Source organism: Labrus bergylta, chromosome 21, assembly GCF_963930695.1.
Source record: "Labrus bergylta chromosome 21, fLabBer1.1, whole genome shotgun sequence".
In the NCBI taxonomy this organism is placed as follows: domain Eukaryota; kingdom Metazoa; phylum Chordata; class Actinopteri; order Labriformes; family Labridae; genus Labrus; species Labrus bergylta.
In genome coordinates, this window is record NC_089215.1 from 7,873,440 (window position 1) to 8,005,387 (window position 131,948).

Genomic DNA, 131,948 nt, shown 5'->3' on the forward strand with positions numbered 1-131,948 from the left:
TTTCTTGAATAAATTAGCAGGAAACTCGGCATAGAGGCTCCGAGACATTCTGTACCAACTGCTTGAAAAACTTGGCGACTTGAGAGAGCATCAGGGCTGTCCAGAATGCATTTTCCAGTGAAACATGGCCTTCATACTTTCCACATTAAAAAAACATGAGCAACGAAGCTTCTTACAGCTGAAATCACACTGACAGGCAGGAGAGTCCTTCAACGGTCTGCATACGGTGTCCATTAACACACATGACGGCCCACTGCAGCACTGTCGAGAACGGCAACCAATCCCACGCTGAGGTGTTCCATCAATAGAGAGAGACAGCTTAGTTTTATCCATCATACAGCGTGTAATTACATATAGATGCTTCACTAACAGCTTACATTTAGGAACAAGACAGACATTTCTATTCCACATAGACGCTATAGGTCTTGTAAAATGATCAATATTGTTCTGTTCATTGTCAGAGGAAAAACTCGGCCCCTAAAAACACCTACCATGCTCTGTCATTTGAAAGAGGCTTTTCTATCACTGGACAATACTTTTATGACTTCTATTTATAGATTTAATTCAACTGTGTTACTGGAAAACTCAACGAGTTCTTTGGAGTTGGCCTCAAAATTGCTATTTCAAAATGTCTCTCTGCCATTAACGATTATTATCACAGAAATACCGCTGTTTTTAATAAACAATGAACAATACACACAAAGTCTGGCAGGCAGGCCTTACGGCAGCGAAGAGGATCATAGACCAACGCTGGAAACCTCCTCATGATTTCTGAAGTACTCAGCTGCTTAGGAGCTTTTTTGAGAGTCCTTACTTGGAACTTTTTCTGCAAGAATCAGGAACGCAAAACAAATCAGTGTTAAGATGGACAAATCTATCTAACCTAAAGGATCTTCTATGTAAAAAAAAGAGTACTCTGTCTGAGTAGGCTTTCATGCCCTGTTGGTTGGTAGTTTGTGGTGGTGGGGGTTTGAGGGTTAAATGTTCTAAATTGCTTAAGAAGTATAATACAGCCTGCTGTTTGGTGCATATTGGGCTGATTCTGACAATAAAAAATGGGGAAAAACTTTACCTACTCAACCGGTTTTATTGCCCTTTGTAATATGACATTACTTGTACTATTTCTTCTACTTCTGTTGTACAAATGTAGCATGTAAGTGCTCATGTCTGAGTTTAATGTGACTGTCTCAGCTGATCTTCTGAGGCTGCAGTTTTGGTTGCAGGTAATTGAAAGCATAGATGTAAACAAAAGGGCACAAATCCCCTGCAGGAGCTGAAGGTGTCAGGATAAAAATCTCTGACATTAACTGCTAAGCTTACAGAGGAATTGAAATCTGCACTCATGTTTAGTGATAAACAGCAGAAAACAGCGATGGTTACAGCGCAGAGTCGGGAGCGGTAACAGATGTGGTTTCAGTTAAGAGCTCAATTCATCAGATTTAATTTCGAGTTATATCTGCAGGAGAGTAATGACCCTGCTGAAAACCACCAAAGTGCTGACAAACAGCTTTACTGGGTAAGCGTATGTAAACTGAGTCACTGTGGCATGGAAAATGTGAAGCGTTTGCGGAGAGTTCGAGGCCGCTCTGCCTATGTTGTGGGATCGTAGAGAGCCGAGCCCACTTTGAACTTTCTGCCCTAGTTTCTCACAGTCAGACACAGCAGGCATCATCCCACTGTTTCCCCATGAAAGCAACTCGGACCGGCCATTATCCGCCAATAAAGCCTTTGGCAACTCTGTACGGTGGCCAGAGCCCCGGGGGATGAGATAAGACGTGAGGGTGGATTTGGCTCTCAAAGCTGTAAATCTTTTTTACATGCCCTCCTCCCGGCTCATGTTGGAGACTGTTGCTGTCTGGGCTAATTGGTTGAAAGGACTCTCGGCTCAAAGCTATGAAAAGAAAAATGAGCAGAGGATTCTGATTGGCTTTGCCTACACAGAGAGAGGGCTGGGAAGAGACAAAAGGATGAAACAAGGACTCAGAAATTAAAGACAAAGACTAAAGACAAAGGCGTAACAGTTTATCATGAAACAAAAATGTGTTGAAAATCTTTCTGCAGAAGAAATTTTTTTCTTTTTTTTAAATACGCTAATTCAATTCCCTTCTGAGTGTTAGGCTTATTATTACACTGCCATGTCTCTGGTAATATGAAGCTAGAAGTAGTAGTTTGTTTGGCTTGAGTGTCACAGAACCAGACAAGATGCAGCTCAGGCAAATAAAGCAACAACTCAAAAAATGTGTAGGCTACGATGGATTTGTCAGCTCTAGTAGTCTACCTTGGCTTAATCACGTCTTTTTACCCTCTGATAGAGACTGGACTGTTGTTTCTTAAGGTTTCAAGTCTATCTGTTAAGCTCTCCTTGCCGGCTAGACCATTTTTATAATTAATGTACCGACGTCATTGGCATCAATCATCGCAGCAAGGCAGCAAATAAGCAGCGTTCTTAACTTGTCTAACCATTTCTTTGACAACATATGATCAGTTATTTTGCCTTAAAAATCTGTGAGATATAAAATTGCCAGTGGCCAGCGGTTTGTGTGCACGCTCCATGTACGGAGGATACAGTCCTCATAGCGGGCGGCCTGGGTTCAAATCCAGCCTGTGGCTCCGCATGTTGTTCCCCACTCCCTCTATCTCTGATTTCTGACCTTATCCACTGTCTTATCTCTACAATAAGGACACAGAGAAGGCCAAAAATAGATTTTTTTACAAAATTTTACATGGAAGAGATCTTTTTTTTTTCCAAAACAAGTTTTAAAAGTTATTTTAGCCCTAACCCTAACCCTAAGAAATGTACACAATTGTACTAAATTAACTCTTGCGCGTAATTTTAATATATAAGTGTTCAGACTTTTCTTTATTCCGCGTGTGTCATAAAAAATCAGGATAGCATCAAATAATGAGCTGTAATGTGTCTAATACCCAAAGCGTAATACCTTTAATTGAAGATAGACAGATAATGGGGGGATTTGTTAATCAGGGCAGGAAGTGAGCAGGAGTCTGTGTTTTGGAAACAGCAGCTTGGAGGGTTAGAATGACCTTGGACTTGTGCCCGTGTCTGTTTCAGTCAGCAGACGGAGCCCTGCTGCTGTGAGTGATGCTGCTACAACACCTGAGTGAGTGTGAAACAGCAAGCCGTTACAACAGCGACGAGGAGTCGTGGGCGTTCAAACTGGCAGAGGTTTGAAGGTTGCAGCCAGATCTAAAAACTACCTTCATAAAAATTCAATCAACGCAATTCTCACTCTGATGTGAGATAGTCCAACACATCAAAATGCAAAGAAGTGAAGTTGTTAATAATGATGAGAGGCCTGATTATCCTCTTGTGTCTGTTTAAATTTAGTTTTATCTAATTATCATCCCCCAGAGGAGGTCATCATATCTTGACTATTGTTTAGCTGTTTACATTTTGAACCTAATGAATATAATTTAAAAAACAAACTCCAGGATGTATGAATTTACAAAGTTGTCTTAGCTTGTCACGGCAGATGGCTGTCCACCAATGTGTCTGATACTGCTCAGGGTTTTGCCAAGGTCTTTCTCATTTCTGGATTAATGGCTCTATTACAAAGTACAAAGTACAGTCAAGACCTGCTCGGTGTTTGCAAAAAGCTTAGAGTCAATCATGAACGTTGTATTATTCCTGCTCTAGCTGCACTCCGGGCCTGTGCACAGGGCACCATCGATCCTTAGCCTTGAGATAAACTTTGTTTTGATTTGTCTTAGCTGGTTGCTAGAGATGTTTTTCATCAACGACTGTTAGAGGGTTGTGCTGGAAAAGTTTGTCTTGCCACTGTTGCCAACTGTTTGCTCACTGGTAGATTGTTTTTTGGTAACTATAATGGATAGCATGGAGTGTGATCTAAACAAGCTCTATGCAAAACCTTTTTTTAAATTACCTTTTTAAAAGCAATATTAGAGTTTCCTTAAGCATAGCTGGTTAGCTGGTTTTAACAAAAAAGGCAATTTGAAGACATAATCATGGTGTAGGAGACATATTTAGGAGTTACAAAAGTGCTTCAGCAGGTGTCACCTTTTGGGTTCACGTCATGCACTTTGTAGCTAGGAACCTTCGCTGAGGTGTCACATGTAGACCAAAGAGCAGAAACACTTTTTTGACCGCTACACAATGCTACGGCACACAAGGTAACGTATATTTGTTAATCTTGGTATTGAAATTCATGGACAATGCTGGGATCTTGCATGTGAAAATATTGAAGACCATTATTGGATGAGAAATAAATCTTCCATACAAGAAACACGACATTGGACTGTCTTAGCGCATCAGTTAATAAACTAGCCCATCTATGAAGCCGCTCAGTGATGGGTGATTTTCACTATTTTCTAAAATGTCAAAAACTTAATGGCTTTTCAATTACTCAAAAAATGTCAAAAGATGAATCAATGATTGAAATAATCATTAGTTGCAGCACCAAACGTCTTTACTTCTCAGTGGTGTGGTTGTTCACCAATATTTTCCATTTTACCACTATGATTGGTCACGTTGGGTATTTTTGCCATTTGTTGTTGCCAGATACTCTGTGTACACTTTCCATTTCCTTTCCTTCATTTTTCTTAACCCTTGCCTGATGCCTCCTGTTCCTCCTGCTCGATTTATCCTCCCAGCCGCGGATGAATGGGCCCCAGTGTTAATGGAGGATGTGAAGTCACCCCGTTGGCAGAGGAACACAGGTTGGCACCTGGACAGAGCAGCTGTCTCGCTGCCTGTGACTGACAGATTGCAGCTTGGGAACCTGGACATGCAGCCGCACAGCCAGAGAGACAGCAACCTGGATACCCGCCATTCAATTAATCTCCAGCAGCATCAGACTCACAGACATTTTGAATCAGTCTCAGAGTAAATTTACTCACCTGTTCCCACTTTTGACCAGTTAGACAACACCCCCGTTATTCCATTTCTATCACTGAGACATATAGTTGCAGATCCAAAGGTTTGAAAATTCATTTGGATTACTGGACTGAACAGAACGCTGTATGTCTCTTTAATTTAATAGATCAACATCTGACAGGCCTCATGACTAACGTCCAGCAAGATGTAATTTGATACACTAATCTGTTGCCCAGAGGTTGATTCTGGCTCAAGTTTGAAAATGGATGGCCGTATTTTCTTGAATCATTAACCTCACGACTGTGTCTTTAATTCAATGTGCTGTCTACATAAGATATAAAGTTACAGTAAATGGCTCCATGAAGGCATTACTGTCTGTCAAACAAGTCACTTTTCATTTGTCTTGGCTTTTTGGAATGCAATATTATGTTTCCAAGATGAATTGGTTTAAGCTAAAAATAGTCACACGTAAGCTAACTTTTATATTGTATTTATTTTGGTTTAGGTCAGGGCAAATGGCTGTTCACTAATGATTCCGGTTCTGTTCAATGTGTCTTCCTGCAAAAGGAAGTTTTTCTTTGCCACTGATGCAAAGTGTTTGCTCATAGTAGTTTATTGAAGGGTCTCTGTGATTGATAGAACAAATTGAACAATCTGTGCTTACGGGTTAAAATGTGGGGATATGAGTTCACAAATTGATAGTCAGAAAACAAGTGACATTCTAAATCGACTATTCAAAGTTAGGGTTACCTAACCACCTTTTCTTTTAACAACACTAAAGCCCTTTTATACAATACGTCTTTGTATATTAATATGGAGTCTGCAAAGGCGTAATATCGGTGTCCCAGTCTGTGAAGCACGGCATAGCAGGAGCTCCACATACACACCATCAGACATGAACACACAAACACAGCAATGTGTGCAACTTCACCCCTGAATCCACCGACCTTCATAAAAGATAAAAGAAGATAAAGATAAACTTTATTGATCCCCCGTGGGGGAAATTTGTGCATTACAGCAGCTCCAGAAAACCGGGGACGGGACTATACTTATAAAAAAAAAAAATAGAAGTTAAAAAACAGATCAAACATATTTACATCATTTAAAAAAAAAAAATAATAATACAATAATGTAAAAAAATACAATAATGTAAATGCAAAATTACACAGTAACTTGTTCTTAACGAGAGTTCTTAACTTTCATATGAGAAAGCGAAACTCAGTGTCTCTGGGATTCTCTTTTTAATACTAAATCATGTCACTAAACTGTTGCCAGTTAAACCTCTTACATGAGCTCAATAAGGACTTGCCACGGTCCCAGTTTTTTAAATTACATTTTGTCTGCATCAAAGTCAAATTGGAAAGACCATTTCCAAAGATTTTACTTTTTACACTCTGTTCCAACTTTTGAGCAAAGTGGGGTTGAATATTTTAGTTCTATAAGAATGATCAGATGTTTTTAGGTTTCTGAAACCAAAGCTAACAAGTAAACGTTTATTTTGTCCCTTTCTGGTAAACAGCTTCATGAAGAACCCAAGCTTGTCTAATGTTATCTGCTGCTGTACACAATAGCCTCACACCTGCTCTCACTTTACTCATCCTCTGATATAATAGCTGGCTGTGCCTCAGGCGTACAAACAGTCCTCGGAAATGGAAGTCATCTCCATGCTCGATCTGCATATTTTATTTGTCTTGAGAAATTCATGGGCTTTATGACCTTGTGCTCTTTGAGAATCTCTTGTGATCACAGAGGTAAAAAATCCAATCACGCAGGCAGAGAGCTTTAATAAAAAAGGTTGCTGTTATCCACTCTACTGCAGTATCTCTGCATGCTTTGGTTCGGAGAGAAATCCCACAGCATGTTAACCCGTCAGAAACATGTTAATTTATCCACGGTTCAGTGTGCAAGCAAGCAGTCATCACGCTGATTTAAATTACACAATGCACAGTGCAAATCTTTTCATTAAACCAATTATCTGTGTTTGATCTGCGACCGGAAAGCTGAAGGTCTTGTGCGTGTGAAATCAGCTTTAATCACACTTATTTGCATGGAAATGGATATTGATTGGAGGAAATAGCCACACAGCTATGCCACTGCTGTGCCACTGAAATGATTTCTCATTTACTTCCTCATCCTGTTCACTCAAGGAAGAGACAATCACAAGATGAAAACCTTTATTTTAAGTCGGACTAAGCGTGCACATCCTCTGAGCATGAATTCCACTTCAAGGACTAGGGGTATGCAAAGGTGAGGATATCAAAACCGGATACGCTATCACGCTGTTTCACGTGAAGCAGAGGGTATGTGGTCCCCCTGTGGTGCACACCCTGCAACAGGGAGCACAAGATTCAAAGTGGAAAATAACGTGTATCCACACAGCAGAACTTCAAACACCTCGACATGATCTCCCTCACTTCAAACACAAACGTCACTACAAAAAAAGGATAAAAAAAACCTCTCAAATAATCAAAGGTACACTCCTCAATTATACTCTTCTTCAACAGGTGTGCTCAGTGAGTCAAAATACATTCCCTCTGAAAATATTCTAGTATGATAAAACAAATCTCTTCTATAAAATTTATCCTCCTCTTGTACTCAATTGATCAAAGTAAAGTCCTCTGGGGCCACTGATGGTCCAACGGTTTAGTCACACCCCATGTTTAGAGGCCATAGTCCCTAAAGCGGATTCATTCCCCCTACTCTTTCCACTTTCCTACCAAAATAAATGCAAAAAGACCAAAAATAAATCTTTAAATAACAGTCCTCTTTCAAATATGCACTCCAAGATTCCAAAACACTCCCCGATAAAGAATCCAAAATGTATGCTCCTTCAGAATAAATGCTGGATTGATTAAAAATATTGTCTATCAAGAGTATAGTTCAAGACGCTAACTATAGTCCTCTTTCCCAAACTGTTAAACTCCAAGAAATACATTCATCCTTAATAAAAGCTTGGGATAGGGATAAGTCTAATGTTCTGCTGGGAGACAATTATGGGATAAAAGTAACTGATGCTTCAACAGACCTAAATAATCAGTCAGTGTACAGTTTCCAATGGACTCTGTTTTACATCTTTACAATGAGTTTCAATATTGGAAACCTCCTAATGATATATCCAGCATTTACTGGCTTTGAAGCTTTGGTTGGTGAGGTTGGGAGGGCGGGTTGAGGTTTCATATTCTGGATAGCTCAAAATACAACAGACAGCATGTTGTATTGTCTACATTGTGCTGATATTGAAATAATAAGTGACAAAGAAAAATACACTCCTCAAGCTGCGTCTGTGGTGGCTGAACTAAGAAAGAAATAAGCTCCGCCTCTGGCTGGAATAAATCAATGTTTGACTGACAGGTTTCCATTACTGTATAATAGTTACTTCATCATAACCCTCAGAGAGACCACAGTGTATTTACATCATTGTGCCATTTAAAAAAAATCTCATTAAATCTCAGCCTAATGCAAATGGGAGTAAAAGATGTGTAGTTCTGTTTACCTCCAGCCATCCTTCTTGTTCATGTTCAAGTCTCTCTATTTGAATTCCTTTGTCGACTCATTAAAACCTTCAATCCCAAACCTGTGAGGTTTGTTTCCTGGCGTTCGGCATATTTAACATTTTCCTCAGGAAGACAGAGAATAGGAAGAACGGTGTCCTCAGAAACAGTGTTTGCTGCCCATTATGCAGAATTTTCATCAAGAGGACATTTTGATTTGTTTTGTTTCTCTACATACATCCAGGAAATAATCTCAAGGTTAACTATAACATTATCACTCTATGAGCAAATACCTGCTGCCATTTATTTCAGGATATCACATTGATATATTGAAAATAAAAAAAACTTCAAAGGTTATCACAAACCTGGAAATTATCTGGATATGACGATTTAGAAACATTAAAAACACAAAAAGAATTATATTTAAATTTTTCTGAATGGGCATTATTTCCCTGTCACTAATTAAAGTAGATTTGTGGCATTGTCCTTTAAACCCGAGAAATAGAAATAAAAATCGGTTAAACTTGAATGTCTCTTCAATTGAAGCATGCGTTCGTCTCTTTTCAAACAAGGCTCTCCTTCAACTATCAATGTTTGAAATGACAAACAACACGATTGTGATATAATTTAACATAACATGTTTGAGTTTTATTCTGAAGAGACTGTTGTAATTTAATTTACCTGGAATAATTTACCATTCATGTATGTGGTCGCAGAACAAACAATACCAATGTTTCCCATTGGACTACAGGGGCAAAAAGCTCTATTTACTTTTGAATCCAAGTGTGAGCTTTGTGACAGTAACAAGAAGGGTGAATTTAAGGAGACGAACAGGAGAGAGAATGATACTGCAGTGTATCTTGAACAGTTTATAACATGTGGATGAGAATATTCAAGTCTAGGGGCTGTTTCATCTACTCTGAAGCTGGAAAACTGAACTTCACCCTGACCAAGAAGAAGTACAAAAAAGAAAAGTCCACCCTTTAGAGATAATCTATGCCTTCTGGTCTTTGTGGAGGAAGACTCGTACTGTAGCTGGACAGAATTTCTGAACACACCTCAAAGCTTTACAGGGAATACTTTAGGACCGAAGAAGTCTAATAAGAAGAGAGAGAGAGAGAGAGAGAGAGAGAGAGAGAGAGAGAGAGAGAGAGAGACAGGCCAAAAAAAGATGGAGCCAGAGTCCTGATCATGATGGACTTTCCTCCACAGTGAAATTAGTCTAATCCCACTATTGCATCCCAATCACAGACTTTGGGGCCTTACAGTATATGAAACTGATGAACGCTTGCTGAATAAATGTATCTGTACTCAACAATAGCATTGCTTGGTAATTTTTGTCAAAAACCCCCCAATATCTTGAGCTCTCTAAAAATGTTTGCACTGACTGTACTTTGGACTTATTCTCAGATTGGCCTTTTATTCAGCGCTACAAGCAAACATGCAGCAACACTCTTTTGAGAGTACTCTTCAAGGTTCAGATGCAGCCAATCAGACTGTCTCTATTCAGCCTGTTTCTTTCAATCAGGGTGTACACACACATGAATGACAGGCCTTCACTTCACAGAGCCTCTTCATCACAACATTTTTTTAAGGAAAGAATTGCACTCAGGGTGGTGGTGCTTTTTGCCCAATATTAGCCTTAAAAGGATTCCATAGTGTGTGGGTACGACTGCCTGACAGACATTTAAAAGAGATCATTTGCTTTAAAGCTGCAACTAATGACTACTGTCATTGGGATTCATCTGGTGGTGTGTTTGATAAGATAAGAAAAGATATACTGTACTGTCCAGAAAGAGAAATTTAGCATTGCAAGGAATGCATTCACTTACCAACCAAACCAATTTAAGCTTTAGTTTGACTGTCACATAGTGGTAATGTCTGTTTACATTTCTCAGAGGCTGGAGGGATGTCTTCAAATTCATACTTTAGTTGTCCTAAATGGTCAAAATCCCCAAGATTTTCAGTGTACAACAGAAGAAAAAAAAAATGCTTTGAGAAAGAACCTTCGACAATTTGCCCTTCAGTACAATTAAAATTCCATCAAGTAGTTGCAAATACATATTGTGTTCTTTTTATCTGATAAATGTCTTCTTGATTTATGCATCACTCAGAGTACAGTGGGACAATAAATTATTCCTTCTGATCCCATGCTTTGGCAAAAATGATAACATTTATCGACAACACCAACATTTCAACACCTAAAGACATTAAAGCTCCTGCGAGTAACTTTTGATTTCTGTTGATTTTGTCGCCCCCTGTGGACAAAGTGGTATATCTGATCTTTTTGATGATCTTGTCCCGTACATAAGTAGTTAATGTTTTATGACAAATATATATCACCCTGCTGTCTTCAAACAGTCAAATGTATAACTCATTATGAATCCTTGCTATAGAAAATATAAAAGAAGGCTGATTCTTTAGTGTGTTCGTCTGACACCTACCCCGTGGCGGAGGTTACCGGCATTTAAAAAAACTGTATAGATTTAGACAATCTAGTTACTGATGGCCTTGTCTGCTATGGTAGGTCACATAGAGGCATTGAGAATTAGCAGTCTTTTTCATAACAACAGAAAAACTCCCAGGAGCTTAAAAAAAAAAAAAAAAAAAATCATAATCAGCAAAAGAAAAAAATGCAAAAAAGAAAAATCACATAAAAGAGTAGAAAATACACTTTTTTATGTTTGAAAATGACAGAACAGCTGGACTCTATAATAGTTGCAGTCACTTTGTCTGGTTATCATTTAAAAACTAATATAAATCACAGTTTAACCATTCTTGAAGACATTGTGTTTTTCTGTGAAAGTGTGCTTGTGTTTAAATATGAGACAATACTAAAAAGGTGGTAACCATGTCTGGCTACACTGGTTTATGGCATTCTTCCTAGCATTACAGGATACAGCTCTATTTTCTCTTTCCATGTACATGACCACTTCATAAACAAAAGAAGAAGAAAACAAGAAACAACCTCAAACACAGCAGGAAACTCATAAATCAAACTTGTATTTTTCACAGAAATTCTCCCCCAGCGTGTTTCGCTATATTAAGTCTATTGAGTAATAGAAATATTCATTTTTTTTTCCACTTATTCCCTGATGTGAAAAGCACAGAGGCATGACACAGACGATGGAGTGTGGCAGCTCTGATCGAAACTCCCTGTTTGCAGAAGTGCTGATGCAGCACTGTTCTCTGAGGATTCAGGTACTGATGTCTCCCTCCGATTGTCGAGTCACACATCTTAAACAGATTACAGCAGATTACCACGTGCAATAATGTTTCCCCCTTTTGATCTGAGCTGAAGACACAGCAGATTCAGTCAGAGGAACTCCTGCAGCCGGAGAACAGAAAAAAAAGTGCTCTATACTGGAGGTACATTTAGCCCCCTCTGTGTCGAGCCATAGGGGGATTCTGCATTATTCATGTACATGATGTTAGTCCATATCAAATGAGACTTGAAAAAGTGATGAGTTTATTTAAGATCTTTGTAATTTCGTGTTTCATCTGCTGGAGCTGAGAACTGAGTGTCCTCTCAGGGAAAACTTGGTCTTTGGGGTATTTTGTGTCAAGTGAACACGTTGTATATTTAACAGAAGCTGGTACTGAACATATTTGAGGACTGTACAGGGGGTGTAAAATGAGTCTCCTCTGTTGGCTAAACCAACAAAAGAACAATGCAGCCATTTAGAGAACATAGGCCAACTCACATTTAACTGTTAGGGTAAAAGGTGAAAATCTTTGACATTGAATTGCCGATGTCTTTTTTCTTGAATTAGCTACAAGGCAACTTATTTAGGTCTGATACTAATACACTAGTAGCAGCCAATAACTCTCTAAGCAGTCCGCCTCAGGCAGACTTGAGGCTTCAGAGGTTCAGATAATAACTATTTATTAATTCAACTACATTTCAAGCATGTCTTCAGACCCAACATCTGAAGTGACATCACCTGTCACTGAAATGCAAACAAGACTGATGTATAGAATGGGTGTAATCGCCCTTTAACAATACAAATACAGTAGGTTTGTAGTAGTGTTAATTAAGTTAATTTGTTCTGCTTAGTTCATGTCATCATTTGTATTTTTTAATAAACAACCAAGACAACACTCTCTCACCAACTATGAGCTTACTGCTAATTGTACTAATACCAAACATGAATCTTACTTCAGAGGCTTCAATATGCCAATAATGGAAATATAGAATAATGGTGGTCGTATCCTTTTAATGGAAAGAAAATTAAACATTAAAGTATAAACAAAAAGGTTGACAATAAAACTATATGCTAGTTGTCCCTCCTCTTGAAATGTCACTGCAACAAGTTCAACAAACTGCATGTCCAGCTACTTCCGGTGTTTGTCAACAGGGCCAGTAACAGCCGATATCCATGTTCAGCTGATGCATTGGTGCATGCTTGGTTACTAAAGATGCTAAAGGGAACGTTTCCATCTCTGAAATTGCACCCATAATTTTTCCGCTTATGTGCTGAATGTCTTGTACAACACGGTTGGGAATCACGATAAGAAACACATCTCAATATTTGGCCTACAATACCAATACTACGAGACAGCGATTCTGTGACAGCTCCGATCCTGCAAGACAATCGTATAATAATACATCACAATAGCTGATAAACTGAAGAATAGAAAATGCTCCTAAAAAGTTACAGGGCTTTCTCTAACCATCTTCTCACCCCTGTCCAACATTATCCCCTGTCTTCTTCTTCATGGCCAATTAACTTCCTCTTCCTCATCCATGTCACAAGTGCCATCCTGAGGAGTCATTAAGTGGTGATGCAGCGGGTGAAATTGGCAGGCAAATCTGGTTCGAATGCAGCATCTTTTTAAAAGGCTATAACAATCTTTTGTTATTCAATAATTTTATCACGACGGATATATAGGCCTATTGCAGGATAGACAGTTTGTCTGGACACTATTGTACAAATATCATTAGGGTCAGACTGTAATCATCATTCAGCCATGACAAACTGGCACACACACACACACACACACTGAGCATTGAATGAGAGATGAGTAATACACAGGCTGGTAGAAGCACACGGCAGCAGCTGTCTGACCTCCTGGGAGTTCAAACCAGACTTAGCAACAAACACATTTGAACAGAGGACAAAACAAAGACTTTTTATCCTCTTTTCATGACCAGATATATTGGAAACACACTGTACTTAAAGGGGGGGGCGGTGAGTCATTTAAACATGAGATCAGATTCAGTCTTTCCTACAAAATCCTCAGTAAGATTTTATCAGACATCTTTTCCACCCACTCTCACTAACAAGCACTTTTAAAGCTGATGTTTCTAATCTCATTTGACCGTCCCGCTGCGCTCATTCACAAGGTTTTAAACTCTTCCCATTATAAACAAAGTAAAAAGCTATGTAAGTTGTTAGTATGCCGTTCTTAAAAAAAATATCCGCCATAACAGAGGAGCTGTGTGGGGGGTGGGGGGGGGGGTGTCTTACTCAGCTCAGACACCGCTGAGTTCCTCTCACATGATTTAAATTGCAGTGGATGTTGTTTTCTCTTCTCAACTCTGGAGAGGGAATCAGCCTGCCACTACAAGAGCAACCCTGACACCACTGCAAGATAAAAGCTTTTCAATTCTATTTTTCCCGGCACCAGATTGAAGGATGTATGAAACATGAGAAAACCAAATTTGATAGATAATCTTTCAGTTCTTTGATTACATTTGGGGGTGGGGTGTGTGTGTGTGTGTGTGTGTGTGAATAATGTGAGAATCTGCCAAGCTTTGAATTGAATTGGCTAACCACCAATGCATTACTGTGATATGCGTGATTTGATAGTTACAGTAATACATAAGGTAAAGGGTGTATAAGGTCAAACCAAAGGAAACTTGATGTGTAATATATTAACAATGCTATTCAAGTTATGCCTGCGGTGCACGTTGCGTCCTAAACACCCCAAAAATCGAAGTCGAACAAAAACCCAAACATTCATAACTAAAGAAAAGAAGGTAGCAAAGAAAAAGTCATTTCACTCTTGGGGTTTTACCAAAGGAGTTACAAAACGCTTAGTTATCCTAATCACATCAAGCAGTTGGTCGGGGTGTGAAGATACACTCAACTCAAGAGACGAGACAATACATGATAAGGGGTTCAGGAGAACTGTTAATCATCTTGTCATGAAAGTCACATCAGTTCTCCTTTCTGACGTCTGAGTATAAATTATCATCATCAAGACAAGAACTGTAAAAGGTTTTGCCTTAAACTCAGCATGATGGCTGCTTCTCTGTGTCTTGAACTGATATCACGAGACAGTTTTCATCTTGATGAGGAAACATCATCACATTTTAATACCGTGGCATGAGATGTTATTACACCCCTAGCAGTTAGAATACACATACTCACACACTACTGTGCAAAAATGCTCGAAAAGTTTCAGATTTTAGTTCTCAAAGCTATAAGAATGCAATGCTAAATTTAAGGTTAGATCTATTTACTGAACTGAACTACCACTAAGGCACATGGATCATCAAAGGCTCAAATAACTCGAAATACTTATCTGCTGTCAAGACTTAATGTCTGTGGCTGTTAGCCATCCAACGCTACCGTCAAGAATAATGCAAAGGCTGAATGTAACTAGCTCTATAGCTGCAGTGTGATCTATCCTATAAATTGATCAAATGAATTATGCAATAAGAGTTCAGCTTAGCCGAAACCCAATTCAATCCAAGGAAAGATTACGGAACACTTAAAATGCAATATTTCAAATTTTTAATACTTCTAATTGCTACCCATCATATGAAATTACATATTTAGATAGCCATCGTGGATTTGGGTTACAAGAAGGCTTTAAAGCTAATAACTCTCTGCTTATAGCTATAGTAAGATGTTTCTGAGAGAGCGACTCTAAAAAGTGGGACAAAACAGAACATTTCATGATGAAGCTGATATCCTGAGGTTGTGCTCGAAATGTCTTGTGAGTCATTCCTGTAGAATTGGCCCAAAGGTAAAACAAAAACAAAAAAAAGAGATAAGGGTCACAGGAACAAGCAGACCAGCATACAAACTCACATATTACTTCAACATACATGTGGGATGAAACATGCAAAACAAAAGCGGTTATGCAGTTTTCTAAAGCTGACACAGAGGCAAAGCAAACAACACCATTGACTTTTTTTATTTTTTTTCTGCGTCTTGTTTCCTTTCTGGTTATTTCCTCCGGGCTTTAACAGACACAGAGGCTGAGACGGGGCTGTTGCAGAGAGGCATGTCTGACTGTCTGAGTGCAGACGTGGGGGCAAACTGCAGGCAGCGTGACTCATATGTGCTGTGGATGACTTAGTGAAGAGACAACCAACCATTACACAGTCATATCATGACCACCACCACCGCCACCACCATCATCATCATCATCATCATCATCATCCTCATTGTTGTTTCCATCAGGAGCTTTGGGGACAAAAGTTGCCTCAGCAGTCTATTAGATCGAGGATCAACCTGGAGTGAGATACAGCAGATAAACACAAGAATTCATACTGTGAGAAGATGAAGTTCTTGGAAATCTATAACATCCCCTGGGCTAGTTTCTTATTGCAATAAAGGAACCGATCTATACAGGCAATAAAATATGTTGGAGGCTTTTGGACAAGCATGTAATAAACAGCAAGTGAACGCTGGTAGCAATTAAAGTGCTTCTGATGATGATGATGATTGACTTAAGAGACACAAGTGACAGACCCCTGGAAGCATCATTGAAACACGATATGAGACCAAATATTTGCCAGCTTTTAAAAAAAAAAAAAAGTATAACGCTGTTATTGGATTTGTACTCAGTATTGACTGATAGCCAAATTCATCAGTATCAGCATCAGTATAGAAAAGAGGGAAAAAAGGTTTGGAACGTCTCTGTTTGTCTGTCCTATGTCCACACACTCAGTAAAACAGGGCAAAACAGGGTAAAACAGGGATTCCAGCTGCATGTGGTCAGCTTTTGATTTGTGTTTCTGCTGAATTGTCCAGCAATGAATCACCTCCTACAGCCCTGGTTCAGAATGTCTCCCAGTAGGACGTCATCATGCATGAGACAGGGTTGGCAGTAGGTGTCTTTCTGTCTACAGATGATAACACACAATTCCTTAATGATTGTGAAATTATTGGCCTTTGTGTTTCTTGAAACTGCCAAACATTTCTGTTAGACGCCTTTGTCTGCGGGGAAAACATCCATGTTATTTTCAAAAACCCTCTAATACTGTGCTCCAGCGGTGTGTTATCACAGACACACCGCTGAAGGAAGCCTGACAAACACAGCGACATACTGTGGCCTCCTGTAAATCCGTCTCTGTCTTAATGGGCTGAATAACCAGCCAGAGAGCAGCAGCTGTCTTGTCGGTTTCTGTCCCTTCCCCCAACTGCGACCACCCCCCCCCCCCCCCCCCCCTCTTGAACCAGCCCCTCTGTACGCTCTCTGAGGGAAGCGCTGTGCAATAATACAATGATGGTCCAACAGAGACTCTGGCGGTATTACGTTTATAGTGTTTCACATTTATTGAGTTCCTGTAGGGGTCTATGGGTTTAGGGGAGTAGGTTGAAAATGACATCAGTTAATGGTCGAAAGAAAAAAGGGTCATTTCACCCAAATTTTAAATACCATTTAATGTCATACACTAATTAACCCATGGAGATAGGCTATGTTAGATTTAAGGTTTGTATTACTACAAGCACAAAAGAAGGAACTTAAAGCAAAATACACACAGCCTACACTTTGCATTTAAAATGAAAGGTTACATTTTTGTGACTGGTTTTTCATTGATTTTTATCCCCAGTGTGAATCAATATTCTTGATCAGGCAGGGGAAATTGGACTGTATTGAGCAAGAGATTAAGACGCTGCTCATTTTGGTGTTTTCATTGGATTTTTTGACACAAATTCAATTAAGGTGGAAAATAAAAAAATATTTTTTTCTTAAAAAGAGAAAAAATGTAAATGTCTCCGAGGTAAACAGCTCGAGTCCCAGGTAACAATATGAATGCTGTAAATAATCTATGATGAACACTTACAATGGGATGATAACTGATTTATTTATGTATATTTTATGTCATTGTAGCTCTGTGGAATCTCTATTTTGGGTTGTCATTGCAATAATATATAACCCTGCTGTATGCTTTTCCAGACAAAACAAAGACATTTGATCGAGTGATTTCCATTTACCCCACAGTCTTTATAACAGTGGTTATTAGTGACTGTACTTGGAAGTCTTTTTCTCCCCTCTTAATGTATTACAGTGATATTGATCTGACGTGTTAAAGTTGTCAAGCAGGAATTGGACTGAGGAGTGCAATGTAGCCTACAGATACCTAAAGTCCATCCATTTCCATTGGATCCAATAGAAAAAATATTTAGTAGCAGGGGACAACTTCTCTATCCTGTTATGATCATCAATGATGATTTTTAACTGAAACCTGTGTAGAAAAAATGGCTTCCTAGAAATTATTGACTTGTCAAATACTTTTGGGATTTTTTTTCAATATTTTTTTCATAATCTGCTTTTTGCTTATTTTAGTTTTGTTTGAAACTGCACCTGTGAGTCTTGCGGATGGAAAAAGCCACAGAGCCTTGCACAATACACAATATGTTAACATTGGCAAGTCTCACCCTTGTTTGGGGGGGTGGGGGCCAACCTGGGCCAACTGGGTTAGGGTTAATCATTCCAGCTTTTGCAGTATGTTCTTCACAATGTTTATAACAGCAGTTTTAATAAAAAAAAATTAATAAAACTTGACTTTTCAATTGACCATTATCGAATCATTTTTCAATTAATGACACAATCTAACATGTTTACAAAATTAATGTCCGTTAATGATGAGGGGTGTTATCATAATTTTTTTTGGGGGAAAAGGTCCCATAGCGGTTGAACATCAGGGGAGGTACTTCACTTTTTATAACGCACACCAATACATTGGGACATCCCTTGAATTTTCTGTGATTCAATCTACTCCAGCCTCCTATCAACCTTGGAAACTAAATTCCAGCTGCTTACATTTAATTGGGATGGGATGTAGGCCCATAAAACATTTAAATCTGTGTTATTCCATTTAGACAAAGTGATAAATATGTTTCTTTGAAATGTGCCTTTAAAAAAAAAATACTTTTTCACATTCAATTCTGCAATTCTGGTATATGCAGCCCTACTGTTTTTAATGGAGCTTATAGTCTTAGTATATCTGTTCTCATTAAGGGACCCCTGTTCCCTCCCTCCTTTTTGCTCCCCTTCACCCCTCACCCCATTAGAGAGAGAGAGAGAGAGAGAGAGAGACTGAGAGAGTCTGACTCCCACCGTTCATATAGGCAGCTGTAGAGAGAGAGAGAGAGGCAGAAGAGAAAGCGAGGCTGTCACAGTGAAGAGAGTCCACTACAACTTGTGCACATGTAACCAACAGCGGAGGAATACAAAAAAAAACAAAAAAAAACAATTATTACACGGATTTTAATATGCCATCAACCGCGTGACCGGTGACCGGGATGGAAACGCGCGAGCAGGCTGTGAGGAGTTGTCTGATCCGGGTGGTCGCGTGAGACCGGCAAGCTCCGTAAAGAAACTCATGGTAGGTTTGTTTTATTTCACGTACAACCAATTCATCGCTGTACTGATGCATTTTGATATCTGATATTTCTTTATGTGTTACTATTTTTCTGTCCTGCTTTGTGTCGTTGGAGTTTGCAGGGCATGTCTTTAGAAATGGAAAAGTTTGCTTGTGTATAAAAGCGGAGACATCGCCGATATAACGGGCTCCTTTCAGCGGAGAGGCGCCCGCTGCCCGTCCACAATGAATGGGTTACTATGTGTTCTAATCTAACTCAAGAGTTCACTCAGCTTTTCGTCGGTTTAAAGCGGCAGGAAGAGCTCCTTCTTGTAGACTAAACAGCATCTAGACGCGCATGTCGCTGAGGAATATCAATAATATATCCACCCATTAGTGGTATTAAAATGCAATCACGACGCCGCCAGTTTAATACGAGATCACCTATTTAAGCAGGAGAGAGGCTATTCTGTCACATTTTCTTCGTGATTGTGCAGGGATGTTTGGTTCCATTCATGAGACGCGCTGTAAGCAGGCGCTTCGACCGTGAGAGCCAAAACAAAAGGATTTCCTGCTGACCAATGAGAGCAAGGGAAGCCTCAGGAGGGACGGAGTGGTCCTCTCGTCTCTTTGTCCTCCTACCTGAGACACCAAACAGACCACACACGGCCAGGAGAAACACATGGGAATGACTGGGAATACTTCACAGACTGTCTGGCATGCGTAAAAGTAACCTTCTGCTCAGCTTTCCGTATATATTTCTGCCTGGTTACAAACGCAGACACACCTTAAAATGTCCAGTTTAATTCATTGGAGCCATCAAAACACCTGCTAATTAAGCTTCCAAAAGTTCACACTACAGCATCATTAAACGACTCCTGAACTTAAAACGCTCACAATTCCCACCACTTAGCTGCATTTAAATGCATCTAAAGGCATAAACACACAAGCCATCGTCTTTAAAAGTCCTATGGATTTATGCAAATGCTGATATTTTTAGGTAATGGTTAAGACATGCCTTCAGGTTGCATCTCATCAATTTAACCCTCCTCCCCTCTTCCCTCATTACTTTCAAGTTGAAGAAGTTAATGTGCAGAGGAACATGAGGGGTTTTAATTACTGTACTTGAGCATTCAATTAAGCACATGGTCGCAGCTTGCCAGCTCATTAGCCGCAAGGGGGGTTCAGGCAGAAAGTGAGCTAATCTTTCGAGAGCAGAAGAGTTGGAGAACTTAATCGATTAGTCAAATGACAGAAAAAATTCCAATCATTATAAATGCTTTGGTAAAGTATCAGGCAAAAATGCCAAATATTCTCTGGGTCCAGATTCTCAAATGTGAGGATGTGCTGCTTTTCTCTCATTTGTACGGAAGTTGAAAACTGCCAGATTTGACTGGCTTAACTGGCTTTGAATTTAAGTATTTTAAGATCTCAAAATAACAAATATGATTTTCTTTTTTTTTAATAAGGAAGAAAAGACAGATCTCTGAATTTTTTTAATTTTTTTTTTCAAAAAGCAAACTTGTTTTTTTTAGACATGCAACCTCAATACCTCAAACATGTTTGTCAAGTTCATTTGATCACTTCAGCATAAAAACAACTGGTATGTCTGTTGAGCAGACTTTAGACTGTAATTGAAGTACAAGGTTCTTCAGTTGCAATAAACAACATGTGTGCAGAATGGGAGGGCGTTCCCGGTATGCAACCACCTGCATACAATCTTCATTGCACAACTACATTGACAAAGTTTTGGCTTTCTGAATGTTTTAAAGAGACATAAACTGAACTTTTGCATCTTTTATCATGCACCAAAAGGACTTGAGAGATGTCAGAAACTAAACTCTCCCCTTGTCACGCGGCAGCTTTGAGTTAGAGATATGCCTGACTATGTGTTGTTTTTATTAAAGCGTCAATACTTTGATACTATTGGTCATACAGATAACAGGGTTTGTATCGTTTCAAAACATGTGGTATCAAAAATATGACAATCTTACTCTAAACAAATAATACATCAATAAAGTAATCACGACAAATGATAATTACTTGCAAGAAAAAATACTTTAAGGATGCTTTTCATAATATTGCATGTACAATCACATAGCATGGGTAGAAATATACACATGGCGTGTGTGTGTTGTGTTAGAATGTGTGACCGTGTGCTTACAAGTTGACACAGAGTGTGCGTGGGAGGCGGAGACGTAGGCGTCATAAATGTGGCGGGATTCTCTTTTCTCACTGCAATATTTCATTACACAGCGAGTGGGACGGATGATTAGGATGATTTAAATGCCGCGACAGGGAGTCGTGTGCGTGGCCTCCAGCAGCCACTCGGCTCCGGTTGAGCTCATTTCATCTCTCCGAGCGCAGATTTCTGACTGAAGCATTCTGATGAATTACGCCGTCCGAGAGGAGTTGAGCCGTAATATTTCTGGCTGATCGTTCTCGATTTAGATGCTTCACTAACCTGTGAGGGTTGATAAAGGGGGTGTTCATTTAAAAACAACTTGAAGTAAATAAACAATTCATCACTTGTTGTCTGATCTGCATGTGAAGCAGCGTTTTGTGTAACATGCATGCAGAATGAGACAGAACAAGTCGTTAACAATATTTCTTTCATAAGCCTTCCATCAGAAAGAGAGGGAGGTTTCAGACGGACTTTGATTATGTGTAAATGTGATCACAGAAGAAAGTGCAGCTTTCAGGGTGAGTTTCCAATCATGAGAGATTCCAATGATTGTGATTCTTTCAGTAATAGACCAGCAGCAGACCCTCAATTATTGCAATGCAGACAACAACGGGAAAAGCCTTTTGTTATTGAAGTCCTCGTCAAAGATTTCTCCAGGGAGGGAAATTCAATTGCAACGGCTCAGAGAATCCCTGGGAATTCAATTTCAATGGACTTTTTAGGGCCACTTCATCATGAGAACGGGGGCGAACTTGGCAGCAAACATGCGCAGAACTGTTGCCCTTTTCAGATCGGTGGGTCATTGGACTTTGACAGTGACAAAAAAAAAAAAAAAAAAAAAAAAAGATCCTCATGTTTGAGCATATGCACAAGCAAAGGCTAAATTTGTCTCAAAGTGTATCTTCAAAGCAGATTTTGTTCCCGTGTTGTCATTGAATAATTGGCAAAACACACACTTTGAATTCTGTGCAGCCGAGCAGGGTTTATTAGTCAGGACAATTGGGTCTGAATGAAGACTTTCATGTGATTTGTTCTGCTGTCCTGTATTTAATGTCGCACAGATTTAACACGCTGGTGCTTCTGTTTATTCAAACAATTCAATTTTCAAATAAGAGAATGCTTTCTTTATTGCTTTCCATAAACCTGAAGGAAATGTTCCTATTTGGAAAGGCCCTGGCTCCGTTCTGATTCATTAAAATTAACTAGAAATTAACAAAGCACGGCATGGCACTGTCTTGCAGCCAACTTCGTTCTTTTTTTGCTCCACTTTTTCTTTTGTGAATTACCGGCGTTGTTGTCTGGAACATTTTGCACCAGATGGGGGTAACCGACCTCCGAGTGTCTCATCCCAAAAAGCCTCCGACCAGTCCCTTAGCTAACCCCTGTTGCTGTATTTTCCCAGTGACTCACACATTCTTGCCTTGCTCTGATAACTCTGACACCTTTCTTCCTCCCTCCTTTCATTGGGTTACATCTCCCTTTTTTTTCAGTCTGAGAGCCTGAAGCCGCACTCTGTGTTTCTCAAATGAAGCATTTGACCTCTCTTTCAGGGGTCTTTTATTTTGGTCGCTGCTGCAGGAAGCTAAGTGTCAAGTGTGCATCAGGGGCCGCTGTTTGCAGCTCCACTGGGCTCCTCTGGGGCACAGGGCACACACTCTGTACATGTGGAGCCTCAAACCATATGTATTCAAGCACTCAGGCAGGGTCAGATGTCTTTCAAATATGTTGTCCTCTCACAAACTCGATTGTGTAACTACACCGTCACAATTGGCCTTTCTAATACTTTTGTTTTCTTGACAACTATGTTTAGGTTTGAAACATGTAATATAGGCCTGCACACAACAAGGAAACCTAAGGCTGTGGGATAACATTGTTTAATGTTTCCATAATGATATGACATGTAAAAATAAAACAAAATGCAGCTTAATAACTCAACTTAAATATGAATCACAGATCTTATGTCTTAATTTGTTTTACATTGTATCCTTGTTTGTAACAAGTTGTCTCTCCTGATAATTGACTGCAACACAATCATAAACTGATACATTACGACGTCTGATGAATTGAGGAGCATTGGAACAACTTCGGCCCACCATCACTTCTCTGTTGGTTTTACATTTTAGACAAGGCTTAACAGCCAAGTAATAATAATATAAATCACTTAATTTCTATGGCACCTTTAAAAACAAAGGATTTCAAAGTGCTTTGAAGCAAAATTATTCATATGAACAAAGCGTCTGAACCCAAACACAAAAGAATCCAAACAACAAGAAACCAAAACAACATAAGAACCTGGCAGCACTGAACCTGAACAACATGAACAAAACCCCAACATCAAAAGAACCCATGCAAACCCAGACGAGGACAATGAATCCAAACATCATCAGAACCCAAGAAAACCTTACCAGGACAATTAATCCAAACATCATCAGAACCCAAACAACACATCAGAACCCCAGCTACATAAATGGAGACCAAGATAAGTACAAAAGTCCCTCCTTCACTAGAGAGGTAAAACAAGCCATGGCTGTCCATTGACTGTATTGCATGAAGGTACCTCTCAACACTTTCTTCTTCTATGGCATGTCGAAAAATGCCAAAAGCACAAAATAAAAAGGAACACAGAACTAAGTGTTCATGAGCCTTTTAAACACTGGACCTTTAGGAAGACAAAGAAGGTAACAGATAGTAAGAAATGGAGCATCAGCAGGACGAATCGGAGAACAGTGATGCCGACAGTCGTTTGCTCCATCAGACTGTTAAGGCCTGGTTTTGATCCTTTTTTAAGGGTTCATGATGAATGTACCAAAAGATTCAGGCTTACTATTGTGAACCTAAAGTTTGCATTAAGCCTCTCTCTGATTGGCATAAATACATTAAATTGTACAATTACTGTGTTTCAAGTGTTTGTATTTCAAGATGCGTCTTTTGCAAATGTTCATATCACTATGACTGTGAGATTTTCTTTAAAACTGTAGCCTATAACATCCATTCTTATCCTTGTTTTAAGGTGTTTAGCCGTCTGTGTCTTGCTTTAAGTGATTGGCACCCGTTGAAAACTGACTAAGTCCACCATTACTAAGATGAAATTAGTGCTAGTCTAATAAACAACTGAGTATTCATTAATTACATTTTTGATCAGAGTTTTAGCTTGTATAGTAATTTATCAACAAAAATACCAGACACTAATTAATTCCAACTACTCCAATGTGTTGATTTGCTTTGTTGAATATTGTGTTTCACTGTCTTCAGAACATTTAAAACAATTTTACCCAGACAAAAACAAGCACTTTGAAGAAGTTATCTTGACTTTAATTTTGTGTGTGTGTGTCATTGTAGAGACAGGACGCTAAATCGAAAGTAAAATAAAATATGACGGACTAATAAATCGAACAGAAACAGTTGTTTGCCTCCCCTATTAATAGATGTTTATTATTAACCTGAACACTCAACATTGCTGAAACTGCTGCAGCTGACAGATAAATCTCATCAGTATTCAGATGGAGTTTTTGCATCAACATAAACAAATCCCGACTGTCAGACTGTTTTCTTCTGTGTGTCTATTTAAAAGTTAAGTCCTGGGCTATTCAGCAGCCTATCAAAACATGTCAGCCCTTATAGATGCCATCTGTAGCTCCAGTCCTGTCACAAGTCACCCCTTTGTTTCGTAAATGTTTCATAGACAGGCGGCTCTTTTTGTGAGCTTGTGCTTATGTGACAGCAGGCTCCAGTTTTAGACGGGATGATCTGAACTGAAGAGACGGTATCCGGGTGCTCTCAGTTCAGGAGTTCTGAGGATAATGGTGCATGCAAGAAGCCCAGTGATGGATGGATCCCCCAGTGAAGTTATGTTATGTATTCCTGATGAGAGCAGTGGATCAGCGGACAGGATTTATGTGGCTGTGGAGGAGCGAGCACTCAAGAAGATGCTGTTTGTCTGAAGCGGTAGTCCGAGGTTGTTTGTCACTTTGACTGATGGGCCTCCGGTGATTAAGCTAACATGCTGACAGACATTAATCTGCTTTATCTCTGGAGTCCGTTGCATGGAAGTTATTTTTCTCAATGTTATTGGCTCAAGTAAACAAGGGGAAGCGTGGAAGCATTATTCTCTTTATGGTTGTAGATGATTTTGTCATAGTCTGGGAGGTCTAAACTTTAAGCTGTTTAAACTCTTACAGAGACGTGTATGAGTCCCTTTAAGAATATCTTGCAAAACTGCCTCTAAATTTCAAACTAAGAGGATAGTTTCTAGTCGAGATGCAAATGTGTAATTTCAACAGTTTCATTTCAAACTCATGAGATAAAGCAGCTTGGTCAGTAGCCCTAACCTTCATAGTAGGACAATTTAAGGTATAGTTAGGGTTAGCTGATGCAGGGATTCCCGGCCAAGTTATGGGGGGAGGTGGGAGGGAAATGCAACGTCTGTTTAGACTTTCAAAATAAGGAAGGAAAATTAACTGCCCTTGTAAATCGTTGTGTGAAGTCGAGCTGAGCCGATGTGGGAAAGCAGAAGAAAATATTCAGGAAGTCTCACAGCTACCAGCACATGGCCATACACTGTAAAGCGTGCGTTCCCTACCAGAGAAAGACTCATGTGCAAAAGACCGGTGTTAAACGCCAACACAGGAAGATTTTACGGGGCAGTCTGCCTGAAATGTCGAAATTTTTAGGCTCTACTTAATCTGCTTCCCTCCTACTTGTGTTACTGTATTCATGTGAAAAGTGCTGGAAGCCACAGTCTTCGCTCTGCAGCCAAGTCACAAAACGTATTGTTGTTATCTGTTCTCAAAGTCTGGAAACAGGGAGAAGGGGTTTCAGGTATGCTGCTCCTGCGGCCTGCAGTCTCCAGCAGGATGATCTCTGTCTGCGAGAGCTGGTCATTTTAAAAATAGATAGAAGGTGTTGGAGAAAGATGTTTCAGGTTGTAGATGCTTTGAATCATGACTTTTCTGCTCTGTGACTCAGGATGTGTTCATCTGTGTCTGTAATTGTTCTGTGTTTTATGTCTCTAACTTTTTAGTTGTGCTGCTGCTCCTCTTGGCCAGGACATTCTTATAAATGAGATTCTTTAGGTTCAGGTTCTCCTGGTTAAATAAATCATCTTGTAACCTATTAAAGTTTTTTACATATATTTTGAACCATTGGTAAATAGTCCAAGTGGTTTAAGATGACTCGGTGGTGAGAACGACTTTCTGCTCCATCCACAGGTGACATGCTTCTCAACATTAAACCATAGATAAAGGAGAACAAAATGTCATCTTGAAAAAAATTGCTTCAGCAACATCTGTTGACAGATAGATTTACTTAAAGACAAGAAACGCTCACACCTGAAAACTGTGACCTTCCTCATGTTTTTCACTTGTTTTCTTTTCTGTAAGAGACTTTATTACATTAACATTGTACACTGTAGACTGGACATCATGCTGGGACACTGAGGTGCTGAGTAAGAAGGTAAATCTGGCTCGCGGAGTTCCTGTGTGCCGTTGCCAGGTCGGGGGTCATTGCTCGTATTAATGATGCATGGGAAAGTTAACTGGCTTTATTTCCCTCACCATCTGCACCCAGTTTGGTTGTATAGATGGAGTCTGTCAAATGAGGACAGGCCCCCCTTTGCAGTCAGTACTTTGATTAATGGGTCTGTGTAGTGTGAGGACAATATCACTTGTGCAGACAATATGTGTTTACAATTATGTAAATATTCCTGTTTCACAAACACATCTAACCTCTTTAATTATAACATTAAGAGTGCTGAAAATAATGTCTTATCACTTGTTCTTTTTTGCTCAAACAGCTGACACGTTTATATTAGAGTAAAAGGTGGGAGCACAAACGGAGAGATTTGAGGCAAGGTGCTGAAGTGAAGACACTTGCTGCAGTTTCAGCCTAAATTTGGACTCTTTCAATAACATCCGCTATGATGTCAAACCATAAGTAAAAACCAGGGATGCAATTGTAACCCACAGTGAATTAGATTTTCTCTTCACATCTCCCAAAGAGCTACTGGAACTGAAGTTCAAAAATAAGAAAATGGCTATGCCTTGAACACAAGTTGACAAGTGTTAATTAAAAGTTTATCACTATGAACTTTTTCATGTAGCACTGCACAAATTTCCTTTACATCAAAGCAGATACTGTAGGTGGTGCTGAGGGATGAAGGGATTTTTGATGAGAGTTGGAGCCAACAGCGTCAGACTTAAAAAAAAAAAAAATATGTACCCACACGCTCAGAAGAAAGCCTCACACGCAATTCACGATCTGTCCTGTGCTGAAAGTGGTCAAACTTTCTTTCGACAATAACCTTGATCTTTCCCTAGCCTTTAAGTTGTTGTTGACAAGATCAGAAAAATGCTCCTTTTAATGATTTTGGAAACATAGTTCTACGTTTAGGTACACAGTCATGTTGGCACTAAGGGAGGATTATAACTATTAAAAAAAAACCTTAGAGGAATATTGTAAAAAAAAAGATAAATTATCATTCTGCAGAACGCTCAGAGAGGATAAAAATCAAAAGAAACTATTCAACTACAGAGAGCTTGTGAGGCAAGATTTCTGTAGTATTGATTTTAATCAACACTGTGTTTCTTTTTTTTTTTACATCAAAACCAAACTGGTAAAATTTACAGAGTGTAAAAAATGAGGAACAAAAACATAAATTATTGAAAGAACATTCTGTTTTTATACTTCTGACTTTAAAAAAAGTCTATATTTAAGCATCCACTGGGCCGTGGATGCTTTCATGTGTTGCCATGAAATCCCTTAGGTTAGCAGAAAGACTGAGTATTAGTGGTTGTGTGTGTGTGTGTGTTTAAGATACAGACAGTATCTGTCTTACAGATGTCACTCTAATGGGCCTGCCACAGACCTGTGGGGACCTCAGACTATGTAGACCACCGAGCACAGATGTGTTCACTTTCAAATTACCTCCGGCTGCTCTTTAAACACGCTGCTGTGAAACCTTTCAATGTTACAACCATTTCTCTATCTTTTCCTACTGCTGTTTACTCCATCCTCTTAAAACTGTAACCAAGCACATGTTTTAGACAGTTAATGTAAGTCCCAGCATTAGCGGGATCCCCCCTGGGCTCATTTAACCGAAGTGAGAGGCGACGTCTTAACTAGCTCAGACTGGTAAACAGAAAAGTTGCAAACACTTCCCGCCTCGCTGCACGTCTGCCAATGAGTTCAAAGATCAACATCGAGTTCCGTTTACCAGACTGGCTTGAAATGTCCAGCAGGAGTGTCAGACACACCTGCAGGGTGTTTTTTTTTACGTTTTTCAGACTTTGTTGGCAGAGAGGAGGAGAAACTATGGAGCGAGATTGGTTCCCAAAGGATTTGTCTATATGGGAAAGAAAATTTTAGGCAAAAACGTGGTGGTTATCAAAATCATAACAAGATTCTGCGAACAGGAATTGTGTCCATTTTTTCACAATTAATCAGGAATATTGTGTAAAGATAGTGTTTACTACAACTTCTCAGATTACACACATTTCCTAAAGGCAATATGGTTGAATACATTGAAATCAGTTTAATATAAAACTACTTCTGAAAACTTGTGATGTCATTCAGAACTACTTTCAGTTGGATCCTTGTGTACGTCATCAACACAAATCAGTTACAAGCTGCGCACATTCAGGGAGTCTGTGAATTAACTTTAGGTGAAGAATTGTACAATTTGAATGTGGAAGTTAAAAATAACTTACTACACACAGGGAAATGCAGTAAGTCTTCCTGTAAAGCAGTGCTTTTCCCATTATTGATATACTGTATGAGATTAATTGCGATCAATTAAGCCTGTATTTAATTTTAATTAATGTTTAATCAATTGTCCACACAACTTTAAATAACAAGCTTCAAGTTTCAGTTTGGGACAAAAAGATGTGTCAAATGGGAAAAAACTCAAAATGTGAATCTGCCAGCATAGGAAACACACTCCCACCTGGCCCAAGTCCAAAGGTATTTTTATCAAGTGTTATTTTCACTGCTGCACCTATCAGTCTGTGGGATTATCCCTGCCAAGTTAATTTGGAGCGGGAGTTTTTATATATCTGTGCAGGCAGCCGCTGCCAGTATGAACCTTTGGCGAAGGAGAGGAAATTTCACACTTTGCAAGATGGATGTGCTGTTGTAGTCAGAAAACCTCCTCCTCCCCCCTAACCCTCCCCCTCCACCCGCCATTTATCAGGATGTGGCCAAGCAGGCAGGTAGAGTTGTGATTAAACTGTTTTCTTTCTTTCTTTTTTTTTGTGGGGCGTGGGTACAATCTACTTCCAGAGCATACTGAGCAGGACAGATTGTGATTTATGCTAAACCTCACATTCCAGTTTCAGTGCGAGAAAAGCTGCAACCCTTAAAAATGAAGCCACCATCCAATTAATCCTCCATCTTAGAAAGGGCCTATTTATGCTCCCCCTTAATTTGTCGAATTAACCTGCCTGCCTGTCTGCTAAGCCTGGAGAATTTGTCCGAGCCTTCATTATGGTGGAGTCACATGCATAATGTAGTAGAAGGGTAGATAAAGAACAGCATCTTACGAGTAGAAAAAAAAAAAAAACACACTGTCAGAGTTAACATCGTGGATCCTCTGGGATGCCCTCCAGTTGCCTCCCTAAAACTGTTCACAGCCGCTTCAGCCTACATTTTGTTAATTCACATGTTTTTTTTCTTGGCAGTCATAGGCTAACACTCACTCCGTGCACATATATCCCTCTCTGGCAGAAGGCTAAGCGCAGCTTCGAGATGAAACTCTGACTGTTAACTAGGTGTGAAATGTTACAGCGCAGGATTACTATACGTCTCCTAGAGAACCGTAGGAAAGTAGAGAATTAAAGAAAGCAAAGGAAGCTGCTCTGAAACCATCACAGCCTGTGGTGTTTCTCCTCCTCAACGTCACAGAGGGAAAGAAATAATCTTTCATAACTCAGTTTACTGAGGGGAGACTTGCTGGCAGTTGTAGTTTGCAGAGTAAATCTGAATTTTTAGACTTCAAGATTTGGATGTAACTGAGATTTAGTTGCTTTTTTCAGGGAGATACTCAAGTTGTCCTCCTGTTATAGTCATGAACAAGGCAGCTCGACTGGAAGGAAGGTTCCTCTTGGGCCTCATTTGATTAACAAACAAGCTCCTCTCACTCTCCCGACTCGACCGTCCAATCCTCAGATATTTCAGCTCATGTGTGTCCAGGGTACAATCATCATTATCATCATCTTCGGTCTGCTTGGAAACTATACCAGAGCTTTTAAAATGTATGTGTCTGCTGAGAACAATGAATCACAAGTAGCGCATAACATCCCGAGTGCCTCTTTCATTCTGCTATGATGAATGTGAGACTCATAACACCTCGGCTCATTACAAATTTATCACACAAGCATCGTGTTAGCGTTAAGTATAATGTGTAGGAGTGACATGTAATTCAGAAATATCATATAGGCACACCATTGACTGCTAACAAGCTGTTGAGTGTTTGCTAATTTCTCTTAAGTGAGATAGATTTAAAACAATTACTTTATGATTTCATTTAATTCCCAAAGCTGGAGCCATTGAATAACAAGTCACCACAGAGAATAATGTCAGACTTTTGTAACTTCATTTGATTGATCACATCTTCCTCTAAATGCATTTAAGTTCACATGTCCCAAATTAATGACAAAAGCCCCGATGGAACTGTAATTCGATTCACAATATGATTCAATCCCTTAGCTATGAACACAGCCTCTGATAGATCAATACAATAAAAAACAAGGCATCTTGAAGAACTTCAAGTTTTCAACATGGATTATTACAGAGCATCAGATTCATTATCATGCATTCTGTTTAAAGTCTCCACAAAAACTGTAGTTTGAGGCCAGATTAGGAAACTCTTTAAAGATAAGCAATATCATTGTAGCTCTTGTTAGAACAAATGAGCTGTTTGTGGGGGGTGGTGGTGGTGGGGCGACTACGGACTCCAGCGTGCAGTGCTCTAAAGCAATGAAAGGAAGTAAACAAAACCTTTCGATGTTAAGACAACAATACAGATCTATGGGGCTCAATCATTTAATTATAGAAGAAGTGAGTTTAGTGATGTGTCAACACATGCAGCAAAAACAAATTGCCGGTCAAAATTGAGGATTGAGGATTACCCAAATATGTACGGTCGCAAAATACGTGCTCCGATCGGTTGAATTTGCACACTCGCAACAGCACAAATTCCAGTGTCTCATAATTAGTCATATACAGCACTCGTGTTTTCTCTTATGCTCAGTACTTATCACAGCTCTGCTACAATCCACTTAGACAACACATATCTGTCGCTTTAGATTGGTACTAAACCAGGATCCAAATGACCATAAATAGAGTGGACCAGAACCTGTCCCAGGTGAATCTTGGACACATGAAAACATGCATGAACATGGATAGTATATGCAACGTTATAAGTTGCAAGTACACATTTTTTTCTAAGGGTTGAAAAGCCCAAATGTTCCAAACTCTAAAGATAAAATAACTTTTAAGAGGTGAAAGATTTCTCACCAGAAATATTTCAACCTATTGCTCCCCAAATGATTTGCAGTCGGTTCATCTCAGATCTTTCAATTCATGTTTGTTGAATTGATTTTGGCCACTCAAACTATTACGTTCTGCCTTCTGTTGGGAGCACACATCCTGATCACTTACATCTGTTATGTTTTGAATCTGTTGGCTGTACTGGCTCTCAACATCCCATTGAAATGTTTACAGTACCAAAATACGTACTTTATTTATATGTCACACAGATGTGCTGTAAAGGAACATTTTAGTAGTGGTTTACCAATTTGAAGTGCGGTTTGATTCCACAGCACAGAAGTGTTTACAGATGTGCCGTACATAATGTACGTTCAGGGTGTCAACGGGCAAAAACATGGATGGAAAAATAAACCTACAAAACTGACATTGTTTTTGATTTAAATTTAGTCTGGGAAGTCCTACCCACTACATTTTTCTCCTCTTTGTAAACAAGTTTTAGGGTTTTCCTCTAAATTCCGAGCATCTTTTTTTCCCTGCACTTTGGGTTAAGAGGCATTCCCCTGGAAACAGAAACATTCCCATTGGATTAATTACTAAATGCTTCTACCAACAGCCTGTCCGCTTCTTAGGAAAAAAAGAAAGATTAACAGTAGTTTGAACTTTGGTCCAAATGTAGACTGGCTGCCTGTCAGGTCTAATAAAGAGATCTAAGGTGAGTATGAGTGCGTTGTAGAATGAATGAAAAGGTGGTCATTTGAAAGAAGAGGTTAACACATTTAAATATCCACACTTCTGTTATCGTTTGACTCTTATCTCCAGTTTGACTGTTGTCTCTCTTATTCTTGTATGTAAAAAGGTAATCCCAGGATTGATGCTTTCTAGTTAGACCGTCTGTGGGAAGCCTTGTTTTTTATCCACCCTCTGGGAAAGCAGTTGCTTATGGCGCTCAATACCAACGTTACAGGCTGCAGTTGCCACCCACGTTATTGGCAATTTAAAACACGAGAGATGGACCTTTAGGGGATGAGAGGCCGATTGGCACATAATTCATGAATCCCAAAAAAAAAAAATCCAGTCCTCCTACGCAGCACAGAGCGTCCATGAATCAAAGAGATATTTTACCAATTCCCATTCATTTTTTCTTTTTTTTCCCCCCGAAACTTACTCACACTTATTCCCCCTGTCAGTATGCAACTTTTAACTGGACCCGTTTCACAGATGCACTGCAACCCTTAAAATTTCCGGACAGCTTGCAGATAAATGTACCAATTTGTTCCACTTGACTTCTTCCTCACAGCCCCCTAAAAGTCTGTACGATTTCAGAGCAAGCCAATGAGTGAAGTCAGCAGGTAACACTATGGAACAGACAACAACAAGCAAGTGGACAGGGTGATCATGTTTTTTGTTTGATTTAATTGCTATTATGTTTCCTACTTGTTTGGTTGTCTTGTGGAAACGTCTTACACATATTGTAGTGATATTAACCCAGAAACCATTGCTGAAGAAACCCCGCCCCCCCAAATCAAACTAAGTATTTCAAGTTCAGAGAACCCATCCAACACATGGCTCTTACAGACTACCATTTGAAGGTGAGATACTAACATCCCTTTGACGCCTCGCAAATTTGTAACACACAGAGACCGAATGGTGGGGTGAAGTCCTTTAACCCCTGTTGCACCATCGGTAGGAGTGACGGAGGTGTCCTGAGCTCAGCACTGATTTCCATATGCCCCTCAACCTGAAGCTCCTTTCATTTACACAAGCAAACCCTTAATTATTATTTTTTGTGTTAAAGATTACGCTCGTAAAATCAAATTACCATCATTTATTTGTAATGTGATGTACAGCGAGTTCCCCATTGCTAAAATGACCTTTAACCTTTTCTGTAATGGCTTAGCTTTTTATTTTTCAGCCTCATAATGTCCTGAGCACCCAGTGCTCTTCACAACGTATCCGTTGCATATCCATCAATAATTCAAATGGCAGCCATTGTTGTTCAGCTCTTTTTAATCACACCATCATAAGCACTTATCCACTTCAGAAGGCGGCCCCCGGCTGTGGGAGGTTGACGGTGAAATTAAAATAATGAATAAAAGATAAGTTGGGAGCAAAAGTGCTGAACTGGGACTGAGCAGCAGTTATGAATCCAGGGCATAGGTCACATTTTTTTCACCACCCTTCGCAGCAGTGAAAGTGTCCAAAAAGACTGTGTGGATAATTTGACCCGGCGGCTCCTTGGTCGGGTCACGGTCAGGTCCTCAGGTCCCCTGGGGGGTTCTGCTGGCTGACTTCCTGGAAGATTAGAATCTGATCTCTGGTCAGCAGTGTGTGTGATCTGTGGGAATGTGACGGATGACTTCTCCCCGGGTAATACAAAGAATGAATCCGCTCTGAACGCTGATCTTCTTGCTTGTGCGGTATGCTAGTGATTTACATGATGAACACGATGAGATCGGGCTGCAGCCCCCCGGAGGGCACTGAAGGAGGAAGCGACATATTTGACAGGTCATAGGGTGCCTTCTTGCTCGATGATCAGCGGTGCTTTGCTGTACATTGTAGGGATGTAGTTCAATGCAATCTAATTTACAGATGTGTTTTCTTGCAGTCCCGAGCCATAGTGAGGATTAATTTCACGCCTCAGTAGCTTGCTTTGGTTCTCGCTTCATTTACATCCACAAATGCTGTTTTTTCCAACCGATTGCATTTGTTTAAAAAGTTGCTCCACAGTTAGGTATATCATTTTCATTTTTAGCATTATTAGGAGCAATGATATTGTAATCAAAACAGGATTTGGGATTTTTTTTAAGATTTCTTCATAAAAGGACCAGTTTTATTACAAAATGCTGTGGTCAATATTTTCCTGCAACAGGAAACAAAACCCCTAGATGTGTAGTAGATATCAAAACCACTTAAAATCTTTTAAGATTGTGATTTACACTTGACGTTATATGTATGACATGTGTAATGCGGGACTATTTTAACTTTTAAAGTTATTACTAATATGTACATGTACTTAACTTCATAGTAACAATGCTAATAAGGGTTTTCCAGCAGCTAAATGAATACAGCCTAGAGACTGTGAGAGTGTCCATGTCATCAGAAAACATTAGTCATCTGCCCTTTTTCAACCAATCAAAAAGCTTCATCAGTGTCACATATCAGCTTGACTCTTGTAGCTGCTCTTCCCTCTCTGTGGCCTCACGCTGAACTTTAATTATTGTGAGTGTTCGAGTGGAAAAACGTTCTTTTTTTCCGCTGCTGACACAGCCGTGACACATCCTTTCTCCTTCCGAATACTACTTCTGCTGCCCTGACTGTGCTTCCCGTGTTTTTGGTGGCCTTCAACCAAAATCCACTTCCTGTCTTTCAGAAATGTGAGGAGGTCACTGTAGGAAGGATGGGCAGATGGGAGAACATACACTGAATGTGCGCTTCATGCCCCTCGGCTAGTATTGGATCTTACCGTCAGCTCTTTAGTTGTTTGTGTAGAAAAAGACATAATGGGAAACTGCTTGAGTCTGCAGGCGGTACAGTAATTCTGCTCACAGTCTGAAGTCATTATCTGTTTACTCTTCAGTTCTTTGCTTATTTGCTTAGGGAGGATCTGTAAGTGTGCCTTCAGGGGAAAAGGCTTGAAAAATGCTCAATTTAAGGGCTTGTTACTGACGTGCAAACTGTTCCTTTAGTGTGACAGTGGATGGTTGAAGTCGGTCTCCGAGAGGAGGTCGAGAGCACTCCTGGGCAGCTGTGCATGAGGACATGCTGGACAGAATGTGCCGTTCTATTCTCAAGGTCTCCTGAGTGTCTTCTTTGCAGGGTTTTCAGTCCGCTCTGTCATTTTGTGCTCATGTTTTATTTTCCACCACAGCCTGAACGCAGCAAAAAAAAAGAAAGTACTATACTATCTTACCTCACCTCTTTTCTCTTTCTCTGTGGTTGCAAAAAGAAAAATCAAAAACAAAACTAGGGATGTATTTATGCTGCGCACGTCCCACCTTTGTTAATCGTTTTTTTCTTTTCTACTGTCACAGATAACAGAAAGATAAAAACACTGAATCGGGGACAATCACTTTACATCTCTTGTTTGTCAGTCGGTATTACATTACCTACTCTGAACCTTAATCATTTGTATTACACGCTGTGCAATGTTATACAAATGCTTAAAAAATGCTGTGCTACTATGAATATATTTACTCTCTGTGTCCATCACATCTTGATTTTCTCCTCCATCGTCTCAACGGCTCTGATTAACTATTAGGTATCTAGTTATTAATACATCAGGGCGGATTTGATCATTTTTCATTGGCTGTTGGGTCTTTTTATGGATCAATCCTGCTTGAAGAATCGCAGGCTCAAACACAAGCTCTAATCTGCCTGTTGCAGATAAGTGAAGGTTTAGCTGGCATGTAAACGTCACTGATAATGAAAGATTAAGTCTGATTTAGCAAGTTGACCTTCTTCTTCTGGCACTTTGAAGGACAAAAGAAAAACAAAAGGAAGAAAAAAAAACCTTAAGAGTTTTCATGGCCTCTTTCTTTTAATTTCCTAAAAAAAGACTTCATTTAATTCTTCATGTGCCGAATAGAACAAAAAACAAGCTTCTTAGTTTTCTGCGACAGTCACAGTCGAAGATAACACCACAGCTATATGGAGCAGAATTACATTTTCATGTTAAAACGAGTCATTTCCAGTTGATTTATCTGGAAAATTAGTATGCGAGTATATAAAATGTATAGGTGTATGTCCCCTTAGGGCTGCCATAGTGGAGGTCTACAAGGGTTAGAAAGATATTTGAACAATTTTCTGTATAATAGAGGATAGGTTTTGCAATAGCCTTTTTTTCCTTCCCAAAACTGATCCCACTATCGAGATTTGAGAATTTACTGCACCCCTCAGATCTTCTAAAGAAAATATATATTCACAGACACTGATTTCAACCAAAAAAATGGTTGTTCAGTTTAATTATCTTAACTTTAAAAAGAAAAAGTAAAGCTTGACAAGGTTTGAAGAAAAGTGCAGATTGCTGACACGAAGCCTACTCTTATTGTTTACCTTTAAGTGATCATTTATTTGAAGTCTATACTACTAAACCTGCTACTGGCGGTCATGACATTCATATTGCTGTGCAGAATAAGTGTATTCAAGCTTCTGATTATGCATTTTGGGAAGTAGTGGAGGGATTTCTGATGCAGTACGTGTCAGATTCCCATCAGCAGAGCATGTTATTCATTGACTCTATTTGAAATATCAGAGAGTTTAGGGAGAAGGACTGTGTGCTACCAGCAGCACAGACTGCTTCTCCTGCCAGGTGCAATGATCGTTTGTCGCTGTGAGTTTTGGAATTGAGTGATTAACGGACTGTGGTGTGTATTGATCCTTTAAATATGACCAGAGTGTGTGAAAAAAACAAAACTATTTTCCTGGAAGCTATGATTTTGGTGTATTGCTTGGGCTGCCTTTCTACACAATCAATGCCGAAGAAAGCAAATTACAACATTCACTATAGGAGAGAAGCACAACTTTGACAGCAATCACTTTGATTGCAACTTATTAGAGTACAGATAAAGACAACCTGTCAATAAACACGGTAGTTATTCCTAAAATATAATCAATCGACATATACTGACAGCGACAAGCACAAAGGAAGGGATTATTGAGCTAAAAAGAAAAGACAGACAAAAAGAACAGCAATTAGCCGCCCAGTTTTTCAGATTGTTTTTTATTTTTTTATTTTTATATAGCAGAGGCGGACGGCTCAGAGGGGGAATTTAAACAGCAGACTTTAAACGAATGTCACTGATTGTCTTTCTCACTGATGTGTAAGTGAATGACGGAGCAGACAGTATGGAGAGGTCTCCCTCTGATGAGTTATTAAGGCTGCGCCATTTTCATTCCCCCCTCACAAGGAGGGGGCCATCAGCACAGCATGCAGGCCATTACCACTGATGTGAGTGTCTTTGAAGTTAATTACAATCATTCTGAATTTGAGTTATCTGAGGGGTTAATGTGTTTGATCTTTTCAGGCAGATGGCACTTGCTGTAGAGTTGGGAATTTTTTGACCTCCAAACTCTCAAAGCCAATTATAATTCTTTCTTGGTTGAAGTTTTTAAATTCATAACCCATAATGTTATTATATTATTAATCCTGATGATTAGAAAAGAAACACATGACCCTGAGTGACTCACTCACTGTCTAAATAGATGACCTATCAGAAATGATAAATCATTAGAATAAACTGATACAGTCAATATAAGCTTATTGCAGGATAATTGTTTTTGTAAGTAGGTCCAGTGTCATTAACTTGGAAATTACTGGAAAGTTGACAATTACGGTACGTCAGAAAAATGCCAAAAAACTCTTAAGTATTACACATATTGAAATCACAAAGACATATAAATCATTGTCATAGGGCCAAGGTTATTAATTACAATAACAGTATCTAATGAAATTGACTGAATGTGTTCAAACTAGAGGTGGGGAAAAAAATAATAATCGAAAATTGATTCTGAACCGAATCGTGACCCCAAGAATTGAAATCGAATCGAATTCTGAGACACCCAAAGATTCCCAGCGCTAGTGAAAACTGTCAAAAATATTAAGATAACAAAGCTTGAACATTTCATTTGCCAGGCCAAAAAATTCTGAGCAATGAGTATTTTGATAATTGTTAAATGTTCAACTTAGTGATTTCTTAGTGAGAGTTCAATAAGCAACTTTAAAAGTGATCTTGGGATAATAAAATGAATATTTACAAATATATGTAAGATTATGCAATAATCTTAGTATGCAAAACTCCAGTGCTATCCAAGCCTATCATGAAGTTATAAAGCGAAAGAGACTAAATCATGTCCTAAATGCAGAAATATATGTGGTAAACATCCCTCTTCAGAGAGGAAAATGTTCAAATCCACATGTTTAACCATCATTTGAAGGTTTGTCAGCTCAAAAGGTAGATGATGCAAGCTCTTGTCCTTTTTGTCCACTCCCCTCCAGCCATATTTCTTCTGCAGTTTAGCTATTTCATCATGTTTGATGGACAAGGGCAACAGATTTGCTTTATGAATAGAGCGGATCTGTCAAGCTGCCAGTCGCCCACTGCTACAGTTAGCTGACTGATTGATTTAGAGGCGGGTTCCCTTGAGAGTGACATTGTCTTGTCAATTACAAAGTGCCTTTTTCCTGTCTCTTTCTCTTCATCTCTTTACCCCCCTCCCCCCCTTCTCTTCCATCTTAAACCCCGATGACCTTTTTACACTTCCATCTGTTCTAAATAGCCTCCATAACCTCCATTGACTTGGCAAGGGTATAGTGATAAGTGCTAATGGCACCAGTGCAATCCAAAATGATGTATCCTTCTCCTAGTGTTTTCATTGCACAGAAAAGCAGCAAACCTTTTTCTCTTCAGAGCGCTTGTGACTTTGTAAAATTCGAAAATTTGCTTCAATGAGACCCTGCATAAATTTAGCCTCTTTAAATAACAGGAAGTACATGCACACTACTTGTTCTGGTGGACCATCATGCAAGACAAGCACCGATACAACATCTGCCATGTGTGTGCAAACAACACTGTAATTAATCATGATTTCAATATCTTCAATATCTAATCCATATTTCTGATGCCATTGTTCAGGTATGATTAAATATTGTCCTCCTACTGTATGCTCCTATAGTTGATTTTCTGGCCCAAGTAAAAGTAAAAAAAGTTCATATCCAAAGGTGGCAGAAGTACTTGCACTCTTTAGTCGGGTATTTACTGGGGTTTGAGTGACAAGCACAGGTTCAGATTCAGAAATGTATTGGCTGCTTTGAAGGACAAACACCAACTCTGTTTCTGTGCAAAGTTAACTAAACATTGCTTAATATTTGGGCGACACAGAACTGAAATCATTCTAACTTAAAATAAAATAGAAAAACAAAACAAATGAAAATGACGCACAAAATTAGCTCCGATGAGAGAATCAATTAAATGAGATTGTTTGTCCAGTTTAACTGGGGCTATTTTACATTTAGTTCACATGCACAATTAAGTTCATTTTCGTCAGACTAACTCGATAAAGCGACTGTTTTTTAACTGCATGTAAACATAGTGATTGTTTTGTTCATGTTATGTCTGTAACGTGTGAAATGCACTGATTGTTATGCCTATAAATAGTCTCTCAATGTTCTATAGTTCCATCAATATGGGCTGTAATTGTTCCTTTGGAAGGCAAATTAAGGATTAAATAAAATAATTCACTTAAATATATTAACTGCAAAGTAACAAGATCATTTTGATAATGTAAGCAAGAGATGGTACATTTACATGTGTGAAAATCTAGGGGATAAAAATACAATGGTTTCTGAACAAAACAAGCACCTGAAGTTATTCTACTTACACTTTTTATTTAAAGTAAATCTGCCACAAACACCTTTCAACCTTTGTTCATATCTAACCGAGGTTTCATCTTCTTGCAAGAAAGATGACTTATTCTCAAGCACAAGCACTCTATTTTTCTGAAATGTAAGTTGCCATGAGACATCTTCTTTGGGGCTGGAAATCTTTCTTCTCAGGAAGGTGATCGTTATTCCTCCATCTGGCTCTGGGAGAGTCTGTTGCTGTGGCTTGATGCTGAGGGCACAGCTGGGGGTAAATGACATTGCTTGAGCGGGGAGGCAGGCCCTCTCAGGCCACCCTCTTATCAGCCCCGCTGCAAGCTCCACAAATACAGATATGTGCATGGGGTGTGGGCGATGAGCGGCGGTTGTAGCAGCCCTGGTTGCGTCGGTGGTGGTTGGAGGGCAGACAGTTTCAGCAGACGTAAGGAGGAGCGATGACTCACTTCTTATCTTGTGATGTATGCGAGCAGAAGCAAGGTTGCAGGTGTAACATACGTCAAACTCGCGGGGGAATTCTTCCATTTTCAGGTGTGAAGGTGTGAAGCATTACCAGAGGCTCTAAATAATATTCCCTCACATCCAACTCATCCTTCAGATTCTGTCCTACACCCTCGGCTCTGCTGGCTCGCTGTCATTATGCCATATTGTTTTCTGCCATCATGTTGGCTCAGCTCCAGACACAGAGAAAGCCTCAAGGATAAAACTCGACGTTCCTGCTGCAGGAGCATTATCATTAAAAGATCCCCCATTCTTTCACCCTTTAGAAATTAGCTCTCCTTTTATCTGTGTGCGGCTGTTGATCCATGTGACTTCATAGTGAGGAAAACCATTTTCTGATTACATAATCCCTTCTCGGGTCCAGACCGGGTATCTCTTATATTTCATGTCTAACCCCAGGAGAGTCTGACATGCGGCCCTGTGGTTTCTGGGCTGAATGCACCCCTCGTTTCTTATCGCTCCCTCCACATTGTGACTCTGATACACTGGTTGGATGTACTAGGTGGCGTGGGAGCTTGTTTCTGAGCTGTGTGGCTAAAATAGGAAGTGTAAGAGGAAGTGTTTTAACCTTGCGTGAAGAGATTATTTCTCAATAATTAGTTCTGACAGAGTTTTCGTGCGAAACGCTGAGTTGTCATTTACAGGAAACCCTTTTGAGTGGTATTTCAGGACATCAATATTCAAGCAGACAGCTTTCTTTCACCTTGTATCTCTACTGTCAATCTGTCTTTCTTTTGTTCAGCCATAGGTTTTTTTTGGACCACATACTTGGTCAACCTGGTAACCTAAAGAATTAGTTACAAAAATGCAAGGCATGCAATCTATGTCACAGTGTTACACCAGTAAAACTTGTGATGATTTCCATGCCTCATCATTGGTAGAGGGTTATTTTGTATCGTTCTGCGGTTTTGAAAGTTGCAAAATCAGCCCACACAAGAAGGTGAGTCAATATCGATAGCTAGTCATTTCTTAGCTGTTTTTCTTCCTGTTTCCTCTTACCAGGCATTCAGCAGATGAGGTGGCCAATTCACATCTCATCATGGATCGTCACCCTTTGCCATTCCCCCAACACAAAACCTCCTGCCTGGCTGGTCCCTGCTCCATAACACTTCCCTGTGTCTAAGCCCTGACACCATGACACAGATGGACTACAAATACAGCCTGCTGGGCTCCTCTGTGGATGACTACCGCAAGAGGCCGCTCATCCTGCAGGTGGACGACACACCAATGAACCTGTTTGCGGTCCTGGAGGTGAAACGGGAGCTGCCGAGACGTTGGAATACCTTGGGTTGCTTTCGCAAAATCCGGCTCTACAGCTTCCTGTTTGGTCTGGCTGTAATGTTCCTCATCATGGCTTCGTACATCCTGACAGGAGACAAGAAGGGTCTCCTCCTCACGCCTTCCCCTTACCACTTCAGCAGCCTGGTCAGCCCTGGACCTTTTGCCTTTAATCTCTCCTCAGTCAAAGACTACACACACATCAAACTGGTGGTCAAGTCAATCACATCCAAGGTGGAGTTTCGTAGCAGGCGTCAGCTCCCAGAGCTCAAGACGCTGGTAAACAGTGAGCAACATGTGAGTATAACTACAAAGTCTCTTGTCTTTTTCCTCCCTTTGCGTGTTCAAGGCTATCTTGAGAACACATATTTTACTGGACATTTAATTTTGTTATCAGGTTGGGTAATGTAATGAATTCAACAGTGTTCAGTAGTATCAATATTATCTATCTAATTTAATCATAATACAAACATGGTCCAGCATGATATAGATCCGTCCTTTAATTGCCATTCACAGATGTAGGTCTTGAAGCGTAATTAAATGCAAAGTGAAAAGGTGATTGGAATCAGTATTCGTGCCTACATGCCGTCCATAGAGGGTTCAATACGGCAGTGCTGTTTTAATTCCCCACTAGATGCAGTTTCTAATTTAATTTATAAAGAGATAAGACTGCTCTACAAACCTTGTACAACACCTCATGTCACTCTGGATAATTGCATATGTCTCTACCAATTTTTTTACCAAAGAGATTCAAAGCTCAAAGTCATCCCACAGTTTTCAAACACATTGGCCCCAGTAGCTTTCTTGAAGTGTCCGTCTCACCTCAAAGCCGGCTTCAATTAATTGTTCATTCTAATGATAATGGCTTGTGCCAGAGCTATTTGCGACATAACTAATTTCTTATTGAACCAGCTAATGAATAGAAGAGTGTGGCCGCAGGACAATCAATACCACATCTGTGGACGGATCCGGCATTAATTGTCCTCAAAGTAGCCGTGTCTCCCAGGCAGCCAGCAAGGCATAGTAACACGGGCCTGTGTTGTGTTAGATCAGCAAAAAAAAAGTCACATTTCAAAAAACCTTGAAATGTGAGAAGAGACAGAAAAGAATTGGAAATGTCTCGCCTGTTTCACTTGAGTCAAGAAAATTGGATATGAAATGAATGGAACTTCAAGGTTTCAGTGTTGTGGGTGTACAAAACCACATTTTGTAGTTGGGTACACAAAGACAAAGTAAATCAGAACAGGTTAATCAGGACAATGTTTGTGCTTTTATGCCTTGATGGCGGTGAGATTTCTTCCAGAAGGAATTAGCATCTTGGAAATTCCTGGCAGAAAACAGACTCTATGTCTGTGTTCATAGGCAAACAGTGAGAGCACCGACACTACCAGTCCACCCCAGCTCGAGTCGGCTCCTTGTCCTCACCGCCGCCGACAGGCAGGCCTTATGTCTCGGCTGCTGAGCTGGCAGCGGCCACCGGCGGCCAGCAATATAGCCGCGAGATGGTTGCTGCCGACGGTTTTGTCTATTGGCTGCGGCGGCCAGACCAGCCGGTCGACAGCAGCCGTCTCGCCGCTATAGTTATATTTTTTCGACATTATTAGCTTTCTCCATGAAGCCTGTTAGCATTGCTTCCAAGCAATAGCCTATGGCGGATGTTAAGTTTCGATTCTGGGAGTCAGTTCCCACCCACGATCTGTGATAGGTATGTAGCTTCAGTGGTCGAAAATATGAGGAACTAGCGTTGTAGTTTCACCCTGCTAACCGCGACAGCTTCCAATGACGCAAAATGACGATTTTTGCGTCATCATAAAGCTCCTTTTCAGACTTAAAAATACAAAGATTTCCTATCTCAGGGGAAAATGAGGGCAGGATGCACGACCATTTAAAAATACTACCAGGTTTCTAATGACTCAAAGCTTAATGCAAATGGGTGAAGTATCCTTTTAAGGATAAAGCCGATTTGATTTTGGTGGTGAAACATCAAAGGGCAGGGTCACTGTGACCACTTTAACAAAAGGCCATATGCTTATCATAAAATAATTTCAAAGTAGAGTGTAATTGGACAGTCGATTTGCCACAAATTAGTGTTAAAAACAATAATGAATGAAGCTGAATAACTTGGCAGAGGCAAACAACTGCCAGGGCAGTATTTCTAAACTGACTGGCAGTGTCCTGACCTCAAAGTAGTAGATCATGTGTTTCAACTCAACCAGAAAGGAAGCTTAAGTTAAAAGTGAGGATGGTGGCAGTAAAGGCCAGGCAGAGCATAGTAAAGGAAAACAAGGAGGGTATCACTATACACTGATGTCTTCTGGGCTTGACTGACGTTTGTATAAAGTTTGTGTAATGTGTACATGTCCAGTGACTTTCTGTCTCTTAAAACTGGAAGACTGTGTCCCTGAGGGCTAGCAGAAAAAATGAAATGTCAAAGTGTCTAAATACTGTCTGACTGCGGTGTATGTGTGCTCACTTGTGTCAATGTGTCTCTGAATTTAAAGACAATTTAATGTGAGTCTGGCCCTCCAGAGACTCCTCCTGCACAAACTTGTCGTTGAATGTTCATCTGAAACCCACACAGGCTGTGGTTTCCTGCACCTGCCAAAACAGTGGCTTGTACAAAAAAGGGATTTTAAATTGTTTAAACAAACCGCTTCCTTTATAGGATCTGTGAAATGACTGGAATGTGTTTATCTTCCATCCCTCAGCATTAGCAATCATAATTTCAGGGGTTTACAGAAGGCTTTGTCTAAAATACTTCAAGTTTAAACTCTTAAGTTTAACGCTCTGTGCTTTCTTTCCCTTACAGATGTTTTCCGTTATCCCCAGCAAATTCCTTCCTGCCATCAAGAACCCATGCTGGTATGAGGAATACACTGGGAATATCACTTTGGACCCTTACAGGACAAACTTGTACGCACGCTACTCGAGGCGCTTCCGGACTGTGTTTCAGCACTTGAGGAACACTTTTCGGGAACACATGTACCACCGCGATGGGAAACTCTACCGCATGCGGTGCCTTCCGTATTTCTATATCATTGGCCAGCCAAAGTGTGGCACCACGGACCTGTACGACAGACTGAGGCTTCACCCTGACGTAAAGTTCACCACTTTCAAAGAGCCACATTGGTGGACGCGAAAGAGGTTTGGTGAGTAGAGAAAACTATAATTTGCTGCGGTAGAGGCCTCCAGGCTGGTACACAATAATGAGAGCCCAAGAGCATTACAAGTGTGAGTGTGACTAGTATATCATTTTGTCAAAGCGATACCTCAGGGAGCTTCAGAAAAGCACTCAACGACTGACGCTTGAAGGGGGTCTCGGCTCAAAGGCACCGCTTGTCTGATTCATGAGCACAATTTAATTATCTCCTGCATTCTTAATGCCATAGAGATTTGTGAATTGTGGGAACTACATACCATAATTTCTATTGATTGCAGTTGTAAAATGGGGGGAAACTCCTTTTGACAACTACACACTGTCAAGCTCAACTTTTTCCAACATCAAATGTGCCAGAAAACAACAACAACAATTATACTTTTTCCTGAGAAAACTATCTGGGTGTGCTTTGGTCCTTGAATGTGACATGAATTAAATATCTGTGGTGCATGCAGTTCAATCTCCCTAGCAATTAACAAAGAAATGAATATGCAAGACCTATTGTGTGCTGTGCATAATAAACGTAATGTTTTATTTTCTACCTGAGACCTGTTAGCACGAAAATACAGCTCAAGAGGAGTATTTATGTTCCTTAAAACCATTTGAATTCAGCTCTTTGAACCCCCAGGTCTTTAATTTCCGCTCTTTTGCATGCTTTTACAGAATCATTATCATCTTACCACACATTTTCTTTTCTTGTTACATTGATTGTGGTGACGATGCTCATTTACAGCTCAGCCAGGCTTACATCAAAATCTACATTTTGCTCAATGTAGGCTTCTAGATGCCTCGTGGTAAAACCTACTAAAGTAGGCCTACATGTGAAAAACCCAGCATCTAAAGCCTCCTTACACGCTTTGAGCCCACGTGTGTGGGTGCAGTGTTTCCTGCACTTGTTTAGAAAATGCTGCCCTCGTTCCTCACGACACACTTTTGCCATCTTTAAACTTTTTTCTTCCCTCAGCTTCTAGCTCTGTGTTTTACAGCGCTCTCTTCGCTAAATGTACATTTTATGCCTCCGTTTAGAAGAGTAACAGAGCAATCACAGATTTACTTAATTAGAAAGCAAATCATTTTGATTTATGAGGGAGCTGTGGCATATTTTAGGATGTTATTTCTTGCTACTTTAATGGAATATTTGCCAATTCAGCTGGTGGAGACTTGTGCATTTTGACTGGCTGTTTTCAGTATGGAATTTTAGTATACACACACAACCTAATGTTTTAATCCTGGCTGACTCACACTGTTAGTTGTGTTAGGTTTGAACAGGTGGTGATATGTCACTTCCCAAAACAAAGAGATAAACCCTCAAACTGTGCGACGAGAGTTAAGAGCCGCCTCAAAGCAGACATCTGGCCGTATGGCGGCTCTGTTATCTCGATGTGTCGATGCCATCGTGTGTTTTTCCTTTGCCATGTGCATCTGTGATGTTAGAACCACAACACCCCCCACAACAGATGGGATTAAAACTCGGTGTGTGATCTTGGAGTAAGACTGAAACCTTCTGTATTAGACAAAATCAACCCTTATTCAAAGTGCAGATGCTTCCCCGCGTTGCTCATTCGGTTTGATTTTTTGACTTTTTCACCAAAGACACCAAATTCAAATTAAGTAGATAATTAATGCAGGGTAGCATGATGTTTTGAAGAAGCTAAGAATCTAAAATTATCTTCAGCTTTTACTCCCTCAAGAGAAGGAAATCATCACTCTCAATACCTACATGTCTTTTGTTTTCTTCTATAACTGGAACTGCCATTAAGACTCATGAATTATGGAGAATCTTCAGCAGCTCAAGAGGCAGGCATCAATGTGTGTGTGTGTGTGTGTGTGTGTGTGCCTTTGTGTAGATATTGTGAAAGGAAAAAAATGTGTAGAGCAGCAGTTAAACTGTAGGGCGCAGATCTGTTCAAAGTCAGCTGTGATTAGGAAATTGAAAGCAGATTAGATAATGACTTTATGCGTACAAACAGTGTGTAGATAATCTCATACTAATTCTGCTTTAAGAACAGCAGCTGCACTATCTCATCAGCACAGCATGAGGACCCAATCTTTTAATGGTGATATCTCACTGTGCATGAGTGTGATTCTTCTGCTTTGCAATGACATGTACATGTCGCTTTGCCTGCGGCTATCCATCTAAAAATTGCTTCATCATTTCAAACACTGATGGGTTTTGGTGTGATAGATACAACATTGGACACATCTTTGGGGGGAATTTCATCCAAATTTTCACCAAATAAAATCGAAGGCGGCTTAGTTTAGGCAGCCGAACAGATCCTTTTGAAGTTCACCCAGTTGCTGACTATGCTCCTAATCCCTCTGAGACTCCCAAAACCTAACTGGTGGATTTATGAGTCAGCATGCAATACTTCGTTTAGTGTGTTGTGTTAACGTTTAGTTGATAATTATTTGAACCTCATAAAGCTGCAATATGTGAATGAGATGTTTGCCTTGTGCTTTTTGCGTAGCAGCTAAATGCCGCTGTATGCCAAGGACATAGTCCCTCTCTCTCTTAGTTATAGTCCTTTCTCTTTCCATCATTTCATCTCTCCTTTCTCCATCCTTCTATTCCCTCCAGTGTTTTGCTTGCAGCTATGCACTTGCAATCAGCACTTTTCTCTTAAGACATCCTCTGAGAACACTCTGAATTCAAATGCTCTTGTTTTGTATTTATTTATTTCATTCCCCCCTCAAGGCTCCACTCGTGCGGTGCAGTGAAAAGGTGATTTGATGCGATCCGCGCCACATAACTTTCAAAGAGAAGCAGTTTGAATGTTAATCAGATTTTTTTGGCCCTATTCAGCACCAATCAAGAAACTATTTGGAAATAAGGTGACGCTTTATTCATATCAAAAAGCAAAGGGATGGGGGGAAAAAAAACAAGAAAAAAGCCCTCGAGCGACACACCAGCACCATCACAACTCGTTTAACAACTCTGGATAAATAATGATGCGGGTACATGTTTTTTACAGGATTTTTCTAATCATGTTTCCCTGCTAACTAGAGGGAGGTGTTTTACTGAGACAAAATCAAACTATCACTGAGAGAAACAGACGCCTGACCAACCTCATTATCCGCATGCTGTATGGATCCTCCTAAGTCCTACACTCAATCTCCACGATTGCAGAGTAAATTGTAATTATGCTGCCAACCACAGCCGCTCAGATGGAAAACACATTTGCTTGTCCTGCATTTAAAAGCATTAACTTCACTTCGGCTCTTAATTGGAAACACAAGAAACAGAGAAGGGACAGTATTCCCTGCTGGATTCTGATTGGATGTGCGGTTGGATTTTATTTGGACAGAATTCCTCCTTTATTGTGATCTCAGAAACACATGGAGGGGAAAGCGCAGGAATAAAAAACATTCTTGATGGATACACACCCAACTCAGTACTACAGTGTCCCACCCTAACCCAGTCTTATATGTATATTTGTATCCCAAAAGGAAAACATGTTAGTCTGCTTCTACTTTCAAAAAGTTCTCCAAACTCATCAACAGCAGCTTGGCAGCACTAGTGACAGTTAAAAGTTAGAAACATAAAAATGCAAAACTGTCAGACTTAACAAAATGAAGCCTTCTGGGTAGAGATGCAACAATTGTGGAAATCAGAGCTGATACAGATACCAATTTAAAAATAGCTGATTGCCATTGTTCGCTTCTTTACTTCCTCGTCATTCTTCATGTCTGAGCTGAGATTTAATATATTTAAATTGCTGCTAGTACTCCCTTGTTGACGGTGTTAAACCGCCAACATTTTCCCTAATGTTAGACCATGAAAACAAATCATAGTTTGGCCAAGAGGTCACTTCCTCTGACAAGAAAAAACTTCTTCTCTGAATCAGTAGTTATGTGTAATAGATGCGACCATTAAATTGATTTAAAGTTATTTGTTGATGGGCTGATTTCTGTCAACAGGGCCCTTATTGGCTAATGCCAATGTTAAACTGATGCATTGGCGCATCCCTGCTTCTGACATTTCGTATTTCATGACTTTTTGTTTTTGTCATCAGTCATTCATGCATGGTTAACAACCAAAAGGTCACAGTTTGTTTGGGTATAGGTAAATCTACTTAGTCAGAGTGGGGAACGCTGGGCAGCTCAAGACAGATACGTACGCTGTATATCCCGATACAATGATTCTGTGATTATTGATATATTGTAAAACACTCGTAAAATGATATATTATGATATATGATTAATTGAAGGATGTAAACTGCCCCTGAAAAGGTAAAATGGTGGATTAATGAATTTATTTAGTGCAACTTTGTTGTAGTTTTAACTTCTCATCACATTTCCTCTGTTAACTTGTTACACTGTCTGACATTCAAACTATCCTCCTCTTTTATCCTGCTGTCATTTTCTTAATTGACCAACTAACTTATTTTCATTCATGCTTTAGTTCCTGACCCCATCCCAATATCACTTTGGCTCTTTAAGCTCTAATTATACTTCATCACCACACAAATCAATAAACTAGCAGCCATCAGAAACTAAAGCATCATATTTTGATGCATTTGGACATTTACCAAGTTGCTGTATTTGAATCCTTCGTGATCGTACCTTGTCTTCTTCTTCTCCCCCAGGTATCATCCGTCTGAGCGAGGGCTTTCATGATCGATACCCAGTTGAGGACTACCTGGACTTGTTCGATCAGGCTGCTTATCAAATCCAAGGCAACCTCACAGCAAACACCAGTGGAAGCCCCAGCCAGCCTAACATCATCATAGGTAAGAAAAATGGTGAATTCTTTGTTAGTTAAAGTAATGTCTATTTTCACTGAGTTTGAACCTTATGATAAATTAAGTTTTCGGATGAATTCACGCGTTCTCTTTTAGTAGCATCAAAACTTTGCAATCTTTCTAGATATTATCAATGGTCAGTTCAGACGATACTTTTAAAGTCCTAAATAACTAATACAAGTGAGCAAATGTAATGAATGCAAGAGACTAATTTGCAGGAATCAAAATCAACTAAATGTTTAATTATAATTACTATAGATTTTTTTTAGATTGCCAATAACTTCTAATGGGACTGCTACAACTGTGCAAGTGCTGAAATAAGTGTTGTGCCAGTATTTTTATTATTTTTTTTAAGACACTGGTTGGGTATCCCCCATCTTAAACTAAGTCATTTCACTTATTTGTATTAAAATCATTAGTTTAATCGTCTTAATCCCAACTTTTACAAGCTGCTCATATACTTTAAAGTTTGCAGTGACTTGCTGTCATTCTTACCTAGTCTAGTTTTCGAGAAAGCCTGAATTACATGTATTTTTGTCCTAAAAAGTTAATGGGGAAGCAGTACATGTTGCTTTCCAGTGAATATATGATAGTCTATAGTTGTCTAAAATGAAGTTACACAAGTAGTGTCTCTGTAGTTCAAGTGAAATGTCTTCCCTCTAGTTGATCGTATCTCATTAGTGTCAGGAGTTGCATTCTTCTGATAAACAGTCACATAAATCATATAAATCATTTAAGGACATAAAACTTAACAGATCCACATTGGGATATTTAGTAATTCAAGTATTTGAAAGGACTTGGCTCAGAATTAGAGCTGAATTCACATGATTTGGACACTCCAATTTCATTACTGTGGGATTTTGAAAAGAGACACGCAGAGCTTCACCAGTCCAATGTATTTCTCCATCCTCCATCCTAACCCTGAGCCTACTTTTGGTTTTACTTTTAAAATGAACTCTAGTCTCAAAATAAAATGATACCAAGGAAAATCTTTATCAAACTTAGCTTTTCTCAATAAATCTCAGCAAACCCTTGATTGGCACACTATGATAGGAAGTTGCTTATCATCATGTCTTTTCCAGTAAAAGGCCATTGATGTTTAGCGTAATGGTTTTACAAAGAATAATTTGTCAATTGGAAGCTAAGAAGACAAGGTACAAATTACCACGTTCATCTAAGATATTCATATCTCCAGGCAGTTTTATTAGCACCGAACATTTCCTGTTTTACTCTGACTAGTGTTAATCAGTGCCACACCATGTTGGAGGGTAAATCTATCGCCATCCGCTACCCTCTGATGTATCACATGGGTAACTCAGGTCTTGTATCAGCACTGTGACCTGTGTGTGGACCATGTACTGACAGTCCTCTGTGCCCTCTTCAGGTTGCAGACTATAGCGTTTAGCTGGAGTGACCTGAGACTTGCCTGGAACTTCACTTGTAATCAGGTCTCCAATATTACAAATCTGCTAGCAGAGCAGCGGGTGTAGGAGCTGACAGTGACTCAGCCCTAAAGAGAGGCTCCAACAGCTTAATAATACAGGACTTCCATCTGCTTTACTTAGACACTTTTCGGAAAAATAAAAACCATTGATGGTTTCCTTTTTCTCAGGACAGCAATAATAACCACAGTGGGGTGGAGAATTCCTACAAACCTCTGTCCTCTCTCTATATTCTACATACTGGTATATCTTGCAAAGTTGCCATGGTGAAGCATTGTTTACCATGAAAAGGGCATCATTTTGTACAATCACAAAACTTGGTAGACGTGACTAAACAAAAAGCTGTTTTTGAAGCAGTGGGGAAATTAGACATTCATAGTTTTCATGTGACATCACACAGTCATGGAGTCACCCACCTGGAGGAAAAGAAAGGCTTCGTACTGATGCCTGCTACAGAAAAGTCCAGTTACCACCTACATGTTTTAACCAGTTTCGTTTTTTGTATTTTAAATGAAAGACAGTTGCTGTTCATTTGGATGCACTAACTGATGAGCAAGCCTGGGTTGTACTTTTTTTTTTTTTTTTTTTTAAACCCCGAGAGGAGTTTGTGGATAAATGCTATTAGACGCTCCACTGGCCCTCAAAGGGGAAAAAAGAACAGACTTCTCCTAATCGTGCGGGAAAATATTGTGTTAACTTGAGGAAAATATAAGTGCCTTTTAACTAACTTTACTGCCCTGGAACATTGACTGAAAGTGACAGCACACAGTAATCCTGACAGTAATGTTAAATTGTGTTAACTAGCTAAGATCAGCTAGTTAACACCTGTGCTGTGATGATAAAGAATTTCTTGCCCGTCACTTTCCATACAGCATTACTGACCCTGGTCACATTAAAAACAGATAAAGCTGTCCATACTTTTGTAGGATTTAGGGGGGAAGGATTCTCCACTACCTAATGTAAACATGACCGAAGTGAAATTCTGGTAAGGACATTGTTATTTTAGTGATATAAAAAGTGTTGGGGATGCTGTATAAGGATCACAAGTTCCCCAAACTTGCAGTTTATCTTAACTTCATTTTTATGCAATTGGCAGTTGATGTAAACATGCATCATTTTTGAAAAGGTGTCCATGCTCCACAGAGTGTTGCACGGTGGCCTCCACTTTACTAACTACTGACTGAAAGCTATGAATTGGATATAAGTTTTGTGAGTGGACATGGTGAAATATCTCAGCTGCCATTTTCAGGTGTCATACATCCAGCTGTCGTTTCCCGCTGTCAAAAACAAAATCTGAAAAAAAAAAAATCCTCAGCTGCAAGAAAAACTGATTTTCAACAAAAGCCTTTTCACGCTGGTTTTGAGTTGTTGCATTGAGTGCAGCTTAGCATGCTGCCCTGTTTTGTTTCCCTCTTTAAATAAATAATCCCTGTAAGAACTGGGAGGAGTGTGCCAAAACTCTACTCTGTATTCCCACCATGCCCTGAGAGAGCGCAGCAAGGTGCAGGCCTGTGGCCAGGATCTCGGCTTCTGACTCTTCAACCACCAGCCAACACCAGAGGCACGCCGGTCTGGCTCTGCCGTTTGTTTGCCCTAATACGGCCTCTCCCTGTGGAGCTAAATAAGCTCTTTTAATGGACATTGAGACCTTTAAATAGACATGATCACAGTGTGTGCATCATTTTAGGCGTAGCAGCATTAGCAGCGATCCTGTTTCACTCTCTCTGTTGTCACCACAGAAAATAGGCCCAGGCTATCTTCCGTTTCTCCAAGGAGGGGAGTCAGATAAGGCCTGTGTTGTGTTCTCTCTACAAATGCACCGCAGCTTCTCTTCACAGATAAGAGGATAATGAAGGCACAGACAGACTAATGAATCCTGGATATTATTTCTCAGCACAGCATGATAAAGTGTCTGCTCTCAAATTGTTTGAGAAATGACACTATCTGACTGCTTATGAGCGCTGTTCTGTTTCTGTATGGATAGTAGTTATTCCACAATTTAACTTGCAAATGGAAATGTGATTACTCTGGTTTGTTTTTGTGTGTTCACTCATTTTAGCGCCTTTCATTTTAGGAACTTGTTGAATATGTTAGGATCTTGCTGTGTGAGTTACTTCAAGCTATGATTCAGAGGCAATTTTATGAAGCAGTTAAAAGAAGATTATTTTCATTCATCAAGTTTATGTTGCTTTTTTGTAAAGCAATGATTGGTGAAGTTGTCTGTTGTTTATTAAAATATAACAGAGAAATTTATATAAATTAATATGAGAAAAAAATAGTGGATTTTCAATCTTAAACTAACATTTGCAGTGCAAAAATCCAACACAATGAAAGTCTTTGAATTCATCCAACATACAGAAAAACAAAGATTTCAATCATTAAAAATATTACATGAAAAAACGGCTACTCCTCATATTTGAGTAGCCTTAACTAACAATTACCAATATTCTTGTATGAATTCAACTCCACTCATAAAATGCTACAACAAAGATTAAAAAAAACAATCTGGTCATATGTGTTTTGTATGTTTATGACTGCATAACTGTAGGTGTACAACAGTTCGTGTCCATGTTTTTTTTTCTAACTACTGTGGGCTGTGTGTTTTGCAGGAGAAGCCAGTGCGTCCACCATGTGGGATAACAACGCTTGGGTGTATTTCTATGACAACACTACAGATGGCGAGCCTCCCTTCCTTATCCAGGACTTCGTCCATGCCCTGCAGCCTGATGCGCGTTTCATTGTCATGCTCAGGGACCCCGTGGAGAGGTGGGAGTCATCTTTCTTAAACAGTATTCAGTTATTAGTATTATTATTACATGTAAATGCACGTGACAGCACAGTTAAAGTTGAAGTCTGATGTGTGATTTTTTTCCATTTCTAACTGCAATCTCGGCATTACGCTGATGTGTTGGCATGGCGTGCTGTATTCTAATCAGCCTAGTGTTTCCAGAAAAGGCACTGCCTAAACTGCCAGAGAGAAAGGAAAGTGACAGGAGAAGAAGTAGTACATTTTCCCTGGATTAAAATATTTGACCTGAATCTCACAAACCATGTTCAAGCAGTGGAGGAATTGTTACGAGACAGCTGTAATCGTTTGTCTCCGCTAACAGAGATTCAGGACTGCAGTTCAGCTAATCTTCTCACTGATAGATCTGAAACTTCAACAGGGTAACAACAGGCTTCAGGATCAAATGTTCAACTCTTGGCTTTGTTACACCGTGCTCGCTGACTTCAAATAGCTCTGATGTGCTGACGTATCATTAAAGATTGTGATGTTTAACGAATAAAAAAAATATGTTATTAGTCACAAGGACTAAGACTTCATTGTTATAAAGTCAGGATTCGCTTAACAGTTCATGTAAACACCTTGACATTTTATGACCTTGCAGGCCTTGAGATGAGATGAACAACACATATGTCGTAAAATTTCTCGGGGGAAGACCTGATTTTATTTTGAACAACTTTGATTAAATGTGTAATTAAACACATTCACTTTTATGTTATTATACATTTAATTATGAACAGGGTACTCATTAAAAAAAATCTTTACTGTGAGACTTTTACTTTTTTCAATTATACTATCATTAGAATTAATTTGCTTTGCGCTCTAATTACAAAACAAAAGGTGATCGTGCCTTCGCTTCTTTAGCCCCCACACACTTTGTAAATTTTTCTCACTGTACGATTTGTTACGATAAAGTTTTACTTACTTACTTACACATGCAGGTGTGCACATGGTAAGGAATGCACCACCTCAGCTTCATTGTGAGGCAGGAAAAACCCTGCTTTGTGTCTCTATCACAGCTGTTTACACTGCAGATACTTTAACTGTTTACTGGAAACAAAAGACCTGTTGTCACAGAAGATGTGTAGCCTTTTACTAGCTGTCACATCACTATTAAAATTACGTCTTTATCACAGGAATAAAGACCTTGCAGCTGAATGCCTGTGCCACATTCTGTTTAAAATTGGATAGCAATGCTACTGCAGTTGACTATTTTGATGTCTGAACGCGCTTTCTATAATTGCTTTTGCCCATTTATTCAAATATTTTAGTGATATTGCAACATCCATTTCCACATCCATATTAAACTGTTTGTCCTTATAGCACATTTACAACACAGAAGCAATCCAAAGTGCTTTACAGGGTCAAAGAAAAACATTGAAATAACATTTATCAAACAATGAGTGTTGTAAAGCCAGTTATAATCTGGATTTAATTCCCCTTTTCAGAATATTTTTCATTCAGCTGTACAGAAACTGATCCCATGGTACTGTTCACAGCTTCTCTATTGCAGAGTGTGTCTTTGAAATCTCATTCTCTATCCATATTGTAGCAGGAGCTATTCAGTCATCCATCCAAGGTCGATAAGTTCTCTCTCTGTTATTACTTTTGTTTCCAATCCCCACTGATCCGTTCAGCCTTATCCACACTTCCTGTTCCCAGACTCGTTGATTTCATTGTGAGTTTTTTGATAGCATGCTTGCCTGCTTCTGTATTTTACTATTTTGCCACCAAGCTGATGAGAATTACTCTTTGTTTTACCCTCTTCTCAATTAAGTGAATGGAAATCTAATATCTTTGGATATTCCCATTTTTGCTTTTCAACTCAACTTCAGCTTTATTTTTCCCCGAAGGGCGATTGGTTTTGCGGCAAGGCAGAACAAAACAGAAAAAAGACAAAAGTACATCCAAAAAGCCAAAACGGCAGAATGCAAAAGGGACTGAATATAGCAGCGTTCGAGAAACAACCAAGATCCTTGACTGAGGCTCTTGTGCTGAGTCAACATATAAACAGATCGCTGTTAAATATACGTCGCTGGTTATAAAATTCAAAAGTGCACATTCCAACAGTCAAATACATACCAAAACAAAAGCACAATAAGATGAGCCTATATACATAAGTGAGAACTGCCGACAATGTTTCCAACAGAAACTGACCAAAGAGACACTTTGAACACTTTTTCATGAATTAACATTTCTGCCCGACTAGTTCTTTTGCGTGGCTTAGCGACTGTTATTATAATGAGCGAGTTTCTTTGCTCTTGTGAACAACATGAAGAAACTTTCTGATTCCCGTCACCTTGCCCCCGTATAGATTCATCTATTTTTGTTCAGTTTGGTGTGTATATTGCTTTTCAACTAAGCTATGATGAAATGGTACCTTTCATGGGAAAAAACATGGATACTGCTGGACTACAACCAAAACAGGGGATGTTATGACCCCTACTTTAATTATCCATGTGACATTTACTTTCTTTCCTCTCTTTGTGAGTTCATGCAAACTGAGAACAAAGATGTCTCACAACTTTTACCTTTATTATGTACCAGAAGCATTTTCCGACATCTCTGTCACACTTTGTTTAGTGTAAACTACTTTGTGAAGCAAATGTGTTCACAACTTTTAGATACAAGACAAAATGTGGAAGAAAATAGGATTAAAAAGTAATAAAAAAAAAAGACATGATAGGAATAGGATTAAGAGTTTGTGAAAAACACTGAAAAAGTATTCTGTTGCCTTTTCTTTTCTTTTGTTTTTAAGTTGAATTTCATTGTGCTAAAATGATTTTGTTATCTTGCAGGCTATACTCTGACTACCTTTACTTCGGTATTGCCAATAAGTCTGCAGAGGATTTCCACGAGAAGGTGGCGGAGTCGCTGCAGTTATTTGAGGGTTGCCTTACGGAGTACACAATGCGCTCCTGTGTGTACAACACTACCGTCAACAATGCAATGCCAGTGAGTGAACCCTCCCTCCTGCTTTTGTCTCACAACTCTGCACTTTCTGCCACCAGCTTATTTACTGGTAGGGGAAAAGAAATGAAAAAGGAGTGAAAAAAGACAGACTGAGTGAAATCCACACTTCATTAACGCACCCTAAAGCTTTCATGACAGACTTTATGAAAGGGGATTGGCAGCAATGTTGAACCGACGAGCAGGGCAGCGTCTCGGTCCTCTCTTTGTATTCAGAAAAAAAGTTTAGCAGTGGTTTGAACTTCTTTTATACTCACAAAGCAGACCGAGTCTTAGTGCCAGCAGTTGCAGGGCCCCAGTGTTGGGCCCCTGGCCAGCTTTCCCACAGTGCCCTCGAGCAGACGGGCTAAGAGGAGGGAGGAGGAGATCCCCATCCTCTTTTGGTTCCCCCTCATATTCAAAGGTCCTCATCGCTGACTGCCACTGGCAAGCTTTACAGCCCTCCGGGAGCATGCTCAGTCCCTGCCACTGGCCTAATTGTCCATCCACTAATATGTCCTCAGAGTTATTAGACCATGTTAAAGCATTACAGCTGTCCTCACGGCGTCTCTCATGCCTGTGCCTTCGTGATAAAAGTGTCAGAGCTTAGATTAGAGTCTGGGGAGAGAACACCAATAAACACCAGCATGAGAACACGATTGGCCTTCACTGTTGAACCAAATTGATTTAATGAAGGAGGAGTTGCTGGCCTGGAGTTTAATCATTTATTCTGAAAGGCCTTTCAGTTTTGCTAAAATGGCAAAAGGACACAAAGATAGTTCAGCTCTGGATAACAAGATGGTTTGTTTACACCTATTGCTCTGCAATGAACTGTTATACAACAATCCAAAAAATCAATTTCGACAAACAAATAAGGCTACCTGCAGCATGCTGTGATGAAATCTCACAAATGATTAATAGCATCCTACTTTCTGGGAATATATATTTGTAATTGCTCAGTCAATAAAATATCCAAAAATGAGCAGCTCCCAATTACATCTTCTTTCAAGGTTTGATTGGTTGGGCTGTCCAATATGTGAAAATCTTTGATGTACAGTTACATAATTAGGTATTTATTATTATTAATTAAGTAAAGCCACACCAATGAATAAAGCACTAGTAATATTCACACTATTACTATACACAAAAATATAAGAAAGGATGTACTGAACTCTGATTTGTCAGTTGAATCAGATTTGGCTGTTTAATGTCAAGTTTTCTTTTCAGTTCACTATCATGTCAAAATCTTATCATCAGCCTACATCATCAACATCTGCTGATAGTAGATTAAAACCTTTCCAGACAACTACGCTATATGATTGTTAAGTTACAACACTGCTAATGTTACTTCATCATTACCCCAGACTAAAGAATTTTGGCTAACGTTACAAAGCAGAAATTATTCAATTCCTGCAAGTCTGTAGGAACTTTACAATACTTTTAGTGCCACAGTATTTCACACTGGTTGCACGGCAGATCACAGGACTGACTGTCTGAAACGACTTATTAGAATGAGCCACAAAAAGTCTGACTCAGTTTCTGTCAAAGTTGTAATCAAATGCTCTTGGTTTGGGTGCTGTGTCTGAAACAGATCCATTGGCAGTGGTGACAAGGATTGAAAGAAAAATACATAAATAATTCTTCTTCTTCCCCTTTGTGAAGAATTTAGGGGAGGATTCTCCTTCAATTTCAGGCCCTGCCTTGTATGATACAGCTGGAGTAACAAAAGGACAGATTTCTGACTGGCAATATCTGGGTCTCCTCGACTGATGATTTGAATCATCTACCTTTAGGGGCCATCCTTTGTAAAAAATATAATTTAGTGTCTGGTGCACTGGTGCATGGTTATGATTTTAAGAAACCTCTGCCTTTCTCAGAATCTACAACCACCACCTCAGGATACAAATTGAATATGTTTCGAACATGATGTGTCATGTTCTAAATCTAAAGTTGTTTTATTGAAAATAATACAGCCCTTACCCGGACTAGTGCATACTATTTATGAAGTGAAGTTGATGAATTTTTCTCCCTCTGACTGTGCTGTACTGTTTAACCAGGTATCACTGTGCCCCTCCATGGAGGAGGACAGTACTACTTCCTAATCTTACATTGGGTCTTCTGTTTTGCGACTCCAGGTCAGATTGCAGGTTGGCCTTTACATTGTGTACCTAATAGACTGGCTGACCGCATTCAGCAGGGAACAGATTCTGGTCCTTCGCTTGGAAGACCACGCCTCCAACAGGAAATACACAATGCACAGAGTCTTTGATTTTCTCAACCTGGGTAAGTACGCAACAACACAGCGTAATGTATGACCTTGTCTGTAATTGTTCCCGCTTGGGACTCTGATCAATACAACTCAGATCACTAAAGACAATTGAGGAAATGTTTTATAAAATGCACAGAGCTGTCTGTGATTATAGCTGCATGATTTCAGCCAGTATACAACACAGTTGCAGATTAAAGTAAATCGATATTAGCCATTCACGGTGACGCTAAAACAAACATGAAAACAATGGGATTCAAATAAGCACATACTGGGCGCTGGTTTTGCTCAGTTGATAGAACATGCTTCCCATGTAGAGCCTACAGTCCTCGTCATCACACTTATTGCAGGTTTAACTCCCAGTCCCAACGCTATTTGGGGCATGTAATACCCCACTCTCTCTCCTCATAATTCCTGTCTGTCGTGCTCTAGCTTTCCTAACTAATAAAAGCATAAACGTCCAAAAACTAATCTTTAAAACAAATATATACATGCACATTCGATACAATCTTCAGATAAATGATTTTCTTCCTCTGTAACAAGAGCTGATGTTATGACCAAATGGTTTCACACAATGATTCAGCCACGTTGAGACTTAAAAAAATTCTATCGAATTAGAATCTGGAATCATATTAAAAAGCAGACTTGTGTAATTAATTTTAAAAAAAAAACATTATTGGTTTCCAGCTTTGTTTTGTGTTTCACTTTAAACCTTGCAATGAAACCATAGCCTTTTATATATATATATATATATATATATATATATATATATATATATATATATATATATTTATTTATTATTATTTTTTTTTTGTAATGTTGAAGCAATGCTTCTAACCACTCTGACAGTGGAAAACTTTCTCTTCAAGTCTGCTGTCAGGAAGATTTATTTTTGCTGCTGTCTATTACATGTACAAAGAGCAGGGCATGTTTTGTGAGAAAATCTTGCTGATTTTGAAGTGCTGATGTCTACAACCCACTATGACAGATCTCCCAGATACAGCTCTGTACTGGCCTCAGGCTTAAACATCATATGTCAGTCAGGCTCTGATATTTACTATATTATATTTAATTTTTGATTAATTGATTGATCTTTGCAGTTCACGTAATAATACATGTTTGCCCTTTTTGTCTGATAGCCCCCTTACTTCTGCCTCACAGCTTCACCCCACAGTCTATAGTTTCCCCAGAGCTCAGACTTGGCTCTTCAGAGAGCTGCCAACCCCAACAAAGGTGTGATTGCCTACCAGAGCGTCACATCTCCTGCTCATAGCACTGCTGATACACAGTGACATTTCAGGGTCCTTTACTCAACTCAGTTTTATTTATTCAGTCTTGCTGGAAAATCCAAAGTTGCCCACAAAGCAGGGATGTGAAAAAAAGTGTTTGTGTTGTTTTACAGGGCCACTGACAAAAGAAATAGAGTCAGAGATCACAAGAAGTCCAGCATCAAACACCAGGAGGCCGGCAGACAAAAATCTGGGACCCATGCTGCCAATCACTAAAGAGATCCTGCGGGACTTCTACACGCCGTTCAATGAGAAATTGGCCAAAGTGCTGCACAATGACTCTTTCCTCTGGGACTCTCAACTCTGAAAAACCCTCCTCCCCTTAACTTCAGTAGAAAGAAACCACTGATGTGTCAGTCAGCCCCTTCCTTTGAGTTTCATCTCTCTCAAGTGCCCATGAAAATCAACGTTTTTTATTTAAATTATTTTTTAAGTTATAAAAGCAGAGGTGAAATCAAAGACAGAAAATAGCACAAGAGAGTGTGGATTTGTGATCTGTGTGTGTGTGCGTGTAGTTTGTCTGAGTGAAAGAGAGAATGCATTGTTGGAAAATCTTGATTGTTCTTTTTCCTTTGTGAACAGATGTAAAATATTAAATAGTGAATTTAAAGATATTAAAAATGAGTCCTGTTCTGTCTTTTAAGTTCAGTGTGATTAATTAAAAGATAGGCAGCCTCACAGACCTGAAAAGATTAGACATGCTGTAGGACACACTGTAGTTCTTTTATTCTTTCTGTCCAACACAGCTGGAATATCTCCAAGCAGATAAAAGCCTTGATCATAATTCAGTCTCCTTTCAGGACAAACTCTCTCATCAGCGCAAGAATTTAGTTATCCAACATTGCCCTCTACTGGAAAGCCTGCGTAATTGCAACCTTATCCTATTGTTTAAAGTGGCCATGTACAGGCACAGACTAGAGGCAACTAATGGATTAAGTGCCTGTCTTTAAGCACACATTTAAGACATTAAGGTGCTATAGTTTAGAAGTTCAAATTTGACAAGTTTAAAAGGACTTCAACAGGACATTTTAAACAAGTGTGTTTGTTTCTGTAGTCGATTGATTCAGTAAACTGAAAGGGCAGCACTTAATCTGATCAATCTCTGAAAATGATTTCCTCTCATTTTCTTAAAAGAAAGCCACAAACACTTAAGAAGTACAGTTTAGTGGGGGCGCAGATGGCCTAGCGGTTAGGTTGCTCCCACCCAATGTACAGAGGGCTAAAGCCCAAGTTCAAGTCCTACCTGTGGCTCCTTTTCCGCATGCCAGTTCCCACTCTCTCTTAATTTCTTACTCTATCCACTGTCCTATCAAATAAAGGCTAAAAGGCCAAAAATAAATCTTAAAAAAAATGACAGATTATTAAAAAGTTGAACTAAAATGTGATTTGATGAAATTAATATTTATGTGCATTAATGAAGCAATGTGGTTGAAAACAACTGAAATTATCAATTAAATAAAAAAGAGGAATATGATACTGATTAACAAACTGTTTGAGCCTTAAGTTGAAACAGACCCCTTACAGACACCAGGGGGCAGGCAAGACATACGTTTTAAAGTTACAAATCTGACTTTGAAAGTCATTTAGAATGAAAGGAAACGGTTAAAAAAAATAACTTGCCTCAACAACATCCAGACAACCGAGTGTGCTTCAAACACACACAAAAAAATCTTCAATTCAATATCAGAAAAGGAGAGAAAATAAATCCACAATGCCTCTTTTTCACACTGCCTTCCTCCCTAGCCATAACACCAAGACAAACTGACCCAAATACCACTGGAAAATCTTTGAGAAAACCTGAAATCACACAGATACATTAAACAAAATGAGATCTCAGAAAGACCTTCTGTACAATCTTAAAATGCCAGCAGCTTTGACTGCTCCCTTCTTGTTGCAAATCAAGACAACCTGACTGAGATAAAAGCTGCTGCAAATCATTTGCATATTTTGTTTGGAGTTGGATGGTCCATCTGGCTGGCTGAAGAGGTTCCGCTTCAACAAGAGCCTCCAACCAACTTCAATTTCCTTGGAATTCACAAATATTATCAGAACGTCTTTCATCCTCGTCTGTGCTGTATCAGGCTACAGGGACTGGAAGAAAAAGTGGACAACTACTGCCTCGGAGAAAACTCGAGACACATTTTGATCACACATTTAGCCCATGATCCTGCCCTGCACATTTCTTTGCTTTGCATCTGTGCTGCAGTTTTGGCCTTAGTATCCCAAAATAGGTTGTCATGGAAAAATAAATTCTTAACTAAATTTAAGCTGTCTGTGAAACAAAAGAAACATAAATTTAACCATCTTATGCAGAGCTGATTTTGATTTAATGACAAAAATGTTAGTATTTGGCTGCAGGCTTTGACCAAGTCATTTACCGCAAGGTTCAACCTCAACATAGTAAAGACTGGAGAGTAATGAAGCCTATGAAATGCTTCTTGAGCAGCAGGAAACGCTTCAAGCAGCAAGTGGGTGCACTGTACTGTATAAAGTGTTTAAACTAAGAGTGCCAAGAAGGATAGTTTGGCAAAGTGCAACTACACCTCATACTACAGTATAAAAGAAGATCTAGCATCTTAAGTGAGCTCAACACTTTCCCTCAACAAACATCTTCAAGATAGATTAGTCTAAACCAAGTTATTCAACCTATATGCAACAACATGCTTAAACATTTGACAGCAGAAAATTAACTTGCAAACGTATTCAAATCAGATTACCATCAACACAAGAAAAATAGCTTCAGGCTTGAATTGAGTACTGTTGAGTGGGGCTGCAGATATTAACCATACCAGAAACTCAGAGGATTAAATTATGAAATGAGTGAATTGTCACCTGAAACCTTCATGATTTTCAACTTTCTTTTCAATGCTTGGCTGAATATTAAGTCTATTGGTCAATATAAAACAACAAGACTAGGGCTGTTTACATTTTACTGTTTACACTCAGTGAGTCAGTGACTTGCATGAATTCCTCATAATGCAACCAAACCAAAGTAGAGGTCAAATATTCAGTAGAAAATTGACTGCCTATAAAAATGTCTTTATGTATAAGTGAACATTGAGGTATGAATTAGCAGCTAGCAGATAAACAACAGTAAAGATACAAACATAGCACTAATTTCAACAAGCTAACCAAGCACAGAAAATTAAAAATAAATAAATAAATAAATAAATAAATAAATAAATAAATAAATAAATAAATAAATAAATAAATAAATAAATAAATAAATAAAAGGAAGAAAATTAAACTCACCATTCTGAAGTGATTCTCTAAGTTGTATCCAGCATCTCAACAACAATAAATCCTTTGAGAACCGAGTTTTATCGATTATGGAGCAGACAAAAATACACTGGGTTCAGTTGAGACAGCTTAGCTTAATTGCTTAATGGCACCAACACCTGAACAGGTGAAAACAGAGGGAGAAGTGGCCAAAAAGTCACATTTTCAAACGGTCTTAAAGCGACACGCACTATTCATTGACTGCTATGATAATGGCTAATATAGAAGAAGACAAACCAGAAATGGTGGTGTACTGGCAGTTTAAGTAGACATCTTCTCAGGGCTGCAAAATGTGTGTTGGACATAATGGGCTATCTTCAATTTGCCATTAATGAATGAGCTGAGGTAAGTTTTTTTTAGCCTACTGGAATGAGCCACATGGCTGCACTGGTGAATGTTGGAGTCCATCTCTTAGCCTATCATAAAATGTCTTAAGCCTATTTTAAAATGTAGGCTACAACATTTGTTTTTATATGTGGTTAAAAATAGCCCCAGACAAATTAACTATGAACTCTCTTTAATGTGATAACTTGAGAAAACTACAGAAAATAAGTAATTTGGCATAAAAATCTTGATGTCAAACATCTTCTTAGTATGTTTGATACATTTTTTACATGCCGAGTAGGGCCTACATCAAACAGGCAGGACAATTCTTGAGGTATTATAGATTTTATCAGAGGGACAAAAAACTATGGTCCGCTAACTATGGATGTAGGGGTTTCTAAATGGCGACCCAGGGACCAACACGTAAATAGGTGTACAAACAGAGTCATAAGACTCACATTTGCTAAACACAGTTTTGACTGGTGATGCTAATGACCAAAAATATCCTCCAGCAATGAGTTGGCTACCTCCATGTGAATTGTAGGCTACTTGTTGATGGATAGACCTTCCCCGCATTTTAGGCCAAATTCATTGGATTCACAAGAGGATGTTGGCCCCAGCTTGAAAAACGTTGTCTCATGGTTGGTTTATTCTGTCACGAGGGTTGAAACAAGGACTTAGCATCTCTCTCTGCAACATCTTTCAACTTTTTCCCTCTTCCTCGGTGTAAATATTCCCAATGTGAGATTAAACTGAATCATTTTCTTTATAGTGTGGGACTCTAAGGATCTGGTCTGTTCTCATTCGTCTTTACATTTTTGTCCCAAATGAAAGAATTTTGACCATCACAAATAGGGTAGGAAATTCTGTCAAGACCACCAACAAAGTGTCTGTCTAAGTTTAAAATCCCTCCTCATATGATGCTCTTAAACAAACTCTGGCTGAAAATGAAAAAAATCCTCTTTTCAAACACAGCTCTGTGTCTCCCTGTTTTCAATGATTAATGGAGTGTTTTTTGAGATAACAAGAAAGAAAAAAATTGGATAAACAACTTATGCAACAAACATTTGCAATCCATCATGCTGATTGAGTACTCTGATAGTCTGCCAGTTATATTTGAAGAGGCTGTGTGAGGCTCGGTCATGCCCACTGATGATGAGGGAGCCAGGAATTCAAGACACACAACGATCTTCAAGAAAAACTGTAGTGCTGAATGAGTTGGAGAAAGTAAGAAATATAGTGATTACTATTCTTTGTATAATGCACAATAATCCAAAAGTAACTGACTGAGAAGTTTCAAGTTGTGTTCAGCTCTCTTTCCGGACATTTGTGGGATATTAAGGTTTCAGCACAAAACATCTGTTTGTGATATACAATGCTATGCAGTTTTTATCTCTTTTGGACACATATTGCAGAAATAAAAATGGTCTCTGAAAAGGAGTGATTACAGTTTGCCCTGCTTACTTTTTCACACAGTGTACTAAGTTAAGCTAGGTTGCTATTTTAAAGGCATTATCTAGCTAAGAGTTTATTTTTTAGGTTGTGGGCGATCTTGTACTCGCATGTCATACCTCAAAACTTAACTTAACTTTTTTAAAACGTCTCAAAAGCTCAAGAACTTCTTTTTATGGCTGTTTGGACTCAAATTGTCTGTCCGAATGGTTCTGATTAGTGTTGACGACTCTCCAAATTGTTGAATTTATTGATTCCATTACTTTTTATCAGACCAATACCCTTAGCAGTGGAGGATATGCCAAACCAGATGTTTCTTCTTTGTTTTTTCCCATCCTCCCAGTCATCCACTTATGCCCTTGCTGTCATGTCATTGCTCAACAAGGGCTCAATGGATCTGAGGCTGTTGCTCTGAATTAGCTCTCACCTCAGAGTGCAGCCAAGCATTTCCCCACAGGGACAGTTCTGAATTCTAATGTGGTTACATGTGTGCATGGTCTCCCAGCAGCTAAACTGCCAGATGTCCTTCAGGGTGACTGTCTTCACCGTATCACAGCTGTATCATAATCTGATGATGTATGGAAGAAATCTTTGGTGGTTTCAGAATAGATCATTTTTATTTTGTCATCGGTGTATCGTCAGTTTATCCTCCATAGTGATTGTGAAACAAGACAGAACAAGTAAATGTTTGTACAGGAATAAAAGCAACGTATAATGAATTTGATTGTGCTCATACCAAAAGTCAAGCTACCATTATGAACACTTCAAATTCAAATCTGTCATTGTTATTGGATAGAAACATCTGGTTTGTTTCGGTCACATCCAGCTGGAATCTGTCCCATCCGCGCTAAATGTGGACAAAGAATGAGAGGTGCAGGTGTTCAGGAAGGGAGCACTTTCAAGGAGGAAGCTGAGGGCGACTGTGCCGGGATCCAGGCCGCCAGGCGGGTAGTAAAACTGACATTTTTTTTCAGAAAAACTTGTTGTCTCTATGATAAATAGATAAAGAGCTTTTTCAACATCCAAGGTCTCCAAGGAAGAGACTTTGTCAGAGACCTCTCCAAACCACAAACAACAGTAAATAATCCTAAATTGTATGAATATGACAGGCGCAATAGTTTCTGCAGAGTCATACATTACTGTTAGAAGTGGACAGAGCCAATGCAGAAAGTAGAAAAGCATAAAAGTAGTTTGAAGCCAGTGTAAAAGCCAGATGTTCAAAGTACTTTTTGTCCCTACTGATTTAGATCAACAACTCCCAGTGCACTTTAAAAAAATGACTACACATACAGCAGTAAAAACATCTGCTTATAATTCTGCAATACTTGTGTTTACTGGTGTTTTAATACAAGAAGAAGCTGTCAATGATAATACTTAAATATGGAGTTATTAACCTTTTAAGAAATTGTTATTTTGATCCCCAAGATAGGACTTTGGTTAAGTTGGAGTTGATATGGCAAAGTCTTTTTTTTTTTTTTTTTGCAAAACAAGCTTATTTATGCATCGAGCAGAAAAATAGCAACATTAGAATTCCTATAAAGTCATGTTTTTTGGCCATCTGAAGAGCGTATGTCCAATGTTCATTCATCTATTGCTTTGCTTTGTCTGTCCTGTCTGACTCTTTAACAGCTAATGGCTCTGTAGCATTCACCAACTAACAGCTAACTTTGTCTGAAGCCTGGTGCGTACGGCATACAGTTGTTTTTTTCCATATATATAATTTATAAATTGAATTGATTATACAACATCAGTTATTCATGCTTTTTTTATTTGATTTATTAAGGAAAAAGAGGAAAGTTTCAGGCCTGTGGGTGAAGCTGGCTTCCATATCATTCTCATCTTGGCATCCACTATGAGGTAAGGATGTTCCTTCTGACTTATTTCCCTATTAATTAAACAGAAGTTTAAATTCAGTATAGTCAAGTCGCCTGGGGAAAGAAAAGAATGATAGACAAAGCACAGGGGCCTGTCAAACTTGAGCAGAAATGTATTTAACACGGTGCAGTTTATTACATATTTAAAACAATTCATCAAATTCCTCCTTGCAGGTTAATGTCCATATGACCTTTTTTAAAAGATTTACTTTTGGGCCTTTTTGCACCTTTATTGAAGAGACTGGACAATGGAAAGAGTCTGAAATTAGGGAGAGAGAGAGAGGGAAAGGACCCACGGGGCGGATTTGAACCCGGGCCAACCTATTTGAGGACTGCAGCCTCTGTACTGTATGTGGTGCATGCAATTTAATGTCTGTCCTGATTTACGTATTGCTCAGGTCAAAATCATTTACGGCAGTTTACTTGCGATCCCACGAGATACCATCAGTCCCCTGTGCTGGTGGCCCCTGACCTTCTGGTTCAGAGACGACCAACTCTATCACTGAGCCACAGCCGCCCCTAGTTTCACATAATCTCATCTCAATAATCTCATCTACCTCTATTTAAGTCATCAATACTGTACTTTGAGAGTTTCTTTGTAACGTGGTTTGATACTTTTACTTTCAAAATCAAGTTCAAGCAGAGAAGAAAGCTTGACATCTTTCTCTTTACTGACAAAGCCAATCACGATTGATGATGACGTCCAGTAAGTATACAAGGCAAACATAAACTGACACAGCCCTCAAGACTCAAAGCAAACTGCTCTGCATGTGTATCTAGCCTAGCAAAATGACCATCACCATATATTTCAGTTTCCATGGACACCGAAGAAATATTGCTAAGATGAAACACCAGCCTTTTACCTTCTCTTCTTATCATCACATTAATGCTAACAGCTAAAATTAAGCACACAGTTTGGAGGGGTATCCAACCAGAACTAAGCAGAAAAATATGTGTTTTTCTTGTGTGTGTAAAAACTAACATAACATTGAAATTAATGCGAGGTGACGGGCCATTCAAGCCTCCAAACCAAACTCTAGGAAGAAAAGTGCAACTGGCTCTAATTCCTTATTCCTCTTGTCGATTAGATTTACGGTACCAACATTAAATTTGAACATTGACAGCACCAATGTCATCCTTGTAGGAAAATCCAGTGCGGACCTGTCTTTCACTTTAAGGTGAGACAAGATTTAGTTTGCAAATTCAGCGTCCCTGCCTGCCTGAATATCAATAATGCCAGGAGTTCATCCATTATAAATGGTGTATGCTTTAGAATAGAGGATCCAAGGTTGTAACTTGATACGTTTTGGATAAATTAAAGTGTCACATTACTTTCAAAGGACATAAATAAGTAAATGAATAAATATGGGATTGATCCTGCTAACCTGTGTCTTTTTGTCCTCAATGAACTCCTAACATCAGAATTCATTAGAAATATTGGCTACTAGCCACTTTGACACACCCAAGATTTTATTTGATGGATGAACACAAAATGAGTTTGCATGCATACATTTTAGTCTGTGTACATGCATATTATGAGCGCATACACATTAATCATCTTTGCACAATCAAAAAGAAAAAAATCTCTTGCTCCAATAATTAAGAAATGTTTCAAAATCAAAGTTGAAGTACTGTGATTGTTTTGCATCGTTTTGCATGTCTCACTCTGTTGATAATTACATGAATTTTTTTCCTGGGAAAGCTTAAACTTGCCATGTCCTGCTGAATAGTGCCAGTACAATACCTTTACATTATTATTCCCACCCTCAGTTTCTGTCACCAGAGTCCCTTTTCATCAATTACAAGGTGCCAAAGCAGCAGCAGGGAGGTATTTTTCAGTGAGCCTCTAACCTGTCACTCAAGGCTCTGACGTCCAATTAATGAGAATTCAGCCAGGGACACCCCCACCCCCTTTAAGAGATTAAAGAAGGAGGCAGAAGCCATCACTCTCTCCACCTTGGGTGCTCCTCACTGAGGAAGACAGCTTTTGTCACAACATCCCTGCCTTAAGCTGCTTGGCTACACAGTGTGATAAATGACAGTTTGATAAGCCAGTTTCAGACTGTGGCAGGTATTTTAATGCAGACATTCTGGCTCACGGAGCAAATTTGGGAAATCATGTCATGCCTAAATTAATTTGGACGGTCTTATAAACTTCTTACCGACAACATTCACATCCTATGAAAGCACTTTGTGTAGTTGAAAACTAGCAGCAAATGGAAGCTAAATGTTGTATGTTCTAAAGTTAGGTTGCTTTATTAAGAATCGCTCAATCAGGATCAACTCTTTTGGCCAGGTATGTTTACACTTACAAGGAATTTAACTCTGGTAAACTGTGCATTCTATGTAAGCATAAAATATTAAAGCAACATTATGGAGGAATTCGGTTTGGTACGCTTTGTCACCAACCAAAGGTCACCGAGTGCAATTGCACTATCCTAAAACACACGCATATTGACTTAGCCAGCTAGGCGTTGGACTTGAAGCAAACTGTTTTACCGGGCTGGTGTATGAACAAGTGCCGTAAAGCCATATTAGAAAACCATGGCCCGCTGCCAAAGTTACATAGTGCTTTAAACAGGTGACCATGGCTATCTTTGGAAGTGGAACAGACACCATTCTCTCTGTTGAAATGTATTCTACTGTTTGATCTACATTGAAACTACTATTTTAAGATGGAAAAGTAACATATTTTTGGTTTATAAAATAAACAAATGAATATGTATAAGGGTACATTAATCAATTAGTGCAGTGGTGAGGAGTGCAAAGGAAGCTGAATTAAACATGATAATTAATTATTTAACCCAGGTGCGTCCATTTACATGAGGAAGATAGGTGCAAAAATGTCATTACTGTTTTACGAGTCCTCGTGCAAAATCCCAAAGGTGCTTTAATCTTTTTAGCGCAATGAGTATGGTTATACCTGATGATCATGCTAAATCCTGTATTATTATAATAATTGCAACATATTTTTAAGGTCCAGTGCCAATTGGAAATGTTGTCTGCAATGCCCAATTTACTATTTGACAGTTATGGATTGTGTTAAATAAGTTAAACAGTTAAGGAAAGATTGTGGTTGATGTTAATTCCAGGTCTTTCGTTGGAAGTAAGCTCTGCAGTCCTGCATTAAAGCCAATGCATGAAAGTCAGCTGACTTCACTCACTCTCACTTTAGTTTCTTCCTGGTTACAAAAGGAGGAACACTATTTCATTGGTTTGTTACCATATCTTACTGGTTCTATGGGCTGTTTCCCTGTTAACTTGACTAAGTGGTTTCCATTGCCCAAACCTTAGAGGCTCTTGTACTCTTTCTGTACATTAAGACAATGCCAAAGAAGTCTGACTTAAATGGTTATAAGGGGCATTTTGAAAGTTGGATTAAAAAAAAACTCAAAGGGCTTGTTGAAACTTAAAAATCCCTTAAAAGGATCTTGGATAAGTGTTTAAAATCCTCTCTGAGATGCTCTGGTAACAGTTAATGTATATATAATATAGCTTTCCTGCCATTGCAGCATTATAAACCTTGGGCAGAATAAAGAAAGTGAAAGCAGTTTGAACAGGAATGGTTTAAGATTGGATGGCTTTTGATTCAAGCAAACTTCCTTTAACCTCCAAAAAAAGGAGCTGCATTAAAGAGCCATTCAGTCCTCATTGTCAGTGTCCTTAAGCCACAGTTTAGTGCAGCACAGCCAAAATCTTTTTCATGACTGTCTTTAATCGTTGGTGAACCGATGTTTTTTGTTCTGGTTTGTCTTGGACATCATTTACCATGCACAAAAGTAGTCAGTCCTGTAATGTCAACCCTGTTTCCAGAGGCGTTAGAGAAACCTGACACACCGAGAGTAACGGTTGTTTAAAGGTGTTCAGGAGGAGGAGGGTTTTGTGTCTAAAAGCCTTTGAGGTAAAATGCTAAAGCTCTCTTGGCCGCCTTCTGTGTCTCATCCCTCCTTCCGTTTCCTCCCTCCTTCTTCCTTTCAGACAGTTTAACATGGGTGTAGTCTGGATAAAGAGTGGGCGACCAGAGAATGACTGCCTAGCTGGCAAAAGACTGTGCCAGCCAGCCGTGCATAGACTCTTCCTGCCTCCAACTGTCCGCCTACTTCAGATCATGTTCTTCTGTGATTAGCCTGCAGCCTCGGCCACCATTCAGGAGCTCGCTCACTCTCAGGTGTGATTTCCATACAATTTTAGTCTCTACGCCTTTTCACATCAGTTAAGTGTAATGAACCAGTGCTTTTAAATTGGGCAGCGTCCAGGCGGAGCACCAGGCTTGTTAAGGGATTATTATTTTTGCCTTAGTTTGCCTCAGGTCGATGAAATGTCAGAAGGTGTTCTTATTAGTTGTGCGAATACTCCATGTAATCCCCACTTCTTCTTATTATTATGACTAAATCTTTTAAGCCCAAGGCGAGACATTTCTATGCTTAGCAATAACTCCAAATGCTTCTTAAATGCCAGCGATAACACATTGTAATGAAACCTTTTATCTTTTTTTTTTGGTTTTAAATAATCTTTGTAGCTGACAAAATGTGGTTTTAATCATGAGTGTGTCAGTTTGACGGCTGCCTTTTGGATTCAATATTTTCTTCTTATGAAAGCAAGGCTCCATCAGCTGATGTGGCTGTAATTATGTGCATGTGAGAAAAAGAGAGAGTGAGAAAATAAAAGGGACTTATGAGAAACAGAGCGGTGATGTGATGAACTGTGACACACGGAGGAACATGCATGGACCTTCCTGGGAGTTTGTGCCATTAAATTAATGCTTAAATTACTGCAGAGTCCAAACACGCCTTGCCTAAAGAGCCTAAGTTAATAGGGAAGCTTAGAGCAGAGCTGAGCTTCGCAAAGGCATATCATGTTTAGTTATCTTGTATTCAAACACTGTTAGTGCTCCTTTACCAACTCTAACAGCTCTACACCAAGTTGAATTAAACTGATTAAACTGAAAATGATACATGACTGCTTCTGTCTGTATGCGATTACACATTGTGTGCCAGTATACATTTCTACTTGGATCAGTAAACTCTTCTCCCTTTTGACGTATTGCAAACTGGTTAATATGTGTTTAAAGCTCCTGTGTGGAGTTTTTAAGTGGTGATGAAACGGCCTGAAATTAACACTGATGTCTTTTTACGGCCTATGAACTCAAAGTAGACAAACAGCATCAAGATTGATCATTTCCTTAAAATGACTTTTGGTGCCTGAAACCGCTATTGTGGGGTAGGTGTCAGAAGAAGTAATTACATGAGGCTAAAACAGCTTTTATTTGCATTTTCCATGACAAAGATTCTCGATGAGTGCTGCATATCACAGTTTAAACAAATCAGGATTGGGGTTGATGGCCAAGCGGACGGCCCAGGATCAAATCCAACCTGTGGCTTCTTTCCTGAATGTCATTCTGCACTCTGTCTTCCCAATTTTGTGATTCTATCCACTGTCCTGTCTCTCCATTAAAGGCATAAAAGCCCCAAAATAAATCTTAAAGTAACAAAAAACAAAACCGGATTATATTTTTTCTTTAAAAAAAAAAACCCACAACGTACTAGTACAGGACAACACCAGCAAAGAGATAATAGGTACCACTTTGCCCACAGTGGTCGACAAAATCAACACAAACAGAAAGTTCCTAACAGGAGCTTTAAGTCGAAGAATTGATTCCCCAACATGCAAGTTAAAACTTTTCTCTGGTCCAAACTGCGCCTGCTCCAGACAAAGTGGGAGGAGATGTAGCTGAAAGCAGATGAATGTGTCAGTGTATTGTTTCCCAGTGAGGTTTATATTCCTATTTCACTTCGACCAACACCAATAAACTGACTCTGCTTTGTGTCAGCAGCCAGGACTGGTTTAAATCTAAGAGGAAAAAAATAACTTTTTTTTTGTGACCTGCCAGCATCTAAATGAGAAAACTGTGCCGTCTGTCTCCCTGCCTCTTCCCTCTCCTCTCCCTCATCTCCTTCTCTCTGTGTTTCTCCCTCCCTCACTGCATTTTTCCCAGGCTGAGGCGTCCATGGACCCTCTGGCTCCACTGCTTTCGTCAGGGACTTGGAGCGCTCTAAGAACTTTTTGAACTCTCCATGTTGGAGTGAGAAGGCAGAGGAAGGGAAGCAGTTGATGGGACGCAGCCCAGCAGCAGCAGCAGGCTCCTCTGGAGACGCCATCGGGACTCTAAGCTGGAGATAATCCCCCCTGGGGTCATGACAAGCCAGCTCCTCAGACTCCTAACCCCCCTGGCTCTGCTGGGACTCCTCTTGGGGCTTGCAGACCTCAGCCACGACTCTGCCATAGAGGATGAGGATTATTATATGCAGGAGATGCTGACAAGAGATCAGTACAACCAGGTGCAAATTCTGGAGAAGCCTGTGGCCTCGATTCCTGACAGGCATGAGCGCCCGAGCCAAAACTCGGGAAAGAAAGTGCCCAAGGGAAAGGCAGAGAGCAGCAGGCAGCTGGATAAGGATGCAAAATCAGGTAAATGCAATGACATCAATATCAGTTATTGTTGCTTTTCTTTTAGTTTCAGTAGAACTGAAAAAATCTTTCACAAAAGCATGTTATATCATTGATTGATTGTATTTTATTTATGTGTCATGAACACAAAGTGCCCAAACCTCATGGGTTTATAAGACACCAGAAACTTCAGTTGCGGTGGTTCAACATTTCATAACATTACTAAGTTGCATGTTCCTTCAACAGCTCAGTCTGAAATAGTCTATTCTGTTTTTCTCCCAGGCTTTGCAAATCAAATCTGCTACAAAAGTAGGTTCCTCTTCTAAAGCACAACTCCAGTTTTTTATAATCATCTAACCAGAAGAATTCAACTTTAATGGAAGACATTTTTCTTTAAAGTACATCCCTTATGTCGTCATAGATGGGACAGTAAAACAGAGACTGAATCTCATTTTATAAATGTGAGGGGTAATCCATAATGTTGTTTAGAAGTCATTGGTCTGACAGCTGAGGTTTGTGTGGCTGTAATAAAAGCCAAGTAAACTTTTGAAGTGACCTTGTGAGTCTCTGTTGGCACTGGATGAAAGTGTCTGGCTTGTCATTTAAGCTTTGATGTTTTTTGATAATATACACATGGCGGAGTTGTAATTACGAAAACAATACGGTACGCTTTGAAGTAAAAGGGTTTTAATTAAGATTTTCGGAATAATAACACCTAGTTCTGTGACTTTTCCTATCAGCTGATGTCTTTCAAGTGAAATGTGTTTACAAAAAAAATGCCCAAAGATAAAAGTTTGAAGTAGGGGGCTTGTTCTAAGAATGTTTCTGTTTTTTGGGTTTGTTTTTTTTTCAAAATGTGCACGACCTTTGTACTTTAGCTGTTTGATGAGTACAAACAGACAGTTTGAGGTTTCCAGGTGCAGCTTGAAGAACAAAAAAAAAACAACTGAAATCATCAAAAAAAAGAAGAAATGACGACAAAGAAAATCCTCCGAGTTAGCCGTCCTCCTCAATCATACACATTACTCAGAGCCATGTTTCAGTGTGGCTTCTGCACAACAGCAGGATTAACAGCCTCACACAGCAGAGGTCAGGACTGCATTACATGTAAGAGCCAGAACACGTGAAATCCTCGTTTCACCAATGTACAGCTCAGAGCTCACCGTTGTGGGACTCTCTGCACATGCAGTAACAGGTCTGTAGGTATGTTTGCCATCCCGCCAGGTGATTGGAGGACAGTAACAGGCGTGAGGGATTTGGTTGGTTGGTGGCAGATAATTCAGAGCAGCTGTGTCGACAGTGACCTCATGTATTAGGCATCTGGATACACGTGTCTCTGCAGGGATACCTGCTGTAGGTGGGAAGAGAAGAGGGATATGATAACAATGTGGCATGAAAGACACTGCTACTCTTTGATGTGTGTTTTTTCTCAACATAACACTGCATCATACACAAGATAAATAACGGTTCTTTAACCATTCCAACTGCATAGACTTCTAACTTCTAAGTTAGACTGTTTATGATTTCAGGTAATGATAGAACAATACCCTTAATCAAAGGCTGAACTTAACTAAATTTTATCATAGACCTAGTATTTAATTTGATCACATTTCAGTTGCGTGTTTTCTGGCTTTTATGATCAACAAAAAGCTTAAAAGAAAAGTATTTTTAGACTGTAAGCAACTACTTTTTCAACAAAGTTGAGCATTAGGCGCTAGGTGTTTTAGTATTGTTTACAGGAGGTGGTCGAATTAGACACAAATAGGCTGATTGAGATAGAGACTATACATCATAAATGCAATGGTAGGCCAGTATTTGCTTGACTATATGGACGTTTCGCTTGCAAGTTAAGCATTACAACTTTAACAGGGGATGCTGTTTAAAACGTGTGTTAATAGCTCCTTCAGCTACACAAGTGGCCAATAAATGAATAAAATAAATAAACGCAGGGGGGAAAATTCAATGCATGCAGGTACTGTAAAGTAGAGCTGAAGTGCTATTTGGTAAGATATTATCAAACTCATAGCATGGCTGTTGTTTGATGGAAAAATAGCTATGATAGCTAAAAACATATAATTCTGGCTTCAATGGTCCAAATTAGTGGGGTGGCATAGATCTCAGAGGGGGGCTCATCTTAGAGGGTTTGTCAGCTCTAAGGTTTATCAAAATGAAATTTGCACACAACAAGGGTGTGGAGGCCTTTTCTGTTGGGATTTAATCAATGAAAGAAAATGAAATTGATGTTAATTTTTGACAGTAATGTATTTTTTTTCCCCTTGTGGGTCTTTTGGCATGGGGCTCAGCTTTCTTGGATACAATAGAGGGGGGGTTATTGTAATTCAATTAAAATTTGAATATGAATTCTGATTTTATGGCCAAAAAATATGGTTTTGAGACCTAGTTAATCTCCATTTAAGAACTTTTGCAGTGAAAACTTATTACATCAATCTTGTAATTATTTAGAGAACATGTTGAAGATCCTTTTCTTTTTTTAGTTGTTTTTACTCCTTAAAGATGTTTTATTGAAGTCAAATGATTGCTTGTGATTATTATGCCATAACTTTTTTAATTAACCTGACATTGCCTTCAGCTAAGCTCAAACCTTACCAACGTCTGAATGGTCTTCCTTTATATCTCTTTGTGTCCGTTTGCTGAACCACTTACTGTATGGAGCCATGAGACAAGGATAAAGACTCTCAGATGTAAGAAGGATTGTTATCACATGTGGCCTTTTCTAACCTGACACTCTGTCAAATAAAAAGCACACACTCCACTTCCATCTTCAGTTGCTGCAATGTGACCCCTCTGCCCCCATCATGCCTCTTGTACAGAGTATTTCTGAACCTTGAGATTCTGTCGCTGTATTAAAGAAAAGTGGTGCAAATTGATCGTCTGGGTCTGTGAGAAATGTTGTAATAAAGTGCAAGGATTACAAGAGTCAAAAAAAAAAAATCCAAAGTATTGTGTGCAGAGATTGTCTCTTGGTTGAGTCCCCAGCCTTGAATCTATGCACATGTGCAAAACTGATTCCAGCCAAAGCGTCTTTTTTTTTGTCTGTCAACTCCATTGATTTTCCCTCCATACGTTGACAACAAAGAATCAGCAGCTTTAAATGTGATTTGACCTGCCAAAGCCCCTTTTAAAAGTCAATAAAAGATTCATATCTGTTTCATAATCAAGAGTTTTTTTTTTCCCTCAGTGAAAACTGCCAACAAAAAGACTGAGAAGACCAAGAAGAGCACCCTGAAAACCTCAAACAGCATCCCAGAAGCAGAAGGACGATTCAACCCGATAAAAGAGGGTGAGTGAACAGCCAGTGCCGCTCTCTCACTTGTTACGGGAAATTCATGATCTCATGAAAATTCATCCTTCCTTCAGTGTGCAGGGATCATTTCTCTTCTTTCCCGGGAGGGGGACAAAAGGACTAAACTTTCTCAAAGATGACATGTATTTTGGAAAGCAGAAGACTTTTGAGGCAGTATATTTGCCCTGAGAGAAAAGGTCTGGCAAAAACAAACATGTTCTCAGAAGTGGAGTCGAGCCACATGGGCAGGAATGTCATCTTTACCCACAAAGCATTTTGTTTTGTTTCCATGGATCACCGAGTATCTGCTAAACTAAAGCTAGGATGCCCCTGTAGCCTTCCTGTCATGTTGATGACAGATTAAACTCGCTCCACTGAAAGCATGATTCAGTGAAGAACACTTGTTATTTGACCTCAGATTTGCACAGCTCTAAACCGCTGATATAGCCTTTATTTGACGTATTGACACAGTGTAAGACATTTCTAGCATAACAAGAAGCTGTATTGAATAACGCCGGGAGGTTATGAGTGTTTTCCAGCTGTGGATTTATGTGTTTATGTTAAAGCTGTTGTAAGGAACCTACCTAGACAGACCGAAGAGGTTGTCATTTGTAATTTGGCACATGGGAATAGGAGCAGAAAGTTGGACAACCTCACATGTTGGAAAATGGGAACTCCATGCTGACACGGCTGGCATAGAGAAGCCCACAGAGTCAAAATCTGGAAGGCTAAAAGCTCCCAAAAATCATGTTTTCATGGCTGTAACTGTGACTCAACACCAGTCTGTTTTAAAATTCTGTTTCAGCGTCGCCTGGTAGCTGCTGATTTAACATGGTCAAACTTTACAGGCTTTACAAGTCATGCACTTTTTATATACCAAAAAGGATGTCAATGAACTAATCCAGGTTTAGATTAACTTCAGAGCATGCCACATCCACAAATACCAAAACTAAAAGGAAGTCATCTAAATGGACTTTAATGGCTTTTAAAGTTTGATCCACCAGATGTTTCAACAGCTCATTCATGATTCCCATCAGACGCAGATGAACCGTGTTGAAACAAGACGCTTTGGTTCAGATTATCACAGCTTTAAAGACTGAAAAGGTTGATGGTGAAAAATAGGGCTTCATGGTATTGGAAAAAACGGATCCTGTGATAAAAAAAAAATTCAGTGATATTTATTGAAGCTATATAGAAGCGCGAGTCCTGCTTGCTGTGTTGTTGGCAGATCCTCCACACACACACACACACACAAACACACACAGAGAACTAGAGAGAAAACAGGTGAAGCATCATGTTTTTCATGAATTTTACAAATACAGTTGTGTTTTGGGATTGTCTTGTATACATGTCCAAGAATGATCAAAGTTGCTTTTCATTTGTTTGACCAGCCCAGTGATGAGTCACTGGGCTGCTCACCATCTTTAGTGCCTGTGACTTACACCACACTTCACCATGTGTCATGCAGGTGTAGCTGCTAGAAGTAAACACTCCCCTGTGCAGGTGTCCGGCCCATTTACGGTTTGTTTATGTCAACAGCATGAACCAGCAGGATTTACTGCTGAAATCAGGAATCAAGTGAGTCAAGTGATTTTGGCTGTAGATAAGTTATCAAAAAAAAATTGTCCTCTATCAAACAAAAAAAAAAGTAGCACCATGATGCAAACACCAACAATTCTTCAGAATAAGTAATCAATGACTAAATGGAACAATTGCCATTTTTGCCTCCAGAAAGCTGCTGTTAAGCAAAAGTTCCCTGAGCTTGCTTTAATATTTCAGATGTACAGGACATTGTGCTCACCAAAGGGCCAAGATCTTTGCTTGAATCTTTGCATTATGAATATAGAATGCTGATGATGTATGTGATGCATAATTTGATCCCAGCAGTAAATTTGAACCTCAGCAGTATTGTTAGTTGCACAGATAACTGTGTGCTAGTCCTTGACTGTCTTTGTGCTCATTTCTTTTTGACATAAGTACTGAAGCCAAATGCTGTGTTCCTGTGTGTCCCTTTGCAATGAGTAGCATGCAGATGTTGATAATGATTCAGGGCTTTTCACCACAGCAAGCCAGCTTGTTTTTTTGTCCTGCTACCCTTGATCCTGGGGGGTGCTTGAAGGGCCCGGTTGTCCCTAATGTTTTGTTATCGCTCCGTACAGAAAGCCTGCAGACCAACAGTGCGTGTTTGATTCCAAAAAGTTTCATAGGTATTTCAACTCCTGTTTTATTTCTGTATAGAGTTACTGTGCGTGCGTCTCTCACCGGTCTCACCTGTGGCTTCGCTGCTGGCTCATTAGATTACATTTTATGCTTCAGGTTTACAGCAGCATTTAATTTGGTCTCAAGCTATGTTTTCCTTAAGCACCAAACATAAATTATCTCATGCATGTGTGGATATTGGATGGAGATCATCTTAGTGTCTGGATTTTCAGAAAGTCCTGGAGCATGTGATTGACGTTCTGCAGCGTCCCAGAGATTTAAGGCAGCTGGAACACTTATTCAATGTGAAGCCAGCTTCCTTTATGGATCAAATATAAACTGAACTGCAGAACTTGATGTCAAACTTCACGTTTATATCCTTTAAAAAGCTAATTTTGCTGTATTTCATGTGCTTGTTTCTTTTCTGGGTATTCAGTTGTGAAGGCAGTTGGCTATAAGACAGGGACATGTGCAGCATATGCTGCAGACAGAGGCCTAGTTGGAAAATCTTGCTCTAAATTTCCATCATTGTGAGCAAGGTAGTCTGCAAATAGCTAAAACTGACCCAAAAAGCTGTAAGGCATGAAGAATACACATATGGACTGTGATTGGTCCGTTCAGTTATTTATTGATACACTTATGTGAACGAGGAGCCAATCTTGCATAGATTGCTATGTGGTGAAAACATTCTCATTTTTCTGCAATCACTTAAAGATGGGCATTTGTTCAAATCGTCTGAGCTCCCTTCAGCTGCAAATAAAAAACCAAACATTTTAAAGTTATGTGCAGCTTTCTCTTTTTAAGACTGTGTTTTTCCAGAGTGAAAGCAGAGCGCCCTGAGCACGGCTGCCAGACACTTTCTGTGGCCTCGGTGGGTGTAGTTGAATAACTGGCATGCTCAAGGAGTTAATTACAAGACGATTAGTCATATTGAGTGCTGTTAATTGCCATCATCAGCACAGCAGAGGAGCTATAAAGGCACTTATGCATATAGATAACTCGTCCTCTGGTTTGGACGGTGGGGGAAACCTGCATGGTATAAATCTCAATTCAATTCATTCTGAGGATCATCAAATATCAGTTAGAAATTCAGTTTGAAAAGGTTTCATTAAATATTGATCATAACCTTCATCTAGAAAGCAACTTAACGGTAATTTGTAGGTATTTATAAATGTTTTATATAATAGGAACACATTATGCAGATTCTGTTTATAGTGTATTAGTATATCCATTATTAGGTCCCAGAAGTGCTTTTTATAATAGATTTTTTTTTAAAAAGGTAAATAAGCAAAAGGGTTAACTTAGTACTGCAAGATGAAAAAAACACATTGTAATATTTCTTTACAGAATTACTCTGCTCCTATCACAGAAAACATTTAGATAAGTTTGATTCACATCACATCATGTCTGCATGACTTAACATGGAGCCATACTGTAACACATGCCCACAGCAAGAGATCAAGGTCACACACTGCTCACTGCATCACAGCTCCCCCCATTAACACATACAGAACTGTGCATCTGTGCATTAGCTCCACTACTTTCATATGTCACAGATTTCCAGTCACTTGACTCATCTTTGGGAGTGCTATGTATCTAGTAGAAACCGGTCTGAGAAGAGATTCATCCAAATGAGGTCAAAGTGATGTCATCAGAGTTAATTCACTTGGGTTTGGAGACTTCAAGAACAGAATATTAGCATGACAAACAAATAAGACAGAGTCTTTAAAAGGCAGGGTGGATTAAAAAAATGATGTCATTAGGTTGCATGAAGGGAAACTAGGATCCAATATTTGGAAACTTTACCTGCACAGACTAAAAATCAGGACATCTACAGCTCAGGTTAAAACTTTTATTGACTTTTTGGTGTTCTGAGGAAACTTGAGGAATCCTTGAATGTCGTCAAGGATCAAATCATTTTCTTTGATTACTCCATTGTTTTCTCTTTCAGTATCTGTTAGTTGGACTTGCAGCATAATCTTCAAGTCTAGAATGCACTTTATTGTATCAGCGTTCAGAGGGCATGCATATATTAAATGCAAGTTATCTGCAATATGAGAACAAAGATACTAGTGAACAAACCATGGGTTAACTACCGTGACACTATTTGGATTCATAAAGAAACAAATTAAGTCTTCATTATTGATTAACAGTTCAAAAATCTTGTCTATTATTTGAATGAAATTATACAGCCATCTATTGATACCTTTGAATATGTTTGACAGCATTTTGAAATGTCTCTTTTTCTCCCTTTGATAATGTTGTTCTAGTCATTTCAATAATTTAATCATACATTCAGGGCGAAGCTAGATGGCTGTGAAAAGTGTGCCAAAATGACAAAACAGAAGCGCTCACAGTGTAAACTCATTAATCACCTATGAAGTTTGACGCATTATGAAACTCATAACAGTTTAGTCATCACTGCCACTAGCATGCTGTTGGATTTAATTGAATTTATATAAGTTCCTTATGAAGTCAGGTTTGACAGGATATGACAAAATGGGTTGTTCATGCACTGACGCTCATTTCAATTCATTTGTCTGCTTTCAAGATCAAAGTGTAAGGCGGTAACAGCAGGTGAAGAAATCAGCTGTGAAAAAGATGCTTTCAAAGAAACAAATTCCTTCATTGTTGTTTCGTTTTGGTGCAAATCGGTGATATTTGGTTGCTAGCATAACAACCACATTCTACTTTGATTTAGACATTTCACAATGTTTTGATTTCATTAGGTTTGATTTATAGATCGCCTTGGTAACAAACAAAAAAAACGTAGATGCTGCCTGGACTGCTTCACACGTTTGAGCTCACGGTGCAAAGTCTGAAGTGCTCATTACTTTTGAGTCCAGCTATTAGCAAATGCATGCTCCCTGACTCGGGAGCCATATTGTGCAGTAAGCAGTACAACACATGATTCATAACATCACCATCACAAGCTAATTCATCATTCTCCTTACCCTAGAATGCCCTCCCATGGGACTGGAGACTTTGAAGATTGATGACTTCCAGCTTCACGCTTCAACCACGAAACGCTATGGCCTCGGTGCACACAGAGGTCGTCTTAACATTCAGGTATGTAAAGTGAAGTGTTGGCGTAGCTTGGGAACACTTACCAGAAATGTTTGGGCTTGCATTATGTCCTGGGCAATCTGACCTTTCTTTTGAAGCTTTGGAGTCATGTGTTTCCAAAAAAGGAGCAATGCAATAGAAGATTGATGGAAACATAGCATCTTTTGATTTCAGGATCAATATGAGGACATATTTAAGGTCTATGGAAAGACGCCTGCCCAGATAAGTCAACAAGGATCACATGATTTCCCTGATTCAAACATTGACAACATGGATATGGTCACATTGAAGTCACCCATTGGTATTCTGAAAATGTGATATGAAGCCCAATGATGGCAGTCGCCATATTGGAAATGCTATCTCTCACTAACTTTTGATCAATAAAGAAACGGGCAAAGAACTTTAATTGAAGCCGACCTTACGTTTCCCGGTAAATGGCTACAAAGGCCCTCCTGTCAGTCAACTCAACTACAACAGATTTTATGAAAATGTATGCTTAACTCCTTATGAAATCAAAATGAATACGCTATGAAGAGAATTCACCCCCATACAGTTTATATGTATGAAGAAATTTGCCATTGAGACCAAAACCATCTTTTGTACGAGGTTGGAAACAGGTTTATTTCTGCTGTGAAAACAAGCATTTTAATATTGGACCTTATGGGGATTCTTTGCCTTTTGCTGCCAACTAAAAGTGAACAATAGAGGAACTGCATTTTTTGTTTTCACTTTCACATTGGTTTCATTTTTCAACCCTAAAAATTGCCACTTGGCTTCAACTTAACACCCTTAAGGTAACACATTAGAGAAAGTAAAAGTGTCTCCATCAAACAAGGGGCACATCCCCAGACCTAATAAAAAGGATTGGCATCTGTTAGAAGAGCTATTTCCTGTTAGTGCAAGCTGTTCTTTGAGGTTATTAGCCTGCATACGGTCCACAGCTTTATCTTCATCTTTTGAAGGGTGAACTGCTCTGACTCCAACTGCACAATTAATGAAACACACACACACACACACACACACATGCTCTTAATTCTCTCAAGACGGCGAGGTATTATGTTACAGGAAACAAGCGAAACAAAGGATTTGTTGTGTGTGCGAGTGTCTGTCAGGGATCATAGAGGGGGAAAAAAAGATAACGTCCAATCTGGAGAACAATTATCTGTATATCAGTAGAGACACATAGAAAACAGATGTTGCCTGTTGTATCAGGCGTGTTGCCCAGTCAGCTTGGTTAATTTCCACTTTTGTAGCTGCTACAGTTTGTTTAGTTTCCAGACACCAACTGTTCTGTGATAATTTTCTTTCTTTTGATCATAAAAGTTGAAAGAAAACAGGGATTAATGAAGGTCACATCCCCTCATTGTAAAAATGCAACAGAATGTACAAAATTGTAAAACATATTCCCGTCCTGCAGCAAAACACATATATTCAATTATGAGTCTTGAGTGCCAATTTTCTTTCATTCACTGAGCAATTCATTAAAGGTGCTTCATCTGCACCTGGATGCTGATTGGCACCAAAAAGTAATCTCTTGTTCCGTGGCCAAAGCGTCCTCATATTTCATTGGAATCTGAAAACATGTTTTTGAGATCTTCTACGTACTGACAATCAAAGCAGACATAGAACAGACCCTCCTTGGCAGAAGTTGTTGTTGTTCTACATCTCACAAAACATTTTTTTTTTTGTTTTGCATTCATAGCTCAAGGAGTACGTCATTAGTGGCAATTTCTTATGGTTGGAAGCATTGACTGTATCATTTAGATGATTTTTATAGTTTGACCCATGTCCGATCTGTTAACATGGACGAGGCAAAGTTAATGACTTATACTGTGTTCAGTAGGGGAGTGCTCCAAATGTTTTGGCTTCACTTTTGAGGAGCTGTTGTGTCATCCATTTTTATATACAGGCTATAGCATAGTTGATTAATTTACATTCATTTATTGCCTTTCTCAAAGCCCCATTCTGCACCAAAAAAATCCAACTGTGTGCTTTAAGAAACACACTATGGTTTTGAATTTAAAACTAAAGTAGTACACACTCAGTCGTACATCATTTTGTGCCTCTAATGGATGTACAGAAACTCTACAATGATTTCACCCCAAGTCCATCCTTATTTACATAATGTGCCTTTAATTTATCTTTGAAGTGAGATTATGTTAATGTGGTTTTAGATCTCTAGATAATGAGCCGGTCAATGTCAAGCACATGTGTTGTCCTTCAAATACACTCTAAAGATACACATATCAGAGTGACTGTTTAATCAGTATGTACAGTGCAGTGTGTCATCATACTGTAATGTTTATGTTTGGATGAAAAAGATGTACAGTGTGTCCTCTCAGCATATGACAGTTCACACAGATTAGCTTCAAACTAACAGAGCCAGCTGCCACAGGTTTAATGCAGTGTAGAGTTAATGTACTATGATTATACATTTTCAGCTGTTGAATGAACAAATGCTGACACACATATTTTTTTATATTTATAAGAGTGCAAATTTAGATTTTCAGAGGATTAAATGGAAACTTCTGAGCCTCTTCTTCTCCTCTGTCAACATCTAACAGTATTTAAGCTTTAACAAAAAGCTGATATGAGTGTTTTGCACCGAACATGGACTGTTTGTTAGTGTTTCTACTTAGACATCAAGAGTAAAAATGCTGCTCCATAAGACTGTTTGGTGGCCTGCAGGCTGGCCTTTATGAAGACGACCTCTATGACGGGGCCTGGTGCGCTGGGAGAGATGACCCACTGCAGTGGTTTGAGGTGGATGCCAGGAGGCTGACAAAGTTCACAGGGGTCGTCACTCAAGGCAGGAGCTCCCTCTGGTCGTGAGTATGAACCCTGCACACATGCACAGAGTGAATGCAGCTGGGAGAGGATGAGGATTCTTTTTTCAGGTCAAGCATACTGGAAAAGGATTGATTTTTTTGTGCCCAAAATGTTGGTTGAGACAGTAACTTTTACTGAACATTAAAAGAAACATCTCACACCTTTAACTTAATACAGAACACATGGATGTAATTAATATCTTTTGGCAAAGATTTTAAAATGGAATTTTGTGAAGAAATTGTTCAAGGGATTACATGCAGCATTGTACGAACCTTTTTTTAAACTAAATATATGACCGACAGTCCTCATTACAAAAGGATTTGCAACAACAAAGACATAAAATGAAGAAAATGTGTAAAAATGATTTTGACTGATGCTCTTCTTTCCACCACATTGAACTTTCATGGAAAAATTGACAAATTCCATTGCTTTATGATAAAGTCATGTCGCTCTGTAACTATCTAAAAACCAAACAAAGAAAATGGCCAAAAATCAATTCAGTTATGGCACAAGTACACACGCGCTTATGATTGTTCCAGCAATATTAATTACTGGATTTTTCTTTAAACCCATCTGGGAAATTTGACTTCTCAAATATATACAAAACAAGGTTTTCAATTCCATCCACATGGATCTCAACCTTGAACTGAGCTTGCTCTTTTCTGTTTTCAGTTTGGGGATTAAAGGTCCCATATTATGCTTTTTCTGGTTTTATATGCTCTTTAGTGTGTTTTCCAAGTGTCCTGTGCATGTTTAGGCACATCTATGTGCAAAAATTCAAAGTCCGCGGAAACGCGGCTTCTCCTACCTCCTCCTGTTAGCTGTAGCATAAGCTGCATGTAACGCTCGGTTCTAGCCCCCCTCGATAAAAACTTGTCAGTCCAACGTCATTGTCAGTGTGAGATCACTGATCTAAGCCCGTTGGCTCGTTGTGGCAAGCCCTGCAGCTCATGTTGAAATTTCCGAGTGCTGAGCAACTGACGAATAACGACAGAGTGGATCGGCAGACCAATCAGAGCAGACTTGGCCCACGTGGGGTCTAACAGTGTGGGCTCAGCAGAGGCTCAGTCATGCAATGGTGTTATGCTAGCAGGCTCTGAGCTTTTTATGGTGTAAATTACAGCAGGATAAGGTCTCCATGACAACTTATCTTAAATTCCAAATACAAAGCTTCAGGTATAATCTCACCTCCCACTGCCTCAGCTCATCAAAACATCAGTGCCAGGTCTTTTGTAAGTATGCAGATATATTTTTTAAATGTTGACACTGTATTTAGACCCTGCCTACAAATCCATGATTATTTAACTACTTTTATTGAGGTGAAGCATATATAGTATCATTTGTAACTGTAGCAAAGCACCTTTTATGTGTTGGTACTCTACACTTAAAATCACTGGTTTTCATTTTTGTCCAGTTTGGGGACGATTGGTTAGCTTTAGAGTATGTGACGGAAACCATTGGGTCATGTACCATTCTTAAGACAGTGTTTTTTTTTTCCTCAGATACCACACTTTGAATTATATATTGAAGTAGTTTTTTTACCCAAACTAAAATATGTCTATCACAACCTAGAGTTAGACCAAGCAAGCTGAAATTTTACATTCAAACTCTTTGTAACTTACAAAGTATGCCATCTTAGAGAGTAGCTAAAGTCTTGGTCTAATTAAGCATCTGCCATTTGTTTAACAAAGATTAATGAGTCAATAAAGTTATAAACTTGGATCAAAAGTAGTAGTTATGGTCCTCTAATGAAAAGAATAAAACTACTTGTGTTCACATTTTTTCCTCAGCATCTACATACCCTGACTTTACTTTAGAATCGTATTTGACAACTTGGCCTTTGCACTTCTTAATTGGAAAGGGTGGCACAGACGTGTGGAAACTGCTTCGTGCTGTACAAAGAGAGCATGGGGAATTTCTTTACCAGGCTGTGTTTGTAATTTTTTTTTTTCTTCACGGTCGGCACGATCTGCGGGTGCAGAAAACACCGATGCCTGAGACAGACATTTCTCCACAATTAGCTCTGCAGGGCATGTAACCGTCTGTGGTGCCAGCTCAGGGGCTTCTGTCTATAACAGAGCTTTAATTAACAGAACTGGGAATTCTTAACTGGCTGGTTCAGCTCAGCACTGATGTCTTCATCCAGGACTGGGAGTATCTGCCAACCTACATACTGCACACAGTGAGAAACAATGGCCCATTAAGTCATCTTCGAATGTACACCTTTTTATTTTTGGTTATTCACCTTTTAGTTAAGTTAAGGACAGGATCAGGGTGTTTCAAAGTTTAAGCCCATAAACTTCAACTTTTATTTACTTCACATTTGGTTTTTATTTTTACAGGACCATGCTGTACTTTTAAAAGGTTGGATTTTTCTGTTTATATTTCACTTATTCTTTACTCAAAATGACTTGATATACAGTTGAAACTTAGTTTTTGGAAACTCTTACAGTGAAAATGAAGTCTGCAATTTTTGTCAAAATCCCATTATTGGTTTTGCATTTGAATATACTTATGGGTGGCACTGTGGTTAAGTTACCTCAAAGCAGGAACATTCTGAATTGGTTATAGTTTGTGTTTTTCTTAAGCCATCCAATGTCAGCTGGGATTTGCTCAAGCCTCCAGGGACCGGTTTAGTAGAAGCATGGAAATGTAATTAGCCCCAGAGCTCTTATGTCATGAGACTTCTATAGTATTTGGTTTATTCAGTTGACTGTTAACTTTCAGACAATGAAACTGCCCTTTTATTTAGTTTATATGGCATAATTGAATTCCCCAGGTTGCTAAAACCCTTATTATTCTATCTATAGGTGTTATTAATGGTAGTTATTAATGTGATTAGTGTTTAGAAATGCATTGTAAGATTTTTAAAGGCACATTATTACTGCACACGATGGATTTCAGGTTGAATAAACAACCATAGCAGATATTAAATTCAATGTGATCAAGCAAGTTTCAATTGTGCTGTAGTATGTGTAAGGTAGACATGGACCGGCATGTTGCTTCTCTTAATGTCTATTATTTTTGCTCAGCTAAATCCATGTTGATCCATATTTATCATGAAGACATGAACGTGGGATCAGTCTACTCATCTTTCTAATTCTCTGCGAAAGAGCAAGAAAGTTTGTTTCCTGTCAAAGTTAACTTTTGCTCAAATTAAAAAAAAATCATTAATAAAAGGCTCAAGTGACGAGTTTATATTAAATTCTCTGACCTCCATTTTTCTATTTTGAAACAGACTTTCACCCTGCGAGAATGAACCTGTCTGGATGTGTGCTGGGGGGACTCCCTCACAGTCCCGTCAGAGCCACATTTGCATTAAATCCAGCCTGAGAGGAAATTTACTTTTCTCCCTCTCGTGACCTGATTTTCCTACGTTTTTCAGGAGTGATTGGGTGACCTCGTACAAGGTGATGGTGAGCAACGACAGTCACACTTGGATTACACTGAAGAATGGCTCAGAAGACTTGGTGAGTAACTACGGCGACATTTAAATCAACTATCTATTTACATATCTACAAAGAGGGTACTTATGTGAGCACTTTAAAACCTTTCTAGCTCAAGAACTATCATCCATTCTTTATGTAAACACACTTTGGCAGAAGCCTTTAGGAGGCTTCACTGGAACCTGATGGAAAAATGAATTCCCGCTTGAGCGTAATTTCAGAGAGTGATTTAAATCTCATCTTATTTCCAAGCTTAATGAGCTGAAAGGCAAGAGTAAATAGTGATGATCCTCAAGCAGATGGGAAACTCATTTTCATTGTCGGAGCTGCGTCTCTTCTTAACTTCTGGCTCTTGATTTAATTGAATAGACAGAAATCAAATACAGGAATGCCTTGACAATAAGCTAAAGCTGCATCAATGAATTCAGCTTCAGGATACTAAAAATAATAAGAATCCTCTCATAAATGACAGTGGCAGATCAGATTGAATAGATAGTTGATGGATAATCATTTCCCCATAGCTTCCTAATATAATATAGGTGTAACCATACTCCTCCTCTGCTCGTGATGTCATGTTATGTGGGAGCTAATGCCCCTTCAGTAATTTAGTCTCTGCTACAAGCTTCCCGCTCACCCACTCGCCCACCTTTCATGCCAAATGCCAAACTGTGCTGTTTGTCTTTCAAAATGCCAAAAGGTGCAAAGAGGAACCATAACCGTGGGCGTTAAAATTTACAATAAATTCCCAGAGGTAGAAAGGTTTAGTGACATTCTGCAGGGGCATGAATGTTTGTTAAAGGGTTGTTTGGATAATTTGTTTTTAACTGTTCTGTTTATATGGCAACAGTTTTTTACTCTAATTCAAAATATGCTTTAACGTTCATTGTGCGTTCTTTCCTGAAAACATGAGGCCTTTTTTAATTTATGTTTAGTTTTAAGATTTGGTCCAGTTTAATGGATGACAATTGGAATTCTTGCCATAGACTGTTTATAGGAAGTGGAAACCCTCTGAAAGAGGTTTAATGTGTTATGGATGAAGTCAATGTACTGGTGCCCTAATCCTGCCTCTTTTCAAATGGCCAGCAGGGGGCGAATGCAGGGGTTGCAAAAACATTTATGAGGAAATGACCCTACTTCTCAATTTATCTTTATCAAAGTAAAAATGTTCCTAACGACTTTATGGTCTCAAGCCATCAAATCTTAAAGTCTCCCTCTTAATTTTATTTTACTTTGTTTCCCTTTAGAGCAAAAGTTAGGATAAAGCATGATGTGCTTTTGGGTGTGGTAACAAAATGCTCACATGATCTGTAAACTGGTTAAGAAATGTTTAATAATGCTTTTCCTAAAGAAAAATTACATTATTAAAGCAACAATGTATAGGAAGTTGGATTTGCGTGCTTTGATGCCTATCGAAGGTCTCAGAGTGCAACTGCGCTGTCGTAAAACATACATAGTGCTGTTACGCCTCCTCCTCGATAGAATTCTCACAACTGTGAGAAGCCAAATAACCAAATTAACTGACATACAGTAATATACTGGATTTCCCACAAGTATTACTTTGCTAGCATCTACAGCCTGGTGTTTGCAAACTCTTACACATCTAACAGCATTATAACCAGCTGGGCTTCAGACTTCCAACCTACTGTTTCGTGAAGCTCTCGCCAAAGTATAAAATCCTGTTAAATATTTACTTTTTAATCTAGTCCTGCTTCTTGCTTCTTGCTTGTATGTTTTTCTCTTCTAAGCTTCATCCATCTCTTAGCATCAGCAATTTGTTCTACTATTAAAATTTGGAAAAGTTACATATTGTTGCTTTTTGGCTACAATCAGTTTTAAGTCTTTGCTACAAAAAAAATGTTGCCGTTTGTTCACCATCTGGTCTGGTGTCTTTGCCTCAGTAGATCTTCATTGGAAACAGAGAGAAGGAGATCCCAGTCCGGAACATCTTCCCGGTTCCCGTGGTTGCCCGATACATTCGAGTCAACCCAAACTCCTGGTTCACCATCGGCAACATCTGTATGAGAGTGGAGATCCTTGGCTGTCCTATGCCAGGTGACGGGTTTGTATGGACAGTGCTGCAGACACATAAATAATTCAACAGACGAGTAGAAATATCAGATCAGTATAAAAGCCTTGTTCAGACAGATATTAACCTTGTGTTGACCCAGCAAATGTTGGATAAAATAACAAGGATGTTATGCAAAAATGAAAACCCTGCTAAATGTTTGCCCCAATGCAATGCAGTATAATCGCAAACGTTGGGTCAGCGATGGGTAAACGATCCACCAAGGTAAAAACGATTCGTCTGTCAACTTGAAATCATTCCATTGACTCCCAACTTTGTCCCCCTTCGCTCTTAGCGGGCCAAAGATCCCTTTGCACGTTCTCGCTTTTCTACTTGAAGAAATTCATTATCGCAGTAAAATTAAAAAACCTCCCATCTTAGTTGAAAAATTCTGTCCCATCAACAAACTTACTTACAAACTGATGTGCCATGCTTTTGTCAATGATAAGCCATCAGCGTTACAGATCTGTGACTTCAACTGGATTCAGTGTCTCACAAATACCTGGAGAAAATCACCCTCAAGATGCAGCCTCGATGTAGCATTGTTTTATCTTCACATAAAAAAGAACTCTATTTTATCTGAAAAACATTTTTTGTGTTGCGACCAGTTTTAAACAGAGATGCCTTTAGCCTTCCTTACATCTCTTAATATTAATAACTATATTTTTTTACCCCCTTAGATCCAAATAATTACTACCACAGGCGTAATGAAGTCATAACCACTGACAAGCTGGACTTCCGACACCACAGCTACAAGGAAATGAGACAGGTGAGTCACAGCTGACAACTGAAAACAGCAGGTGTCATCCCACATACTGAAACCTCGGCTCTTATTTCTTATTCATCAAAGACACCAGAGCATGGAGCAATAAAACATCTCTTTTTAACTGTTAGCCAACAGCAGACGAGTTGTGTCCTCTGCAAGAACAAAGTGTGCAACAGAAACAAATTAAGCAAGCGATGCCAGCCACATGAAAATGCATTAAGCATCTCCTGGGTCGTGGCATTACTTATTCATATAGTTGTCATGAGCAGTAGCCTGTTTTGTAACGAGCAGGAGGACAGCTGTATTTGTCACCGCTAACACTGTGACTGAGAGCACGGTGCTGTGCATGATAATCTTCTATAACGCAGCAGCTCCCCCTGTTCCAAACATGTTGCCTACAGGTGCCTCAAACTGCTGTTATGACCCACAATGCCAGTGAATGCTCCGAACGTATGGCTCATTGTTAAAAAAACAAAAAGCTGCTTCTTCTCTGGCGAAACAGAAAAAAAAAAGACTGTCAGAGTGAATTAAATAGACTTTACATTACTTTCTGTCTGCAGGGGTTTAGGGTTTAAGCTAATGTGTGTCAAGCAGAGTGTGCAGTCTCAATAGACCTTCACAAAGAAAGGAAGGACTATTTTTAAAAGCTCTTTCATGCTTGACATTTCTTTTCTACAAGCAGGTACATGGTGCAACCCCCTCCTCATCCACAACAGTTTAAACAAGGCTGTGCCCAAACCTTAATATTTTGAAATAGCCCATTGAAGCTTATCAAATAAAGTGCATGCCCCATGAGAGAAGTGAGAAATAATAATGTCTTATATCGCTTAAGGACTCTCTTTTCCTGAGATCACAACTGATCGTATAACGTTGTCTCCCTGGGAATACTGATATTGTCAGACATTATAAAGGAGGTGCAAAGAGGGAATATTATCCACATTTTTCAAAGAGGAAGATGGCATATTACCTTTGATTACCCTTGCACATCCCGGGCCTAGACGCCTACAGCGCTCTGAAGGATTATTCTAAGTACAAAGTTAGTTGTGCACAAGCAGACTCTAACTCAAACTCAGTTTAATGATGTTTCTTTAGGATGAACTTAAGAAATTGAACACTCCTAAGTGATAATAATGTGTGTAAAAACATTACCTTTAAGAACAAATATGCGACATTGATCCTTGTAAATATAACCCCGGGCTTCATTAAAGCTCCATCGCTCGTGTTTGGTTAATGATTTCTGCAGCAGCTTGACGAGAGACTAAACAGCTTGTTAGTCCTTTCCCGGCTGCACCTTCTTTTTCTGGTAATGACAGTTGTTGCTATTTTAATCAACTCTTCCACGAGCCTGTCTTCATTATAACCTTTGCTGGTGTCTTTCAGTGATGGCTTGTTTTTGAATCTGGTCCATGACACAGCACTCAACAGGATTCTGTTTTTGAATTGAACAGTAAAATGGAGATTATTTGGTACTATTCTGAGGCTACAAGTTTTCAGATTTTACAGATTCAAAAGCACAGTTTAAAATAATTCATGTGTTTTTGTGTTCTTTGTCTTATCAATATAATAATAAGCAACAGTAGAACTTATAAGAATTATTGTAGCAAGTATCTTCCATCCAGAAATATATCCAACTGATGATTAGAAATAAGTGGAATCAATAATCAATTTCAGAAATGACTGCAGGAATTAAAATTATGATTTCAAATCATCAATGAACTAATCACCGTACAATCAATCTAATACTCATATATCTACTTGATACTCATGTACTATTCAGAGGATCTGTTTTGAATAAGGATACTTGGGGGTCAGCTGTGGATCAGTTGGTAGAGTCATTTCTAAACCATAAGTTTGGGGGTTCGATCCCCTGCTCCTCCAACCACATGTCCGATGTGTGCTTTGGCAAGGCACTTCACCCCAAGTTTCTCCCGTTGCTTCGTCGGCTGTGTGGGAATTTGTTACTACTCATCACGTTACATAGCAACCTCGGCCATCAGTGTGTCGAAGGGTAGTTGTTACCTGCGGTGTAAAAACGCTTTGAGTCGTCAGAAGACTAGAAAAGTGCGACACAAGCTCAAGTCCATTTGTCTCCTACTCAGTCTCTGATATATCACAGGAAGAGTTTGATTATTTTCTTGCTGACTTTAAACCTATAATTCACAAATTAATTCCTCATTAGTATAGATGATAGCCTCTTGAGGGAACAGAGTGTGTTCTTCGCTTTAATTTAGTGTACGTGCTGAAGTTACTGAAACTTTTACTTTGCTAAAGTATGCTAAGCTCATCATCTTCCCAAAGTTTAAACGATGATTCTTCATATTTTTGTTGGGCCATTGAATCATTCTTTTTCTTTACTGACCTTCCACAGCTTATGAAGGTGGTCAATGAAATGTGTCCCAACATCACCCGCATCTATAACATAGGAAAGAGCCACAGTGGCCTCAAGCTGTACGCTATAGAGATATCCGACAACCCGGGAGAGCATGAACTTGGTGAGTATATTTAACAGGATGTGATTGATCAATTTAATGTGCAGCAATATCATCAGAGATGTCACACTGTGCTCCTATAAATCCCCCCCACCCCCCTCCGTGGAGTTGGAGTGCATATTTAATCCCCCTCTATCTTATCCCCATCTCTCCCTATCTGTGAACCTGCTGACCAGGTGAACCGGAGTTTCGTTACACAGCGGGTTCCCATGGTAACGAGGTGCTGGGGCGAGAGCTTCTCCTCCTGCTGATGCAGTTTATGTGCCTGGAGTATCTGTCCGGCAACCAGCGGATCCGTCACCTGGTGGAGGAAACCAGGATCCATCTTTTGCCATCTGTCAACCCCGATGGGTACGAGAAGGCCTTTGAAGCGGTAGGTCTGCATTAGTGACCTCATAGTGCGCACTCGGCCTCTGGTGGAAAAGGCACAAATATCTGCCTGGCAGGGCTTCTGCTCATATACCATCCATATGGTGTAGGTGTATGTTGCAAAATTGGTTTATATGTCCTATGCACGTAAACAGAAGTGGATGTGGACAGCTTCTTCTTCAGTAAAACACCTCTGACACACATGGGCTTTAATCAGCTGCAGGCCTGCAAGATTAAAGGCACAATATTATTGGGACACAAATAGAGAAAGACAAGTAAAGGAGGTTAAAAGCTACATGACATCATGTCCTTTGGTGCCCAAATGTGAGTGCACTGTACATGCTGTAACGCTTTGTTTCACAAAAGCTAATAGTGCCCCGAACAACTAATTAACATGTCAGCTTGTCTGAAATTTGCATGAACACACACAGCTAAAAAAAAAAAAAAGATGAGCCTTTTCAACCCAGCAAGGCCTGTCAAGGCGCTGCAGAAAGCCCATTTTTTAGCTTAAAGCCGTTAACAGCTTATTAGCTGGTAATGAAACAGACGAAATGAATAGTGATGCATTAATATGACCTACAAAAACAAGTGAGAGCATCAGCATGAAGATGAAATATTTCTACACAGTTATTTTATACCTGTCACCTCTGCCATGAGGTAGGTGTCAGACAAGTGATTAACAGCACGTTACTAAGATTTATTGTGAGTTGCACATTTAAAACAAAGTATGATGAGATTTTTTTTAAAGATTTTTTTTTAGGCTTTTTGTGCCTTTTATTGGAGATATAGGATAGTGGATAGAGTCGGAAATCAGGGAGAGAGAGAGAGAGTGGGGTACGACGTGCGGGAAAGGAGCCACTGGTCGGACTCGAACCCAGCGTACACCAACCACTGCGCAACCAGCGCCCCATGATGAGATATTTCTGTCAGAAAACACAACTAATTACACATGTACAGGACAGGATCAGCAAAGTGGTCAATTATCGCACTGTGTCCACAGGGGGCGCCAATATTCAACACAAACAGCGAGTAGCTCACAGGAGCTTTAAACAGTCAAATTATCATTATTATTTTTACAATGTCTGATGTATTAAGCAAAGCTAAATCCAACTTCATGACCTCCTCTGCTGCACTCACCTGTAGCGTCCGTTCTTCCAACACCGACCTCTTGTCTCCACAACTCAGAACCAAGCACCGAACCTGAGGGAAGAAGCATTCTCTATAGCAGCACCCTGCCTCTGAAACTAACTCCCCACACATATTCAAAACCCTACTTTCACCTTTTTCAATCAAGCTTCTGATGTACCTAAAAAGCACTTTATATGTGTGTGTTTTGTCTCCATTGTTGACCTTTTTCTGCCAATCTGTGTGTCTTCTGAGTGTTTCTTGGTTTTCCAGCTGATTGCAGCGGCCTCTGATGTTATCAGAGGCCGCTGCAATCGGCCCATCATCATAATAACACCACTTATCTCCACTCCTGATGACCGTTGATGACAGACATTTAAATGGTCAACAACACTCTGATTGGTTGTTGTGTGTATGTGGACTGATAGGCTTTGAGATCAGCTGGTCTGCATTCATTTTTTTAAGTGTTATGGATTCCCTGTTTTCACTGCACCTGTCATAGACCAAGAACTGCTACTGATGACAGCTACACACATCCAATCAAGTCAATTCAACTATTCTGAATGGCTCATTGTTGAATCATTGAACTGTTGTTGACACTAACAACAACCCTTTCCCCTGAGTTACCTCCACATTGTGCTCCTTTTATTTCTTGTCCTTGTTCACAGGGTTCAGAGCTCAGTGGCTGGTCTCTGGGTCGATGGAGCAACGATGGCATAGACATTCACCATAACTTCCCCGATCTCAACTCAATACTGTGGGAGGCCGAGACCAAGAAGTGGATCCCCCGTAAAATGTTGAACCACCATGTGCCCATCCCGGAATGGTACCAGTCCAAAAACGCTTCGGTTGGTCGGATTTAGTCGTATTAAAATGCATTAAAAGTGCTAATTCAAGCATTCCTACAGGGAAATTACTGCAACCATTCAGATGCTTGTGGTATTTTTGCTCAAATTCTGTAGGCTGCATATTCTCAGAGTTATTCTCATGTTATTAACCTTACTGATACTTTAAAGTCCAGATGGAGGCTAATTTACGATGCAGCATAAAATGTTGTCTCACATTTCCTTCAACTGTGTGTTTGCCATTCAGTTCTCATTAGTGACAATTTAGAACTCCATGTTCTTGTTCTGCAGCTCTTTAAACTTAACAGACAAACCCTAGGTGAAGATCCCCCACCCCCCTTTTTGAAAAGGGTAATAAAGACACATTGGCATATCAGCGCTGTCTATTTTGGGAGAAGCGTAAACGCATTCATTAGCTATTTGTGACGAAGCTGTCGTGAGCAAAAATACACCCGGCCATCTATTTAAAGCTCATCCTCACGAGTGGTTTGACGTTACCGAGGGCAACGTGTGACTCACACAGATCCTCCGAAATAGCTGCTGCAGCTGCAGAGCCGGGTTCCCCATCTGTGCTCTGCAGGCTGTGAAAAGCGTACCCACTTGCCTCGCCGATCGGTCCAATCAGAGCTGAGAGAGAGGAGGGCTGCTTTAATCATCTAAGCCCAAACAGCAGAGCCAGTTTATCCACATCTTGATTTTTAAACAGGCAAACACTCCTGATGAAATTGTGTCCCCTTTTTTATGAAAAGATATTCATGAAATTAGTTTACAGTGCAGGAATGTGTTAGCAGCCCCTTTTCACTCCCTCTTGAGAGCAAATCGCAGTGAAATTATTTCCAGCACGAGGGAGTTAATTTAGCAATCACAGCGCTGAGATTATTTGCACAAATCACATTATGCTCGCCTCTCCTGTGTCCTCGTTGCAGGTTGCCGTGGAGACACGCGCTCTGATTGCGTGGATGGAGAAGATGCCCTTTGTGCTGGGTGGCAACCTCCAGGGCGGGGAGCTGGTGGTGACCTTCCCGTACGACAAAACCCGCTCCCAAGGGGTCACCAGGGAGCCCACCCCTACCCCGGACGACCACGTCTTCCGCTGGCTGGCCTTCTCCTACGCCTCCACCCACCGCCTGATGACTGATGCTAACAGAAGGGTCTGCCACACTGAAGATTTTGCCAAAGAGGACGGCACCATCAACGGGGCGTCCTGGCACACAGCGGCTGGCAGTAAGGGTCCAAAAGCTTTCCTGTGTGTTTTCTCACATATCCTAACACTGTGTTCTGCAGGATTTCCCTGCTCCACCCTGAGCCTTCGAGCTGTCGCTTTGTTTAACACACATGAGCACATCTGCATATTTAGGCATGGATCCCTTTGGCTGTTTCAAAGCCTGTAAGATTAAGCTCCAAGCATCATGTAAGAATTCAAAGAAAGCCAGACTGTCAAATCTCCAAAAACTCTGGCTGACAAAAAAAACATCAATTCTGACCTCACCTAAATACTGCCTACAGATGACGTTCTCTTTCTTTGCAGGTTTGAATGATTTCAGCTATTTGCACACCAACTGCTTTGAGCTGTCGATGTATGTGGGCTGTGACAAATTCCCTCACGAGAGCGAGCTGCCAGAGGAGTGGGAGAACAATCGCGAGTCTCTGCTCGTCTTCATGGAGCAGGTAGTGTACAGAGGAGAGGCAGCCCCCGCAGCTCACACAAACACACATCTATCACCTAAACACATGCTATGTTATCATTTAGGAGTTATTTTAGGAATATTGGCAGTCCATATTTGAATGTTAGTTTTTGCACTGTTGTATTTTTATGCTTTAGCAACACCCTGCGAGCAGATGGGAAAAGTGTTAACCTACAGAAAGAAAAACTAACGATGCATTCAGGTGCCATTGTTTATTTGTAAACTCAAATATTTATCTTCACTTTGCAGGCGTCTTGTGAATATTTGAGATACAATTTGGCAAATTGGTGAATCAATTGTGATGTTTCTCTTCAACACATGGTGAACAACTATCTTACAAGAGTACCTCCTTAATCATCCATAATCTGAGATTACCAAGAAATCAATGTTTTAAACCTCTATAATAAATCATTTTGTATGTGTAAGTAAGAGATGATGTAAATTGTAAAAGTATTACTAAATGATGAGTTGATGTATTTAGCTTGAGTCTTTAAATAATTTACTGACCAGTGCACAAGGATCCTGTCCTCCAGATTCCTGCAGCATAAGTCTGTATTCTCCTCCCGTACTTTGAGAAAAGTTTTTGAAATACGAAAAGCTTGTCATCTGCTTATGTTATATTCTCTCTAGTGACAGACTTCAGAGGACCCGCCCCCGTGTTGGGATACAGCGTTTGTTAAAATATTGACGACGGATGAGGAGGAGAGAGATAAAAAAAAAAAAAAACGGGCTTAACTCTACTGTTAAACCGAAGCTTATACATTATACATCATATCATCACTTCATTTAATATATATGTTGTGTTAAATTCATAATCGGAGGTTTTTTTGGGGGACAGAATTCACTCGTGGTTAAGTCAGATGTGCTTTTTATGTGCAGGTGCATCGCGGGCTCAAAGGTGTGGTGCGGGACCTGCAAGGGCGCCCGATTGCTAATGCCACCATCGCTGTGGAGGGAATCAGCCATGATGTTTGCACAGGTAGACTTCACTTGACTCTTACACATTCTTTGTTTGTTGTAATTTGTCTGGACACAAAGATCTGTCATGGTATTAGTTTCATGTGGACATTTTTCCTTCATCTCTGAAGTTTTGTGAGTAATTTTGTAAAACAAAGCTTTAGAGGTTAGTTCAGTGCACCACTGACTCAACCGTCTACATAATTCAGATGAATCCTCAGAAGTGTCTCACTTTACAGTGTTTCAGTATTTCAGAGTAAGCTGGAATAAGTAGGCCTAAACAAAAGCAGCTGGTGATTTTTAGCAGCGCTGCAGGTTAAGGGTCTGACTCAGATCACAGTCACAGGCGGTGTCTGCTCTGAATTTGCTTACTGATCATGCGTCCTCGAGGTAATCTCTGCAGATGCCTGAAAAATGCAACCTTCGGAACCAAAGTAGTTCTGTTCTCAGAGCGTGAAATCAAATGTCCAAAGAGGACATTAGCCGATATTATTCCTGGAACTTAGTAGAAGTCACTGCTTCTTCTTGGATACCTTACTGTTCTCAGGAGCGGTCTGCAGAGATTTAAGTTTTTAGTTTTTTTTATTTTCAGCTGTTTTGAATCGTCTTTTGGGCTGCTGAAACCTCCACAGACAGACATTTTTTTAAGTATTTGTTCTCTGGTCTTGGAAACGGGGACAACAGCCTGGATGCATTGTTACCAGAAAGGTGTTTGCCAGACAAAGCATTCATCAGCTCACCAGCTGCATACTGAATAACTTTAGGAAACAATTAGAATCCCGTCTGCTTTTCAGGCTAACAGAGGAACAGGTGGCCTGGGCCAGGTTTAATTTGGATAAGAAAAAAATCCACTTTTTCCCTATCCAGGATCAGGTGAACCAGCTCACTTTTATCCTGGTTTTTCAAAGAATACCCTAACTTTTCCAAATACAGATATTCTAAGATTACCAAATCTAGATTAGCAGTGCTCTAATGGGACAGCATACAACATACTTTGTCCACAGGAGGTGCCAAAATCCAAAAAAACAAATAAAGATACTGACAGTTGTTTGAAATGAAATATTTAAAGCTCCTGTGAATCATTTTATACTTTTTTTTGTTTTGTTTTTGTCGCCCCCCCCCGTGGTCAAAGTAGTAGTACTCAAAGATGTGAACAACACAAACTGAAAGTTTGTGTTGTTCACATCTGGATAAAAATGTACATCGGATCACCTGATTGTATCCATTCTTTCTGAAGTACCCGTTGTCAAGATTTGGTCCAATAAGTGAGCTTCTTACTTCTGAACAACCTGGCCCTGGTGTAACTGTTAGGAAAGACTAAACAACAACACGAGACCATCCATCATATTTCTGTAGTCTCAGTGGAAGTTCAAATGTGTCAGGTGTCATGTCAGGTTGGTGTTCGGATGACCAGAAGTAATCCGCTCTGTTGTTAAAGTGAGTGAGTCAAACACAGCACAACACAGCACAAGTGTTCTCAGGTCTCACACAGGCAGAAAATCCGACATGACAAAGCAGAGCTATTTTTAAAAGTCCAAGCAGGAACAGTGAACACCTTCCTCCCAAAAAGTAGAACAAAAAGAACATTTCAACTTTAATTTTAGGCTTTAGATTAAAAAACGTTTGTGGCATCTGCTGCTTTGTAAGCTGTTTAAAATTAGCTTTCTAGGACAACATTTGCATAGTGCTGCTGCGGCGGAGCTTGTTTTGGTTTACCTTTAACTTTATGTTTGGAAGCACCCCTTTACATAAACCCCTGAGGGAAACAAGGTCCATATTAACGACGGAGTGTTGGGGCCACGGTCGAGACGGGAAAAATCTAAGATTTCAAGATTAATGTCATCATTTCACAAGATTGAAGACGGAAATTTACAAGAATAAATTCAAAATCTTATCAGATTGAAGTTGTAATTTTGGTTAGAAGTCTTATTTTGAAAATGTATATCCGACAAGAAGCCAATTTGTTGCGCTAAAATGAGGAAGTGGAGCATCTCATGAAGCTATACCCTAAGTATCGTTAGTAGCTTCTATCTCTATAGCCTTAAATCTTACGTCTAAAGCATCTTCCATGCAAACATTCAGCCCAAAAGTACTCCACATTGCAATACATCTATTAAAAAATGGACTTCAAATTCAAAATGCTGTTGAAAGTTTGGTGAGTTCCTTGCTGTGTAGCAGAAGTTTATATTTGGTATTCAACATCTTACTCAAAAGCAATAGCGAACCACAAACCTGAGTGCAAAAATCTTGTGTTTGTCTGCTGTTTTTGAAGCTGCTGATGGTGATTACTGGCGCCTGCTGAACCCCGGGGAGTACCGAGTCACCGCCAGAGCCGAGGGCTACAGCGTCACCACCAAGAAGTGCGAAGTGGGCTACGAGATGGGCGCCACCAAGTGCGACTTCTTCATCGGCCGCACCAACCTGTCCCGAATCAGAGAAATAATGGAAAAGTTCAACAAGCAGCCAATCAAGATGCCAATCAGGCGGCTCCAAGCCCGCAGGTCCAGAGAGAGACGGCTGGGAACATCATGACTGTACGACGAGGAGAGAGGAAATGTTAAAAAGTAACATCTGCTCTCATCAGACCGGGGTGAAGCCCAAGAGTGGGTTTGGACCTCTGTCAGGTTCCCCTGAGTGAAGATTTAAAAGAGGATTATTTAAACAGGATGCTTCATTTGTTATGTGTGTGTGTGGTTTGGTTTTTCTCTTGTTCCCAGATATAAGCTCTCTTTTATCTGATGTCATCTCTTTTTTTTATATATATATAATGACTGTTAAAGATATGATTCTGTCAGAGGCCTGCTTTATGATTTAACCCTTTGTTTTATAATTAGAAATAAGACCTCCACCTTCAAAAATATCTGCAGATTTAAAAAAACAAACGATAAGAAAGAAAGAAAGAAAGGTGAGGAGGAATCTGTTTTGAGTGTAACTCTAAGCACTGTGAGGAAAGGCTGTGACTGTCACTAATGTACATACTTATTAACTTATGTAACAGCGTTATGTAAACCATTACAAAAGCTTCATTACTTGCACTTGTACATTGTTCCGTTCTGTTTAAAAACCTGGACTCGGTGACCGTTTGTGTGTCACTGATTTTGTTTTGTTTTTTTACACGTTGCGTTTGGCAAGTTATTAAATAAAGACTGTTTGCACACTTTGTAATTGTTTGATTGTTCATGTAGAGGATAAGCACTTTGGAAATCAATCAATCAATCACACTACATTTGAAGAAAAACTCCATTACAAGGGAAGACCGTTCAGAACAGTTGGAGGTGCTCAGTTTTTTGGGGTTTTTTTATGGGTAGGCTTTGTGAGTTCCTCATAAGATCATCATGGTGACTCATTTAATAGTCATTTTATTTTCTGATAATTTTCCATGAAGTTTCCCGGAGACTTTCTTTAACCTAATACCGATTACATAGGCAGCCTAGACAGTTGTTTTAAGAAGTGCACAACACATCAGCTGAACAAGAATTAAAAATGTATAAACGATGGAAATGTCAATGTTTGGCTGAAGGCAAACATTTAGTTGACAATACTAGGATAATTTAATAAGATAAGTTAAAATGTATAATATGTAGATTCAGTAACTGCAGACCTATAAAGAAGAATAATAACCATCAACACCCCCCACCACCAAACACTACGGCTGGAGGCCACGATATGATACATATCACAGAGGCCACTATATGATACATATCCTGATATACATTGATTCAGGATAATGACCATGTCCTACACAGGATTCATTTATTATTATTATTTATTGTTGAGAGTAACAGCAGAGGCATAAGTCAGATGCATCAATTCAGGTCCTCAGAGATCCTAAATACATACATATTCTAATCCCAGAGCTATGGGTATTGTTTTATTGTGAGCTGCACCGTAGGTCAATTGTCTTTAAAAACTGTCATGACAGCTTTGCAGACATATCGATTCTGTAACATCTGCATCAATATATGTATTTGACAGGAGCACATTATGATGTATTGCCATATCGATTTTTTGAGCACTGCCCTTCCCCAAATGAAATAATGAAAAATTATTAATCATTAAAACGTTCAGAAACCACCTTATTAAACTGATACATACAAAGTTTTGACTGAAACAAATCACATAATTAATAAATAAACAACAAAAATATGCAAAAATAAAATTTAAGAATAAATAATGATCAAGAAATAAACATGTACATAAATCAAACATGGTGGATAATTTACTTTGTGGTGCCAACATATAATTTACCTAATTTTATTGATTCATTGCTTTGCTCTTCCTTAACATTCAATTACCAAAGCTTGCTTGTGACATGTGTTTTATGATGTATAAATATGATGAAATGTTAACAAGTGAACTCCACATCAACACTACTACATAATGAAGCAAGGATACAAATAAATGAATAAAGTAAAAAGGATTTGGATTAACAAGTGATTAACATGAATATTGTTTGTTCTTTGTATGATGAGGATTAAAAGAAAATTTGTTTTTCATTCACTCCTGCTTGATTGAACAGCCCTAATGGAAAACAAACTCCACTTCATTCCCATAACTTAGTTTTTAATCACAGTGTTTAATGTGAAGCATCATCTCATTTGATTCCTGCGGTGCTGGGATGGTATCGTGGGAGTGTCGAAGAGGAAAGGCTCTAATTATCAAAGCTCTGCTGGGGCTTTTACAGATCACTGGCTTCCTCTGACAACAACGCCAGCCTTCCTTCTCTCCAGCCAACATGCAATTAGAGGAAGACCTCAACCTCTTATCTCCTCCTCCAAAGGTTACCAAGGAGAGGCTCGCACACAGTCATCATCTCAGTGCAACGAACAGTAAAAGACACTTCCGAGCTTGTTAATATTACCACGCTTTGTATACCACAGTAACCAACTTTGAATATGAAGCAGAGGAAATTAATTTGCAAATCATTCAGACGGTGGGGTGTTATATATTAAAGGGGTTTCCAATTAAAAATCTCTCTGACTTAAATTCATGGAAATCAAACTGAATCATCTCAGTGTTGGATCTGTTAGTATGGTCTGTTGTTGACCTGGCACTCAAACTTTCCTCAGTTATACTGGATGTCTAACATTTAAAAATATACTGTATTTTTATGCTGTATCATAAAACAAAGCTATATGCAATGTTTCAGAGTGTGTGCAACGCAAAGCCTGCTTGGAGAGTTGCTAGATAATATTTGATTACAAAAAGTGGCAGTTTTATATCAGTGAAAAAGGAGGTAGTTATATGCACATCACGTAGGTGCGGGGATGTGCAAAAACAGCAGACTGAGGAAGAAGATAGGCCTGCACCACAAAAAGTTTTATTTCATCACAACGTTTCCAACAGAGGTGTTCTTCAGGTGATCATTTTGAGTTTTGTTTTCATAACAGTGAAATTAAGATGCACGATATTATCTGCAAACTTGTAAAAAGTAAGTAAGTAACCTTATCATCATAGATGTTAATGATTTAACTCAGCTGCATTTTGTTATTGAGCATCTAAATTTGCCTTTGAATTTCAAATAGTTTGTTGAAATCTGAAAAATTTACTCTGGGAGTGAAGAGTCATAAGCTAATAAAATGCAGACACTGGGATGAGCACTTGGTAAACACTAAATATTTTTAGATTAATAACATGAATTCCATTTATTTATTTAAATCCTCAGACGGCACACTGAGGGAGAACCTTCATTTTTAATTGTGCGTAGGCACTGACACTATTAGAGCAGTTTCAATTAAAACAGGAAAATTAAGATGCAAGAATTAAAGAATTAGCAATAAATATACTTATTAATATTACACTGTATAATTGGGCTATCCATAGATTGAATTCTAACACTATCATAGCTGATGTGTCTTTCCAAAATAACTACCTCAACCTTCTCCTAAATTTACAAAGTTTCAAGGAAGGGGGATTTGCAAAAGTTTAAAAGCTAACTGTAGTTTTAGAGTGGAATCATGAATTAAATTCGCAAAAGAACAAAGGACAGTTTCACCAGCATGAAGATGGAAACGGCAATTGTATTATGAGGTGGGGATTTCATTTATCTAAATAGTGAATAACACAGGTCCGAGAACGATACCTTGGGGAACTCCCCTTGTAAAGTCAAGTTAAATCCTCGGTATAAAGAAGACTAAATTAAATATTACCTTTAAAAAACAATAAGGGTGAGTCATAGATTGTTAGTTACACACATTCAGATCGTATTCATGTCTTCAGTAGCTTGTAACTGCTTGACCCAATGCCTAGAGACTATGCCCTTTGACTATGTCTTTTAGAGAGTAAATACATTAGCGCAATAAAAAAAAAATTTAAAAGCCAGGTCAACCATTTTTAGAAAGCTGTACAGCATAAAGGTGTCTCTTTCAGAGTTTGTGTATGTTCAATTTTGATATTACTTGTGACATGTATCAAGTGAAGAGCAGCACTTCACTTCAGCAGATCATTTTGAAGAATCAGATCTGAGAGGTTTGCTAAGTGCCTCAATTGGTTAGTAATGTGACTGTGATGTGAACTTTCAATCACTTTACTTGCATTGTAGTTCAACTCACTCTCCATTGTAGATCAAGTGGAAAATGTACTTTAAAAATGTAGTTTCATAATTGAATACTGTAGTGATTATGTTTGTTATAAATATACATTTTGTGTTATATCCATCCAAACTTCTCCCATATGGCCCACAGACCATCCCTGTGAGGGAAAGTGGGTGGGGTCTGTGTCAGGATGGGGTGAGGGGGTTGTAAAGTGTGCAGGGTGTGCAGTGTAGTCCCTGTGGTCTGCAACTGTGATACGGTGCAGATGTGTTAGAAAACACAGGCCCACACTGACCCTGCCAGCAGTTGAAAGGCCAGAGCTTCTTCAGAAGTCCGTCCAGCCTTTGAAGTGTTGGAGTGCCGGCCTGGAAATCACAGGAGAGAGTCGCCATGCAGCGTCGGTAAACCAGCTCTTAACCTCTCCTCCCCTCTGCTGTCAGAGCCGCAGAGACAGATTGAACTCCCTGCGGACTCAATGGACATCAAAAGCGATAAATAAGATTAACAAAGAAGAAGGATGTTGGTTTAAAGTACACTATTTTGTGGATTACTTTAAGTTTAGAAACTTTTCAAATTCTGCCTCCTTATTAGTATGACAAGAATGTTTTAGTGGGATTTTATTTGCTTGTCTCAAAGAAATTCGGGTGTCATTTAACCCATCGTGATCTTTGGTTTGACTGACAACTACTCAAACAAAATCTAATGGAGCATCACTCAAGAGCAATCAGGGCTTCCCAGGACTTGGGCAAAAAAATGATTTCCAATGAACATCCACCACAATTGAAAGACCAACTTCTTCTTCAGCTTCAACCCAATATATTTACCTAAGTAGTTAGAAGTTTTTATTGTATGCAATTACAAACTAACTGACTTGTTATTATCTTTGATTAAACTGTTTTAGATACACTTGAACGGCTAAAATCGGTTGGATCATCTGATTGTTTGTCTTTCCTGACCTGACAGATAAGTAGATGCTAACAACCTCATACTATCATACTAGCAGTGATTATTTTAACATGTTGGATTTTAAGTTTAGCTAGCATCCTTACAATTAAAAAAAGAAAGAAATTGCCGTATATTACAGAAGATGGGAATGTAAGTAGTCATAAATAAAAGTATTGAAAAACTCCATTGTGACCTGATGGGAGGGCAACAGATTAAATTTACCAGATGTATGCAAAGGATTTAATGGTAATTACATCCAATATTTGTTGAGATATTTCACTCAAATAAGTCAGAATACTCCTCTAGTGTATGTAAACCAAGGGGCAACCTCCCGGAAAAACAAAATTAAGTCAATGCAGTTCCTAGAGTGTCCACTTGAGGCTGACTGCAGACGCACAGGGGGTCACACCCACTACACACATATTGCAAAATGCTTGTTTTTACAGCAGAAATTAACATATTTTCAGCCTGGTTCTTAAATGAAATAGGTCTGGATAGCTTTTGCCTTTACTGGCACACACTTTTCAGAGAGTGATATTTTTTTTAACTCACCTGTTTTGATTTTATGAAGGATAAGAGTTATTCATTTTTAGGGGCGTGGCTGGCTTGACTGACAAGCTGGCACTGTGTCACTGCTTGCTTGGAGGCTTAAAACCCGCCTACTGTTAGCTTGAACGAAAGTTAGGTTGAGACAGCATTTCTTATGAGGTGACCACCCTCTAACAGATTTAAAAGTTGCATGCAGTGGTTGACGTCACCAGGGCTTTGTTCTTGTTTATGTACAGTCTATGGTGTAAACGAAGTCCACTCAGTGTTCACTCCAACTGTAAGCAAGATATACGTTTTTTTAAACAAGTTGATTACATGGTTAACAGGCTGTATATTTCTCCGCATACAGACTCAGCAAAAAATCATCTCAATATCTTCAGTCCAAGTTTTTCTGTGAACACTGTGAATCTGAGCTTTTTAATCCAACAAAAAAACCACATAAACAATTACAAAATCATCGTTTCTGCCTGGTTCAAGCCGCAATATGTCAGACCACACACAAAAACAACATTCATCCAAATACAAATCATGAATATGTGACAGAAGTGTGTTTACAGTATGAGTGAGTGCAACTTTGGTGTAGTGTGGGAAGAAACCAGGAAGTCTAGAGGTGAATGCCCAGCGAGGCAATATTTTAAAACTGTAGCAGCCCCAGCACAGATGTTCCAGGTTTAGGTAACAAGCAAACCCACTGCACTTAACAACAGGCTGCACAAGAGAAGCAGAGCACGAAGGAGAGGCACAGCTGCTCCACACAGGAGATCTGTTTGAGTAACATGTAATAGGGCTGCTACATGGGAGGGTTTGCAGATAATATTTAGTTGGAGAAGGATGTTCTAATAACTACAACTTAAAGGCAAATAAATCCATTATCTAGTTTAAGTTGCACTTGCCATACCAAACATTTAACCCAGCATTGTTATTATTTCTAAACAGTATATACAATCAAGTCATTATCATACATTTTACTGGACAGCACTCAGAGAGGAGACATTCTCATGATAGCTTCACTATTTGATATCTTGTAATTATTTTTTTTTAATTTAGAGTTAAACATTAGGAACATTAGCGCTTTGAATATGGAGGAACAAGAACATTTAGGCGAAGTACAATCAAATAACAATTATTTTTGTACAACTGTGTAGCTTCAAAGGCTACAAAGGCTGATCCAAATTTATGGAACACCCTGCAAAGAGGTGTTTGCTGTTATGTCAGTTGATTAGACCTCTGTTAATGTGGACGTTGGGTGTACCTATAAAAAACATTAAGTCACAAAAGCTACATTTTTAATAAGGACATTAAAACATGCATTTAAGACTTACCAGGGAAAACAAGAGAGCAATGTAAAGTCTGTACAGTTGTTGGTTATTGGGTGGTAAACAATGGTTAAATCATGAGAAGGAAAAGGCAACTAAAACACTAATACTATGGTGACTATAGATAATTAAATTCCACCAAACCCTTTGTCTTCACCTTTCAACCGGTAACCTATTAATGTAAAACATTTTCCTGCACAGGCACAGGATGGTTGTATCTGACAAAAAATGGGAGTTAAAGAATTTTGTGCTCTGGACATAATCCCAGTGGAATATGTGATCTGCATCGTAAGGAGCCTAATTAGGCAGATAAGTGAAAACACCTGTGGGATGTACCTGGGCGTGCAGAGCGTCCGGAATTTGTTGGAGGGCTGAAAAAAAAACTTTTGACGAAAACGGCACAGATAACAATTCGCAACTGTAAAAGATATTAAGGTTCTGTACCCCTTTGTGAAATACCTTATAGTGGGGAAGTTTTGGAAATGTAAGGTGTTATATTTTAAAGGCCTGCTCTCCAACACAGATGTGAATTATTGTTTCTAATTAAACTTCTGCCTACAGGGGCCGAGCAATATCTTTGTTTTGCGATGTTACTATCTCCCATTAACATATTATTACAGCATGGCTTATCTAAAGAAAAAAAACACAACAAACCCTATAAACAAGAACAAGAACAAGCTAATAAAAACAACAAGTGTAACTTATAGAGTTAATGGTTATAGATTGGGTTTCTGGAGAATATAGAATATAGTATTTAATCTCAACAGCCAAATAAATATGCAGCCTTCAAATGGAACTCATAGAGTCAAGAAGTCGTGTTGGTAGAGGGCAAAGAGGGCAGCACTGAGAAAAGATATGGTAAGGGCGGGGACAGCTGGAGACGCAAACTGGGAATCCTCTGCAGACCAGACTGTCTAATATCAGTTAAGTCTGAGCGATATACGTAGACTATAAAGGCTGGGTCCTCCTTAGACTGCGCCCTTTGAAGGACCAAATTGAGACACAGCTAATGTGTTTTTTTCAGCATTCATTATTTTGTGGTTCTGTGTTGGAGAAATCATACAAACACAACAGTCTGTCTTGGCAATCACATGGGCTTCAAACTGTCTTTTTTCTTTTTTTCCGTTGTTTATGATTTTTTCAAATACCTTTCAAAAGAGTTATTAATCTCTTTGCTTTGCCAGTGACGGGAGAAATGTGTCATTTAACAATCCCACTTGTCAAAAGAGGTAAACCTACACATCGCTGGAGTACTAAATGCCATGAAAGCAAAGCCAAGTGACTAACATGTTGTGGGCTCTGCATTCAGACTTTCTGAGCTGTGAAGTTAACTTTGTTTGATTAGTCCCAAGTCAAAGAGTTACGAACAGAGAAAACAACAAACATCTACGAGGTATCTACCCATCACTTGACAGCAAGGGTTGAGACTGGCCATGATTACGGTTTGTGTTACGGTCACTGCTGCCCACCTGAAGATAATCACTGGCTCACGGGGTGTGAATCAGCGTGGAGAATCTCAGTCATTTTACAGACGAGGCAATCTCAGTCAGTGGCTGATGTTGTTTCATTACCACCTGCTCTGTGGTGTGAATAGAAAGATTGCCTCCCCCTGGCTCAGACAGATTGCAGGTGGAAACAGTCCAAATTGCTGCAGCCACTACAGCTGACAGTCATGTAGCTCTTGTTAAACGTTCCATTTCATTCTTTCCCTGCTTCCACTGATTTGTCCCTGAAATCCGAAGAAAAATGGCACTTATAAATCATTTAGCCTGATATTGGTTACATAGTTAGGTTGTATCTGCAGCAAATTTTAGTAAATAGAGAATGATTTAGCTATATTTTACAGGTGTTTTATTAAATATCTCTTCTATCATGACTGGATCTCCTGAAAAGACCTTAATTCAGTCCTGTTTTTTTATTACTCATTCTATATATTAGCTTACATTACTGTTAGCTGGCTTAAATGACTGTTATTTGGGTAAATATGAACCTTTCTAATTGCATTATTGAAGACTCCCAAACATGAGCTTGCTTTAGGGCTTTCACACTTGGAGAAAACTCTTGAAAAACTCCAGATATGTTCATGAGGAGGTGTATGTGTGAACCAAAACAGCCACATTTTTCAGTCGGACTTTGCCTTCCAGACCCCTAGTATTTTTCCAGTATTTGATTCGAGTGAGTAGATGCCTCAGGAGTCCCCACTCCCCCCCCGCCCCTTCTGTCAGACATAGACACTATACAGCTGTGAGGTGCAGGTGAATTTCAGGAGCAGTCCTCTTGAAATTACCTAGATATTTTCAGAAAGCACATGTGAAAACAGCTAAGGTGGTGGTTCACTGTTTTTAGCTGTTGTTCAGCAGAATTCATAAAGATGTTCTTTTGTAGGCAGTTCTCTGAAGTGGACTATATTGTGAACTCATCTTTCTAGCACCTTAGAGTAGAATTTGCAACACCACTTTCCCCCAATACCATGAGAAAACTAGATTTTTCTTCTTGAAATAACAAAAAATCTGACTTTTCACAACGCCATTAAAAAAATAGTTGCAGTCACACTTTTTCTTAGATTGAGTACATTTCTTTGTTTGCTTTCTTTTAAAAACAGGAAGAGACCACTTTGGTAAAGTTAACAGTATATTTTAATCATCATTGTCAAAATCTAAAACAGTCTTTGTTCTCATTTCACCAGAATTTCTATTACAATCACTATTTAAACCACAAAGTCTCATCTTTTCATGTTCATATGGAAACAGTAGTCATTTTTGTCATCAATAAAACTCATGTCACCACATTACCACCATCATAAACTGGTCTTCATCTTTAGCAGCAGCTTCAAGCTAATGGTTTTATAAATTAGGAGGTACATAACAGAACACTTCAGGCAGTCAAGTCAGTGGCCAGAACAAAATGAGGTATATTACACTTAAGTCATTGTCACCCATCAACAACAGTTAAAACTTAAATTTGCATTTGAAGCGGCACATTCAGTAACACCCAAACAAAACCAGTATCTTCATAAATAACATTTATCAAAAAGACACAAAAATACTTTTCAGTAGTCATTTATCTAACTGTCAACACATATTGTTTAATTTTTAGCTTGTTTTTCACCAAATAAACAAAGTCTTCAATTACGAGAAAAATAACTGATCTACATCAGTACAAAACATCAGCTAAAAGTGACCATGGAATTTATCATATTAGGGTCCATTTTCCTCTGACATCGTAATTTCACCTTTTCTCAACCAATCCCCTACTGAAAAGATCATTAACATCTTACAATTGACAATATTATTATTAGCTAGAAAGTGGCTTAAAGGTAATACTACTGTTTGGTAGTCTTTTAAAATTACAATTACACATTAAAATCACAGCCTAAATACCTAGCTTATCAATGTATATTATCCAGAAATGTACTGTCTAGCTGATGTTATATTCACTTGGCCCTGCCTAAATGCTAATGCTAGCTGTTGCCACACGTAAGCTAATGGAATTTCACTGTTCATTGTTTTCTCATTTAGTTATCTTTACAAAGCAGTCAAATGATCCCAATTGACAAACAGTCACATAATCACAATGTGCCTTATACCCAAAGTTAATGACCTGCAACCTACATTGCAATAAAGTATTATGATAGCATTAAAAACGTCCCAACTTGAGCTTGACATCAGAGGAAAATGGTGTGAATATAGCAAATAACAGAATCAGGGTCTAGAACTACAGAGCCAGTTCTACATGACTGTGTGTAATGAACCGAAGTGAATAAGGCAATGGTTGATTCACGAGAGAATTCAAGCTATCTTTATGCCATACATGGTGAATAAACCTCTGAACTACTGTAAAATTAAGGCATTGGTTACCTTGGAGTGTTATACAGTACAGTACAATGCATCAAATGTCCAAGACAACCATTTCTCAACTGTCTCAACTGTAAAATAATGAATTATTGTAGTCAAGGACACAAAATAAAAGCAACAATTAATTTAATAAATATTTTTTTATGTATCCTCTGATGTTTTCAGAAAATAAATTGCAGCTACATTTGGCTCACTGGGCATCATTGATCATTTTGGGCACCACAGTATGTCACTGTTTGCCATTTGTGTGCACTGTCTGAATGCATTGTGTATCGAAAATCCAGCAAAAATACAAATTCAACAGAGTAAACTGTAAATCAGAGGTCCATAAACTTTTCTGAACTTAGGCTTTCGTTCCACAGTATGACAACTCTATAACAAGTGGAGCCCAGTCTAAAGCCCTCTGATACAGAGCTGCCTGTCTTCTGATACAGAAAATGGATATAATAGGTACAACATAGTGGGTATAAAACACTTTGCCGATCAAGAGGGCTCTCGGGCTTAGGATTCAAGAAATGCCTGGAAACAACAGCGAAAACACAAGCACTGGGACTTAATAAATATACAGAACATGTGTCTATTCAACACGAGGGTAAGAGGTTGTATTGCCGTCCTTTCAAAGCTATCCATCTCATTCAAAAACACATACTGGTTGCTAAGGATCTTTCTTTAAAACACTATAAATGTCAATTTGATTTCTGTACATATATTTAACTGTGAAAAATACTTTTTATTATACAAATGTTACCTGGAAGCAAAGCAACTCTAGAAACAAATAATCAATATGTTGAAGCATGTCTGTCTCTTCTAGTTCAATGAACATCAGCCTGGTTGAACCGTAACTAATCTATGTCATGGTTTCCACTCTGAAATTGCTTACTGCAAAAACAAATCTAAAGTGCCTGTGAAAATGGAACAAAAAACTTTTCTTTGCAGATGACAACCTTTCCTATTCTCCATAAATTTACTGTTGGTAGGACAAGCTTTTCAAATGAATGCTTTCAGGGTACTTGACAGGGCTAAAGTCAATTCAAGTCAACAAGTCAAATAATGCATCAGTCTATTGAGAGAAACTAGTTGTTGCATTTCTTACGTTCAGTTGTCTATTATGACTAATGTAATATATTTTGCAATGTGATGGCGATTTATGCAAACACCAAAAACCAGTAGATCGCGAAAATAATTTTGACGTAATTATATATTAAAAATAAAGTTTTTTTCTAACCATTTTTTTTTTGATTATTCAAAAACCTTGATTTTGTCTCTTGTTCTTTTGGTTTATCACTGGAAAAAGAAAGATGTAGGTAAACAATATACTTGTGGAAATTTTAGTCTTGTCCGGTCAAGTTGCCGGCTGGCAGTTTACAGATTTCTACATGAGGTCATAGAATGACGGTTTAAAACCATTACTTCCAATGATAACCTTAAAATGAAAAAAATTGAGCAGCCTTTGTTTTATAGTAAGTTTCTTAAGAAGTGTCATGGAAATAATTTTAATAAGATATTTAATTGTTTAGTTTGATGGAAACTCATGAGGCATCACTGGAAGTATGATGTGTCATATCAGGGGAGACTGAGTTCATATTATCTACTCCTTGCACTAACTTATATATCCAGCTATGCCATAAAAATCTAATTGAGCTATTAAGCCGACTCATAGTCAAAACTCATAGTCATACTAGCCTGTTTCAGAGGCTCCAATAAGAAAGGCACACTTGCCTTTGTTGAGTCTGACAAATGTTAAAATAGTGTGAGCATGTTCATTCAATTGTAACGCAGATAGAAAAATATTAGGTGGTGCCGTTTCTTTTAAAATAGAACTAACGAAAGACAAGGGATTATTTCTGCTACCAGAGCTGATTTGTTCTTAGAAGCGTTTGTATCCTTGTATGGATTCTCATCATTGCTGTTCAATATCACATGATGACATCAGTTTTCATGTGATCACTCTGCCAAGTAAAGAAAAACAAAGACATCGTGTACCGTGTTCCATTCCTGTCCATCTCATTCAAATGTGTGTGAAAGCATAAAGCATACTCTACTGACTCCTCTCTGTTAGTACAGAGGGGAAAGTACAGTCAATCATGCTCCACTTGAATAAACAACCTGAGGGGCACACAGTCAGTCATGACAGCAAAGGCAGTCCGTTTGAAGGCCAATTTTACCCAATAATCCTCGACCTTGCTGGGTCACAAAACAGTCCTTCAAAATTGGAGCTGAAAGCGCAAATAATGGCGATGAACCAAAAAAAGCCTCCTTATCCGTTTCCTTCATTGACCTTTACACTCCATAAAATCTACAACAACCCAAAGTATGTGTGATCTGAGGAATGTTTCATCCCATCAAGTCTGGGTTTTTTTATCAAGTTTTGGTTAGGCTAGTTTTCAGTGCTACATACTGTACCAACTTGTCATTTACACACTCTAAAAAAGACATCCATCCATTTTCTTATCCTTTTTTTTGTTTTGTTTTAAAGATAATGTGAATAAAAACTACAGTAATGTCAGAACAAACAAATATTCTGCAAGAGCAATTTATCTTAAATTAAGATGAAAGCTACTGTAGTTCAAATAATGATTCTTGGAACTGGTCGTTCTCCTTGGTTGAGCACATTAGTCTCTCCAGGTGGAAGTGAAACCTGCCATTGCTTATTGTCCTCACAGTAGGTTCACTGTACTGATCCGCAGTTCTGGGTGCTCAGTATGCACAGTGGTACCGCGCATGGTTTGCCCTTGTCTGTAGTGACTTTGGGTTTTTGGGCATGTCAGACAAAATACAAGCAGACGTGGAGCAACCAATATTTGCTCTCTTCTTCATGTACGATAAATCAGCTTCATATTTCACTGACTGTTCCCAGGTCGACCCTCAGACTGTATCCCACCATCCCCTGCTTCCTGTCAGTTTGCTGTGGGTATGCTGTTGCCTTGGTTCTCTTGTCTGCGCCCGGATGCGTTCAATGAGCTTCGCTTCAGCAGCCTGTTGATGATGTCAGTGCACGTCTTCTTATACTGGTGTCGGAGCAGAGAGTACACAAAGGGGTCGCAGGCTGCTTTGCTGTAAGTTAAGCACTTGGAGACAATTCCCCAGTGGGGGTTGATAGGCACCGCTGGAAATAACTCCACGATCCTGCAGGCAAGCATAAAGAGAGAAGGGAGGGAGAGAGGGAGGGTGGCAGAGAGGCGAGTCAGTATGCTGGAAAAGACATGCTTGCCCTAAGCTTATTATGCAAAGATAGCAGTACAGTAGGCAAGACATTGTGTCAGCGGAGCGGTGGTTTCTTCCTCCTCTTCTAAAGTGATGATATTCATTTCAGTATGAAGTTGCCTTAGAAGTACTTTATCTGTATCAAGTTATTTTTTAGGAACAAATCTACAAGATGAAGAGCTTGTTTAGCTCAGTTTGTAGCGCAGGTGTCCAATGAACAGAGACTACAGTCCTGCTCACAGTGATCGCAGGTTCGATTTCCAATCCTACTCGTGTTTGGTGCATGTCATCTCCCACTCCCACTCTTTATTCCCCAAATTTACTGTCTCTCTTAAGCTATCCCATCAAATAAAGGTACCCAATAAAATGTAGGCCTCTGTCCAGTTTCACTTCTTCTCTAATGTCTGTGGTGGTCAACAAGGTCAAACGCAACAGTGACAAAAAAAATCATAAAAAGAAAAAGGTTGCAAATTCAAAATCATTTAAAAGCAGTGAGAAATATACAGTACTGACAGAATTTGCTGACTGAGTGTTTTATCTCCGCATTAGCAAGGAGATGTACAGTGCCTGCAACCTGGACTCTGTAAACTATGAAGGGATGACAAGGAACAATAAAGACAAGGGGGAAGTGAGGATGTTGTGGGACAGTCCTAAGTGAAATACATTTAATTGAAATATGTTCCACTTAGCCGGGAGGTTTTACCAGGAATTCTGGTCCCCATGAAAATATATTACTGTGTGTGAGCCTCACAGCCCAAGCCAACCTCGCACAATAACTATAACCACTCCTCCATTTCCCTTATGATCCATTAAATGCTTTAAAGGGTTATAATTTTGTGTTATACCCTGAAAATGGATCAATAGCCACAAGAGAGCTAGAGTAATATATTCTCAGCAACATTAGTCATGTTATTTTTATTTATTTTTTTTACAAAAATACAAACATTTTAAGCATCAACATGTGTACAGAAAGGGCCAAGAGAAATATGTTCTTTATCAGTTGCAAAAATATGAATAGTATGCTTGATACACTCTGTTAGATGAATACACAGTGAGATTGTGGAAAAGTCGTTGTGTGGAATGTCAGCTCACACTATACGACTGAATCGTTTACAACGCAGGACCAAAGCACAGGGTTAATGTTCTCACACTTTATGACCTAATGTCGGGACACAATCTCACACTGTACAAGTAACATAGGGGAGGAGAATTGACCATAGAAAACACACACAGACTGAGGTTGAATTCAAACCTATGTGTGTTTTAGTTGTCTTATATGCACAGCTCAAACATACACACACACACCGTTATAAAACACTCTCACTCTTTCTCTCTCTCTCTCTCACACACACACACACACACACACACACACACACACACACTCAGCATCACCAATAAACCCAAGTTTAGCAGCTAAATCACAACAAATATTCCCTGTTCACTGGAGGTCCGCAGACTGTCCTAGGAGAGGGAAGACAAATTAAACAGGCATGCATGCTGTTGCCATGGTGATTTCGGATGTTGTCTGTCAGTTTAAAACCTTAAGCCAGGAATGGGCTTGTGACTGCTCTCACTGCGCAAGTTTGTGCAGACAGCCCACCAAAATATTAAACATACCGGAAATCTGTGCTCTTTTTACAACCATCTCTAAATAATGTGTAGATTGTGCTTTGAATTGATACTTAAACGTACTCCCTGACACTCCAGAGGGACATGTAACACTCCCTGGATGGAGTCTGAAATGGGGCACTACAGACCATCACTTTCTTGCAGTAATAGCTTAACTAATACTTTAGACAAAAAGCAGTCTCTTAAGGGAATCTTAAAGGACAAAGGACAGTGAATTCTTCAGGCAGCCAATTGAAAATGACTCACCATTCCCAAATAGTGTATATTTGATTTAAAGAGGGAACTAATTGGCTTTACATTGTTGCCTTTTGCCCAATTAAAGTATAGCTGATCTATAGCATGCTCATAAAAAACATCAAATTGAGGTAATTACACTAATTTCTTATACGTGTAGAAATATTTTACCAAATGTCAAGTCATAAAACTAATTTTAAAAATGGCTGATCCTCTTCTCCTGCACTCCTTATGATTACTCTGTCCACAGTCAAGCTCTGTCAGCACATTAACACTGGTCTTACATGGGCCAGAAGCTATCAGTGGCATTTGGCCACACATTGCACCTCACCGCAGTGGACAGGAGGTTACACACAGCAAAGCAGGGCTTTCACAACACACATGATGACCCCGACAACAAATAAGCTTCAAAGAGGCCGTGCAGGAGCTTTTAGCTTAATGTATTCACACTGCGATTAGTAAACTGCCATTTTCAGGATGAGACAATGTACAGTGCCATTATGACCGTTCACCACGGGAGGTTTACTGATAACCCGACAAATTGTTAGTGCTTGTTGTCCAAATCGATGAAAAGCCTCAGTTGACGAAGCCTCCCATGCCCAAAGTGCCCAAAGTGGACACTCAAAGAACTGCAGTTTTTTAGCACTTGGCTTCATTTTTCAACGCTGTAGGTTGCCGCTTGGTAGAGAACTTCCAAAGTTGTAGTTTGTTGTACATCCAAAGTTTTCTTCTATGTTCAGGATTAGAGCTAGGCCTTTACTGATCTCAAACTGATTTCTGGGAATTTTATCCCAGCCAAATGCAATGGATGTAAATGCAGTATGTTTGAAGGTATGGGCAAGTTTGAAAAAAACAAAAAAAAGTTTTTAACAGCAACCCTAATTTTTCAGAAAAAAAAAAGAAAACGTAAAATTCTAATTTCTTACCTGCTTTTTGTTTGTTTACAAAATCTACATGTATATTTGACATTTAAAATAATCTGTATATGGAGATAATGACTAAGCCATTCTTAAGTTTCTTTTTTTTAATTCTCATGTCCTTTGTAGGATTTTTACTGCTACAAATAAAACCCTCTCGCTTGACCACTTACACACAGCTTGTGTGTTATGACACCATCTCTTTTTTCGGTGATTAATGCGAGCACATTCTACCTGTGAAACTGATGCACCCGACGAACTTGAGAAGAAAACTGCTGGTGCTGCAGCAACAACAGCAGAGGCATATTACTTATCACAAGGTCAGCCAATCTCATCTTCCAACTCTGGCTGGTGTGGAGAGGAAGTAGAGGGGAGTTTGACAGCAGAGAAGGGGGGTTTCGGGGGATCCCAGCAAAACAAAAGGGCTGGGTGTGCGCCGCACTGTGCCAGCAGTGGTACTCCTCCCTCCCCTCCCTCTGCATGTAGGTCTATCCCCCAACACCTACCTAGTGATCACATAGGGAGCAAAGCAGAGCATGAAGGTGCCGATGAAGGTGCTGATCTTCTTTGTGGCCCTCTGTCGTCGCCTCTTCTGCTCCTCCAGGCAACGCTGTCGAACACTGGAAACAAAGAGAGTTCAAGAGGGTTTCTAACACGCAAACACACCAAGGAAAAACAACAACGTTTGTCTAGAAGTTCATAAAAATCTTAATTTTATTTTTTTCTAAAGGTGCTAAACGCAGCTGTGGTATCATAATAACTTTATCTCAAAGCCTCTGCAGAATGAGGCCCGTTACTGCAAGGCTGGCAAATTTAACTTGTGACTTTGTATGTTACCCTGAAGGCACCATAGCTGTGATGTCATGATGATACAGTCCCTCAGGTAATATTTGATGAACTCATCAGTGTGAGTAAAGACTGACAGCAGGAGTTATAAAGCCAGTGTGTAACAGTGATGTAATACAAATAACACACACACACACACACACACACACACACACACACACACACACACACACACACACACACACACACACTAAATATGAGTTTAAGTAGCCTATAAGAATAGAGGCAGAGAGTAGTGACATTTCAGCAGAATCTGGATGACATTTCGATTGAATCCGATTTTGCATCCTCTCTGAATACTGAGGAATCATTTAAATGCCAGCTCAAAGATTGCAAAGCAACTGTCCAACTCAACGCAGACACGAAACAGGCTTTAATTAATGTATGAAAAGAAATCATGGCAACACCTACAGTTTTTAAATAGAGGGTTCAGAGGGTACACTTTGTTCTCGTCTTTCTCCCAGTGCTCTTATTTGCTTGAAATTCCAAATTGGAATCTAAACTCCAAAGCAATATAGTATAGTAGGAGCTTTCTAAAGCAGAAGTAGGCTATTAAAAACAGGAATAATGAGTTAAGGGGTCTTACCTGGGGTGTATATCCACCAGCAGCACCAAAGTTTGCATCGTTATCACGTCTATCCTCTTACAGTGAAACCTCGCCACTTTCAGCACTTTGAGGTAAGTGAAACACAGCACTATAAAAGACAGGAGGAAGGTGAAGGAGTGGAAAAACACGGTGAAGATAACAAACTGGGTCCGGCTGTTCGCTCTGGGGTTGGCCAGGGTGCAGGACGCGTAAAGCCGGTGGTATCCCACCCAGGAGAGGCACGCGGCCACCGTGGAAAAGGACACCGAGTGCACCCACGTGTATCCAAGCACAAACGCTGCGTCTTTATGGCGCATTTTGGAGTGGTACCTCAGGGGGAAGACCACCGCGATCCACCTGTCGATGCTCAGAGCGGCCATGCTCAGCATCGAGTTTGTGGACAGGAAGGTCTCCAGGAAGCCCACGGTCTGGCAGAAGCCGTCTCCTCCAGGCTGAGCATGACTGACAAGTCCCACCAAAGTGAGCGGCATGTTGGACACGGTGAGCAACAAGTTACAGAAGGTGAGGTTGAGGTTGAACAGACCTGGGACCTGCTTACGGATCTCCGGGTTGTACAAAAAGCAGATCAGCACCAGGACATTGGACAGCAACGACACTATAATAATGACAACCACCAACACAGAGAGGATTACCTCCGCAGTGTCCATCCTGTGCGCCCCGAAACTCACTTTCCCCCACTTTTTCTGTGCATATCCAGTGTTGTTGTACCGCTGCAGGGTGGCATCAATCACCCAAAACCGTGTCCAAGCATCCCCAGATCTCTCCACCGCTGGAGTCCCCCTCTTTCTCTCCACTACATCCTCTCTGTACACAATCCTGGAAGGATAATCAGAATGATCCCAGCATGATAAGAAGTCTTTTAGGAAATCCTTTGAAGCGATTTCCCCTTTTTCTATAAGCTGACCAGGCTCCCGTGCCAGAGCTGCTCTACTCTGGCTCTGCGTCTTGCAGAGGGGTTTTGTCGACCTGTGATGCGCTCTCCAGGCATCACCCCTCCGCACACACAGCTCAGTGTGTGGGCTAACTGATCTCTGACTCGTCTCCTACAAAAGACTAACAGACCACGAAGAGTGAAGTGGGGATTTCAACAAGAAAATGAGAAATTCAATCATTACCATCCTTTCTCTCACATAATTCAAACTTGTGCTGGATGATGTTTAAATAATTAAATAATGAACTGCTAAATAATCATCTTTTTTATCAAGTTTTTCAAATCATTTTGAAGGAAGTGCCATTAGACAACATTTTGATCTGCAGAAATGTGAATATATAAAAATCTATTAAGCTACTCATAATAAAAAAAAATAAGAATAAGAAAACAGCTGGATGCCAAATGAATTGTAAAGTAGTCCTTTTTTTTATCAAGCTTTCATGCTGAAATCAAATTGATTGTCAAAATAAAATGAGGTTAATGCTGTGTTTTATAGCATTCCAGCAGCATTATTCCTTTCTGAAGTTCAGTCTTTACAAATGAAGTGTGCTTCATCAGAGTGATAAGGAACAACATCCTCTGTTTCCTCAGGAAGTCGGATGACGCCCCCGCACTCTGATGCCCCTCTGGACTTGAGTGTGGAGATTTTTTTTTTTCTCCCCCACTCTGTAACATGGGATTTATCAGAGTGTGCTGAGGCACGTGAGCCACTGAAGGCGCTGGAGCGGGGTGAGGTGGTGGTGGTGGTGGTGGTGGTGGTGGTGGTGGTGGTTGCCATGAGGGGAAGGGGATGGGAAGGGAGAGTGAGAGTGTGTGGGTGGAAAGAGTTATTGTTACTGCAATACACATGCACGGTGGAGATGTGATACTACGAAGGCCACCGTGTTCTCTTCATTTCCTCTGAGGTGGCAGAGATGAGCAGGAACAGGAGGGGAAAAAGGGAGATTTGCATTGAAAGTAAGGCTCATTAAAATGCCATCTTGTATATGTAGTATGAAGTGTGGTCTGATGTTTGCTCTTGATGCAAAGAGAAGGGGAAAGGACATGAATAAAACTTCAGCTGCAGGGTTATTAAGCAGAAATGCAGCTCCCATCTTGGCCCCTGCAAAGCTTTAGCTATGATGGATCATTCCCTGCATTATACTTTCACATGTGATGGACCAATCAGCCCTCAGAGAAAGGAACTGCGTGTGTCATGCGACTGCTTGTGTAGCTCTCTCCTGTCATTTCAGAGGCTTTATCAGCGCCGAGCAACCGGTTGATCTCAGGCACAAGAGCAGCTCTTTTTTTTTTTGTAGGCCTTGCTTTAATTATTCTTTTCATAATTAAATGCCAGCTCCTCAGACAATAAGGTCTGTGAAAAAAAGTCATTATGAAGCTTAGCGGAAGTTCAATCAGGAGGACTTGATGCTCGCTCATTATTTATATTCTCTCTCCAGCTTCCACTCATCAGCTAATGGTTGTCGTCTCAGTATTTCAGTTAAACTAGTCATATTTTTCCCACTACCTCCTTGACCGAGTAACCTCCCTGCTGTCATGAATTATGAAGCTATACCTCATTGTTGCTGTCGTCAGCTGTCATTTCAGTCAAATTGATGCAACTCTTCTCCTCAGCTTGTGCAAGTTAAAATTCTGCACCACATCAAATCTGTCCAGCTCTTCTGCACTCACAAGGCTGTGAGTCCCAGTGGCAACACAACCTCTTCTTTTATTTTTTTTTTATCTCAGTTTTAACACATGATGGGATCCTGATGACTAATGGCAGAAAAGTACAAAAAAAATAAAATAAATAATTTCCTGATCTTTAATTGACAGAGATGAAATGGTATTTTATGGGGCTGTCATGAAACATGGATTTTTTTGTCTAAACATTTGTAATATTTTTTTGAAACGTTTTGGAACCGGTCAGGTTATATTTTTTGTGATCGGGAAATGAAACAACAATAAATGAAACATGAAAATACAATAATACAGGGAGATGAACACCAATGACCAAAATTGAAAAGCAAAAGACGACAAAACAAGTAAAAATGAACAAAAAGAGAATAATTCATGCGAAATAAATCATTGCAAAACCTGCACTACAATCCTTTGGGGCAACTATGCCAGTATAACTTTTTTTTTTGTTTTGCGTTTTACATTAATCTATAAATGAAAAATGTTTTGTAGATGGCATTCTGATAAGAATTTAAAAAATTAGAAAATGCAACTTTGGTCAGCTTATACACTTGGGTGGCATAAATAGTCATGTCTATGTGTGGGAAACATTGCAAAGTGATACTACTTGTGTCTTTGTTAAATTTAGTGTTTTTGAACAAAAAAGTCTGATCCTGCTTTTTTTCAACAGTAAAACTTGTAACTCACTCTGAATCCTTACAATGGAAAAAATATATTCTTTATAGCAATCCACCCCAGAACGTCTTCCTGAGGATTTAGGTTCACAGTTTGCTCTGTCTGTGTCTGACAAAACCCCAAGCTGCCATGGAATTCAATTTTTCACCTAAAGACAGCCAAAAAGTCTTCTACCTCAATTTTTTTAAACATCATGTCACAATATGTGTTTGCCTCTTTTCAATTAATTTTCTACAGATTTGACTTTAAAAGCCTTTGAGTGGATTAGGGGATATGGATTGAGATGAATATGTATGGGCGACAGCATTGTAATTATGATGGATTTTGTTTTCCCAGACATCAAATATCTTTAATAACAGACAAATTTTGGCTCATGATGCATCAGTCAGTACAAAGCCACACAATTATCCCCATTAGGAACCATACTACATCAGACATGGTGCATGAAAATAGCTTTTGATAAATATGGATGCCGTAATGTCCTCTTTCATTACACCTGAAAAAAGGCTTTTCTTGAAGAGAGCATTATGTTAATGCAGATTTCATTTAAATGAGGTCTGATCTGAGGCGGACACATGGGCTTTGACGCCTCATGGCCTCAGGTAATATCCTCTTGAATTATAACAGCAAAGAAGCTCCTTTGTCTGATGTTGGAAAAGTGTCTCCAAAATATTTAACTTGACGTATAGTCACAACAAACAACCAAAAGATGTTGCACTCATATTCTTAATGAAGACATTAACGGAGTCAATACAGATAAAAGCCTTTATCCCTTACTGTTTGTATCATCCTTTGCATAACATGAAGAGCTGCAAAGGGGATTTTAAGCTTTCAGACTGTAGGCTATAGGTCAACATATCAGTAGAGTTTCTCAAAATGTAAGATGTCTTCAATGGGTTGATTTTTCAACCAACTGTCTAAAACCTAGCACACATAAGAAGACATAAACAAAGAAAAAGAAAACACATTTAGCATCTTTTCTACTTCTTCTACTTCTACTACTTCATTTGAAAAATCCAAGAAGCAATCACTTGCCTGATAAAGGATGATTGATCATGGCAGACCTTTGATAGACCAAATGTTTAAAGGGGACATATTATGAAAAATCCACTTTGAAAGTATTTTTGAACATACATTTGGGTAACCTGAGTGTCTACCAACCCACAAAATGTGAAATGAAATAAACCCATCCAATCATTTTTTTGTGGTCTGCATAAGTCTTACAACACAGAGAAAAATGCTCCGTTTCAAATTTGCTCTCCTTGTGACGTCACAGTGCACAGAGCGCTCCAGAGAGCTGGTTTATACAGGGTCACAAACCTCCTCTGGTGCTTGTTTGATGTTATATATTGACCAAAGCACAGCACAGATGTTTCATGTCGACCACAGGGGACTGTTTTAAAAGGTGGAGAAGGAGTATGATATGTCCTCTTTAAGCACTAGACTTTTCCCTAATTTAATTGAAGCCATTGTGAGGAAATTTCGTTGGATTTGGCAACCCCTGTGGACAAAGCAGTCCATCTTATATCTTTGTTAATCTTGTCCTCAACATGTGCACTCAGTATCCTCTGCAGAAAAGATTCTTCTTTTTCCTTTAATTGTTAAATAAGTTAGATCTGGTAAAGTTGTACAAAATATGAAAACAACATTATTTTGATTTCACAAAGATTAAAATGTATTATGCTTTGTGAGGAAATTCCTGAGCTACCCAATTGTCAAATGTATCACCCAGAAAGTTGTCCTATAGAGAATGTGGATAAAGAAACTTCCGGTCTGTGTGTAGGAGCTTTTAATACAATTAAAACATGCATGCTATGTGGCGCTGGTGGTGCAGTGGTTAGTGCGTGCGCGCGCCCCATGTACAGAGGCCGTAGTCCTCAAAGCGGACAGCCCAGGTTCAAATCCAGCCTGTGGCTCCTTTCCCACATGTCATTCTCTCTCCCTGATTTCCGACTCTCTTATTCTTAATCTTAACTGAGTCAACGTTGATTGTACATACCCTGAAGTCACAGTTTTAGGTAGGAATCCATCAGGTTTGCAGGTTTTGACACAAGTCGAGGCATCTCTAGTCTGCAGATCCACACTTTGAGGATGATACTTCTTGTCAGAAGGTTTAACAAGTGCAGGACTTGACTCTGAGAGATGGCAGAGCGCCTGCGGCACACCTCCCTTTTTTTTGCTGTGAAAGTGTGGATTTAAATTTTGCTGCCAGGCCCGAATCCACACTTGACTTCCCTCTGATTGGCAGGCTGGTTCAAACCTTTAACCTAGATGAATGTCATAGCTCCTTTATTTTTCCTGACTCATCTCTTAAACGTAGACTTGTCACTTACATTTTTTGAACGTGTCTCAAGTAGTGGCACATGGTTTTTACAGAAGAAAAAAACGTTTTGGCAATGTTGCGTTGAGTTGGTTTATATGTGAACATTTAATAACTTGTAGAAACGCAGATGTGTCATGTGCAAGCAAACGGCTAACTCAGCAACTTTATGGCTCTAGAAGGTCACATAAAGGAGAAAACTGAAGACATAATGACTCACACAAAAAGCTTTATTCAAACTGAGTGAATTGCCTAAGTGAAAGTAAAGGGGAAAAAAGTAGTTTTCTATGCTAATGCTAATAATGGGGTTTTTGTTAACACCAAGGTATATTTCATTTTGTGTCACTTTAATTAGGAATATAACTCTACTCTGTTAATGTGACCGCCGACAAAAGTTGTAATGCAATTTAAGACTGCATATTTGACCTAATCATTTTTAAAACAATTTTCACATTAGCTCTGGTGACATTGAAGAAACCTGACTTCTGAGTTTACGATCAGCCATCTATGTAGAGGAATGATACAATAAGACAACATGTATTGGACCTCAATTTGGAGCTTAATTTCATGAAGGCTTGAAGACGGTTTTGTTGGTGTAACAAAGCTCCAAATAAGCAGCTTTTAGACTCTTTCTTAAAATTCGGCCCCCGAATATACAAACACAAATTATTCTCTGTAGTTTGACAGTTTTCTGCAAATATTAGCTCTTTTAGTTCATAGAAGAGACCTGTAGTGCACCGTGTTTTTGGCTACTAACAAGTCTTAAAAAAAAACATTGATATTTTAGAGCAATTACAAACCAAACAGCAGATGTTTTTGCACATCCACCCTTGAAGGTGCCAATCTCGGTCACATATCAACCGAAGAATGAGGCAGTCCGTCTTTCATCTCTTTATTTCACAGATGGGTTCACTGGGTCGTTATCAGCCGCTCTTTGAAGCCTACGCCACATTGAGCTGCTAAGAACAAACAATCTGCAATGTATCGATCTTAATGGCAATTATCCAGCAAAGAACAAAGTGTCGGACGGGCTGCGCAGCTGCAAGGTTTAATCACATCCAGAAAAGCGTACAGCTGAGCAGTGCATTTTGTCTTTTGTTGTACGGGAACAAGCTTTTAGCGTATTGAAATGCAGGTTGTTTTGCTGTATTTTGTGAGGTCTCGGTGTCCCTCGACCTTTTATAACAAATTAAATCCTTCTTAATCTTTACCACATTTTAAGAAATTCCCTTAAGGTGTCCTGAGATGTAGCATCATGATTTAGGCGCATTAGTACTTTAATGTAACCCACCACGGTGCACTGACAGCATCCTTGAGCCTCGCTGTCTTTCAGGAGCCACTAACTGGAAACAGCTACTGTCTTTTGAGACTTGACTTGTCTTTTTATTGCTCCAATCCACCACAGCTGTGAAGTTCATCTTCAGCGACTTGCCGTCCGACCCATGAGAAAGCAGTAACACAGAGACAGAGAGAGCAGGATGATTGTTAGTGAGGTCCTTTTTGAAAAATCCAGCAAAAACATTTGTGTCATAATTGGGGAAGTGCCGACTGCCGACTGCTAATGCAGACCTAAAGGAAAAGTCTCCTGGTGTTTACTTTGTACATTTTAAATGTATCTAAACTGTCTACTGCATTTATGAAAGAAGTTAAAGCTTGTAGCTTCTTACTTTATGTAAAGATTGAAATTGTAATTATGAAACAGCTAGCATGGCTGTCTGAGTTTTAAATCTGCAACACCAGCACCTCCTAATTTGAAAAATCAAAGCAGTGTATCTTGGTGGTTAATCCAAAGCCTGCCTATACATTTAAATAAAATGTTTTAGAGTGAGATGTAAAGCCTTCTTTACAAACATCTGTGTCTCCAACAAGTGTAGGAAGTCACCAAACTGTTCACCGTGAAACAGGCTAGCTACAGCGGCCATCACAGATGAACATTGTCCGTTTTACATTTCCTTTTTGTTCCTGGATCATACAATCAATAAAAGTCTTCATTGGTAAACCATGTGCACCTAGAAAGGTGTACATTTGAACTGTATAGTTAAGCCGGCCATTAACCTCTGCTCCTTATCTTTAGGCTAGGCTAAGCTACGCTAATGAATCCCTCTAAAGTCCTGTACTCAATAAAGAGCGGCTAATCTTATCATTAAACGCGCAACAAGAAAGCAGTCTACTATAAATTTGAAAACTGTTTAACTCTTTCAGTACGCTATCAGTGTTTGGTTTATATAGCTATCAAGCTAGGCCATAGATACATTGCTAACAAAGCGCAGTTTTAGCTTAGCTTTCTTCAGGAAGAAATGTCTTTTCACCAAGGAAAATGTTTTTGTTTCTTCATTGTGATAGGCTACATTTAGGAATCACTGGTATTGTTTTGAGAATACATTGATAGGAGTCAACAGAATCACTGTAGGCCTACAGTTTATGATTGAGAAGATACATCAATGTGAAGGAGTTGACAGAAAGCGAATTTCACAGAGGATTCAATAAGGGAGCTAGTGTTGCTCTCTGGAGATAGCAAGAAAAAAAGTTAGGTTGAAATTGAAAAGCCCCCTCTGTTTTTTTTTTATGAATGCCCTGCCCTCACCTGCATGTTGGCTTCTTCAGCTAAACAAAATCTGTTGCCACACATCCCAGTGTTTCATATCTGGCCCTTCTCACTTCTTTGTGTTGAGAAGTCACTTTTCCCGTTCACTGATCTAATTCACTGCAAGGATTAATTTACTCCCCCTAATTTGATTTCACAGTAATTTAATAAATCCCCCAAAAAATGTCATCATCATCCCATTCACCTTTGAGAGAAACCTTAATTAGAAACGCTAATGCGTAATTATTTTTTTATTTCCGGCTTAACGTGGCCGGCGTAAAGAGAATGAAACAAGGGGATGACAGCAGATTTGAGCTTGAGAAAATTAATTTCATATCAGTGTGATTGCGTGTATATAAGAGTTTTTTTTTTCTTCCTGCTGGCTTTTCTAGCATGCAAGGAGACAGCAATTAACCCTCTGATGCCCCCTCTGCAGCGTGCAGGTCTTACACACTGATGTGAGCATGAATGCATCATTACTGCTCTGCACATGGAAAGTGATGAGATCCCTCAGGGATAAGCTTTATGAAGTGTCAGGAAGAATGTGAGGGAGCTTGGCCTTCTTGGATATTACCCAAAAAATGACTTAAAATTACTTTTTTTATAAATCTTATAACGTATAGGCCTACCTGCTTTTAAACTTGGCAACTTAAGAATGAAAAGCTGTAAGTCTTCTTTTGGTTCAGGTGATCGGCTTAAAGAAGAGATGGCCTTGAAGGTTCATCGTCCTACAGACACAAGGTTTGTTGCCTCTGCTGCCATCTAGTGACACACAGCAGTATTACGCACCCAAAGCCAAACATATTCCACGAAGGAGCGATGATCTACGACTGAAGCAAAATGTATTCAGTGGTTCCTCCTTGTGGCAAAGCAAGGTCAGTGCTGTTCTTAGCTGAGCTATTTACAGCTTCCGCCTTGTGGAATGGTGTTTTTAAATTGCGTGGCCTGCTTGTCACAGACTTGAATTATGTTATGCAGTTTAAAGTAAGTAAGAGGTGACCTGTAGTTTGGGCTTTCAGCCAAGAGGCAAGTTGAAATATTAATATCAAGTTATTTATGATTCAACAAGACAAAATAAGCCTCTATATCAAACAGTTCCCGTCCAAACATCAGGACAAAAACAGTGTGATCCAAAAGAACAATACTCTTGATTTTTGGAAATTTGCAGGGAATGAGGCGAGAACTCCTGCAGAACAACACAGGTCCGACCACAGGGCTCAGGACAAAAACTCCATTTAACCTCTGCAGTGGTTTGGGAGCGTACGTCCTGCTTCTGCAGCTGCACAATGAGGCCACTCCACTCCTTGTTGAGATTAATAGCAGCCACACATGGGGGCCATTAATGTTGAAACGCTGCTGCCCCACCTCTTCCCCAGTGCTACCCTGGGAGCCACAACCTCCATAATGGCACCACTCTCTGAATTAATGGAGGAAACTGGCTGTATGAATAAAAAATACGTGATTTTAATTATAGGGCCTTGGTGATACCAGAGAGAGAATTGAAAGAGGGACGCAGCAAAACCTTTCATGGCTTTATGGAGGCAGCACAGCTGAGCTAAGTCTGAGTGGTTAGTTGCTTGAACAATTTTGGATTAATATCGCAGATACCTGTTATAAAGTTCAAACATTTGTGTTGCCCACCATGACATTATTCCTGTCCACAATGGACATTCCTGATTTTTAGAACATCATTCTTCCTCACTTGCCATCCATGTGTATTTGGCTCTCAGTTTAAGGGTTTCATTATTGAAATCTAGGTAAACATAATGAGCAACAAAGGAATGCATAAACCTATAATTCACTAATATATTTAAGTCACGTCATAATGGCAAGTTTGGAATTCATGTTTGAAAATGTTCTGGATTTACAAAATGGAATTCACCTGATAAATCATCCCAGTTTCTAGGTCACTTAAAATTTCAGATTCAAACAGCATTATTGGGAAGAATTATATCTATAGAGATCCACAATTATTGAACATTTGTCTAATTTTATTGAACAACCTGCTTCTTTAATATACAGAATCAAATATAAACAGCATTTTTTTTAATGTATTTATTTTAGATACTAGAAATTCAGATTCAATACCTCTTATCCAGTGGATCCTCTGTCAGCTTTCTCAGCTCAGCTCTGAACATTACAATAAAGATTTAAAACAGTACTTGACACATGGTTTTATCCTATTCAGCAGAAAATACAAACAGATTATTTGCAAAGTTCACAGCTCTCTATTCTTTTATAGAGAATAGAGAGCTGTATATTATAGAATATAGAATATAGAATATTCTATTTTTCTCTTTGTGCCCTTGCACTATTTTTGGTTGACTTTTTTTTCAAACTCTCTCTGCCTCCCAGTTGTGTGTAAGCTGATGCTGCTGTAAACTCAGGACGTCCATCTGCCAGATCTGTAACAGTATCCAAGCGGAGATGGAAAAAAAGGGTCAGCACCTACAGTAAAAGTCGAGAATCAACTGTCAGCAGCCAACAGGGGAAACTTCTCAACAGCATCCAAACAGACAGATAATGTTTGAAAGAAGAAGAAGAACAATGAAGATTTTATAAATAATGGTTATTGGTTTTGTAATATAGTGCTAACATTAATGAACCATTGAGGCAAAAAGAAGAACACTATCCCTTACATGCTTTCATTTGTGTTTGTCCAGGTTGCTAATGATGCATTACTGTTTGCCTTTCTTGTTGATGAGACACAAAATGTTATATTATGCTCATCTGTGCATTGACAATTGTGGAGACAACAAACAAGGAAACTTATAGATGCATACCTGTGGAGGCCTGGATTAAAATACAGTTCTTTCAATGGAAGAAATTGAGTTTAACTTCACGGAAAGTAAAAGTCTTATTACATATTTTACTACACCAGTTCAGAAGTCTCACAAGTCAGGCTTTCGCAGCTGCTGGGGGAACTTCAGCTCACATAAAGTAATTCCTTACCACCATCTGAGGACTAAAGTACAGACTTTATGATGTATGATGTGCAAAGATTGTATTTGGGACCAATGTGCTTTTCACTGGGATCAATGTTTGTTGAAATCAATATTTTTCAAGTTGCACTAATAGACAATACGTATGAGTGTAGGTGTCAGGGAGCCCGTCACAAATAATAACTAAAGCTTTCATGTATGGAAGACTATTATAATAAAATGTATGAAATCTTAAATAAGGAAAGGATCACATTCGGGTGAGGCTTCGGAAAAGAAAATTTGAGGAGAAGTGGAAAACACATTTTTCACAACTCTGGAGGTTGCCATTTCAAAAATGACTGTTTACGAAACTATACAATAGGATAGGATAAGGTATGACACGATATGGTTCTTAATTTCATATATATTGAATTTATTCAATTTCAGACATCATGCATCATACTGACAACATGCAACTATGTAAATATGCTAGAATTAGCACAAAAGCTAAATTGAATCCGTTGACCTGAGGCAGGTTCTTAAAACCAACAAATATAGAATTACAGGAAACACCACAGAACAGTACACAAGACAGTGCACAGAGAAGCTCACAAACTGTTTTAAACATAAAATACAACTTTGCAAGGAAAAAGAGTAGACTGACTTGTTCTGTTGAGGCAAGAAACCGGAGAATGGCGGTCACCACCAGGTAGACAAACACTATACATCCTTCAACAGGATTTGAGTAAGATTTCCTCTTTCACATGACAGATGCTTATACGTAAATGTCACCCGTTCTTCTGTGTGAAAAGGTCAGTTAGTGCCCATCGAGTCCTGCAGAGGGCAGAGGAGACAGTCTGTCTATTGAGCATCTCTCTTACCTGAAACCCAAGACGCACCTCTTAAAGAGAGTCACTTGCAATCAGAAAGACTCCATTTAATTACAACACACAGGAAATTACCGAGTGAATGGGTCAGGCGCTGATAAGAGGCTGAGCCCGGAGGATGACAGCTTCTGAAACCCGAGCAGACCCCATCTCAAAGCCGACTTATCACAAAGGCCAAGTCTGGAAGCCTGACAATCTGATTGTACTGTCATCCAGATTCATAATTAATATATTTATCAAATTAATCGCTGAAAAGAGCCCCGGCCTCCTGAACAGTAGGCAGATTCATTTGCCTCTGGCTCGGCTTACCGCTAATAACAGTGTTGTCAGTGAAATGTGCCCCGCAGTGGGCCCAGTGCCCCGGACTTCATGACAGACAAATTGCTCATCTGTGTAGAGATGATATGGGGAATTTAGAGAGTGAAAGAAAGAAAAAAATGTCATTGTTTGCTGACA

The 131,948-nt window shown here is 39.3% G+C and overlaps 3 protein-coding genes across 3 annotated transcripts; 2 read left to right on the plus strand and 1 right to left on the minus strand.

The window, feature by feature from the left end:
• The first annotated feature begins 18,642 nt into the window (after window positions 1-18,642).
• On the plus strand, window positions 18,643-60,985 carry LOC109992196 (carbohydrate sulfotransferase 15). The gene is made up of 8 exons (XM_020644721.3): window positions 18,643-18,916; window positions 41,437-42,009; window positions 44,522-44,861; window positions 49,456-49,599; window positions 53,663-53,819; window positions 56,637-56,793; window positions 58,923-59,070; window positions 60,456-60,985. The coding sequence occupies exons 2-8, from the start codon at window positions 41,569-41,571 to the stop codon at window positions 60,647-60,649; spliced, it is 1,581 nt and encodes a 526-aa protein (XP_020500377.2). The 5' UTR covers window positions 18,643-18,916; window positions 41,437-41,568; the 3' UTR covers window positions 60,650-60,985.
• Window positions 60,986-71,305: 10,320 nt separating this feature from the next.
• On the plus strand, window positions 71,306-102,023 carry cpxm2 (carboxypeptidase X (M14 family), member 2). The gene is made up of 15 exons (XM_065949923.1): window positions 71,306-71,439; window positions 73,267-73,739; window positions 76,918-77,019; window positions 82,181-82,290; window positions 84,976-85,115; window positions 88,502-88,586; window positions 90,464-90,614; window positions 91,308-91,396; window positions 93,762-93,885; window positions 94,059-94,255; window positions 96,045-96,224; window positions 97,148-97,445; window positions 97,750-97,889; window positions 98,786-98,885; window positions 101,136-102,023. The coding sequence occupies exons 2-15, from the start codon at window positions 73,466-73,468 to the stop codon at window positions 101,393-101,395; spliced, it is 2,250 nt and encodes a 749-aa protein (XP_065805995.1). The 5' UTR covers window positions 71,306-71,439; window positions 73,267-73,465; the 3' UTR covers window positions 101,396-102,023.
• An 8,808-nt stretch (window positions 102,024-110,831) lies between these two features.
• On the minus strand, window positions 110,832-120,979 carry LOC109996049 (G-protein coupled receptor 26-like). Its single transcript, XM_020649991.3, has 3 exons — window positions 119,477-120,979; window positions 118,551-118,664; window positions 110,832-115,186 (listed from the first exon to the last, which is right to left on the minus strand). Exons 1-3 carry the CDS (start codon window positions 120,142-120,144, stop codon window positions 114,958-114,960), a joined length of 1,011 nt encoding a protein of 336 aa, XP_020505647.1. The 5' UTR covers window positions 120,145-120,979; the 3' UTR covers window positions 110,832-114,957.
• Window positions 120,980-131,948: the final 10,969 nt, after the last annotated feature.

What these genes read in the sequence shown, in the direction of transcription:
- LOC109992196 (XM_020644721.3), top strand. Translation starts at nt 41,569, where the DNA reads ATGACACAGATGGACTACAAATACAGCCTGCTGGGCTCCTCTGTGGAT. An exon ending in CTCAGGGACCCCGTGGAGAG is followed by an intron (nt 53,820 to 56,636) that starts GTGGGAGTCATC and finishes GTTATCTTGCAG; the next exon opens with GCTATACTCTGACTACCTTT. An exon ending in CCGTCAACAATGCAATGCCA is followed by an intron (nt 56,794 to 58,922) that starts GTGAGTGAACCC and finishes TTGCGACTCCAG; the next exon opens with GTCAGATTGCAGGTTGGCCT.
- cpxm2 (XM_065949923.1), top strand. Translation starts at nt 73,466, where the DNA reads ATGACAAGCCAGCTCCTCAGACTCCTAACCCCCCTGGCTCTGCTGGGA. An exon ending in GGATAAGGATGCAAAATCAG is followed by an intron (nt 73,740 to 76,917) that starts GTAAATGCAATG and finishes TTTTTCCCTCAG; the next exon opens with TGAAAACTGCCAACAAAAAG. An exon ending in ATTCAACCCGATAAAAGAGG is followed by an intron (nt 77,020 to 82,180) that starts GTGAGTGAACAG and finishes TCCTTACCCTAG; the next exon opens with AATGCCCTCCCATGGGACTG.
- LOC109996049 (XM_020649991.3), bottom strand. Translation starts at nt 120,144, where the DNA reads ATGGACACTGCGGAGGTAATCCTCTCTGTGTTGGTGGTTGTCATTATT. An exon ending in CTGGTGGATATACACCCCAG is followed by an intron (nt 118,665 to 119,476) that starts GTAAGACCCCTT and finishes CTTTGTTTCCAG; the next exon opens with TGTTCGACAGCGTTGCCTGG. An exon ending in GCTCCCTATGTGATCACTAG is followed by an intron (nt 115,187 to 118,550) that starts GTAGGTGTTGGG and finishes GCTTGCCTGCAG; the next exon opens with GATCGTGGAGTTATTTCCAG.